This window comes from Melozone crissalis, unplaced genomic scaffold, assembly GCF_028551555.1.
Source record: "Melozone crissalis strain CALT ecotype California unplaced genomic scaffold, PUWL_Pcris_2 ptg000016l_1, whole genome shotgun sequence".
NCBI lineage: Eukaryota > Metazoa > Chordata > Aves > Passeriformes > Passerellidae > Melozone > Melozone crissalis.
The window spans coordinates 1399526-1543704 of NW_026535794.1; the positions used below are offsets into that span (position 1 = coordinate 1399526).

The 144179-nt window shown below is 47.9% G+C and overlaps 1 protein-coding gene across 1 annotated transcript; it reads right to left on the reverse strand.

The window, feature by feature from the left end:
* Positions 1–22538: 22538 nt before the first annotated feature.
* PTH1R (parathyroid hormone 1 receptor) lies at positions 22539–111783 on the reverse strand. Its single transcript, XM_054273862.1, has 13 exons — positions 111709–111783; positions 70698–70803; positions 57726–57836; positions 56472–56590; positions 46009–46103; positions 43381–43567; positions 39849–40002; positions 32534–32594; positions 30572–30638; positions 27244–27338; positions 24530–24671; positions 24037–24078; positions 22539–22901 (listed from the first exon to the last, which is right to left on the reverse strand). The coding sequence occupies exons 1-13, from the start codon at positions 111781–111783 to the stop codon at positions 22539–22541; spliced, it is 1617 nt and encodes a 538-aa protein (XP_054129837.1).
* Between the last annotated feature and the right edge of the window lie 32396 nt (positions 111784–144179).

Here is a 144179-nt window from a genome sequence, read left to right on the forward strand (position 1 = left end):
TGGATATTCTTGGGAAGGCTGAGGTGCTCTTTCTGTGCAGGGTATCCCAAAAAATCTTATCTGGGACCAGGGAGCATTAAAAACAGGGATAAAGGAGGGGAATCCTGGTCTGGAGCAGGGAATGAGCTGGTTTCAACACTCCAACGCTTGAGAGGATTTCCAGCTGGCTGCCCTTGCTCCATCCCTAAATATTTTAGGAGCCAGGCAGTGGAATTGCAGGATTTCCAAGGGCTGTTGCACATGGAACACAGATGAGGGACTTGGGGAGAGGGAAGAGTGCAAGGCAGGGCTTGGAAAAGGGAAAGACAAAGGGAGGAATTACTGAGGAGTAAATCATGGAAAACTGCTGAGGAAAAGGATTGGAAGGAGTAATTCCATTATTTGGGATCCCAATCCCATAGCTCTGTTGTGAGCTGGAAAAGGGATTTATGGAAAAGAATGGGGGGGGATTATGGACACCAGCACTGTCCAGTTTGGGGCTTCCCAGGAGAGGAAATCCATGGAAACCCTGGAGGGAGCCCAGTGAAGGGACACCAGGATGGCTGAAGGCTGGAGCACGGGATGATGGAGGGGTCTGGAATTGTTCTGCCTGGAGAAGATCTGGAACAGAGGTTCCTCACATTTACCTGATGATCCAGAGGTTTCCCAATCCTGGGACAGAGCAGGAATGGGATTTGTTCTGGAGAGCCCAGGGAAGAAGGCAATAATTGGATTTGGGTTTCATATTTAAAAATGCCCCTAAACTGGCCAGAACAGCAGCAGAGCCAAGGAATTCTGTTCCACTTCCCACCAAATTTAGGATGAGGGAAGAGAAAAGACCTCAGTTTCCAAACCCCTGAAAATTGCTTCCTTTTCCACTCTTTCCTTACTTTGTCCTGCTGGGAAGAGGCACGGGAAGACTCCAGATTCCCTGGGTTACGGATTTTTAGTTGTGTACTTGTAGGGATTTTGGGAATTGCTATTCTGGATTTTTAGGGTTTTGGGAATTGCAGTTCTGGATTTTTAGTTGTGTAGTTGTAGGGTTTTTGGGAATTGCAGTTCTGGATTTTAGTTGTGTAGATGTAGGAGTTTTGGGAATTGCAATTCTGGGTTTTTCATTGTGTATTTGTAGGTTTTTGGGAATTGTAATGCTGGATTTTTAGTTGTGTACTTTTAGGTTTTTGGGAATTGCAATTCTGGATTTTTAGTTGTGTATTTGTAGGTTTTTGGGAATTGCAGTTCTGGATTTTTTGTTGTGTACTTGTAGATTTTTGGGAATTGCAGTTCTGGATTTTTAGTAATGCAGCTGTAGGGTTTTTGGGTATTGCAATTCTGGATGTTGAGGGTTTTGGAAGTTGCAATTCTGGATTTTTAGTTTTATATTTTTAGAGTTTTTGGGAATTGCAATTCTGGATTTTTAGTTGTGTATTTGTAGGTTTTTGGGAATTGCAGTTCTGGATTTTTTGTTGTGTACTTGTAGATTTTTGGGAATTGCAGTTCTGGATTTTTAGTAATGCAGCTGTAGGGTTTTTGGGTATTGCAATTCTGGATGTTGAGGGTTTTGGAAGTTGCAATTCTGGATTTTTAGTTTTATATTTTTAGAGTTTTTGGGAATTGTAGTTCGGGATTTTTAGCTGTGTAGTTGTAAGGTTTTGGGAATCGTGGACCTTTATTCTTTGGAACTTTTAGGTTGGATACCAGGAAAAGGTTCTTCCCCCAGAGGCACTGAACAGGCTCCCCAGTGAATGGCACATTCCCAAGAGGGAATTCCCAAACTCTGGGAGTGTTTGGACAATGCTCCAAAGCACAGAGTGGGATTGTTGGGGACAGGGGTGGGGGGATAATCCTTGTGGGTCCTTCCAACTCAGCATATTCCTGGATTTTTCTGGATAGGCTTCCAATCCTAGTCCTGGGTGAAATTCCTCCAGCTCTTCCTTGTCCATTTTCCCCACCCAAAATGCTCCCTAAAAACTGAGCTGCTCTTTTTCCGGTCTGGATATTCCATTCTCCTAAAAAATCCCACAAAACCAAACTGGGAGCGGGGTTGTGACCTCATTCCCTTCATTCCAGAACTGTTTGCTCCCAAAAAACAACCCCTGTTTGTTTGCTCGTTTGTTTGTTGGAATATTTGGAGGGAATTTTCATCCTGTTTTCTTTCCCAGAGGGGTGGGAATTCCTAAAGTCTCCACAGAGCCTCCTTTAAAACCAGCCCAGGAATTCCCTCCCACCTTCCCACTCCCAGACGGGACAGAAAGAGGGAAATAAAAAAATCCCTGGATCCACACAAACCCCGTTGTTATTCCGGTGTAAATCCTGGGATCTGTGAAATTCCTCACAGGAACAGCAGCTGGCCCCAGGCTCGGACATTTCCAGGGATTTTCCTCTGGATGCATGAAAAGGGGATAAAGGGAGTGGGGCTTTGTTTTCCATCTGAAATGATTCCATGAGTTTGCCGTGGCCTTTGCCCATTCCCAGTCCTTTTATCTGGGAATGATCCAGGAGCAGATTCCAATATTGAACTATTCCAAGATTTTGCAGTTAAATAAATCCAGGGATAGTTTTGGACTGAGTTCCTTGGATTGCACCCCTTTCTTTCTGTTTCAAATCTCCTCTTTTTATAAACCAGGATCCCAGCCCTCGACTCTGCCCATGGAAAACTTCCAGTTTCCATCCTGTTCCTGCTCAACACAGGAACCAAATTCCATGAATTTGAGTTACACCTGAAGGAAAGGTGGGAATGCAGGAGGTGAAGGAAAAGGTGGGAATGCAGCTCCTGAAGGAAAAGGTGGGAATGCAGGAGCTGAAGGAAAGCTGGGAATGTAGGAGCTGAAGGAAAAGGTGGAAATGCAGGAGGTGAAGGAAAGGTGGGAATGCAGGAGGTGAAGGAAAAGGTGGGAATGCAGGAGGTGAAGGAAAGGTGGGAATGCAGAAGTTAAAGGAAAGGTGGGAATGCGGCTCCTGAAGAAAGGTGGGAATGCAGGAGCTGAAGGAAAGGTGGGAATGCAGGAGCTGAAGAAGAGGTGGGAATGAAGCTCCCAAAAGGTGTGGGAATGCAGCTCCTGAAGGAAATGTGGGAATTCAGCTCCTGAAGGAAATGTGGGAATGCTCCCTGATTTTGGGCTTGGCCAAGGAGTCTCCTCCTGTGTCCCACAGCTCCCATTTGGATCCATCCAGACCCTTGGGTGCTGCTGGGAGCTCTGGGTGCTCCCATCCCACCCTGGGAATTGTGCTGGGGGCAAGGAGAGGCCGTGGAATCACTGAGGGTGGAAAAGATCTCTGGAATCATCGAGCCCAGCACTTCCAAGGATGCATCCATGTCCCCAAGTGCCACCTCCAGGGATTTGAGTCCCCCTGGGCAGCTGGGAGCCACCGGCACTGAGCAGGACTCACTGGAGACATCCCAAATGGAGAGCAGTGGGAATGGGAATGCTGTGCCAGGCTGGACACGGAGCTCCTGGGACATAACTGGGAAGAGGGAAAGAGGCCCAGGGCAGATTTGGGAGCGTCCCTGCAGGGTCAGGGCTGGGAAATGCTCCCAGGAATGCTGAGTGTGACAAACACTCCTGTGAAAATGTAAAAAGTTTAATAAAGGACAATGGGAGACAAGGACCACAGAGCAAAGGTTGTTATGGCATCAGCCAAGAGCACCCTGTTATCTTTGGGGACACCCCTTAATTACCTTTTAATTACATCAGCCACTAGCATATTCATAGACCTTTATGCACAGCAAACTTCCCCAAACTACTTTACATGTTCCAAGAAGTTTTAGCACGGCTTCGTCTTGGGTTCACCTTTTTAGAGCATGAACATTCCTTGGTTGTGGTTTTAGTCCTTTTTTACCCCCTCCAGATTTTGGGGTTTGGCCCACTCTGCCTTCAGAGGGTGAGTGCTGATGGCTGGCAGATCTGCCCAGGTGTGCTCCTCCTGTGTTCATTGGGTGTTATCCCAACCCAGCAGGTATTGTAACACAAGCACACTTATTTTAACATTTAAAACATTTTAACATTTTAGCGGGCATTTTAACACAAGCTTACTTATCAGCTATTTCACTAAGCTTAAATAACAGCAGAAATAAAATCTATGTCTTTATAACAAAGTTCCTTTAACACTACACATATAAAATCCATTTCAATATTTGCAAAAAGCCAATATTATAACGTGTATCTATAACACATATCAGCTATTTCACTGCTATGTCCAAGCTTAATTAACAAGAGAAATAAAATCTGTATCTTTGTAACAATGTTCCTTTAACACCACACATATAAAATCCATTTCAATATTTGCAAAAAGCAATATTATAATGTGTATCTATAACACATACTTATATCAGCTATTTCACTGAGCTTAATCAAGAACAGGATTAAAAACTGTATCTTTATAACAAAGTTCCTTTAACACCACACATGTACAATCCATAATTAATATTTAATATTTGTTTAATAATAATTAATTTAATATTTACAAAAAGCCAATATTAGAATATGGCTTATCAGCTATTTCACTACTATGTCTAAGCTTAATTAACAAGAGAAATAAAAACTATATCTTTATAGCCAAGTTACTTTAACATCTCACATGTAAAATCCATGTCAATATTTGCAAAAAGCCAATATTATAATGTGTATGTATAACTCATATCAGCTATTTCACTGCTATGTCCAAACTTAATAAACAAGAGAAATAAAAACTGTATCTTTAAAACAAGAGATATACATATATCTTTTGTTTTAAGCACACATATGAAATCCATGTCAATGATTGCAAAAAGCCAATATTATAATGGGTATCTATAACACATATCAGCTATTTCAGTGCTATATCCAAGCTTAATTAACAGCAGAAATAAAAACAATATCTTCATAGCAAAGCTACTTTAACATCCCACATGTAGAATCCATGTCAATATTTGCAAAAAGTCAATATTATAATATGTATCTATAATACATAGCAGCTATTTCACTGCTATGTCCAAGCCTAAATAACAATAGAAATAAAATCTATATCTTTATAACAAAGTTCCTTTAACATCACACATGTAAAATCCATTTCAATATTTACAAAAACCCAGTAGTATTATATCTATCTATAACTCATACCTATATCAGCTATTTCACTAAGCTTAATCAACAACAGAATTAAAAACTATATCTTTATAACAAAGTTCCTTTAATGCCACACATATAGAATCCATGTCAATATTTGCAAAAAGCCAATATTATGACATCTATCTATAACACATATCAGCTATTTCACTGCTATGCCCAAGCTTAACCAACAGCAGAAATAAAACCAATATCTTTATAGCAAAGCTACTTTAACATCCCACATGCAAAATCCATGTCAATATTTGCAAAAAGCCAATATTATAACGTGTATCTATAACAAAGAGTCAGGAATGAAATGTCCCGAGCTCCTGGGCTGGAGCACGCGCTGAGCTCTGGAGCTGGGGCTGCTGCCTGGAGCCTCGGGAGCTCTGTGGGAACTCTGAGCAGCTTTTCCTGCCTCTAATTCCTCCCAGCTGATCCCGGCTCGTGCCCCAGCTCCGCGGCCATTCCCGGTGGATTCGAGGACAATGCTGCTCTTCAGGAGCAGGAGGGGGAATTCCAGCATCAGCGCTGACCTCCTCTGCTGTGTGTTTGTGCTCCTCTGCCTCCAAGGACAGGGTTTGGACTTTTTGTCCTGTTCAGAAGAACGCGCTGGGCTGAGGGTTTGTTTATTTTTATTTTTTTATTTTTCATGGAATGGTGTCAGTTTTGCCAGGGAGAAGCATGGAGTGGAGTCACTGGAGCTGTAAACAGGGGAGGAGCTGATGTTCCATCCTTTCTGTGGAGAACACAGGGAAAGGGAGGGAAAGGGAATGAGAAGTGAGCCAGGAGGGAGGACTGGAGTGTGCTGGGATCCAGGCTGGAAGGAGCTGGAAAGATCTTCCCTGCTTAAATTAGAGCTGAGCTTAAGTGGGCCTGGCTTTGGTGAGGGGCCCTGGAAAGGGATCTGGCAAATCCAGTCAGGCAGAGAAATGGGAAAAAAAGCAGGAGAGAACACTTTTTCCACTTTCCCAGAAATAAAGATTCCTGACCCTGGCTGACCTGACCCTCACAACACAAACTGTGGATCCAGAGCAGTGATCCATGGCTGGCTCCCTAAAAAGGGACACGGGATGAAATTCCATGAATGGCAGGGCTGAGGGAACAGCTGGGACCTGACTGGCTGGCCCTGCTTGGATCATGGAATCATCCCAGAACGGTTTCAGGCCCTGGGATGGAATTCCCAGAGCAGCCGTGGCTGCCCATGGATCCCTGGCAGTGCCCAAGGCCAGGTTGGACACTTGGAGCAACCTGGGACAGTGGGAGGTGTCTCTGCTCATGGAATGGGCTTTGGGGTCCTTCCTAACAGAAAAATTCTAAGATTCTCTGATTTCCACCCTGAATTATTCTCTGGAGAGGTGTTACAAGTGTGTCACAAGATCTCTTCACCTAAATGTGTTATTTTAGTGTTCCATGGGAAATGGCAATCCCCAGGAATGATTACTCCAGAGGGGGTTTAAGGGAGAGGAATTGTTCTCCCTGAATTAGCAACACTCTGCTTCCCAAATTGAGACCATCAGCCCAGAGGGATGCTTAGAGCATCATTCAAAGGGAGGAAATTAATCTGTGTGAGATTTGCAAAGGAAAAAAATGGAAAACTGAGGGAGGTGATGACTCTGGAGGTGAAATTCCAAAGGGACCCTCACAATTCCCTCTTTCTCCCATGTTGGGGAAGATTAAACAGGAAAGTCTTATAAATATGATTGCCTGGCAAAAGATTTTGAGAATATAGAAACCATAAGCGAGATTGAAATGAAAGCTTTGAGATCCCTCAGTTACTGAACAACTGGAAAACAATGGTGTGGCCAGCTGAAGGTGATCCCCTTTTGATGGAACAACACCCTCTGCTTGCAGACAGCTCCAAGGGGCAGAGAGGGAACAGGGAAAGCAGACCCCACTAGCTTGGCAGAAGGGGCCCAAAGAGGAGTTTATAGGGTTTAAAATGTAACACAGGACAGTAATGTAGTGATTCTTATAGGCTGTATGGAAATGCTATAGGATTTGCATCTTGTACTAGATTGGTTAGTGAGAATTAGAATATTCAACACAGAAGATGATTTATGGTATTGTAACAGGAACTTTGCTCTCTTAGTTCTTGCCTCTTAGCTCTCTTACCCTCTCATCCTCTTTACCCCTCTCTTCTCTCGGGCCTGCTCTGAGCTGTGGCTGCAGCTCCCAGCAGGGCCCTGCACCCAGGCCCTGTGCAATAAACCCCAAATCCCAGCAGGGCCCTGCACCCAGGCCCTTTGCAATAAACCCCAAATCCCAGCAGGGCCCTGCACCCAGGCCCTTTGCAATAAACCCCAAATCCCAGCAGGGCCCTGCACCCAGGCCCTTTGCAATAAACCCCAAATCCCAGCAGGGCCCTGCACCCAGGCCCTTTGCAATAAACCCCAAATCCCAGCAGGGCCCTGCACCCAGGCCCTTTGCAATAAACCCCAAATCCCAGCAGGGCCCTGCACCCAGGCCCTTTGCAATAATCCCCAAATTCCTGATCTGGCTTCAGAGATCTCTCGTCTCCATCCGTCCCCACCATTCTACCCCTGATGCTCCTACAGTGCTCTTTTCCCCTGTCCTGGAGGTTGGGCTTTTTGGGATCTGCATGAAGAAGTGGGAGATATTTTCCTGGATGTGGTTTCTTTCCTGTGGGGAGCTCTGGGCAGGTCCCAAAGGCCACATGGAGAGGGAGCAGTGAAGACCCACAAAAAGGCCCCAACTCCGCTCTCCTCGTTATTCCAGGGAGAATTCCCAGCTCGGGGCATGGCTTTGTCACTAATTACTCGGTGAGTGCATTAGAGCCCTGCTCTTCCTTGGGAGCCATTCCCTTTTGTCTGGATGCTGTTTTTCCATGGAGAGGGAGCATCCAGAGCTGGCTGCTGGTCTTACATCCCGAGATTCCCGCTGGGCGCTCCATGCCGGGGGTGGAACAAATGTTTTTAGGAAGAGCTGCTGCTCCTCCAGCCTCTGGCAGCATCTCCAGAAGGAACTGTCAGGGAAGCAGCACACCAAGGGCTGAGGGGGATTAAACTTGGGCCCAGGCCAAGGGCTGAGTCTAGTTAATCTCCTGATTAAATCAGGGAACGTGCCTGGGGGGGCGTCATGGAATTTGTCACCATGGAAGGGGCCCCAGAAAGACAAATTTAGGAGTGGAAAATCATGGATTTGCAGGAGTTGTTGGAGTAAAGGATTGTCAGCAGAAAAACTGGTGGTTATTAATTATCCCATTCCTAATTAAAATACTTGGATTTTCACTGATGCTGCAGGAGCTCAGCATTCCTGGGAACAGGGGTGTCTTTTTTCCCTGGTTTCACAGCTCGTGGGGAGAACATGGAGAATCCTGATTCTGCCTGGAGCCTCAAGACAGGGAAAACAAAACAAAAAAAAGGACAATTATTCCACTGAAAACCAATATTTTCCTGCTGGGAAGAACCAGCTGTGGGGAAAATAGATGGGCTGAGGTGGGAGAGCTCAGCCTGGAGCTGGGATATCAATCCATGGATATCAATCCAGGGATATCAATCTAGGGATATGAATCCATGGGTATCAATCCATAGATATCAATCCATACATATCAATCCATGGATATCAATCCATGCATATCAATCCAGGGATATTGATTCATGGATATCAATCAATGGATATCAATCCAGGCATATCAGTCCAGGGATATGGATATGACGCACTCATAGAGAGGATGAAGAGGGATGATATACCTGGGACCCTCTGGCTCTAGGGAAGGCAGAACTTCCTCCTTCCTGGATCTGTCTGAAGGGAAAATTCAATCTCAGGACGAATCCCAGGATTCATCCCAGTGGGATACAGACCACCCTGGAGAAACATCCCCTTTTCCTTTGCTTCCCACTGAAGGAATGGTGTCAGGCAAGGTGAAGTCAGGGACACATCCCTGGGATCTCTCCTCCTGCAGAGTAATGAAAAATTCAGGAGCTTCAGACAAAGGAAAGGGAATCTTTTCACATCCCCCCTCCCTGGCTCCTCTTGGAATATTATCCCCAGAGCTCAGCAGGGTTTGCTTAGTGATACGAGCAAATTACCATTAATTGGCTTTTAATTGGCTTGGAATATTTTTCTTTTTCATTTTTTGACAGCTCCCCAACTGCGCAGAGCCCTGGAATTCCTTCTCTTTGTTTTGGCCGGGAAATATTTTAGAATGGAATGGGAACTAGAATTTTCCCTCTTTTGGGACAAATCAGAGTGTTATTCCTGGCTGGGATCAGCTGGGATGTTGATGAGCTTCCTGCAGGAGTGCTGAACCTGCTCTGCTTTTCCATGGGCTGGTTGTGGAGAGTTTTGCCATGAAAATCAGAAATTTTGGATTAAAAGAGTGGTCCCGCTCTGAATATTGCAACATCTAGAATACGAAGGGAATATCTCAACATCCCAGAGTAATTTGAGTTGGAAGGGTTTCTAAGGATCATTCAATGAGCAGGGACGCCTTCCACTGTCCCAGAGTGCTCCAGCCTGGCCTTGGGCACTGCCAGGGATCCAGGGGCAGCCACAGCTGCTCTGGGAATTCCATCCCAGCCAGGAATTCCCAATTCCCAATCTCCCATCCATCCCTGCCCTCTGGCACTGGGAGCCATTCCCTGTGTCCTGTCCCTCCATCCTTGTCCCCAGTCCCTCTCCAGCTCTCCTGGAGCCCCTTCAGGCCCTGCCAGGGGCTCTGAGCTCTCCCTGGAGCTTCTCCTCTCCAGGGGAACATTCCCAGCTCTCCCAGCCTGGCTCTAGAGCATCTTCCACCCTTGGAGAAATCCTGGACCTCCTCTGGACCTTCTCCAACAGATCCATGTCTTTCCCATTCTGGAGATGTGGTGATTCCCACCCTTCTGCTGTGGCCAGGTTCACTCCTGGTCTCTCATGTGGGACTCTTCCTTTGGTGGTGGCACCAGGAATCTCGCAGATTTTCAGGGAAGAAAGGATCTTTAACCTTTAATTCCCTCTAATTGAAGGGAGTTTTCCAGGGTTCAATTCCTGCCTGGGAAGAGAACAAAATAAACATGGATTGGGTTTAATTCACCTTTTGAAGGCATCCAGGTGGATATTCCCATGAGAGCAGTTGGTGCTCCCATAAATACCTTGGGAAGTTAGTGTGATGAAGAGAATGGGAATTTGGAAAGTGCCATCAGTAACATTTTCCAAGGAAAATTCAGGGATGCAAAGCATGAGTTTCTATAGGATTTTATATGGATTTAGGCCTTTAATATCTTCTGGGTTCTTGGGAATCTCCCCTGTGGATTGGGCTGGATATAAACATGGCAAGGACAGGGAAAAGCACAAAGGGAAATGTTTGGAGCTGGCTGGAATATTTTGGGTGTCCAAAGCCCTGAGAATGAGGACAAAACCTCCTCACTTTGGTGCAGAGAGAGATTCCATGGGATCTCCTGATTCTGGGGGATGGAAGTCTTCTCCTGCCCTGGACAGGGTCAATCAAGCTGGAGATGTATTAAATATATGGAATTTACTAGGGAAAAGGACTTTATTGAGGAAATGAATAATTTCAGACAGCATAAATTAATCAGAGATGTTTGGAGACGGGAGCTGCCCTTGGAATTGGATTTGATCCAGAGGATAATCCAATCAAAAGATAAAAATAAGGTCGTTTATTACCTGTTGTAAAAGAATTGTCTGGGCAGAGAATAAAAACCAGTTTTGTCTCTGTAATGAAATTCTCCAAACAGGCTCTTGTGAATTTGTGGGATTTAAAAGAAATGGGATCATTTAATCCCCAAATTTCACCTCAGTGACATCACTGTCCTTCAATGTCCCCCCATGTCTCCATTGCCTTGAGTTTGGGGACAATAAGAGAATCCAGTCTGATTAAAATCTGGGAGTCAATTCCAGAGCTGACATTCCCAGAATTTCAGTCATTTAGAGGCATGGAGACCTTGATGTCAAACTTAAATGAGGAATAATAATAACACTATTATTATTATTATTATTATTATTATTATTATTATTATATCCTGAGTTTTATAGCACACCATGAAATTATTGGAAACAAACCTTTATTGGAAACCATCCTGGATTTTCAGCACATTCCAGTTCTGACTGCAAAAATCCCAAGTCCTTTTCTCTGAACCAATCCTTTTTTGCAATTTTCCCATCTCATAAAACCCCCTCGTGTTTTGGGACCCTCCCCAGGACTCCCATTTCTCAAGATCTTGGATGCACATGGAGATTTATGGAAGTTTCTTTACTCCAATCCCACACCAAGGTCAGGAAAGTGTTGGGGAGGGAGAATGAACGGACAAGGCAGGGAAGAGACAAACCCAAGAGAAGTCAAAACCTCCAAACATTGTTGGGATAAACAATGGGACTGGGGGGAAGAGGGATTTTCAGCATTCCCTTGGCAGCATTCCAGCTCTTTAACATTGGAATTTTTTTGCCTGAAACTCAAGACTCTGTTCCCCACATCCCTCAGCTGTTTTTGTCAAGGAAAATGATTCAGAATGCACCAAAGTTGTTTTTGCTTTGGATCCTGCTGGCAGATAGGAGCTGACAAAGGGAATGTGCACAATAACAAACAACAAGAATTGTTTTGGATGGGATGGATCCCTCGGGATTGGTCTCGTGTCTTCTTTCCCTTCGGCTTTTCCTTGCCAGTCACTCCCTCAAATAACTCTTGCTGCCCTTCAGGCCTTGCTGATTCCTCTGAACTTACTGCAGCTTTTCCATGAGAATTTTGGAAAATTCAGGATTCTGCTTCTGGAGTCCTGTGGTTGTTCCCAAGGAGGGTGGATTTCCTTCAAAATCCAAATGAAATCTCCAGTCCTCAAGGGGCAGCTGCAGCTTCTCGGGGAACCTGTGCCAGGGCCTCCCCACGTTCCCAGGGAAGGATTCCTTCCCAAGATCCCATCTAAAGCTACCCCCTTCCAGTTTGAAGCCATTCCCTGTGTCCTATCCTTCCATCCCTTGGAAATTTTATCTCTCCATCTTTCTGATGGCTCCTTCAGGTCCTGAAAGGGCACAATGAGGTCACTCCAAAGCTTCTCCTCTCCAGGCTGAACATTCCCAATTCTCCCAGCCTTTCCTCATGGGAAAGGTTCTCCATCCGTCTCATATCCTCCCCAAAGTCACAGGGAATGAGCAGCTTTTCAAAAGAGAGCTCCAGGTCAAACAGAGCCTTTCAAAATAAAAATTTCAGGTTCCTCCTTTACCACAGTGATTTCGCTGCTTTGCCATCTCCCAAACAGGATCAAATACATCCAAGGAATATTGGACGGGCTGTTTGGATGCTGGAATTTAGGGATAGACTCTGGATGGACTCATGGAATGGCCTGGTTGGCTGCATCCATGGCCTCAATTTACCCCTGGCTGAAGCCCCTCACCCCTCCCACACAAACCAGCTCAGAACTTTGTGCTTTGTGCTGTGTGATCCACCTGCTGCTCCAGGGAAGCCATTCACCATCCCTGCATCCAGCAGGATTCCTGCAGGAAGCCTGAGCAGTGCTGCATGTGGAGCCCAGCTGTTTGTCAGCACTCTGGCACACCTCGACCCTTCCCCTCTCCAAGGGCTGTTGATTCCAAACAGACTTTGCTTGGATTGAATTTCGTTTTCTTGCTCCAAGTTTGGCTGCCTGGATGTTCCCTCTTTTCCAGGAGCAGATGAAGGCCCTTCAGCAGAGCTGATATTACTTGTTAATCCTTGTGGCGTTCCCTGGAGCCAAGAGAGATGGAAAATGTTTTCCAAAGGTTTTGTTCTTCGAGAGAGAGCTGCAGAGATTTGGAGCTGTTGAAAATCTGTTTGAAACCCTTGTTTCAAGCTGAAATTCCTGTTTCTCAGGGGAAAAATTATCCATGGTTTATGTCCAACCTGGCCTTGGACACTACCTGAGATCCATGGGCAGCCACAGCTTCTCTGGGAATTCCATCCCAGCCCTATCTCACCTTCATCTTAAAATTATCTTCCTTTTATCCAGTCTGAATCTTCCCTTATTTAGTTAAAACACCTTTTATCCAGTCTGAATCTTCCTTTATTTAGTTAAAAACCCTTTTATCCAGTCTGAATCTTCCCTTATTTAGTTAAAACACCTTTTATCCAGCCTGAATCTTCCCTTATTTAGTTAAAAACCCTTTTATCCAGTCTGAATCTTCCCTTATTTAGTTAAAAACCCTTCTCCCAGTCCTGGCTGTATTGGATCACAGCGGGATCACTCCGGACCCATTTCCATGAACCAACCCTGGGGAAAACAATTTCTTGGAAGGCTCAGTTCAGTAAATCTGAGCCTTTCCTTCACCTCATGTTAAGATTGAGCCTTTCCCACATAATTTTCTTTAAGTTTCCCTGGATAAAATGCTGCACACCATCTCCCTGAGCGTGGCCCTAAATCCCAGATGGAGAATTCAGGAGAAATGGAGGAATAAACAGAAAACAGTGGGAAAAGCTGAACTGGCCAAGTGTCCCACAGCACAGAGCCCTGCATTTTGAAGGAAGCTCCTGGATATCCTCTGGGATTGGGGGCACCTCGTGGATCCCCTGGAGCTCTGCCCCACACGGGGAGGAGGCTGGAACAGGGACCAAGCAGAAGCTGCTCCTCCTGTAAATGTGAAATACAATCCCAGGGAAACTGAGGCAGTGCTTCATGGAATGCCATTCCCACGGTTTTGGCTGCTCAGTGCCATCAAACCCTCCCTGGAATTCACTGCTCCTGCAGCCCTTCCCTCCTGGATCTGTCATCCCAAAACAAAGTGGTTCCGGAATCCAAAACTTCACCAGGCCCGGTTTGGTGGTGAATTTTATTTCAGTGAGACTGGGGCCCTTCTATATCCAGGTTGGACAGGGCTGGGAGCAGCCTGGGATAGTGGAAGGTGTCCCTGTCCATGGCAGGGGGTGGCACTGGATCATCCCTTCCAACTCAAACCCTTCTGGGATTCTCTGACTGAAGGAGCCAAACCAGGCCTGGGAATAAGGATGTCAGCGGTGGAATTACATCTCCAGAACTCCTGGAAGCATAGATGGGAGCTGACCAGGGTTGTTCCCAGTGGTCCTGAAAATCACAAGCATGAGGTGGTTTTGAAGCCACCCAGTGTGAGATTTTCCTGAAGGATTCCCAGAGAAACTCATTCCTATTTTTCTGTGTCCTTAATGAACTGGAGGATTCCATGGAGCTCCTTCCTCATGAGCCCAGAGGAATAATTAACCCACACCCATCCAAGCCTTCCCAACAGGATTTTTGAGGTTCTGAGTCCAAGAGACAGGAAAAGACACAGCAGAAAAATTCCATGAGAATCAATAAAGGTTTCTTTTTTATTGGAATTCCCTTTTACATACACCTGTGGTTTGCCTTTTCCCGCTCGTTACTTTGGTCCATGCAGAAAGCAGAAGTGGAGGAATGTAAACCAAATTCCTGCCTGGACACACACACATGGCAAAGCCCCTGGAATAATCACACATTTATCCTGTAGTTTTTTTGGGGTTTGTCCCTCTTCTGGAGGGGAACAAGGTCTTGAAACCCACTTCAGTGTTGCAGAGGGACAAACACCCCCCTGCTCCTCTCCCTCCTGCTCCGAGTGGAAAAAGGAGGCAATATCCCGGAAAAAACCCATTTCCCAAAGCCCAGACCCTGTGATTTGTGCTGACCACCAGGGCTGGGTCACGCTGAAGCTGCAAAGGGCTTCAGCAGCAGGTTTGTCTCCTCATGGATCCTGATTGGAAGAGCTCCATCAAGGATTTGGAATGTGGGATGGGTTTGGTGCTCGGCTGTGCCTGTCCTTCCTCTTCTCCCACCCCTCCTGTCCCACCAGCTCCACCTCATCCAACCTGGCCTTGCAAAGATCCCACCTTTAACAACAGATGGCTTCTTGTCCTTCTAAGGCCACGTGGGACAGGGCTTGGAGAACCTGGGATAGTTCCATAGAACTGGAATTGGGTGGTTTTCAAGCTCCTTTTCTACCTAAACCCATCCTGGGATTCTCTGTTTGCTCCTTTCCTGCAGCTCTCAAAGGAAGAAGGATTTGTTTAGATAGAGGATGAGGTAAAAGATTGGCCTGGCAAGAAAAGCTCAGCTCTATCTTTAGGCTGGCTCCAGTCTCATAAAGCTCTGTTTTAAACTGATGCTGCTTCTCATGATTTTGTCTCCTCTTCAGGCACCTGAGCCTGCTTGGGCCACCTTCAGTTAAGCTGGGCTTTAGCTGCCTTTCCAGAGGATTTTGTGTCCCTATTTCAGAGGATGCAACCCTGGGCATTTTGGAAACCAGGCACATGCTGATCCCTCCATCCCAAACATTTTAATTCCAGATATTTCCAGCCAAGTGTCTCCCACATCCTGAATCTCCACATGGGGAAGCTGATATCAAGAGAAAATGAAGAATTTTAGGAGAGGAAGTTTCCCCTCAGACCTTCTCCTGCCTCTGGATGTCAAGGATCCTTCTGGATTCTGGATCTACAGGATAAAGACACCCTGAAATCCCAGTGCCAATCAAGGTTTTGGGAACAGGGAATTTATTTGAATAATTCTCCTTTTCCTCTTCAGAACTTATGGGTGAAGGCCACTCCATGGAAATCAACAGGCACCTTGGTGCTGATTTTCCTGGGATCAGGATTTCATCCCAAACTGTGCCAGCACCTCTGGTTTTGCACACCCCACCATTAGCCCCCAGAATCATTAACCCCCGGTCTGAGGAAATAATTAAATTCCATTGAATTCCTTAGTTAATGTGCCAGGAAAACCATTGCTCCAGTGGAAGGGAGAAGTTTCTCTGTGGGACCCAGGAGAAATGGGTCAAAATTCCATGTTCTCAAGCTGGGTTTGTTCTAATTTACCTCTTTTTCCAGTAAAAAAATAGAAGGAAAAGTGGCAGTGAGGATGAAGAGGAAGAGGAAGTTGTACTGACTTTGTCACACCCCACCTTCCCCCTTTTGCTCTCTTAATATTCCTCCAATTAGGAAAAATCCTAATTAGGCACTAATTTACCCCGTCAGATCTTTCTGCATGGAAAGAACTCAGATTTATTGGAGTTACTGCTGATTAACTGGGTGAGTTTTCCAGAAATTTCCATTCATTCCTGGCCTTGCCAATCCCTCAGCTGATTTCCAGCCCTGGAAATGCCTCTGTGGGGGCAGATTTTGGGATGTGAGAAGATGAGAAGGTGAAAATCAAATTAAATAAGAATATTCAATATTGGATCAACTCTCATCCCAAATCCCTGGGCATGCTGGAAATATTTCTGGGAACTCTGGAACACTGAGATCCTTGAGGAAAACAGGAATTCACTTGGAGGGGGAAATGGGATGAAAACCTTTCCCTGCTCTGTGCGAAGGATTCCACAGAACCTGAGTTAATGTTTATTTTAATGCTTCCCCAGGATCATCTTTCCTCCACTTGACTCCCAAATCCTGGCAAAATGTGGATATTATTGGGAACTTTGAGGGCTCTGGGGCTACTGGAAAAACAGTAGGAAAACTTGGAGGATCTGAGTTAACAGGGAAGGGAAGGGAAGGGAAGGGAAGGGAAGGGAAGGGAAGGGAAGGGAAGGAAAGGAAAGGAAAGGAAAGGAAAGGAAAGGAAAGGAAAGGAAAGGAAAGGAAAGGAAAGGAACAGATAAATGGGATTGTTTTATGTCCAGCTGATGACTGGGTGCCCTTGGATTTAATCCCAACACTAATCCTGGTCTGTAATTCTCAGCAGAGCATTTCTGGAGCTGCAGTTGGAAGCTGGATTTGAAATCCATTCTGCAAATTGGACACGAGTCCTGAGCTGTGCTTTAGCTCCAGAGCTGTTCTGCCTTTTTCTGCTCTGAGTTACCCCAATTCCCTTCAGATGAGCAGCTCCTGCCTCATGCCAAGGAATCTCAAATCCACCTTGGAGCTGCTTCCAGCTGTCCTGCCCTGGAGTCCAGCTCAGAACATCTCTGCCCACCCACTGGGGAGGTTTCATCCAGCACAGAGAACTGGGAGAAGCCAGAATTCCAGACACTGTCCAGAGCCCAGCAGAGCTCTCAGCAGGACCCCAGAAAATAAACAAAAATATCTTAAGATTTCTATTTTGTTGTTTGAAATCCTCCTGGAGTGGGGCACAAACACAATGAGTGTTTTCCCTGCTCTCTGTGCCCTTTTCCCATAAATCCACCAAGATTTGGGACTATTTGGGAGTCATCTCCCACCTCAGGATACATGAACTCTACCCTCGGTGTGATGAGTACAGTGAGTGATCCAAGGTGATCCAAGGAAATCCCATTCACATCCCAAAGCTCTGGATTGGTTTGGGAACTGCCAGCTGAATTGGCTTTGAACCATAAACCCTTTCCTCCAGCCAAATCTGCACCCAGTTAAAAGAAGACATTAAATGCTGAATTAAGTTATTTAAATAAGATTTTGGGGTTGTTTTGGAGGGACAGCTTGGAATAAAAAGAATTGAAGTGTGGGAAAAAGACTCCCAGTAGAAAATCCCAGCTCCAAACCGTCCCAAACCTCCTACAGAGCAAAAAGCAGCCAGTGAGGACTCCTGTCAGCACTGAGGGAAGGAAAACCAGGATTAGGAGATTCATCAAGCGCCGTTAAAAGCCTTGACAGCAAATTAGTTTGGAGTTAATCACCAACGGAAGCACAGCTGAAGGATTGGTGTCTCAGCAAAGTTTGTTTGGTGTCTCGGAGCTTTAAATGGCCAAGGAGGAACTGGGAACACCAAGGAGGACCTGGGAACACCAAGGAGGACCTGGGAACACCAAGGAGGACATGGAAACATCAAGAAGGACATGGAAACATCAAGGAGGACTTGGAAACACCAAGGAGGACTTGGAAACACCAAGAAGGTCTTGGGAACACCAAGGAGGACCTGGGAACACCAAGGAGGATATGAAAACATCAAGGAGACATGGAATCACCAAGGAGGACATGAAAACATCAAGGAGGACCAGGAATTACCAAGGAGGACCTGGGAACACTGAGGAGAACATGAAAATACCAAGGAGGACCTGGAACACCAAGGAGGACCTGGAACCACCAAGGAGGATGTGTAATCACCAAGGAGGACCTGGAAACATCAAGGAAGATATGGAAACACTGAGGAAGACTTGGGAACATGAAGGAGGAGCTGGAAGCACTTGGTGATTCCAAACCTCAAGGAGAACATGGAATCACCAAGGAGGACACGTGAGAAAAAGGACCCAACCTATAAATGAGGTTTCTTAACTTTTTGAAACATCTGAATGTGAAATTAAAAACCCTTTCGGCCACCGAGTTTGTCAAGACAACCAAGAGGAATAAAAACTTTGGAGATCTTCCCTCTCTGTGGATTTTCATGGTTTATTAAGTGGAAAATTCTTCCCAGCGCTGTGGATGTTCCCTGACCTCCAGCTGATTGCCCATAAACAGATAAACAAAGCCAATCCCTGGCTGAAAAAATTCGATTTTGGGAGATCTTTGTGAACTTTTTTGGCTCCAGAACAAGACAAGGAGCAGAGCTGAGGAATGATGAGGGGTAGGACAAGACATGATCTCATCTGAACCCAGACCAAGGGGAATGGAGGAGGCAGAAAAACAATTGTCTGCCCTTATCCAGGAGAAGCAGGAATGGTGAAACTGCTGCCAAAAGCCATCCCAAAGAAATAAAAGGAAGATTAAACAGCTGTCAAATCCCAGAAAAGAGCGGGATCGTGGAGCAAGGAATCCTGAGGAGAACTCTGCTGCTATGGATGGGAATAGAAGAGGAACAATAGAGGAACCTGCCAGGGGTGAGATTCCCTGTCCAAGCCCAGCATGTGGCTCTGGAGAAGAGGATGATGATCCAAAAGATTCCAGGGAGATTCCAGTTGGGACACTGCAATGCACAGCTTGGCTGGGGGAAGTGAGAGGCTCCATGGAAATACTCCATGGAGTATTGCCAGATGTTTTCTAGGATGAGAGAAACATGGGCACAGATCTGACACAAAGGAGGAGGGAAAACCAAGGAAGACCAGGGAACAGCTCTTTTGGATCTTTTCCTCCTCCTTGAAGTGAACTTGGGAAAGTTTCTTCCCCTGTTTTCCAGGTTGGACAGGGCTTGGAGCAACCGGGGATAGTGGAAGATCTTCCTGCCCATGGAATGAGATGGGCTTTAAGGTCCTTTTCAACCCAGCTCATTCTGGGATGATTCCATGACAACAATTCCATGACAATGATTCCATGACAATGATTCCGTGACAACGGATCCATGACAAAGGAATCCATGACAACGATTCCATGACAATGATTCCATGACAATGATTCCATGCCATGTTTGCTACACCCTGTCAAATTCATATTTTCAGGGAAAATCTCTTTGCCCAGGATTTTTCTCCTGGGAAGCTGAGAAGCCTCAGAGAAAAAGGGAAACAATAATTATCTCATTTGCTTCTCCTGTGTTTTGCTGCTTTGGAATGTGTTTGGACATTGTTTACCAACAGGTGATTGTTTCATTGGTTTCATGTTTTGACTCATTGGCCAATCAGGGCAAAGCTGTGTCGGGCTCTGGAAAGAGTCAGGAGTTTTCATTATTATCTTTTTAGCCTTCTGTCTGTATCCTTTCTCTATTCTTTAGTACAGTTTAGTATAGCATTCTTTAATATAATATAACACCATAAAATAATAAATTAGCCTTCTGAGAATATGGAGTCAGATCCATCATTCCTCCCTGCCACGGGGCACCCCACAAATACAATAACACCCCAGGTCCAGTCTGCTCTCTCTGCTCCACAGTCCCCTGTTGGATCTGAGCTGGGATGGGCACAAGCCCTGTCGTTCCTGCAGGATTTCTGGAGGGCAGTGGGTGAATCCTGAACCAATGAATCCTCCCCTCCAAGGTTTCTGTTTCCCGTGGCCTTTTGGGCTGTGTTTCCACAGGAAAATCCCACAGGGGAGGAACTGTCATCCCAGGGGGACTCAGACCTTTGGGTGGGGACAAACTCCTTGGGAAATGTTCCTGGAGCCTGCTCTGGATCCAAAGGCTCTGGCTAAGCTCCAACAGGATCATTCCATTTGTCCTCCCATAGCAAATCCCAACCCAAAATTAGGGCTTCTTCTCTCTTTCCAGACATCCCAGCTCTGGTTCTTCCTCACTAAAATCCAGGAGGGATGACCCTGGATCTCCAGATAACAGATTCTGATCCATACACTCAATCAGGAGTTTGGGATCAGCCCAGGAATGACGGGAGCACACTGTGACAAACAGATCCTGCTGGGCCTTAGTGGCAGTTTTCCCTCTGTTTCGGTGTCAGCATTATCCCAGTTTTTACACGGATGCTGCTCACGCACAGAAACATCCAGGAAAGGAAAATCTATCTATGATTTGCAATTCAAAGCATTTTGAAAAATATTTCTTCCCCCTGCACAGCCCTGGTGCCTGTAATTTTCATCTGCATTTAAAAAGAGGTTTGATTTATGTTAATCCTAAATAATCCAGTGTTGAATTCATTTCAGTGAGAGCTGCATTTTAGGAGGGGGGGTTATGTTTGTTTATAAATAAATTTATGGCTTTTGCTGATTCCTTGAATTTCTGAGGGATTGTCAAATGTTCTCAATCTTGAGTAATAAACACAAGCAAAGAGTGAGTCACTGCTTGGGGTTTTTTGGTATTTTTGCTTTGTTCCAGCAGTAAAATGATAACTTAGACATATCTTTGAGCCAGGAAATCAGGAGGGGTAGAAGAAGAGAGCAGGAAAATTATTTGATTTTTGAAAAGTTGTTATTTTGATAACTCTTATTTGGTGGGAAATGATTATGATGAGGTCTGACTTCTTTTGATGAGGTGAAACAAGAAAAGAACATCATGAATAAATATTGGCTGTCAAAGATTTCTGTTCAGGACAAGAGGGAACGGCCTCAGGCTGGGCCAGGGCAGGCTCAGGGTGGACACCAGCAGGAATTTCCCCATGGAAAGGGTGCTCAGGCCTCAGAAGGAGCTGCCCAGGGAGGTTTGGAGCCCCCATCCCTGCAGGTGTCCAAGGAATTCCTGGATGTGGCACTTGGCGCTCTGATGGGGATCGGGCACAGCTTGGATTTGACATAAAATAAAATTGGATTTGACATAAAAACCTTGGAGGGCTTTTCCAGCCTTAGGGATTCTGGGATTCTGTGAAGATGGAGAGGAGCTCCAGCTCCTGTCAGAACCTCACAGCCACCACATCCCCCACCAGGTCTGAACTCAAACCTTGGACATGTCGGAGGGAGGAGACTTTTCTGTGGACTCCACCAGGTTTTGGTCAGGCCCTAATGTGAGAGGTTGATAAAGGTTTGGTACACAAAGTCAGGATCCCACCTGCTCTTCCTGACTTCCTTCAGAGTCTGGGAAATTAATCCTTAATTAGCCCTCAGAAGAGCAGCTGGTGGAGTCTTTTTCCCCATTAGGGTTTGGATTAATTGTCCAGAGAAACTGTGGATCCACATCCACAGATTCCACATCCCTGGAAGAGTCCAAGGCCCGGCTGGGCAGGGCTTGGAGCAACCTGGGACAGTGGGAAGTGTCCCTGCCATGGCAGGGGGGGAACAAGGTGACCTTTAAGGTTCCATCCAACCCAAACCATTCCAGAATTCCACGAACAGCACATTCAGAGAGCAGAGTGAAGAACAATCCCGAGTTTTTAGAAAGGAGGGAAGCTGCTTTCCAGGAGCACCCACAAAAAGGCAGGGCTGAGTTATCCACCCTGGGAGCTGATTTTAGCCACAAACACCCCTCTGGGACGTGCAAATTCCGTGCCCTTGGTGGTTCCCTCTCCACCTGCCCCTCTGGATGAGCGGGAATGCCGCACATTCTGATAACCACATCCAACCCTAACATTGTACCAGTTCCCACATCCAACCCTAAAATTATACCAGTTCCTGCCTTGTCCCCAGGACTTGGGGAAAGGAGAGGAAAATCCCTGCCTGCCTCCATGAGCTGTTAACCCTCCCCACCCCAGAGGAGCATTTTCCAAGGAGCGAGAATTCCCAAGGGAAGAAGAACATGGGGATGGTTGTACCCAACACAACGGATGGTGGGGCCGACAGATGGTGGGGCCTTTCCCAGCCCTGTGTGTGTCACCAGGCAGATCCACAGGCAGAGAACAAACCAAACCCAAGCCACTGCTCCCCAGGGTGGCTTGTCCCCTCCCAGGACGATGGCCCTGCACCCTCCCTGTGCGCCTCCTGCTTTCCTGGGGGACGCTCCCGTCCTCCTCGGCCGCCCACGCTCCCCGAGGGATCCAAGGACCACGCAGGGCTTTGCAGCCCTGGTCTCCGGTGTCCAGCAGGTCTGGAGAGCTGTGTTATCACCAGGAGAACGTGGATCACGGAATTCACGGATGGCATCACCCACTGGCCACGCTGGTGGCTCACTTTTTGGTTTTTTTTTTTTTTTTTTGTTTCCCCAAATAACTTAATTCTCATTCCACAGAACAGAGGAGCTGCATGGAAACCCTCGGAATCCACTGCATGGCCTGATGGTCTTTTCCCACTAAATGCTCTCCAGGAACCATTTTTTTTTTCCATCCTTTGGCTGAATGTTTCCTTTCCTCCTCCTGTCTTTACATCACTGTCTCTCTCTCCTCTTCCACCAGGACCGTGGGTCTGTCTCCATCGTAGAGCCCGGAGCCGTTCAGGTATTCCTCATCCTTGTTGTACTGCTCCGGGCCGGAGGAAGGCATGGAATTCTCTGAAATGGAGCCATTTTTCACATAACCTGGCAGATTCCTGTGGCCGTTGAGGGTCCCTGGAATAAGTCTCGTGTTGAGGTGGAGGGCAAGCGCCCCTCTGGTGGCTACATTTGTGATGCTGGTGTGGGAAACCATTGGTCCATAACTGTAGGTTGTGCTCCCACTCCGGGCTTTCCTTTTAAAGTCAAGTGCTAAAGTCCACCTGCTCCATGACTTCTTTATTTCTGCTTGGACCTGAGGGGGAAAAAGGAGGAAAAAAACCCAAACATGACTGGAAGAAGAAAAATGCCAGAAAAATGTGATGTCTATAAATAGAATGGGTAAGAAACTCTGTGGGGACTTGGAATTTCATGGGTCTTTATGGGCCCCTTCCAAATCAGGAGATTCAGTGATTCCATGAAATTGGAATAAATGCACATTAAATAAATAATGAATTCACATTAAATAAATAATGAATTCACATTAAGTCTGCCCTTTCCAAATGAAATATTGGACAGTGGGAAGCTGGAATGGCTGAAAACATCTGGCTGAAAATGTGGGATAGCTCTGCCCAAGGGCTGAGGGACGGAGATCAGCACATCCAGGAGGGAATTGTCTCAATGTCCCATAAAAATCAAGTGTCAGTGGGAAAACCACCTTGAGAGGCACCTGAATACTGAGAAATTTCCCCAGAATGGGAATTTTAGACTGGGTCTAAAGCGAGTTGCTAAATTTAGGATGAGATCAATTCCCCTTAGATTTATCCTTATTTTATCTGCAGAAAAGAATTAGTGATTTTTTTTTTAGTTTTATTTCCCCTTAAAATCCATAAATTCAAGTTATAAATTCCCCTTAAAATACATAAATTTAGGTTATAAATTCCCTTTAAAATCCATCAATTTCATTTTATCTCAGTCTGTGGAAGTTCTTCCCTGGGGTGCAGCCACTCACCATCTACTTTCTTAATTGGCAGCAATAGAGGGAATTAATGGAAATGAGGAAAATAAAGTATATCATTCTGGAAATAGATAAAAAATACAAAAGACACCAGAAAAATCCAGATTTTTTTTTGTTAATCAGTGACTCTATCAATCTGGTTTTCTTCCCAATTTGAAACGAAGCAGCACTAAGCAGCATTTGTGCTAGGAAATTAAAAATTCCACATTTTTTCTCCATTAGCTGCTTCCAGTAGCTCATTTATTGGTGCCATGCTGACCTGGGGGTTTTCCACCAGAAAAAAATGAAGATTTGAATTGTTTATGTGGACTGAGAGACCATGGACTGCAAAATAAAGATGTTTGTTGTAGAAAAATGAGCATGTGCTGATGTGCATCCACCTGGGTGTGGAATTAACCCAAGAAGGGAGGGAATGAAGATGTTCATGACTCACCTCTCCATTGCAAAAACAGTATATGATGGCAACAAAAAATCCCTGGAAGGAGGAAGAAACAGCAAATTAATGGGAATTCAGGGAAATTTGGGTCTCTTTTCTGCCCAGCACCCCCGGGCTTCTCTGAGACTGGGGACATTCAAAACCTTCTGTGTGTGAGAAATGTGGGGTTGTTCAGTGGGGCAGGAGAGGGAAACAGAGAAAATTCCCTGTGGATGGAGCTCCTGGTGGACCAGCAGACTGTCCTGGGGGACAAGAGGCCAAAGCGATCCTGGGGTGCATTGGGAAGAACATTTTTTTCTGGACAAATTTCCCATTTTCTTGTTGTGTTTTGCAAGCAGAAAACAGATTTGAGGCTCAAATATTTTCAAATCCCCTCATTAATTCATTCTAGCGTACTGTAAACCCAGCCCTGTTTCCTAACGCAGCCTTGCACCCACATTTCCCTCCTCTCCCCGCTGAAATTCCCATTTTTCCCCCAGAGTTCCAGTACCTGGAAAGAGTTGAACAGCATTTCATAGTGCATTTGAACTTGCCAAAGAATCCCTGACACGTCTGTGTATGGCATAGCCATGAAAACAATATAGTGAACGCCAAACAGAGGCATAAGGACGAGGGTAGATTTCAGCAGCTTCCTGCAGGGAAAAAAAAAGGGGAAAAAAAAGGAGAGGAAAAGGAAAAAAAAGGGGGAAAAAAGGAGAGGAAAGGGAAAAAAAGGAGGAAAAGGGGGGGAAAAGGGGGAGAAAGAAGGGGAAAAAAGGGAAAAATGAAAGGAAAGGGGGGAAAGGAAAGGGGGAAAGGAAAGGGAGAAAGGAAAGGGGGAAAGGAAAGGGGGAAAGAAAAAGTGGAAAGAAAAAGGGGAAAGAAAAGGGGGAAAGAAAAAGGGGAAAGAAAAAGGGGAAAGAAAAGGGGAAAAGGGGGGGAATGGGGAGAAAAAGGGGAAAGAAAAAGGGGAAAGAAAAAGGGAATTAGTGCATGGATAAACCTCCTCAGCATCACCAGCCCAGCCAGGTTTGCCACTGGGCACGAGCTGCCTGTGGTTTTCTCCTTGTCCCCTTGGATATGGGATGTCTACACAGTGCTGTGGAATTGCACCTGGAATTCCAGGCAGTTGGTTCATGCTCCAGCGTGGACCAGTCCAACCCTGGACATGGCCCTGTGTGATGCTGGAGGTGACAGCACTGAGGTGGCTTTTCCATCCTCAGACCAACTCCAGACTTGGGTCAGGATCATGGGGGGAAAGCGGAAAGGGAGGAAAGGAATTTGTGCTGCAATTCCAGCCCTCAGGCTCCAACTGAAATCCACCAAATCCCCTTATCCCTAAAGGATGGTTTTCCATCTTCCCATGGTCCTACACGACCCACAGTGGCTGCCACTGCTTGGGCAGGAGGTGCAGAATTGACTTCCAGAGCTCTTTTCCAACCTCAACCACTCCGTTGAGGCAAGGCAGGAAAATCCACCCTGGCTCAGTGGCTCCTGTGCAAAGAGCAGATCTGTGTCATGGACATATTTCATGAAAAATCCTTTTGTTAGGATCTTTTCTCCTGAGAAGCTTCAGTTTCTCCATGTTTTGCTGCTTTGGAATGTGATTTGGAGAATTGTTTACCCAGCATGTGAAATTACTTTTACTTGATGACCAATGACAGCCACCTGTGTCGAGGGTGTGAGCAGTCACAAGATTTTCCTTTCTTTTCCTTTTCCTTCCTTTTCCCTTTTCCTTTTCCTTTTCCCTTTCCTTTCCTTTCCTTTCCTTTCCTTTCCTTTCCTTTCCTTTCCTTTCCTTTCCTTTCCTTTCCTTTCCTTTCCTTTCCTTTCCTTTCCTCCCCGTTTCCCCTTTCCCCTTTCCCCTTTTCCCCTTTCGATGAAATATTTTCTTCTATTCTTTTAGCTTAGTTTTAATATATCATTTTCTTTTAATATAATATATATCACAAAACAATAAATCAGCCTTTTGATACACGGACTCAGGATTCTCATCTCTTCCCTTGTTGGGGTTGCCTGCAATTTCAGCAGATCTGGAGCAGGGGGAGGTGAGTTAGGAGTGGAATTACTCCAGAAATCCAGGGGAGGAGGACAGAGCAGAGGTGGACACTCCTAGGAGGTGCCTTGGGCTTCAGCATCCCTTGGAAAAGCTCCTTTTTCCAGGGAGCAGCTCCACCTCAGCACAGGATCGGTGCTGGGGACTCCACGGAGGCACCACAACTCCACAACCCTGAGAATTTGGCTGGGCTGGCTCCGGAGGGAATCAGCTTTGCCTGGAAGTGCCATTAATCGAGGGATTAGACCTCGTGCCAAGAGTTCCAGCAAGTGCCCGAGCGCAGCCGGGACGGGGAAGGGCAGGAACGGCTCCCAGAAAGGGCCGGCACCGCCTCTGTCCTGCAAGCCGCCCTTTGGGGAATTTAACACTTTAAAAGGAGCAGGCCCCATCCAAACCATAATTAATGGCAAAGCTTCGGCCGGGGAGAAGTAAATAAATGGATAAATCAGAGCCCTGACAGGGACAGCGAGGAGAACTGGGAGGTGTTTTCCTGCCAAATCCCCCTCCTGCCTCAAATGTGTGTTTGGAGAGGGAGGTGGGAGCGATGAGCTCATGGTTTACATCCCAAACCGTTCCGCTCTCCCCCCTTCCCGAGTGTCCTGTTGGGCAGTCCAGGAGATCCTGAGAAGCCCTGGGAGCTCTCAAGCAGCCGTGGTGTCCCAGCAATCTGATTTTTCCGTCCAATGTTTGACCATGCTACAAATAACCCGAATTATCAAGGGAGACGAGCTGGCAGAACAAAGGCAAACCAAACAAAAAACGAAACTAAATTGGAATCTTTTTTTCAGTTCAGCCAAGGCACTGAAAACACCCGCTCAAGGGCAGGTTTAACCAATAGGCCAAGCTTAACAAAGCACAGGAGGGAAATAAAAATAAGCAAATAAACTGATACAAGTTTTACGGCCTTCAACAGCACAAACAATGTTTTATTTTTGCACTTTGGGTTCAAAAACTGGCTGAAGAGCTGGAATTCCTCCCTAACCTCCAGCAGGCTGGATTTGAAAGGTTTAGGAGAGTTTTAAATTGCTCTGGTTCATTCTGCATTACCACACTTGGAAGACAACAAACTTTTGGACTTATTTTAGGTGACACCAGCGTCACCCTGGGCTTTCTCCACAGCCAAGGACTCTGTCCCATCCCAGAAAGGGGACAGGGCAGGTGACACTCACCTGTACTGTTGTCTCGAGTCACACCTCCCTGCATTCGTCTCTCGGAGCTTGGTTGCGAGGACTCTGATAATATTGATAAAGAGAATAAAATTTACCTGCAGGGGAAAGAAAACAAACAACAAACAAATGAGAGCTGTTAAAAAAATTGATGAAAGTGGCGGAGCTGTTTGGTTGGTGTTTCCCCCAGGTGAGGCAGGGGCTGGGATTGGGGAGGAAGCTCCTCCTGTGGAAGGGATGAGTGTTCCAGGAATGATCCCGGGGTTTTTAACCTTCAGGGAGAATATGGAATGGCTCACAAGGTGTGGGCATCTCCCATGGAAACATCTGAGCCAGCCAGCCCAGCAGGCACCTGGAGGAGGCCAAAATGGGGTTTTATTTGTCTTTAGAGCCCAGCTGGGATTGAGATCCCCTCGGGATACCAGAAGCACTTGTAGGATGTCTTCCCACATCTCCATGTGCAAAAGGAAAGAGGAACAAGCCCAAGGCACCATGATGACACAGAGTGGAGCTAACTGGAGATGACAGCTCAAGAATGAAGAAGGGCAATGAAACTCTTGGATTTCTCCCATATTTCCACTGCCAAGATTCCTCTGGGAAGTGTTTAGGACGGAACAGGCGAGGACAGTCAGGGAATATTATCTACTGCCTTTCAGGGAGACACATCCATGAACCCAACTCGTGGCCAGATGCTCAAGATAATTCCAGTGGTGCCTTGGAACAGGCTGCCCCAGGAAGAGGTGGAATCCCCATCCCAGGAAGAGGTGGAATCTCCATCCTGGGAAGTGGTGGAATCCCATGTGGATGTGGCACCTGGGGACAAGGGTTAGTGGTGACCATGGTGGTGCTGGGGGAATGGTTGGACTTGACCTGGGAGAAACGTTTCCAACATTTGTGACTCCGTGATTCCAGTCTTGTCCTACAGGAACGCACTGAGGAAAATTTATTGGCAACAGCTCATGGAGAGGAAAGATGGGTTGGCACTGGGGAGATTCCCATCTTTGTAGGGCTCTTCAGAGCTGGTTTCCCTGGATTCCCCCAGCTGCTGGCCCAGCCAAACCCTTCCATGGGATCATGGTGAAGGTACAGGCAGGACCATCCCGTAACCTCAATGAGCAGATCCACGTTGTTGGATAATGCCTACGGATTCCTCTGGAGCCTTCAGCATTTCGAGACACCGAATTACCACACCACACACTGGTTCAGAGTTTTAGGGAGGGACCATTGTGAACCTCAAGCTGGATTATCCAGGAGACCTCCTAGGATTCATTTTGGCTGGAGCCAGAGCGTGTTCCAGCATTTCCATGACAGAGATTTCTCCACCACAACCATTGGAGAGTCGTTCCCATGGTCACTTATCCTCCCTGGTAAAACCAGGAATTCCCTGAGCTGCTGAGCCAGCAGGGCCTGGTTTGCCATGGCTTTGTCTGCTGTGGTTGGACTCCTCCTCCTTTGAGGAGGTGCGAGCTCGTTTGGAACTGTTCTCCATAAAAAAAGCAGGGAAGGTCGTGCCACACCCTTTCCATCACTGGGACATGAGTGAAAATTCTCTCCCACATCCATTTCCCTGTTTTCATGAGGTGGGAATATTACATCCCTGCAACCCCATTCCCTGAGTTCCACTGGGCTGAAATTCCCTGACCAGCACAGGAATTATGAAAGAGGAATGGACAGACTGACGGGCAGGGAAGGACAGAGCCTGGGGGCATTTAATTCCTTGGAAACCATCAGAAAAGAAAAAAGCAAGCCGAATTTATGCCTCTATAGGTGTTTTTCCAGCTTTAAAGCCTCCAAAGTGGGATTTTGTTCTGCATTTGTCGGCAAAATTAATTATATCAAACATTATGACACCCAGGAGGGAAACTCCTCTGATTTCCCCAAATGTGCTAAATTTGAAAAGAAATCCAGACAAAGGAATCACATCCAAATTAGCAGAAAGTGGAGAGATTTTAAACCCCTCAGCCTCCAAAATCTCATCCAGAAAATGCAGGACTTAGTCCAGCAACATGGGAATGGCAGAAGCAGCCAAGTGAACAATACGAACCCACAGAAATTAAACAGACACAACCCATGGAATATTTTTGCATAATAAACAGCTGGATTTGCAAATTGCCAGGGCACAGGCACAGCCTCCTGGAGAAACCTTATTTTTCCAAGGATGAGCCTCAATTGGGCTCTTTCTCCTCTGCTAATTGGCCTTTAAATGAAATGCGATGGAGTCGCTGGAATTAATGTAATTGAACCATCTGGACTTTCTTCTCCAGCCTCTTGTTCATTTCCAAAGATGTGGTCTCGTTTCTTCCAAGGAATTGCTGGAGCCAGGTAGAGAATTTCCACCAAAGGGATGAAATCCAGCCCCCCCCCAAACCCCAAAAATCTCACCTAATGGCACAGATGAGCACACCCACCTCAGAAAATTTCCTGCTCTTTGTGTGTCTGGTGTTCTTCTCACCCACACTGAGCATCTTCCAAGGCCTCCTGATTTAGGAGGCAGGGGGAAGAGCCTGATTCCAAACCCTCTGGACCATGGAGAGATTCCTACCAGCTCCACTTTTGGATGAGTGGAAAGGGAGGTGGGATCTGGGGGAGTGCATGAGCTCTGACAGGATTCCACCAGGAGACAGAGCAATGGAGAACCCCAAATAAAGAGAGCGGGGGAAAGAGGGTAATTAATGAATTCATTAATTAGGACATAATTGAATTCACCTGGTGCAGATAATTAAATCTTATTACACCCTCTCCAGCTCTGGAGAGCTCCTCTGGGATGATGGGATAATGTCATTTGGATCCTTCCTTTCCCCTCTGGCTCCTAGGTGGGGGTTAGAATAATCCACCCTCAGTGAATAAAGATCCAATCAAAGCTGGGATGGCTTCATTTCCCTTCCCACCTCAGGCTTCCCAAGCTTTTACCAGCTCAGAAATGATGGGATGACCCAGAAACGTGACTGGGAAAAGCTTTGGTCCAGGCACAGACCCCAAATTCCATCTCTTCCCACTGGAGATGCCTGGTAAGAATGTATTCTCATCCCTGAGAGTTTCCAGCATCATCTGGGTTGGAAATATCACCTTGAATGTTGGTTTCATTGATGATTTTAGGGTCTCAGACCTGAAAATGTGGGGTTTTTCTCTCCTTGAAGTCACTCACAAACCCTTCTGCCATATTCAGCTGCCAAAATTCCAGGCAGGACAAACATGAACCCCTCAAAGTGGACATGTAGGGACTATTATAGGGCAGGAATTTTGATAACAGAGCGATTAGAGTAGGAAATCCTGGATCAGCTCTTCCCAAGGACCCAAAGGCCTCCCAGCCCCTCACCCATCCCATACTCACCACGATAGCTGCCAGGATGGGCACCTGAATAATCCACTTCAAATTGCCAGCACTCAAGTCCCAACACCTGAGGAGAGATGGACATCCTGTCAAGAAAGCACTGGAAGAGCAATAGACTCCAGAATTCCATTGGAAAAATCCCCCTGGAAGGATGAGTTCCTCCAAAGCCTGATGGAAGGACCTTGCTCTAACCCTGCCTGCACTCAGTGAGACTTTGGGAATATCCCTTTTCCTGCTGTTATGCTACTGAAAAATGAGAATATTCCCATGGTTGGGATGGCTCTGCTCTCCAGAGGGTGAAGTTCTTTCCAGTTCTTTCCACACCCATCCAGATTCATCCCTTCAGGGCAGGAATGGATCCTTTTCCACTTCTTCACTTCCTCACCAGAAAAAAATCCCTCCATTAAAAGTAATCCAGGTTTCATGAACACAGGAGAGGCTGAACTGATGTGGGATCACAGAATCCTGGAATGGGTTAGGTTGGAAGGGAACTTAAAGATGATTTAATTCCAAATCCCTGCCATGGGAGAGAGGTTGCTCCAAGCCCTGTCCAACCTGGCCTTGGACATTTCCAAAGATGAAGCAGCCACAGCTTCTCTGGGTGACCTGTGCCAGGGCTTCCCCACCCTCACAGTGAAGAATTTTTTCCCAATATCCCATTTATCCTTGACCTCTGGCAGTGGGAAGCCATTCCCTGTGTCCCGTCCCTCCAGTTCCTGAAGAATAATCCCTCTTCAGTTTCCCTGTAGGCCTCTTCAGTCCTGGAAGTGTCCCTGCTCATGGCAGGGGGTTGGATTAGGTGACTCTTAAATGTCTTCTCCAACCCAACCATTCCATGATTCCCCCTTGGAATAAACCTGCACAACTTCCCATGGGGACAGGTGGTGATGGGGACAATGCTGGGGTTCCACACTCACTTCCTGGGGGTTTCCTTCAACCAAAATCCCCCAAAATCTTTTATCTCCATCCACCTTCAGTCCTTATCCCAGTGACGACTCGGAGGGCTGGTTGGTGATGTGGATGTTGGGATGTTGGGATGTTGGGATGCAACCCTCTATCTGCCAAGGAGGGATGGGCTCCATTTGCTCCCAGGAGCTTCCAGCAGCCACTGGAAAAGCTGACTCGGTGTTAATTATTCTGTTGGAATTCTCTCCATCCCTGGAGGCAGGAATGCCACAGCTTTTCCTTATCTGATCCAGGTAACCCCTACATGGCACTGGCAGTTTTCCCAGGCCAGCTCCTCAGGGAAGGTGAGGCTGGAAAGCCACCAGAGCTCCCTGGAACCTCTGTGAGGATGAGGTGGTGTCACAGATGTGTCACCCTTCAGCAGCTCTGCTGGTCTACCTGCCCAAGCCTGGAGCTGAAATCTCCTTTGGAAAGCAGTGCCTTCCCAGGCAGAGCCATTTGGGAATGCCCAGAGACCCTCAGAGGGAGGATCCTGGGGACATGGGAGTGCCTGTGTGGTCAAGCCTGTGAGTTCTGGGGGAAAGGCCAGGTTGGACAGGACTTGGAGCAGCCTGGGACAGTGGAAGGAGTCCCTGCCCATGGGAGGGGTGGAATAGGATGAGCTTTAAGGTCCCTTCCAACTCAAACTAAAATCCATGGAGGAGTTACAGTTCTACCACCGCACCACCACCAAACCTCCCTGACTGTGCTGCAGCTGCTGTGTCCCAAATTCATTCCTGCCCATTCAGGATTTTAAGGATCCCTGTCTTGTCCCTGCCCAGCTGTGACACAGCCCCCTTATCCCCAGGGATAACAACTGCAGGCATTCCCATTTATTGGATCCTGCAGAACAAAGGGAAAATTATCCTTCCCTTCCATCCACCAACCTCCTCCAAAAGTTAATGACGTCAGAGTAGAATTTCAGCTTTGCCTGGTTCTTTTTCCTTTTGAATTCACCCATAAATGCCACAAAACTCTGCACGTAAGAGGGAGAGAAGGAAACCCAGTGGGACTTACTCTGTGTCGGCCAGAGTGGCTCTGACGCTGGCCCACACTGTGACAAACACAGCAGGGAGTCCTGCAAGAGAACACAGGGGACACGAGGTCAGTGGGCACCGAGGGCTCCGGCACCAAAATTCCAGGTGGAGTGGGTTAGGGGAAGGTGGGAGGAGCAGCTTTTAATTATTCAGGCATAATTGAGACCTGGAAAAGCTGAGCTTTCACATCTGAACAGCTGAACTGTTCAGGGGGCTCACAACAAAGACATGGAGGGGCTTGAGTGTGTCCAGGGAAGGGAACAGAGCTGGGAAGGGTCTGGAAAACGCCTGAGGGAGTTGGAAAGGGGCTCAGCCTGGAGCAAAGGAGGCTTGGGGGGACCTTGTGGCTTTGCACAGCTCCTGACAGGAGGGGGCAGCCGGGGGGATTTGGGATCTTTTCCCAGGGAACAGGGACAGGAGGTGAGGGAGCGGCCTCAGGCTGGGCCAGGAGAGGTTTGGGTTGGAAATTTGGAAAATTCCTTCCCCCAAAGGGGCTGTTACACATTGGGACTGCCCGGGGCAGGAGGGAGTCCCCATGCCTGAAGGGATTTAAATCGCTGTGGATGTGGCACTTGTGGACACGGTCAGGGGTGGCCTTGGCAGTGCTGGGGATGCTTGGACTCAATGCTCTCTGAGGCCTGAGAGTGCTGGGACCTGAAAGGCTGAAACTGGTTTTGGCCAACTCATCCCATGGGTGATCCCTGGCTCTGCTCTGGAGCCAGGCTGGGAGAGCAGGGAATGTTCCCCTGGAGAGAAGAAGCTCCAGGGAGAGCTCAGAGCCCCTGGCAGGGCCTGGAGGGGCTCCAGGAGAGCTGGAGAGGGACTGGGGACAAGGGATGGAGGGACAGGACACAGGGAATGGCTCCCAGTGCCAGAGGGCAGGGATGGATGGGAGATTGGGAATTGGGAATTCCTGGCTGGGATGGAATTCCCAGAGCAGCTGTGGCTGCCCCTGGATCCCTGGCAGTGCCCCAGGCCAGGCTGGACATTGGGGTTTGGAGCAGCCTGGGACAGTGGGAGGTGTCTCTGCCATGGTAGAAGGTGGAATGGGATGATCCTCATGACCCCATCCAACCCAAACTATTCCATGATTCCATGATTCCAATGGTTTTATGCAGTACACCTTCTCCAAGATATTTCCTCCCTTCCTTCACATCAAGGAAAGGTAGAGCAGGAGTCAGGCTCTGACTGTTTTTCCCAGAAAATCCCTGGATGGATTGGAAGCTCTGTTAAACATGAGAGAGCTGCTGCACGAAGCAGAGAAATGCTAAAATTTAGGATTATGCTTCCAAAATATCCAGCCAAAGGCTCATTCCCAAAGGAACCATCCTGATTTCAGCACAGCTACCCCCAGGCCATCATCTTTTCCCTATGAAACGTGGAAAAAAAAATCCCCAATATCCAAATGCAACCTTGTATTTATTTTTCTTTAGGGTCCAGTTATTTGTACAACCGAGTCCCCTACTGGCTTCCCTTAAAAAGCAGGATCCAATCCACAGTAGCTTCCACAAATTTGGGAAGAATGACCCCTTTCAGGTGGAGAAAAAAATTATTAAAAAATAAATAAAGGCGACATTTATCAGCGGGGACTGTGAAGAGGCTGTTCCCAGTCTAAGCTCGCTGGGGCTCGGGGATAAGCCCAGGCTTAACTTTCAGCATGCACTTAAGTCTCATTAGGGTGCTTAAAGGTTTTCCTGACCACGGGGTGTGGAGCAGGGACGGCTGTGTCCCAAACCCAGGGACAACGGGGCCCTTATCCAGGCTGGGAGCTGGGAATGCCGAGGTAATATAAGAAAGCATAAATAATTAAACACAGAGCCTCACTCAGGCCCAGCGCTCCTACAAAGCCACATTTATAAGGAATTCACCCCGCTCCACAATTCCCTGTGCTGCTGGCACTGGGAAGAAAATCCTTGACCTGTCGCACTGGGAACTTGGAGAGAGGGAAGTGAGGGCTCGGGGAGGGTGACAGGCACCAGCTCTTTCCTCCTCCCTGCCATCCACCCAGTCCAGGCTCTGGAAAACCATCCAAGGTTTAAAGGGATTGAATTTTTTTGGTGCTCTTTCAGTTTATATCCACTGAGGAGCTGCCATGTTGGAAGGCTGCCCATGGAATAGTGGATATTCCCACTACAGTGAAGCTCTAAGTGCAAAGGATGGATTTTTTGGGAGATTTGGATATACTTGATAGGAACCTGTTCCTCACTTGCCTGTCCTGAGCTTCAGAAGAGACACAATTCCCATTCTTGCTAATCCTGGGCTGACTTTGAGCTGCCAAGCAATAATAAAACACCCAGGAGAAAACAGTTATCCCTAAATACCCCAACATATGCATGGATGGATGGATGGATGGATGGATGGATGGATGGATGGATGATGGACGGATGAAAGGATGGATGGATGGATGGATGGATGGATGCATGGATGCATGGATGCATGGACGGATGCATGGATGCACAGATACATGAATACATGGATGGATGGATGGATGGAGGGATGGATGGATGGATGGATGGATGGATGGATACATGAATACATGGATGGATGGATGGATGGATGGATATATGGATACATGAATACATGGATGGATGGATGGATGGATGGATGGATGGATGTGCTCCCTGCCTCCAGCCCAGCCCCCGCCGTGCCGTAAGCGACTTGTACAGAATCCACATTGTATGCGCTGTGCATTTCCAGCCACACACACAGTGTGTACAATGCAGGTGCTATAAAGTCAGGAATCTCCCCAGCAGCTGGAAAATGGGAAAGCTCTGCTGGTCACCCCACCCCACCCCATCGAGGGCTTTTCCTCTGTCTGTGTCTCCCAGCAGCTGGAAAAATGGGTTTCATGCATGTGGAGTGAGGGAGCGACTCTGGAAGGGAGTTTAGGAATAAAGACCTTGTGTAGGTCTGGGAATTCTGGTCTCAGTTCCCTGGGATTTAAAAGCTTCTCTGAGGAACAATGCTTGTGTTTTATGAGCCCCTCTCTGTCCCTTTTTCCTGATGTTTAATGGGAATAACAAGAATGGTACATATTTTTCAGGGCAGGATTATTCCTGCTTGGATAAACACGCAGGGCTCATCATCACAGATTTTTGGGGCACCTCCCACCATCCTTTTTATCTTTTCCAGGTGTCCCTACAATCCCCAATTTGCTGAAATCCAGGGCAGCCCAGCCGTGTGTGTGGGAATTAACGTGGTGTGAAGGGAAAACGCCAGTGGAATCAGCTTGGGTTTCCTGGCTATTGGTCATGGTTCCTAAACTTCCTTCAAAAAACAGCTGCAGGGAGCTGGGAGTCTCCCAAGGGATTTATTGTTCCCCATAATGTCATTATTTATTTATTTTGGGTGGGTGCTGGCATGGAACGAGTTCCTTTCCATCAGCAGGGTCTCCTTTGGAAGAAGGGAGTTGAGGACTTTGATGGAGCTTGTGCCAGTGAGGATGTGGATTGAAAATACTGGACAGAAATCCACGGAGATGACATCAAAGAATTGCTCTTTGTCCTGCTTTTCCCAGAAATAAGATGTATCAGGGTGATTTTCGCTCCCTGTTTCCACCTTGGAGATTTCCAGGCAGGACACATTCAATGCTGATTATTGCCAGGATATTCCAGTTTTGGGGGCAAATCTGTCTTTTCTGTGGAACAACCATTTATCCCTGATTCCCCGTCACTCATTGCTGCGGTGTGGGCAGGATCCAGTGCCCGCTGCAGGGAACTGGAATTTTTCCACTGTCTCCAGTGGCTCCTGGATTGGTTTGCCCTTTCCAGTGCCCAAAAATTATCCAAACAATCCGCCTGAGCGGGTGCCTGTGTGGACATTATCATCCCAATCCAAACAAAGCGATCCCGACTGCCCCCGGCGGGATCGTGTGTTCTCATTCCAGAGGAATTTCCACGGGGCAGCCTCAGGCTCCTGGAAGCCCAGGGATGCTGGCTGTTGTGACAGGTGTGACTCCAGCCCTGTGGTCGCTCCGATAAAATGATTATTCCCTGGCAGAGCTTGGGAGAGCTAACGAGAGCATTCCCTGCCTGTCCCGACTTTTTCCCCTTTGGTTTTGCTTGTTAAACACATGGCATTATTTTCCAGCTGCTTCCATCTCCTCCTGAATTCCCTCTGGGGAATTGCTTCTTTAAATCTGCTCTTTGCAGTTTAATGTTATTTTTTTGAGAGGGGATTTTTACAGAGCCTGAAGGTTTGGAGGAAGATGAGTTTATTTCTCTTTTCTAATTTAATTTAGTTGGGGTTTTGTTAATTTGCTTTAGCAAAGAGGTGCCATCCAGAGCCCTCTCCGGCCCTCAGCAGCTGAGATAAGAAATGCCAAATCCCCAAAATAGAATCCCAGAATGATCTGGGTGACAAGGGACCTTAAATCCCATCTTATTCCACCCCCTGCCAAGGGCAGGGAAAACTTCCACTGTCCCAGGTTGCTCCAAACCCCATCAAATATCTCTCAATTTGTTGATTTTCCCAGAATTTTTCCAGCTGTCCAGGACCAGGCTTTTCCTGAGAGATGGATTCCCACTTTGGAATATTTCTACATTTACACTTCTCATCTTTATCATCTGTCAGCACCAGCAATTTCTGACCCATGGAGCAGCTGAATAGGAGATTTGGGAGCAGCTTCTTCCTCATTTGGGGAAGGAGAAAGGCTGGAGAGAGCCCTGCCCTGGAATATTGAATCCCAAAAATCCGCAATCCTTCATGAACTCAGCTCTGGGTTCCCTGCCTTGCTCTGAGTTCCACAATTAGGGACAGCCACCAACTTTTTTCCATAAAAGTCTCATTTTGGAATGGGGGTGTAGGGGTGCACACCTCAACCTTGTCCTAAAAATGCAGTCAGGATGTGGCCAGGTGGATTCGGGATATGGAATTTGGGAAGTGGGGCTGTGCCAGGTAACCACAGCCCCCCTGGAGACCCCTGGACAGGTTTTCCTGCTAATTCCTGTTCAAACCCACACCCCATTATCCTCAAGGATCATCGGAAACATTCCCTGTTCTCCTCCCAACCTCCAGGCTCCGAGACAACTGTGGGCAGTTGTTTTATTGTCCCAGCACCTCGTAACTCCTGGGAAGCCAAAATTAAAGCCAGGAGTGAACAGAAATCCCATTCTCCTCCAAAATGTGCGTGCCCAAAACGTCTTCTCCTAATGAGCCCCTTCCCTGCACCCACATCCCGCCCCTTTCTCGTTACTCAGGGAAAAGATGCCCAAGTTGAAAGAAAAGGAAAATAAAAAACTCTTCCCCACAAATTGCAGGTTTCCAGTGGTGTTCCAAGGCTCAGGAGACCTCAAGGATTTGAACCAGCTGAGGTTTGAGGGAGGAAATCAGAGCTTGGGGCTCTCATTGGGAGCAGATGCTCAAAACCTCCCACAGATTTCTGCCCCTCCAGCTCAGCACTGGTTTGTCAGCAGGAGATCCTGGGAAGAGGTGGGGATAAATCCCTGAAATTGGCTGTCTCATCCCAAATTTAGCCCTCACATTTCCTGCCCTGGAAGGGTGGCAAAATGTGGGGGTGGTGAGGCACCACCAGAGATTTGGGGCTGCCCCTGGATCCCTGGAAGCGTTCAAAGCCAGGTTGGACACTGGGGCTTGGAGCAACCTGGGATAATGGGAGGTGTCCCTGCCATGGCAGGGGTGGCGCTGGATGGGATTTGAAGTCCCTCCCAACCTCAACCCATCCTGGGATTCCCTGGCTCTTTGTGCTGCCTCTCCAAGCTTGGGCTGATCCTTCTGGAGAGCCTGGAAGGGCCAAAATGATAACGCCACAATGCCAGAATGATAACGCCACAATTCCGGAATGATAACACCCCAATTCCAGAATGATAACACCACAATTCCAGAATGGTAACACCACAATTCTGGAATGATAACGCCACAATTCTGGAATGATAACATCATAATTCCAGAATGATAACGCCACAATTCCAGAATGATAACACAACAATTCCAGAATGATAACGGCACAATTCCGGAATGATAACATCATAATTCCAGAATGATAACACCACGATTCCGGAATGATAACACCACAATTCCAGAATGATAACACCACAATTCCGGAATGGTAACACCACAATTCGGGAATGATAACGCCACAATTCCAGAATGATAACGGCACAATTCCGGAATGATAACATCACAATTCCAGAATGATAACACCACGATTCCGGAATGATAACACCACAATTCCAGAATGGTAACACCACAATTCCGGAATGATAACACCACAATTCCAGAATGATAACACCACAATTCCAGAATGATAACACAACAATTCCAGAATGATAACGCCACAATTCCGGAATGATAACGCCACAATTCCAGAATGATAACGCCACAATTCCAGAATGATAACACAACAATTCCAGAATGATAACGGCACAATTCCGGAATGATAACATCACAATTCCAGAATGATAACACCACGATTCCGGAATGATAACACCACAATTCCAGAATGATAACACCACAATTCCGGAATGGTAACACCACAATTCGGGAATGATAACGCCACAATTCCAGAATGATAACACCCCAATTCCAGAATGATAACACAACAATTCCAGAATGGTAACACCACAATTCCGGAATGATAACGCCACAATTCCAGAATGATAACACCGCAATTCCGGAATGGTAACACCACGATTCCAGAATGATAAAAGCTTCCCAGTGTTGGAATTTGAAATATAAGGAATTCTTAGAATTTTGAATTTGTAAATCAAAGTTTAGAGTTAAACACGGGATTTGATTTATGACTTTGGAAAAAGCTTTTAAATTTAGGTATTAAAAATAAAAATGTAGATTTATAGTTTAAAGTAAAGACACATTAAACTAAATAAAATAAAGTTTGGAGTTTTGGAGTTTAAGATATAGAAAAAATAACAGTAGTTATAGAAGTAAACAAAAAGATTAGAATTTAGTCTTATAAGTCTGTGTAATATAATATAATTAACTAAGAAGTTTATACTGTAATATAAGTAAAAATATTAAAATATTAGGTTTTAAATATAAATATTTTTATTAATACTGTTTTATTAATCAATAGCTCCTTAAAAAGTCTTATAATTAAAGGCCTTATGATTTTTTTTAAAGTCCTGTATTTTAAAACTCAGAAGTCCCATTTCTAACTTATTCAAAACTCCCCACAAAAAAATTATCGCATCCCAGGATGGAAAGCCTGTCCTTGCAGGAGTTTCTCATCCTGCCTCCATCCCCTCTCCCATATTTCTGTACATCCATCCTTCAGGAATCACCTCCAAGTGGCTCTTCCAGGAGCAGCCATGACTTACCCCAGCCAAATAATGTGAATCCCCAGAGATATTTCTTCTCTGAGAAAAATGCCATGAAGATGAGGCTGTGGAGATAGAGCCCTTCCACCAGGATCCAGTAGTAATTGGTAGCCAGGAAGTAGAGGAAGAAGGTGACAGCTACTTTACAGCCCACCTGCAGCGACCACAGAAGGACAGAGAAGGAACACAGGGTGAAATTCTTGTGCTGCGCAAACACATTGAGGTGGGGTGGGGAACAAGGTGGAGAAAGGAAATAAATTAGAAAAATCTGTTTCAGGGTTTTTTGTGACATGGAAAACCTGTGGAAGAGCAGGAAAGATGAACTGTTGGGAAAAAAATCCTGAGCCAAAGATAGTTTTTCCTACATCAGGTGAGTTGGGAAGTAGAGAAAGAGATGATGGCCTCATGCTGCTCTCTCCCAACCCAGTGATGAGGGGCTCACACACTTCCTAGAGCACTTGGGGTTCATCTTTCCCAGTGTTTCATCTTTTCCCTGTGTTTCATCTTTTCCCTGTGTTTCATCTTTCCCTGTGTCTCATCATTTCCCCATGTTCCTTGTCCATGTTGGAGACCAAGGGGCCTTGGCCCACTTGTCCCAGTCTGGGTGTCCTGCTGAAGTCACAGCACTTGGAATTACAACTCCTTCCTCAGCTCATGGAGAGACCAAGGTGGGATGGAGTCACCTCATCCTGTCATGGATGTCCACACCAGGATCCTCCAGGGCTGTTTGTCTGTCCCCAACAACTGGGAACTCTTGGGAAGGCTCCTGCTGCCTTTGGAGCCAGGTGTTCCAAGAGCAAACGGGACCTGGAGGATTTTCCCTGGAAACCCCAAGGTGTCCCACCTGAGCTGCAAGGTGGGACATCTGGGAGAGACTTCCATGACATTGTGAAGTTAAAACTGAGCTCTTGCTGCATGCTGAGCTGAAACCCTTAATTTTTTGGGAGCAAAACCCTGATGGTGGCCTAACATTCCCTTTGGACACGGGAATTCCCAAATTCTCAGCTCCAGTAGAGACAGACTGCAAAATATTGGTGCCACTTTGGGATTAATCAGTACAAAGCCAGCTCTTGTAAATGTGGAGTCTGGGAAGTTGGATTTCCCAGGAATTCTGTGGCGGCCACGTCCCTTGGCCCATCTTTGTGCTGTCCCTTCCTTAAAGAGGAATGCAAAGGACTGACAGAAAATCTCAATAATAATACCTTGGAAATAAAAAAGAGAATTTTTTTTATCCTGGCACAGGTCTTTTGCTAATTTTTTGTCCATCAATATATACACCTATACATATATTTGCATATTGATAAGACATGCATACATGACACTCATTTTCTTTCATAGACAGAGGGAGTTAAAATAGATTAATTAAAAAATTCCCTAAATTAATTAATATTTTAATATTTATAAAAAATCCCCATCTAGGTTTAATGACATTTTCTATTTTTTTTTATTTATTGCCGCATGCAGGGAATGTGAGGCACTAATTGCAAAGTTCCCACTTTGTTTGGAAACAAAAGAAATCCATTAATTGTCGCCTTCATTGCTTGTTTGCCTTGCAATTCCAAAGAGTGGGAAATACCATTAAATGCTAATATCCAAAGAATGCCATAGATTATCCTAATTATTCCTTATAATGAGCTCAGCAAGAGGAGAAATACCAAACAATGCAGTGAAACATTTTGTGTTCTTTCAAAAAAAAAAATGAGAGTTTTGGAGCGTGTTGAGTTGGACAAATTAATGACGAGGATGTCCGCGGTGGGAAAGGAACACAATGACAAAATTTCAGTTGGGACACTTGGATGCACAGTGGGACATTCCAAACCCTCTGATTTTTCACAGGGTGTTTGTTGCTGGTCCCTGGTTGTAGCACAAGCTGGGAAAGACTTGAGAAGCCAAGCAAATCCACAGGCAGGAAATTGATCCCAGAATCCCTGAGGTTGGAAAAGATCTCCATGACCATCGAGTCCAAGCTGTGCCTGAACCCCACCAGAGCGCCAAGTGCCACATCCAGGAATTCCTTGGGCACCTCCAGGGATGGGGACTCCAAACCTCCCTGGGCAGTTCCAAGGCCTGAGCACCCTTTCCATGGGGAAATTCCTGCTGGTGTCCACCTTGAGCTGCCCTGGCCCAGCCTGAGGCCGTTCCCTCTCCTCCTGTCCCTGTTCCCTGAGAGCAGAGCCCAATCCCCCTGGTTGTCCCCTCCTGGCAGGGAGCTGTGGGAAGTGAGAAGGGAAGAAGGATCTGGGCAACATGCAGAGCCCAGATCCTTTGGGAATCCCATCTTTTTGGCAGCTTGGGAAGCAGGGGTTGTGTTCCCTGAGGTGGGGAGCTGGGATTTGCTCAAGGGATTCATGATGGATTGTGCTTAAACCCATACCTGGGAGTTTGGTGGCATTTTCATCCCAAAGGAACCCAAAGTGGTTCCAACAAACCAACAAACTCCTGGCCCAGTTCAGAGATCACTTGGGAATTTTCACCTGGACAAAATGCCTGCTGAGCTGGGAATTTGGCAAGGGATTCATGATGGAGTGGGGTTCATCCCATGCCTGGGAGTTTCACAGCATTTTCATCCCAAAGGAACCCAAAGCGCTTTACAAACTCCTGGGTTTCCATGGGAAATTCATGATGGGACCAACGACAAGGAGAGCCAAGACCTTCAGGATGTGGGAAATGTGAGGATGGGCTTCATCCCTCCAAGCACATGGAGAATGCAGATCTTGCCATCAGAGATTTGTATAGAGTGAAATCCCCATGGAATTTTGAAGAAGAGTCCAACTGACCTCACTTCCATTTTTATTTTGGGATGTTGGGCTGACTGCATTGACTCAACCCAACCATAAATGGAGCCTGAGGTTCAGCTTGGACACCAGGAGGAATTTCCCCATGGAAAGGATGCTCAGGACTTGGAAGGGGGTGTCCAGGGAGGTTTGGAGTCCCCATCCCTGGAGGTGTCCAAGGAATTCCTTGAGGTGGCACTCAGTGCTCTGGTATGGGGACAATGCTGGGATTGGGGACCCACCAGCAATTCCAAGGTTGGATGATTTTGGATTCTTTTCCAACTCAGTGATTCTCTCCGAGGTCCCTCTCATGGACATCACCTCCTCTTTGTAGATGAGCCCCACCCTTTCCTGTGACACCACATCCTCCCCACATTTTCCCTTCAAAAATGTCTTTTTTTCCACGTGGGAGGGAGAAAAGTCGTTCCCCATCTGTGGAAATGTTGTGAGCCAGGCTGGATGTTCCTCGTGCTGGGATGGTCAGGAATGCTTCCACAGCCATAAATTCCAGGAGGCATCAGGGGAATGTAGATGGGAATCAAACCATCAACCTTGACTGCCATGGGAACAGCTTTTCTTTAGCTCAGGAATTGGGAATCCCTCTGAACCAATGGACTGAAAATGGGAAAGGACGGGACAAGGCTGTGAAAGATGAGCGGGGTGGAAAACTCTCCAAAAACTCTCCAAAAGGGGGTAAATGTTGAACAGAGAGGACAAAGACACGAATCCTGGAAAACCACTGCTCTGGGAATACTCACAAACTGCGATTTATCCGCTGGAGGTGCTTCCGTGATGGATTTCAAGTCCTCCTCGGAGATGCGCTCCATCTCCTCCAGGGCTGACCCGGAGTACAGGACCGCGTCCTTCACGAAGATGCTGACGGCCCTCAGCATGAAGGACACAAACAGGTGCATGTGGATGTAGTTCCTAGTGCAGTGCAAACGTCTGGAAGAGGAGAAGAAGGATTGGGAAGTTCAGTCCAGCTGTTGGATGGAGGCGAGGTCACTTCTGGCCCTGCAGAGCCCCAGCTCCTCCCACCAGCACTGTGTCCTCATGGGGAGCAGAGTGATGGTCACGGCTCCCTGCTCTCCCATGGGATTGGGAAGTGGATTAGTACCTTCTCCAGGGGCTTCAGGGAATCATGGAATGGTTTGGGATGGATGGGATTTAAAGCCCATCCAATCCCACCCCCTGCCATGGGCAGAAACACTTCCCACTGTCCCAGGGTGCTCCAAGCCCTGTCCAACCTGGCCTTGGGCACTGCCAGGGATCCAGGGGCAGCCACAGCTGCTCTGGGCACTCTGTGACAGGGTCTTCCCAATTTCCCTAGCCAGGAATTCCTTCCTAAAATCTTCTCTAACTCTGCCCTGTGGCAGTGGAAAGCCATTCCCGCTCTCCTATCCACTCCTGCCCTTGGACTCCAGAGACTCCAGAATTTAGGGCTACTGGAAACCTCTCAGAGCTTCCTGTAAACCATTAAATTTTTTGTCCAGCTCAATTTAGGAGCAACTCCAGCAGTAACTCGGGTGTGCTGGGCGGTTGTCCCTGTTTTCCTGCTGTAAATGTCATCCTTTGGAGCAGTTTATGGGCTCCACCCCAGCAATGGCAGCAGCGACCCCACAAATCCCAGTTGCAAAGCGCTTTAAGGTCCTTTTTGGAGGAAAAGCTTTTTTGGGGATGGTGAGAGGTGAATGGGTCAGAAGCAGGAAGAAGAGGTGTATTTTGGAATCAGGAATCAGGATTTTGGGAAGAAGGAACTGACCTCTTGGGGTCCCCTCTGTCCTCTGGAGCTCTGGTGCCATGCCTGGATTTATGAATGGATTTATATTCCTCTTAAATCCCAATAATCTGCACTAATTAAAGGCCGTGTTTTTATCCCTTTTGCAGGATGCTATGATAACAACACCAGCTGTTCTCTGCGCTTTTATAATCCAAATTACACCAAGTGGAACTGATGAGGTTTATTGAATGAGGGTTGGCTTTGTTCCCTGCATTTGAAAGGGAGCCAATGAATCTCTGGATTACTGAGGATAAAATCTGGCTTGATCCCTGCTGCTGCTCTGATCCTTGGGATAAAGATGCTCCTGCACAGTTGCCCAGGTGGTCTGGGCTGGAAATGAAGTGGGATAAAGACATGGATAAAGAAAACCAGGAATTCTGTTGCACTCATGGACACGGATAATTTTAACAACCTTGCCAGTGTCCAGTGGGAAATGAAGCGTAGGGAAAAGGTTGGGAGAACAGGAGTGTGGTGTTGGGATGGGGTCTGCAGTGCCCTTTGGATTTGGTCTGTCACGGATTTGGGATTTGCTGTCCAAGCAAACCCCCCTGACACGTTTTGCTGTCTGCTGAGAGCTCTGAGCATTTTCAGAGCCCAAAGCCACACATTTCATTCCCAGTGTTCCGTGTCCAGGGCTTGGCTCAAGCTCCCCAAATCCCTCTGCAGACACCACTTGGCTGTTTTGGCCCCCACCAGCTCTTGTCCAGGCCCTGCTGTTTTTTTAGGAGAAGACACGAACAGACATTGAAGGGAAGCAAATCTGGGGCTCAGGGTTTGGGGTCACCCTGCTCTATGGGGTCACCAGATAGAACATTCCCAAAGGACAAATCCTTGGATATGGGTGACACCTTTCATCCCTCCCATCCCATGCTGTTTGTGCCCGCAAGAATCCCAGAATCCCAGAATGGTTTGGGCTGGAAGGGACCTTCAATATCATCCCATTCCAACCCCAGCACCTTCCACTATCCCAGGCTGCTCCAAGCCCTGCCCAACCTGGCCTTGGACACTTCCAGGGATGGAAGCTGCAACAGTGGATTGAGGAATGGATAATGAGGGTTCAAAGTGGCATTTTGGGGTCTAAATCCCTTGGCAGGGCTGGTGGGAAGGAAGGGGACACAATGGAGTCAGGAGGGTCATTTTTGGATCCCTGGGAAGAGCAGCAGTGTGAGGAGATTGGAGGAATCAGCCTTGGAGTTTTCCATCCCTTTCAGCTGGTTTATCCTTCACAAACATTCAGACTTAGAGTGGGAGTTCCCTCAGAGAATCTTATTTCTCTGCAAATCAGCCATCTAAAGCTAAGCCAGTCACTTGCAGGGACAACAGGGACAGAAAATCCTGGAGAGTGTTCCAAGGGATTCCTGGAGACGCTCCACTACCCATTTGCTACAAACAGGGCCTGGAAAACTCCACCTGAGGGAAGCGGAAGGAGTTCCAAAATCCCACCCACCATCCCCCAGAAAGTTTGCCCTGGGATACCCTAAAACAGCCCAAATCACAGATGCCACCACCACTGGTGGCTTCCTGAACTGCGCCACCCCAATTTTTATCCTTCCGGAAAAACCCGCGGCTTCTCCGGTGTCGCTTAGGTAAAAACAGAGCCGCCTACCTGAAGTATCCCAGGATAAGGACAGCAACTGTGAGGGATCCCAGGGAGATGGAGTATCCAACAGTATAAATCAAATAGAGGCGATCAAAGACCTCCTGCAGCAGAAACGATGGAGAAAACAGCGTCACATGGGGAACGCGGCCCTCCTGCACCACACAACCCTGGCAGCACGCAGAGCCCAGATCCTTCGGGAATCCATCTTTTTTGGCAGCTTGGGAAGTGGGGTTTGTGTTCCCTGAGGTGGGGAGGTGGGATTTTCTCAAGGGATTCATGATGGAGTGGGGTTGATCCTATACCTGGGAATTTCGTGGCATTTTCATCCCAAAGGAACCCAAAGTGGTTCCAACAAACCAATGAACTCCTGGCCCAATTCAGGGATCACTTGGGAATTTTCATGTGGACAAAATGCCTGCTGAGCTGGGAATTTTGCCAAGGGATTAATGATGGAGTGGGGTTAATCCCATGCCTGGGAATTTTGCGATATTTTCATCCCAAAAGAACCTGAAGTGCTTTACAAACTCTTGGCCCAATTCAGGAATCACTTGGGAATTTTCACCAGGACAAAATGCCTGCTGATCTGGGAATTTGGCAAGGGATTAATGATGGAGTGGGGTTAATCCCATGCCTGGGAGTTTTGCGACATTTTCATCCCAAAGGAACACAAAGTGGTTCCAACAAACCAACAAATTCCTGGCCCAACTCAGGGATCACTTGGGAATTTTCACCTGGACAAAATGCCTGCTCAGCTGGCAATTTTGCAAGGGATTAACGATGGAGTAGGGTTAATCCCATGCCTGGGAATTTCTCAGAGTTTTCATCCCAAAGGAACCCAAAGCGCTTTACAAACTCCTGGCTCAACTCAGGGATCACTCGGGAATTTTCACCTGGACAAAATGCCTGCTGAGCTGGGAATTGAGCTGGAATTGCACAATTTAGCCATTGCTGGATGTCTGATGTCCGGCCTGGGGGAGCGTAACCCACACCAGAAAACAGGGGAAGGAAATACTTTGGCTATGGGATATGAGGAGAAAAAATCACCTGCGTTTATTTTTCCCTTTTTTAAATCCCAAGCAGCCTCTGCCTGTGGCTATCCAATCCAGACAGAACCTGAGCTTGCCAAAATCCCCTTGGAAAAGGCTCTGTCACAGAAGAGTTCTTAATAATTAATCATTTAGGAAGTTTTAGATTGTTATTTTCCAAAGCTGGCCTCGAAACCCTGAGGTTTCCATTAAATATCGGGATATTTTCCTTGATCCTGCAGCTGAACTCAGGGATTCCTGGAAAGGGTTAAAATACCTGCCCCCATCCCAGCCTGCCCTGCCTTTCCCAGACTGATTTTGGCAAAAAATCCCAAAAAACCCAACCAATTCAGCATCTTTCTCCTCATTCCCTCCTCTCCCTCGCCCTGCCCACGGGGCTGCAGTAACGTCAGGAATGCTGGGCTCTGAATGACAGCTCTGATTGGGATTTGAGGCTTGGAACGCTGTCCTGGAATGCCAAACCTCGGCCCTATTACATCAGAATCCGCAGATTTGGGAATGTTTCTCTGCGGTTTGCGCTGGAGGAGCGAAGCCCTTGCCAATATTAATTTACTGAGTGTGTCTGTGCGTATTTATGGGATATTTTTATAGATTTTTATAGATCTGTCTGTGCAGGCAGCAGGCCCTGAAAAGCCAAGAAGAAGAGATTTCAAAGCTTTCAGGGAAAAATGTCCTGGTGTGATTTTCCTGCTGCCAAGCTGGAATCATCTTGGAGCTGGAAAACCTTTGCCTCCATAGTAAAAAATGAAATGATAATAATTAATAATAATAGTAATAATAATCTCACTCCAAGGTTGGAATTTTCAGTAAAACAAAAGTTGTGAGGCCTTAACAAAACATCCCTGAGCCCCATTCAGAAGTTTCACTGGGAAGATCCACCTTCCTATGGGCGGGAATGTCCTTGGGAAGAGCCTCTGGATTGGCAGGAGGTCTTGGAAAGTTGAGTGCTCTGATTGACCACAGGGCCTGTCTTTGAAAGGAGGTTGAGCACCAAGAGCCAAGGCACAGAAAGCCTCTCCTGGAGCCCTCCTTGGAGGAGGAGGTGCCCCAAATCCCACCTGGAGTCACTCTGGAAAGCCCCGGGGAAAAGTGATTTCTTGGAGGCGGTGCTCAGATCCTTGGGGAAACCCTTTGGAGCAAAAAATTGAGGTTCTCTACCTCCACTTATCCCTCACTTGGAGTTCCCAGGAGCTTTTCCTTCCTGAAATTACCCATGAGGGGACAAAATCTCCAAAGGAGTTCCATGCATCCCAAAGGAGGTCCCAGCTCCATGAAAACCACAACCAGGAAAGATCCTCCAGGTAGGAAAATACTAAATGATCTGCCAGCTGCAATGACGACCTCCATGGTCTGAGGATTGTCCTTAGGGAGCTGAGATGGATGGGAAGTTAAAAAAATTCCCAGAAAGCCACAAAGGCCATGATGGCCAAGGCATGGACACAACCTGGAGATCCATCACTCCAGTAAGTTCCCTGGAAGTCTCCTGGAAGTCCACCCTGAGGAGACACTGACCATCCCTGGTCATCCCTTGTTGGAAGAGGCCAAACCTGGCCTTGCCACAATATCCTGGTCTATAACTTGTGGCAACTAAACCAATGTGATTCAATTTAATTATAATTTAATCAGAATATTCAGGGCTTTGAGCAACCTGGGCTGGTGGAGGTGTCCCTGCCCATGACACAGAGCTGGAACTGGCTGGACTTCAAGGTCTCTTCCAACCCCAATCAATTCAGGATTCCAGGATTCCATGCATCAGATTCCTGCAGGAACCCTCCACTCTTTCAACTCTTGCCATGTGTGCAAAACGAAAAGGAAAACCAGACAGAGCAGGAATTTTCTAGTGGCAAATCCTGTCCTGAGTTTCATGGAAATGTGCCCTGCATCCAAATTTTTCCTTTCATCCTTTTTATTCTCCTTTAGCACTTGGGTTGTGAAGCTGGGAGAGATCCAGTGTTTTTTGAGGAATGGGAAGGCTGTGAAAGGTGGGATCAGCAGCACTGGGAAACATAAATAAGGATTTCCCAGAAGGAATTTCTGCAAAGTGTCTCCAAGCTGCTGATTCAGGTGTTGTTAAGGACACGTTTGGAATCAGAGGTTTGCTGCTTTGAGTGATAAACAAAGCCAGAAAATCTCTGTCCTTGCTTTTCTTCTAGTTTTTTTTTTATAGGAAAATGGGACTGAATAAAAAGATAAATGGGATATTCACAAAATGGGATATTCACAAAAGGCACTGATTTCCAAAGCCTCAGGGAAAACTTTGAGTGTTTTTGACCCCGTTCCTGCAGGACTCTGTTCCAGAGATTCCAGGCCCTGAAATTCTCCCAGTCTGGGATCAGCTCTCACAAAAGACCCCCAATTTAGCAACAGACACTCCCATTTACTCTCAGACACCCCAATTTAGACACGCATGTCCATAAAAATCATCTTTAAGCTCCTTTCCAACCCAAACCATTCCAGGATTCTCGGATTCTGTTTCCAGGAATGCGCCAGACCAAATCCATAGGCATGGTATGAGGATGGCACCTCGGGGTTAATTGAAATTATGAACAAAACATCTCCCAGATAATTTTTTTGACTCCTCCACAGACTTTAAAACGTCTGCCTGTGTCCTGCTGCAAATCCCTGACACTTTGCCGACATTCCTTTGTGGAAATTGGGGACAAAACAATCCGAACCCGGTCCTGTGCCGTCACTTTGAGGCTCCACAAAGTTGTTTGCTTTTCCCAGGACCCCAGAGAGCTCCAGGACTGCTGCTAGGAACAATGGGGTTTAGATAAAGCAGCCCTGCAACACGCTGGGCCCTTCCCATTGTGTTTGGAAGGGGACGGATTCTCCAGGCCCCTCCGAGTTCCCGGGAAGCCGTCAAACCCTCACGCTACAGACAGGCAGGAGCAGATGAAGACAGGATTGGGGGTGGATCTGAGCATGGCCCGTCCTGCTGGTGGTGGTTCCCAAGCTGAGCCAACCTCCCAAGTTGCTGGCTCTGACTCCCCTTTCCCGGGATTTTGGGAGGTGGAGATCCCATTCACACTTCAGTTCACCCTTGGAAAGAGGATGGGTTGGACCTGCTTTAAAACCAGCACTGTTTGGCATCCCTGTTCTTTTGGGGGAGATGGGAGTGGGGGAAATTCCTGGGTTTTTGACCCAAACATGCCATTGCTGCTGCCACTGTTGGAAAAAGTGCCCTGAAAAATGATCCTGCTGCTATTGGCTGGATGTGTGGAAGGTAAGGGAGCCACAATCAGTGGTTGTATGGAATTTAGGGAGAAATGGGCTAAAACGCTGCCTGAGGTTCATCACTCATCATCGTGCTGCATTTTATCCAGACATTGAGGAGCTCCAGGAATACAGGTCACCCTGCCTCCTGGTTTTAGGGGAATTCAAGGAACAAAGGAGAAGGGCCAGGCCAAAGGTTCTTTTAAATCTGCTCCCCATCTCTCTCATGGCCAGAAAGGGGTGCTTAGGGAAGAGTGTGGGAACAGAACAAATCCACAATAAATATGAGCTGCTGAAGCAAATCCAGAGGAGGTCACAGAGCTGCTCCAGGGCTGGAGCCCCTCTGCTCTGGAGCCAGGCTGGAGAGCTGGGAATGTTCCCCTGGAAAGGAGAAGCTCCAGGCAGAGCTCAGAGGCCCTGGCAGGGCCTGAAGGGGCTCCAGGAGAGCTGGAGAGGGACTGGGGACAAGGCATGGAGGGACAGGATGAGGGGATTGGGTTCAAAGTGAAAGAGAGTCGATTGAGATGGGATACTGGGAAGGAATTCCTGACTGGGAGGGTGGGGAGGCATGGGGATGGAATTCCCAGAGCAGCTGTGGCTGCCCCTGGAACCCTGGCAGTGCCCAAGGCCAGGTTGGATGGGGCTTGGAGCAGCCTGGGACAGTGGGAATTGTCCCTGCCACGAGGGACAAGACCACCCAGTGCCACCCCTGCCATGGCAGGGACATCTCCCACTATCCCAGGCTGCTCCAAGCCTTGTCCAACCTGGCCTGGGACACTTCCAGCTAATTGTTCCCTCCCTCTTTAATATTATCTGGAAGGAATTTGAGGAAACACTTCCGTGGATTGCTTCATCCCACCTGACTAAAGGAGGACTCAGCCTCCAGGGCTATCAGTCCCCATCCTGCAGTGGTGATTTTCCCTGAGGAAGCAGCCCAGGAGCTGTTGCTCCCCGGGCAGTTACGAGCTGTTAATTCTGCAGGCTCTGATGGCTTTAACACACTTTGCTCTTTGCAGAGAGCGGTTTCCGAGCTCCTCTGTGTGAAATAATCCCCATTTATTCAGAGAAGGACACCAGCTTGCTCTGGGGCCCTCTGTTTGCTGCTTTGGCCAATCTTAAAATTATCCCAGCATGGCTAAAATGGGAAAACTCCCCACCTAAACAAACATCCCTGGCTGGAGATGTGTGCACGCACGTGGTGTTTATTTAGGTGTGGATATCTCCAGCTATCTATAGGTTCAGGCCTATTTCCAGAGATAGCCAGCAAATCCATATATTTATAGCCACAGACAGTTGGTTTTCTTTTTTTTTTTTCTAAAAGCCCAGTTTCTTAAAATTCCCTCTGGTTGCATCTGCTCGGAGTCAGCCACGATCTCCTGGCAAAACCTTGGGTAAATGCAGCTGTTGGTGGTGACGCAAAGATGCTGCTCCCCAGGGAGGGAAATAATAATAGAAAACCATCTCTCGCTCAAGACAACGGCTCAATGTGGCCAAATTCCCCTGTTCTGACATCTCTGGACATATTTACTCCATGAAAAAGAGATATCAAAGGAAGGTTTATTAATCCCAGGGCTGCACAGCCACATTTAATGTGACAAGGGGCCTTGAGTGCTCTCTGTGAGTAAAGGCATCAGCACACTGAGGGAAAAGGCACATTTTTTCCCCTCTCTTTTATTTCCAGAGTGGTTTTCATAGCCCAAGGCTCAAGAGACCTGCAGAGAATGCACAGATTCATTTGTCGCCAGAATTCAGCCACCTCTGTGATTAAACCAGGGAATTCCATGACAAGGCACAGAATCACTGAGGGCAGGCCTGAGGAAAAGATGTCTTGCAAATATAAGGATAATAGTAATAATAATATTAAAATTAATAAAGAGATGTTGAAAATCTACTCCATGAAAGAAAGAAATCAAAGGAAGGTTTATTAATCCCAGAACTGCAGTGCCACATTTAATGTGACAAGAGGCCTTGTGTGCTCACTGTGACTAAAGGCATCAGCACAGTGAGGGGAAAAGTGCATTTTTTTCTCCTCTTTTATTTCCAGAGTGGTTTTTCATAGCCCAAGGCTCAAGAGACCTGCAGAGGATGCACGGATAGAGCTTCATTTGTCACCATAATTCAGCCACCTCTGTGATAAAATCATGGAATTTCATGACAAGGCACAGAATCGCTATGAGGGCAGGCCAGGACTGAGGAAAAGACCTCTTGCAAATACAAGGCTAATTAAAAAAAAAAAAAGACAACAAACCAATAATAATAATATTAAAATTAATAAAGAGATGTTGTTAGAAATCTACTCCATGAAAAAGAGATATCAAAGGAAGGTTTAATAATGCCAGGGCTGCACAGCCACATTTAAGTGTGACAAGAGGCCTTGTGTGCTCACTGTGAGTAAAGGCATCTGTACTGAGGGAAAAAGCGCATTTTTCCCCTCTCTTTTATTCCCAGAGTGATTTTCATACTCCAAGGCCCAAGAGACCTGCAGAGGATGCACAGATAGTGCTTCATTTGTCACCAGAATTCAGCCACTTCTGTGATAAAATCAGTGAATTCCATGACAAGGCACAGAATCACTGAGGGCAGGACTGAGGAAAAGACCTCTTGCAAATACAAGTTTAATAATAATAATGTTAAAATAAATAAAGAGATGTTGTTGAAAATCTACTCCATGAAAAAGAGATATCAAAGGAAGGTTTATTAATCCCAGGGCTGTGCTCTCTGTGAGTAAAGGCATCAGCACACTGAGGGGAAAAGAACATTTTTTTCCTCCTCTTTTATTTCCAGAGTGGTTTTCATAGCCCAAGGCCCAAGAGACCTGCAGTGGAATGTCACAATAATTCACAGTAATTGGACTGTCACAATAATTCAGCCACCTCCGCGATAAAATCAGGGAACTCTGGGACAAGGCGTAGAATCAATGAGGTGAGGAAGAGAGCTCTTGCAAATATAAAGTTATTGATAATAAGAATACAAAAAGATAAATAGATATAATTAAAAAGCATTTGTTGATCAAGAGACGATTTCAAAGCTGGCAGAAACATAAATTTTTTCTGTGTTCTTTGCCCTGGGTAAGCATCACTTCAAGTAAGACCAGCCTGATCATTTAATCTGAACTGTGATGATGGTTTAATTTGTCTAAATATTAAATATTATTCCATTCACCTTTGTATCTATAACAGAAAATTCCGGGCAAAAGATGCCTCAGCTTTGGCTACAGGATAATAAGGATTGAGATTTTGGGATGGGTTAGTAAAACAGCTCCTCAAGGGAGAGCTCAAGAGGAGCAGTAATTTTCCAAGAGGTTGAGAATAAAAATGAGGTGACACCTCCTGTAAATGTCTCTGCTGGGAAGCACAGCCTGAGTCCCCTGTACTGTGACATCCCTGTTGCTGGACCCCTGGCTGCTGAGAATTTCAGATTTCTGTGCTGCCAGGCACTGACCCCCAAGAGAACACTGCACTGACCTGAGGCCGTGGAGAAGCTTCCAAAATGGAATGACAGAACTGGGATTGTGGGTGTGGAGTTTGGATAGAAGTGTGTGATATCACAGGGTGGGAAACTCAGAGTTTAAGGGTTTAGAATACAGTAATGGATATAAAGCAAGGTGGAGGTTTTAGAGTGGAGGTTCGTCTTCTACACCTTCTTCTTCACCTTCTCTTTCTTCTTCTTCTCTTCTTCTTCTTCTTCTTCTTCTTCTTCTTCTTCACCTTCTTTTTCACCTTCTTCTTCTTCTTCTTCACTTTCTCCTTCTCCTTCTTTTTCACTTTCTTCTCCTTCTTCTCCATGGGTTTGGGTGGTTTTGTGTAATTGGATAAAAAGTCCCCATGGCAGCCACGGGTGGTTGGTTATTGGATTAAAAGTAAAAATAATTGAGGTGTCATTTCTTAATTGGACAGTTGATCCTTCAAAGGCCTTGCAGAGAGAGAGAGATGGGGCTCCATTTTTAGTTTGTGAGAGTGAAGTGCTGCAGAACCCAGGGTTTGTGAGAGTGTGACAGAGATAAGAACTGATAAACATCTGAGTCCCAACAAGAAACACCATCTCACACATTTAATCCCAACCTTGGCAGAAAAAGAAGCAAAGACTCCACACCCTGTGACCACTCAGTGGACACAGACAAAGTCAGGCACATCAAACCCACCACAGGAGATTTTGCTTTCAGCCTTTTAAATCACCCTGGAGGTGGAAAGTCTCTATTTCTTCCTTGAGGTGAAAATAAAAATAAAAATGTGCAACTCTGTTGCTCTTTGTGCCCTTCCTTTAGCAAGTCACCCTGATAAGTTCTGACAGTGGGAAGTTTAAAAGGAAGGATGTCCTTTCCCTAGGGGAAATCTTGGAAATCATCTGGACCATTCTCACCCCAGGGTGTGGGATGGGGGAGATGATTTCAGAGAATTCAAAAGTTTGTGTACTGATCAAGGTGCTCCATGACCCCAACACCTGCTCCAGGACCTTCCCAGAAAACTCTGGGGCTGAAAGAGTTCTTTCCACTATGAACTGGGAAAATCCCACCAAACTGGTTCTAGAAGGGAACATCATCCAGGCTTTTGATGGAGTGGCTGGAGCAGCACCCAGGGCACACAACCTTCTGCTCCTTGTCCACATGACAGAAAACACGCAGCAGCTCAAAGAACTCACTTCCTCCTTTCCCTCATTTCCTTATTTTCCTAAATCATTGCATTCATGAGTTGCTTCACTCTTAAGGAGAAAAAAGCAACAACAACAAAAAGCAACAAAAAAAACCCCCAAAAACCAAAAACAAACCAAAACAAAAACCAACCAACCAACCAACGAAAAAAAGCCAAACTAAAAAACCAAACAAAACCTAAATAAAACCAACCCCGACTCCAAAAAGCCCTGCTCTGTGGTTGAATTTCAAATTAAGAACATTGTCCCAAAGGGCCCCTGGATGATCCTCAAGGAAGCTGTGGTTAGATCCTTATCTCAGCTGTCTGGGATAATCCTCCCTGCAGCTGATCAGTTCCTGATGCCATGCCCTGTGTCCAAGGGGACTCTTCCAAGAGCCACTGGAAAACCAGAGGGTTTGGGTAAATTCTTTGGGAATTACAGGTGCGTGTGGGTGGGAACGTCATTCTCTGTGGGACAAGGAGGTCACATCCTCCCAAGGGACACCAGGGACAGCTTTGCTGTCACCTTAGCACGGAATTCCTTCCAGACTTCCAGCATTACAGAGCCCCAGGCTGACTCACGGGGAGGAAGGAAATTTCTGGCAGCTGCTATTTTATCATTATCTGAATTTTTGTAAATTTATGGTTCACGGATTTATTAATTTTTTTTCCAGGAGCACTCCAGACCCTCTCCATATTTTAAACCCTTTTATAACTTTGGAGTATTGTCACTGTTTCCAAATTTTGACTACACCAGAATTAATTCAAGATCATGGAGCACCAGTTAGATTTGGGTGGGAAGGGACCTTAAGGATCATCCCATTCCACTCGGTGCCATGGGCAGGGGCACCTCCCACTGTCCCAGGCTGCTCCAATGTGGCCTTGGACACTTCCAGGGATCCAGGGGCAGCCACAGCTGCTCTGGGCACCCTGTGCCAGGGCCTCCCCTCTCCTCAGCCAGGAATTCCTTCCCAATATCCCATCTAAATCTACTTCTTTCAGCTCAAAGCCATTCCCTGTGTCCTGTCCCTCCATGCCTTGTCCCCAGTTCCTCTCCAGCTCTCCTGGAGCCCCTGTAGGCCCTGCAAGGGGCTCTGAGCTCTCCCTGGATCCTTCTCTTCTCCAGGCTGGACACTCCCAGCTCTCCCAACCAGTAGCTCCGGGTTTGATTCCACATGTGTTTGGACATTCCCTCCCAGAGACAGCCACAAAAACATTGGAATTTTTGATAACAACCTGGCAGCAAAATTATTTCCTGCTGTGGCAGAGGGAGTCTCAATGCCATGGAACAACCTCCAACCACTTCTGAGCGTCCCCGAGACCGCTCCAATTTTCCCCATGATTCCTTCAGGAATGGGATCATGGCAGCTGCAGGAAACTTTTCTGCCTTTGAGGACAATTTTCCAATCAAATCATTGCCCATCAAAGCGTGATGTGGCTTTGGCAAGCTCAGGATGGGTTTCCAAGAGGACGAAGATGAGTTGGAGCTCATCCGGGGTTTTAAATGAGACAGAGGTCCGCGGGCTAGCCCGGCGTGAGGCCAGGAATTCCTGCTGTGTACAGGAATGGAAATGCCTACCCTTTCCCTCGTCTCGTTGGTGAGGAACTTGGCGCACTCGCTGTAGTTGGCCCAGGTGCGGTTGTTGCCGGGGACCAGCTCCCAGCTCCCGTTCAGGTCACACCGGCGATAAGCGTGGCCTGCCGAGAGAGAGGAGACATGGAATGAGCAGGAAAATGACAGGAAATTAGTCCCAAATTCACCCCAAATTCATCCCTGCCTAAAGAGAGAGGAGACACGGAATGAGTGGGAAAACAGCAGGAAATTAATCTCAAATTCATCCCGAATTCATGCCTGCCAAGACAGAGAGGAGACATGGAATGAGCGGGAAAATGGCAGGAAATTCATCCCAAATTCATGCCTGCCAAGAGAGAGAGGAGACATGGAATGAGCGGGAAAATGGCAGGAAATTCACCCCAAATTCATCTCTGCCCAGAGAGGAGATATAGAATGGGCAGGAAAATGGCAGGAAATTCATTCTAAACTCATCCCTACTGAGAGAGAGAGGAGGCACGGAATGAACAGGAAAATGGCAGGAAATTCATCCCAAATTCATCCCTGCTGAGAGAGAGGAGACACGGAATGAGCGGGAAAATGGCAAGAAATTCATCCCAAATTCATCCCTGCCCAGAGAGAGCAGATATGGAATGAACAGGAAAATGGCAGGAAATTAATCCCAAATTCATCCCTGCTGAGAGAGAGAGAGGAGACATGAAATCAGAGGGAAAATGGCAGGAGATTCATCCCAAATTCATCCCAAATTCACCCCAAATTAATCCCTGCTGAGAGAGAGAGAGGAGACATGAAATCAGAGGGAAAATGGCAGGAGATTCATCCCAAATTCATCCCAAATTCACCCCAAATTAATCCCTGCCCTGAGAGAGAGGAGACATGGAATCAGAGGGAGAATGGCAGGAAATTCATCCCAAATTCATCCCTGCTGAGAGAGAGAGGAGATGTAGAAACAGAGGGAAAATGGCAAGAAATTCATCCCCAGGTGGAGCTTCTAATAGGCTTCATACATTATAATATTGGCTTTTCATAAATATTGAAATATTCACAATTCACAAATATTACATGTATGTTGTTAAAGGAAATTTGTTATAAAGACATAATTTTTATTTCTCTTGTTAATGATGCTCAGTGAGATAGCTGATATCAGTGTGCTTGTGATAAAGTGCCTGCTGGGATGGGATAACACCCAGTGCACAGTGGGAGGGGAATTTGGAATTTCCTGGCTGTCGGGAATTTCCTGTGCTGGGGCTCCGCACCCACCTTTGTGGTTGAAGTCGTAGATGTACTCGGGGCAGGGCATGGCCACCACCTTGCCGGGCACGCCCTCGGGCCAGCACACGATGCCGTCCCACTCCGGAAGGCAGAATCCATCTGTGGGAGAGAACGGGGACAGACAGGAGTCACTGCACCTGCGGAGGGGACACCGGTGCCCCCCTGCTTGGGGGGCCTCTCCGTGAAGAACCAGCGCTGGCATTCCGTTGGGAAACGCGTCCTAGAAATATTGCCAGTTCCTTCTCAGAGTGTGGCTCTAGAAGGTGCGAATTATCCCAAGTTTTGTTCCACAAGGACAAACTGTGTCCAGCTCTGGGATCACCAGGGTTGGAATGATGTGGCGCTGCTGGAGAGATCCAGAGGAGGCAACTCCAGAGAAGTTTCTCCCAGGGCTGGAGCCCTTCTGCTCTGGAGCCAAGTTGGGAGATCTGGGAATGTTTATGTGGAGAGGAGAAGCTCCAGGGAGAGCTCAGAGCCCTTTGCAGGGCCTGAAGGGGCTCCAGGAGAGCTCGAGAGGGACTGGGGACAAGGATGGAGGGACAGGACACAGCGAATGGCTTAAACTGAAAGAAGTAGATTTAGATGGGATCTTGGGAAGGAATTCCTGGCTGGGAGGGTGGGGAGGAGCTAGGATGGAATTTCCAGAGCAGCTGTGGCTGCCCCTGGGTGCCTGGAAGTGCCCAAGGCCACGTTGGAGCAGCCTGCGACAGCGAGGTATCCCTGCCATGGCAGGGGTGGAATGGGATGATCTCCCCAGGTCCAGGACCTGCTCTTGCCCTTGCTGAATTCCAGAAGTTTCCTCCCTGCCCATCTCCCCAGCCTGTCCAGATCCCTCTGAAGGGCTCCACAGCCCCCCAAGGCATTGCTCACTCCCAGCTCCTGTTCTCAGGGAACTCCTCTGCTTTGGGCTGGGTAACTGCACCCACCCATGGAATTCCAGCTGCAATACTGAGAATGAAACGCTCAAAGTGCCATATCTGCCCCAAATCTGCTCTCAGAGCTGTGTCTGCCCTCAGGCACGAGGTTATTGAGTGCTGGACACAGGAGTCATCTGGGAAGCAAAAGGAACAGGAACCACCTGTGGTATTTTCTGAGACCCTGTCGAAGGGAGGAATGGTGAATTTGACTCCATGTTCTTATAAGGCTAATTTATTGTTTTATGATCTATATTATATTAAAGAATACTAAACTAAAGAATACAGAAAGGATACAGACAGAAGGCTAAAAAGATAATAATGAAAACTTGCGACTCCTTCCAGAGTCCCGACACAGCTTGATGGTAATTGGTTATGAAATAAAAACAATTCACACGAAACCAATTAAACAATCATCTGTTGCTAAACAACGTCCAAACCACATTCCAAAGCAGCAAAACACAGGAGAAGCAAATCAGATAATTATTGTTTTCATTTTTCTCTGAGGCTTCTCAGCTTCCCAGGAGCAAAGTCCTGGGCAAAGAGATTTTTCAGAAAATATGATGGTGACAACCACCTGCTCTTATCTGCCAAAAATTCCTAATGGAACTTGCAAATAAAATCCAAATTTGTGGAAATCCAAACAGGGCCAAGATCTCAGCATCGTCCATGGATATCAAAGCTTCCCACCACGGAGGAATTCATCTTTCCTCACCAACGTGATTCCCCAAGATTAAAGGAAAATCAGGATTGCCTCAAAGCCCTTTGGCTGGTCCAGGCTCAGAGCCGACACGGATTAATTCAGTTTGGTGGTTTTTAGGATGTGAAAAACACTGAAAATCTCATTGTTTAGCAGCTGATTTCTTATCTCTGATTTAGTGTGGATGAAAAGCACCAGACAAATGGCAGCCTTTCTTCTAAATCATCAGCTGGGAGTGTGGGTCAGGAGCAAAAATTCCTCAACATCCTCGTGATAAAAAAAAGAGGGAAATAATTTATTGCATTTTCTCTGCTTCTTAGGAGAAGAAAAATACACTTCCTATTCATGAAAACTAGGAAAACCCTTCCCTCTGGCTCATTATTTGCAGGATAATTTACACTGGGAAAAAAGAGTTTATTTATTTCTCAGTTGTCTGGAAGGTACAAAAGACAAAGGAAAAAACCCAAAAACCAACAAGGGCCCCACAAAATTTGGCTCAGGACAAAATGTTGATGTCCTTGACATCTTTTCTGCAGACAAGAAAGTAAATAAAGATTTAATGGAGCCCTCAAAGTGCTCTTGCCTAAAATAAAATCAGTCCTTATGACAAAATAAATCAATTTGAGTAAACATTAAAAGAAACATAGTGGAGAAACAACTCTGAGAGAAAAACAGTCCTCCAAAAGTGCTCTGACAGGGAAAATCTCCCATTTTCCCAAAATCTTCACAAATTGCAAAGAGCAATTTCACTTTTAAGAGGTTTCATTTCTCATCCCACTGAAATATGTGTTCAGAAAAGAAGAAAGTGCTGAATTTTGTGGTGGGTGCATCCACCTTGTGCTGGAAACATGGAAAACTGATAACAAACCACACAATCATTGATTTTTGGGTACTTTGAACCCTCAAATCCTCCCCAAAAGCTAATGGGAACAGTGGTGGGACACTTTTGGATTGCTGCTTTATGGAGGGATGATTTGGGGAGCCAAGATCTGCCCTAGAAATAGTTAAAAAGATGATTGTTGCATTTAAAATTGTGACCTCTGCATGGAAATGATTCCTTAAATGATTTAATCCTGAGTCATCAAAGAATTATCCTGAGTCATCCTGAGCATTAAGTGCTGATAAGAATCCAGTGGGACTCTACATTTGGGAAGTGTCTGAGCTTCCCATCAGAAGGATCTGTCGCTGTTACCAAGACCTGAACCCCTCCAGAGAAATCTCTTCCCCCTCGTTTCCATCATTTCTGGCTTCCTTTCTTGGAAAAGCCATTCCAGGAAAATGTGGAGGAGGGATAAAACATCTCAGTGATGGTTTCCTTCCTGGAATTCCCCGGTGATGGATGAGGAGTTGAGGGAAGGGTGGGTGGAAATTTGGGAGCTGCCACCTGGACACTGCCCTAAAATTCAGGATAACAGAGCTGTTCCCTGAAAATCCTGGGAGCCACGGGGGAAGGAGAGAGGCTTTGGGTCAGGAACAGGGATTGTAGATAGGGAAACCTGCTGAGGAACATCCACAGGTCAAGCCAGGATCTGCTGGAGCTCCTGGAATGATTGGAGGAGCTCCTACATTGACTGAAACTCTTGGAAAACCTTTTTCAAATGGAAATATGGACTGATATCAGGAGTGGCTGTACTTTGGGATTGTTGGATCCACATTCTGGGGTTCAACACAACCAAAAGCTGTTTGTCCCCTCTGTGTCCTGGAGAGGAGCCTCACCATCCTCCTCTCCTATCCCAAATCCCTCCAGTCCTCCCATCTAAGGAGACCTCCTGGGAGCACAAGGGGGAATGGGTTTAAACCACAGGAGGGTTCATTCCCTCTCACTACAAGGAAGAAATTTTTAAAATGACAATTATAAAAATGTATAATTTAAATATTTTTTATAATGAATTTTAAAGTATTTTTTATTATAAAAATTGTAATTTTTAATAATTTTTATATAATGGTGGAACACTGGAACAGCCTTTCCAGAGAATTTGTGGATGCTCCTGGATCTCTGGAAGTGTCCAAGGCCAGGTTGGACAGGGCTTGGATCACCCTGGGATAGTGGGAGCTGTCCCTGCCATGGCAGGCGTGGAATGGGATAATCTTTAGGGGCCCCTCCCAAACCCAAATCATCCCATGAACCTCTGATAAAACAGAGGTTCCCAAAAATCCCATATTTCCCATTATGCTGGAATCCAAACAAGCCATTCCTTTCTATTTGTTTGCCCAAAGAGCTCCTCCAAACATTTTTTTTCCTGAATTTATAAAAACATTCACAGTATCAACAACTTGGCTTCTCCCTTTGTTTTCCTTTTTGCCCGGTCATTTCTCCAAGGAGATCCAGGCTGAATTCCAAGAAGAAAGCAGAAAATTGGGGAAGCTTGGCCTGTTAATGATAAATCAGTCCCTCCTGAGACACTGGTAACAATATTCCAAAGCACAGAGAATTCCAGAGGATCCAGTTGGAAAAGCTTATTGAAAACCTCTTGGAATTTTGGTGAAACTGAGTTCGAGGGTTCCATTGTGCTGTTTGAATTTATCCACGTAGTTCAGGACATGGAGCTGGAAAAGTCACACATTTCTTTCCTCGGAAGAAACAGTAGGATTCACGGATGATGAAAGTCCAAAGGAATTCATTAGCTGTTAAGAAAACAAGGAAATCTCACACTTATCCCACATCCCAGAGTGTTTTGGGTGTGTATCCATCACCCAGGCAATGCTGAAGGGATGATCCTGTTTATCCCTCAGGGATTTGCCTCTTCCGAATCCAGAGATGCATCTCTCATGGATGGAGACATGGAAGGTGAGAATGGCGCTGGAATTCCTCATGGTTTGAGGACATCACCGACCACTTCAGTGCTGGAGAAATGAGTCCTGAAGGGAAACATGAGATCCCTCCAGGATCCCATTGGTTCTTGCTCACCACGACATCTCTTGGATCAATTCTTCCCCCTTGAAGCACACGGAAGTTGAAGTCAATACAAGATGGGAACAAACAAAAACTCTCCTTGATGACATTCCTGAATAAATGAGATCTGAAGGGAAACAAGGGATCCCTCCAGGATCCCATTGGTTCTTGTCCACCACCAGGACATCTCTTGGATCAATCCTTTCCTGTTGAAAGCTGCAGTCTCATGGCTTGGAAGTTGAAGTAATTTCAAGACGAGAACAAGCAAAAATGCTCTTGGATGACATTCCTGAAGAAATGAGATCTGAAGGGAAACAAGGGATCCCTCCAGGATCCCATTGTCTCTTGTCCACCAGGATATCTCTTGGATCAGTCCTTTCCTGTTGAAGGTTGGAATCTCTTGGATCAATCCTTTCCTGTTGAAGGTTGGGCGTGGAAGCTGAAGTCATTCCAAGACGGGAACAAGCAAAACCACTCTTGGATGTCATTGCTGCAGGATTTCCCTCAGGAAGGCAGGAAGGCCACGCCCAGAAACACTTTGGGAAGAGGCTGTCCCAAATGCATCCCTCATTTCACTCCTTGACTTTTCTCCCCTACCTGAGCCAAGTCAGAATCCCAGAATCCCAGAAGTTGCTTTGGTAGGAGAGAGAAAAGCAGGAGCAGATTTGGGCCATCCCTGCTCAGGGTGCACGGAGAGTTTTTCCCTCCTTCCTGCTCCTATCCCAACCCCCTTTTCTTTTCCCTTCCCTTTCCCCCAGCCTCAACCCCCATTCCAGCAGGAACGGGACACTTTGCATGTGGAGAAGGCATCCAAACCATCTGCGAGGCTCCTTGGCAGCTGCACAAACGCAAACACGGGCTGGAGGTGTTTATCCAGGGGCATGGAATATCAATCAGCCCGGCTCATTCCGGCCCCCGGGAGACCACAGCTGGAATGGGCTGTGTGATTGTGGTCACTCCAGTACGGGAAGGACATTTGGGGCACTGCAAGCAGGCGGGGAGGCGCCACCGAAAAAAAATGAGGCAGCGTTTTGGGATGGGAAGGGGGAGAAATCATTTGGGGATAGGAAGGGGAAGGAATTGTTTTGGGATAGGAAGAAGGAGAAATGATTTTGGCATAGGAAGAGGGAAAAATCATTTTGGGACAGGAAAGGGAATGAATTGTTTTGGGTAGGGAGAGGGGGGAATAGTTTTGGAATAGGAAGGGGGAGATCATTTTGGGATTGGAAAGGGAAGGAATTGTTTTGGGATAGGAATGGGGAGAAATCATTTGGGTATAGATAGCAGGAAGAATTGTTTTGGAATAGGAAGGGGGAAAAATAACTTGGGGATAGGAAAGGGGAAGGAATTGTTTTGGGATAGGAAGGGGGAAAAATCATTATGGCACAGGAAGGGGGAGAATTGTTTTGGGACAGGAAAGTGGAGAAATCATTTTAGGATTGGAAGGGGAAGGAATTGTTTTGGTATAGGAAGAGGGGAGGAATTGTTTTGGGATAGGAATGGGGAGAAATCTTTTTGGGATAGGAAGAGGGAGGAATGGGGGCTTGGAGGGGCGGGAATTAAGTTTAGGGGTTTGCAGACGGATTTCAAACTTGGCTGGGAGGGCAGAGGGGATGAGGGGCTGCTTTTGGGGAAGTCTTGATCTATAGGGGGTGTGGTTGGAGGGAGAGGGGCGTGACCTGGCTGTGTGACCTGGTTGTGCATGGATCCTCTTGTTTGGACAGAATGGAAGGATGTGAGGAGTGGGATCCTCACTGATCCAACAGAATCAGGCTGGAAGGCACCACAGTGGTCCAGCTGCTCCAGCAGGGCCATCCCAGAGCACAGGGCTCAGGATTACATCCTGACGGGTCTGGGATATCCCCGGTGAGGGAGATCCCACGGCCTCTCTGGTCTCTGCTCAGGGCTGGGCACTGCCCAGGGCAGAAGTTCTGCCTCCTGTGCCGGGACAATTCCTGGGATCAGTCCCTGCCTGTGGCTCTGGTACCATCTCTGGAGCAGAGCCTGGCCCTGCTGTGACCCTCCCTGCACACAGGGACACTCAGGGACACCCAGGGCTGAGGCCCCTCTCACTGGGTCTCCTCTCCAGGCTGAGCAGCCCCAGCTCCCTCAGCCTTTCCTGGGCACTGAGATGCTTCAGGCCCTTCCTCAGCTCCATTGGACCCACTCCAGCAGTTCCATGACCATGGGCAGGGGCAGCTTCTGTCTGTCACTGCTCAAAGAGACTTTTGCTGCTCTTCACCCAGTGTCTCATGGACAGAACAAACACCCCTTCCATGCTCAGCCTGGAGGAAACGGACTTTGGAGGGGATGGACACAGGGACCAGGAGCTGTTCCACGTCACAGCCACCAGACAATTCCATGACCCAGCTCTGGAGACACCTCCTGGACTCTGCCCATCCACCCCTCAACTTCCCAACCCAGGAGAGAAACTCAACCTCCAACATCCCATCGGGAACTCCCGACGTGCCACTGCTGGCACATCCCATTCTTTCCTCATTCCAGCACATCCAGTCCTTCCAAACCCCTCCAGCCTTTCTCTGAGAGGGAAAAATACCATCCAAGACACCATCTCAATCATTAAAACAAGGTTGATAATTAGCATTAAAGTTCAGCCACCCTTTGGAATGTTTTCCAACCTTTCTCCGTGTTCCTTTTCAAATCTAAACCACAGACCACTTGTGCCTCTCGTAATTCCCAAGATCCGTCCCTCCCATGTGTCCCAAGCCCTGTTTAGCTGCTCTGTGGACATTCCTCAGTAGGACTGGGAGCTCCAGGCCCATAAAACTTTGCAGGAAGAGGCCACATCCCAGGCTCAGCTCCTTCAAGTCCATCACAGTTCATATCAATGACTCTGAACTCCCTCACACTCCAGGAGAATGGTCTGGTCTGTGATTTCATCCTCAAAGGTCTCTCGGTCCATAATTCTATGCTAGAAACTCTCCCAGTGCATAATTCCATCCTAGAAATTTTCCCTGCCCATAATTCTATCCTAGAAGTTCTCCTGGCCCACATATCCATCCAAGAAGATCTCCTGGTCTATAATTCCATCCTAGACACTCTCCTGGTCCATAATTCCTTCCTAGAAGCTCTCCCGGTCCATAATTCCATCCTAGAAGCTCTCCCGGTCCATAATTCCATCCTAGAATCTTTCCTGGTCTATAATTACATCCTAGAAGTTCTCCTGGTCCATAATTCCATCTCCTGGTCCATGATTCTGTCCTAGAAGCTCTGCTGATCCATAATTCCACCCTAGAAGGTTTCCCTGTTGATAATTCCATCCTAGAAGCTCTCCCAGTTAATAATTCCATCCTAGAAGCTCTCCCGGTCCAAAATTCCATCCTAGAAGCTCTCCTGGTCCATAATTCCATCCTAGGAGTTCTCTTGGTCCATGCTGACCCCCCAGCTGGTGTCTACTGGGGCAGTGACAGCTTTTCCAGGCTAAAACTGTGCTGGGAATATTTTCACAAGGAATGGTTTGGGGTTTTTTTGGTGGAAATTGGGCCACATCTGCAAGGACTGAGAACAGGAACTGGGAGAAGATGGAAATAACTGGAGAAATTATGGATTTATAGAGGGCTGGGGTGTTTAGGGCTTAGGCTGCCTCTGTCTCCCTTAATTTCTGAGGTGCCTGAGGCTTCTCCCAACATCTGGGAGCTCATGGCATCAGGGACTGGTGCTGGACCCTCTGGAGAAGAAACCAGGAGCAGATTTTGGGGTTCCTCAAGGCCAGCGAGAGCCTGGAATCAGCTCTAGGTCCTTTAGGGACAGTGAAACCAAACTGGGATGCACAACCCATGTAAACAGACCCAGATCCCCAACTAAAAATAACACCTTTCCTGGAAAAATAGGTTTATTTATTAAAAAAACAACCCAGTTTGGAGCTGCAACACCTCGGGCTCAGAGAAAGGGTTGGCCATGGCCTTTGCTAATGACAGGGTTGTGCAAAACTCCCTCTTCTTTCCCCACAAAATGTCCCATCTCCTTTTCCAAACCAGGGAAAGACAAGCTTTTAATTCATGGATTTAAAAAAAAAGTCAGGTCTGATGGCTCAGGGCTGGGACTTTCACTTCATCCCCTTCCAGGTTTAACTTTGGGGTGGCACCAGCTGCCCACCAGGGCTGGGATGGAATATTTGTGTCGGGAGAAGAGAAATTTTCGGGTTTCCTGTTCTTTCCCAAAGGCTTTCATCTGGAGACTAAATTTAAGGGAAAAAGGGGGAGGGTGAGGGGGGAAAAAAGAGAAAAGGAGGAAACCAAATGCTTGTGGGGGAAGGGTTTTGGGGTTTTTTTGGTTTCATATTTTGGGTCCCCAGCCCTCAGTGCCTCAGCCAAAGGTGGAGATGACGCACGAATCCTGCCGGGGCTCTTTGGGAGCTCCTGGAGCAGCTCAGCCTCGGCTCCCCATGGCACGGATCCATGTGGGAGCCACAGGGATCAGGAGCCAGGGCTCAGAGACACCTGGGAGGTGGCCAGGGGCCAGAGGATCCCTGTGAGCCCTCCAGGAGGAGAGGAGGGACCTCATCCTCCCATAAAACAGATTTTTAACCTTTTTAGGGGGTGAAAAAAAGGGGATTTGGAATTTTTACACATTGACAGTGGCTGAAGAAAGTCTGAAATTTCAGAGGCTTTCAATCTTTTTCTTCCCTACGATTTTTCTTTGGAATATCAACCCTGCCAGCCAGGATATGTTCCTGCTTCCTGGAGTGGGGTCAAAGAGTCTTTTCCTGTGACCCTTGTGGTGAGGATCTTCCCAGGAGAGATCCTCCTCAAGTTGGGTCAGGAATTTTAAGTGGAAACTTTCTCCTTTCCCAAACATCCGACACCGCTGGGCTGTCGGCAGGGTTGGCCCTCGATTGGAGCTGCTCCAGGATGATCCCAGAGGGATTCAGGCTCTCCAGGAAGATCCCTTCCAGCAGAGCTGAACGTGGATCTTATCCCTGACCACAAACAACTCCCTAAGAAAGGCTGGAGAAATCCCATCCTTGGATAACTGTGGGATGCGTTTTCCTGAGGATCTCCCCAAAACTGCTGCCTCTTGGTGGACCTGTCCTTTTCCCTTCTTTGGAGTGACAAACCCAGCATGGATTCGACCATGGGTCAACTGGAAACCACATCCAGGATTTATTTTGCTCCAAACCAACCCTACTTTTCTTCAGAAATTTTTCCTTTTAAATAGTTTCTGTGAATAGGAGCTGGAGCATCATAAATGGTGAAGATTGTTGCCCTTCCCAGATTTTTCTTTGGGATCTGCAGTGAGGGAAGAGGTAACAGGATGAGATCCTCCCTCTGGATGAGGAGGGCACAGGTCTGGATGTCCCAAAACAGACACCACATCTCAAATTCTGGATCATCCAAGGAGGAAAACACTGGGCCCAGCTGCTTTCCCTGTGTCCAAAGGCACCTGAAATCCCAAAATCTGTGGATGGCAGCTCCGCTGAAAAGTGGGAAGAACTTTTACAAATTGGAAAGGTCTTTGTTGGGACCACAAACTTCTTAAACTGTCTCAGGGGCAGTCTGGCAAACCGTTGCCTTGTTTGGGAACTCCCAGAGGGAATTTCTGGGGTGCTAAATCCTAAAAAAACGTTCCTTGTGAAAGGTTGAGTGGGAATTCATTCTGCCTTTGGATTAGTGCAGATTAATTGGATCTAATTCTCCTCTGCTAATGGGTGAAGCCTCCAAAGCCTTGAAATCCAGGTGTTTCCTCCTCTTGGACTATTTGGGATTGGGTTTGCTGTAGAGGATGGAGCAGGGGGTCTGAGGAGCTCAGGACAGCTTTTTCCAGGGGCAGGATTTGTGTCCATGGGAGTAAACCACAGGATATTGGAACTTTTCTGTCCCAGTCCCAGATCAGGTCACCAACCAGCACCAAAACCACGGGATCTCCAAATCCCTGGATGTAGAATTTTGCAGGGAACCTCCGATGAGGGGAGGGAATGATGCATCTGACTCCACTGATATCAGAAGGCTAATTAATTACTTCATTATACTATTTTATTTTATACTGTATTATACTATGTTACATTACATCTAAACTGAATCTGCCAAGCACTCAACCCTGCACACCCTGCACAGAATCTCGCGGCTGTCACCCTCAGTCCTGACACGCACACACACACACCTGGCCCTGACAGCCAAGGAATCAAACCACCGTCACTGTGGGTAAACAATGCCCATATTGCATTCTGCTTTTGCACAAACACAGGCGCAGAAAGTGATAAGAATTGTTTTTCCTTTCTCTGAGGTTCAGAGAATGTGAATCCCAGAAATATTCTTGGTAAGAATTGTGCCTTGATTTTTTCTGTGAAGAGAAATGTGGGGCTACACACCTGGCCCTGAAACAAAGGCCAAGGAACCAAACCACCATCACTGTGGCTGAACAATCTCCACATTGCATTCTGCTTTGGCACAAACACAGGCACAGAAAATGAGATAAATATTGTTTTCCCTTTCTCTGAGGCTCAGAGAATGTGAAACCCAGAAATATTCTTGGAGAGAATTGTGCCTTGCTTTTCACTGTGAAGAGAAATGTGGGGCTACACACTTGGCTCTGACAGGCCAAGGAGCCAAAACGCCATCACTGTGGATGAACAGTCTCCATATTGCATTCTGCTTTTGCACAAACACAAGCACAGCAAATGAGATAAATATTGTTTTTCCTTTCTCTGAGGTTCAGAGAATGTGAATCCCAGAAATATTCTTGGAGAGAATTGTGCCTTGCTTTTCACTGTGAAGAGAAATGTGGGGCTACACACACTTGGCCCTGACAGGCCAAGGCACCAAACCACCATCACTCTGGGTGAACAATCTCAATATTGCATCCTACTTTGGCACAACATAGGCACAGAAAATGAGATAAATATTATTTTTCCTTTCTCTGAGGTTCAGAGAATGTGAAACCCAGAAATATTATTGGGAAGGATTGTGCCTTGCTTTTCTCTACACCTGGGATCTGCTCCCTTTGCTCTGCCATTGGGAAAGAGCCCAAAATCCAGCTGTCAATCCCATCCCCATCCCTGCCCACAGGGAAGGGGGACCGATCCCAAATGCTGCCTCAGAAAAGCTGGAAAAGGGGCGCGGCAGCAGGACCAGGTAGGCAGAGACACCAGCAGGAAATGCCTTCGCACATGTGCTCATTAACGAGGTGTTAATTGGGCACGGGGTGAGGGGACAAAGGAGCAGCAGAGGATGTGGCTTGAGGTTTCCTGATGGAAAACAGGAGGCTGGGAATCAAAGGAAGGCTGGGATTTTATGGCCCTTGCTGGCATTTCCAAAGGCACGGGGAGGGCAGGTGGTGAAGCTGGATTTGGGGACCTTTCCCACAGCATTCCCTGAGGGAAGGGAGAACTGAGGTGCAGGGACATCGAGGCTTGTCCCATTTTCCCGGGAAGTGGAGGGAAGAGGGACAGGACACCCACCCTGGGGATTGAAGGGTCTCTCAGGAATTAACACTTGGGAATGTGAGGGAAGGAGCCAGCGGGGAGTGAGGGCTTCGCTCCCCACATCAGAGAGTTCCCTCCTTCCTCCTCCCCCTCAATCCCACAGCTGGGAGTGATTTTCCAGCCCAAAATAGAAAGGAAATGGAAGGAAGAGGCTCAGCTGAGCTCGGGCCCTTCCGAGGAGAGAGAGAGGGAGTGGGGAAGGAGGAAGGTCTTGGAGCGATGTTTTGTTTTCCCTACCACTGGTTGCAAAGGATTTTTGGGATTTGGAATAGTGGCTTTCCTCTGGAACAAGTCCAGAGGAGATCCCAGAGCTGCTGCAGGGCTGGAGCCAGGCTGGAGAGCTGGGAATGTTCATCTGGAGAGGAGCAGCTCCAGGGAGAGCTCAGAGCCCCTGGCAGGGCCTGGAGGGGCTCCAGGAGAGCTGGAGAGGGACTGGGGACAAGGATGGAGGGACAGGACACAGGGAATGGCTCCCAGTGCCAGAGGGCAGGGATGGATGGGAGATTGGGAATTGGGAATTCCTGGCTGGGATGGAATTCCCAGAGCAGCTGTGGCTGCCCCTGGATCCCTGGCAGTGTCCCAGGCCTGGTTGGAGCTTTGGACAGTGGATAACCTGGTGGTCTAACTCTGGTACAGTGGGAGGTGGCCCTGCCCATTCCAGAGGGGTGGAATTAGATCTTTAAGATTCCTCCCAACCCAACCCATTCTGGAATTCTGTGATCCCAGGAGCACTGATGGTTGGTGCTCTCTCCTGTGCACTGGGTATAACAACCAGGGCTATAATTCCACAACTTCTGCATTCTCCTGGACCCTTGGAGTTTGGAATTTTAGAGCAGAACAAGTCTGGGACAGCTTTGCTTTCCAAACCTCCTCCCCATGGACTATCCTGAAAAACCGATTCGCTGGGATGCTCCAAGTGCCTCCTTCCCTCCCTGCTCCCAGCGCGTGGGGCTGAGGGGAAGGGCTGGGAGGAGCAGGGGTGGATCCAGCCCCGGAATTTGGGAGCACTCACCGTGCACCTTGGGCACCTTGGCTTTCAGGTGGCGCTCGCACTTGGCCTTGGCCTTCAGCAGGAGGAAGATCTGCTCCTCCTTGGTGATGACATCGTCGGCATCCACCTGCGGGGAGGGGACAGAGAGGTCAAACTCCAGTTCCAAACCCTCCTCTGCATCCATGATTTCCTCAGCCTGGCCCTGAGAATCCCGGTTTGCTCTGCAGCTGTGTCCCAAGGAGCAGCTCCCCCATGGAATTACCATCCATGGAGGTGGCAGGGGAAGCTCAGGCTGGGGCTGATCCCATCGTGCACATTCACACGTGGAAGCAGCAATTTTGGGATGGAGCATCCCAGACTGCAGGGATGAGGCTGCTCTCCAGGAGGAAAACATTCCTCGTAAATAATTTCATGCCAAGGACCCCTCTCCTCTTAGGAATTACAACCTCCTGTGCTACTTCCTCCTCTGCACGGAGATTTCATCCACAGGAGTCAGGCTCCATAAAATCCTGCCTGAATCCCAGGAATATGTGGAGGGATCTGTCCCAGGGAGAGCTGGGAGCTGATAGTATCTCCCCTCCCTGTGCTCCAGGAGATCTTGGATCCCCTTCCAGAGCCTGAGGGGGCTCCAGGAGAGCTGGAGAGGGACTGGGGACAAGGATGGAGGGACAGGACACAGGGAATGGCTCCCAGTGCCAGAGGGCAGGGATGGATGGGAGATTGGGAATTGGGAATTCCTGGCTGGGCTGGAATTCCCAGAGCAGCTGTGGCTTGGAAGTGTCCAAGGCCAGTTTGGAGCACCCTGGACAGCAGCAGGTATCCCTACCCGTGGAATGGGATGGGATTGGGATAATCCTTAAAATCCCTCCCAACCAAGCCATTCCATGATTCCCTGCGCTCCCCAAGCCATCCCCATCCCAAATCCAGGTTTTTCCCTCCTTTCCAGTGCATCCCCTTTGCCAAGCCAGTAACAGGAACCAGCTGAGGGCCAATTAACTCCCGACACAAACTCCCTCCAAACGACATAACGAGGGTTAATGAATCCCAGCTCCCAAATAAACCAGGATTCCATTTCCCAGCGGGCTCCCAGGAGGAGGAACGGGGGCAGCGGACACGCAGCTGTGGAGTTAAATCTGATAAGGGGGCCGGGAGTAAAACAGGAGTTGGGTTTTGGTGTCCTTGGAACAAATCCAGGCTGAAAACCCTTCCCAAGCGGGAGCCGCTTCCAAACCACGTCCACGTTAATGGGAACGGTTCCAGCCCTTCCCAGATGTTTGGCCTGTCCACATTTGAGGCACCATCCCTCATTTCAGCTTGGATTGGGAACAGAAAAGCTCGGGGTCAGCTCCCGCTGGCGCTCGGGGCTGTACAAAGCCGGAGCGATTCTGCCAGAGCTGGAGGAGTTAGGATGGATTTAGAGGGATGGGACCTCAGGAATTCCAAGGGATTCATCCCAAGCACGCTCAGCCCTCGGCTGCCCTGGCTGTGCTTGGAGGGATGCACAGAAAACAAATTTTAATTCCCAGAAATAAAAGGGGAAAGTCTCCCAGAGCTGGGCAGAGACAGGGTTCCGAGGTCAGCTCAGGTTTAATTTCCTAAACCTGCCCTATCCTTAAAAAAAATCCACCGAAACCGACCCCACATTCCCTCCTCTCCTCCCTAAAAATGGTTTAAATGATAAAAAAAATCTATTTAGGACCTGACTTTGTGGTCATAGAGGTTGAAATGTAAATGCAAATAAATTTATGGATTTAACCAGAGATTTTCACTGAATCCTGGTGTTTGAAGACATCAGCTCTCAAAAGTTTTTGGGAAAACTGTGGGATGGTGCTGGATAAATCCCATTAAACATCCAGGGAAAGCCAGGCTGGGAGCTGGGAGTTCAGGACTTCGCATTCCCTCTGTCCCAACCCCTTGTGGGGGCGTTTCAGTGCCTCCATGGGGCTGAAAGATCCCCAAGGACTGGGGATTATCCAACCCTGGAATCCTCAGATTTGGGATCAAGGGACAGCAGGTGGGACAGCACAAACACCCAGAGCTCAAAAACCTGGAGAACCTTTGGCTTTTCCAGCTACTGGAGGAATTTCACCTCCTGAACTGCACGTTTTCCTGATTTTCCTTGGATTTTGCTGCCCCGGATCTCCTGATTTTAAGACAAAATTAAATCCCAGCTATTGAAAGTGAAAGGAATCCACGGGAATATTTTCCTTGAGATAAATTCCTGATCCAAGGCACCTTTGGCTCAGGCTGGGCAAAGCTTTCTCTTGGAAAACAATCCCAACACCTGATCCAAAAAAAATGCTGGTGGACGGCCTTGCTTAAACCATTTGTGCCAATTTTTGGGAATCTGGAGATTCCCAGGCAGAAAAAGAAGTGGCTTCACTTCCAGGAGTGCCCAGGATTTGGGAATGGGTGGGAAGTGCTGGGAATGAAGCAGCCACTGATTTGGAGAGGGTTTGGATCCCTTTGGATGGGAGAAAAACAGGGATGGAGGTCCCAGGGTGAGATATCTGTAGGATATGGAGAGAGCAAAGCCCAAATCCAGCAGGAGCTGGGAAAATCTGGAGCCTGGATGGAAATTCTGGGGGCAGGAATGTCCTAAACTGCCCCAAAACTGGAGGGTGACAGCCCTCAAGTGTCACCTCTTTTCCTTAACTGGCACCTCCTGGAATTGGGCTAGGGTGGAAAATTGGCCAAAAAAGGGATATTTTCATAAATATCCAAGGATTTCCTCTCTTTTTAAGACCACCTGTGCCATGCTGAGAATCCCAAAGTGCACATTAAAATTCAGAATTTGTTCCGTTTATTCCATGAACTCCCTGCACATTCTGCTCAGGACAATGAAAAAGGAGATAAAAAGGAATTTTTCATCCCAGTGAATTCCAGAGCCAAAACTGCCTCAAGATTCCCATATCAAAAAATTCCCTCCTCTTTTATCAAATTCCCACGTGCCTTCACCTTTTTATCCCCCCAAAAATATCTCTCATCCTCATAAAACCTATATCCAACGGAAAGGAATGAATACAGGATATTTTTTTCCCAATAATCCCTGCCCTGATGAAAAACTGGGAATATCCAGGATGGGATTTACCAACCTGAGCTATTCCCTCAGAACTCCTATAGTATTTTTTACTATTATAGTATTTTCCTGCCAAGAGCAGCTGGAATTTATTCCATCCTCAAACCAGCACCTGAAATAAATGGGATCAGCCTTTTTTGGGATTTCTTTTCCCCCCACCCCATTTTTTTCCCATTAATTGGCCACTCAGGAGCACTGAGAAGATTTTTGAGGAGGAATTTTTGCTGATGGGAACTCTGGGAGCATCCAAGGGAAGGCAGAAATTGTCCCAGACGGGTCCAGCTCCAAAATCCAGCTGTTCTGGAGGAAGAGGTCGAGGTTATCCTGTCCCTGCAGACTTAATCCCTTCAAAAGCTGCCAGCAAATCCCTTTAAATCAGCTGTCCCTAAATTTCCCCAGCAGAAATTCCTGCACTGAGTTCCTTGGCATTCAGTTTACCCAAGGAATAGTTTTATCCTGAGGGATGTTTTTCCCTTCATTCCCAAATTCTCAGGAGCACCTGGAAAGGATGGAGGCTCCTCCCTGGACTTCCCAGTTTTCCAGTCAAATCCCACCTGCTCCTCTTGCTCAACCACCCCCTTCTCTTTTCCCAGTGCTGGGTTTTGCTGGGAAATAAAAGTTCCTTGTGGGGGAAATGACCTGGGAATGTCGATTTTCCCTCCTTGTCCGGAGAAAGCAGAAATACCAAAGGGAAGGGGGACACAACAACTTTATCCCGAGGTTGTAAAATCCATTTGGATCCTCTTTCCACCCTCTCCGTGCCCCTCTGGAGCCCATGGGGTAGGATGAGGGTGTTCTCTGGAATTTCCATTCCCTGGCTGATGTCCGAGCCATGAAAGCAAACCCCAAATGTCCCTGGGGAGATCCTGCTCATCCTCATTTACGGGGCTCATTTTGGGGAATAATGGGGTCTTTTCTGTGCCACCTCCCTGGCAGCAGGCAAAGAGATTTGTTGGGATTGAGGGCAGGGAATGCTGGGATCTGCTTGGAGAGCAGCAGGGAATTGCTGGGAAGGGGAAAGGGAGGGCAGGAAAAAGAAGGGAAAAGGGAAAACATTGCAGTTCTGGAATGGTTTGGGTTGGAAGGTGTCGGAATTCAGGACATCCCTCTGGCTGTCCTGGAGTGCCAGGAGCCTGCCAGGGGGGCTCAGAGACCCTGGCACAGAGCCTAGGACCCCTATGACTTTGATTATGACCCATGGAGCAAGTTACCAACCTTATATGAACGTCTGCAAGCCATGAAAGTCTAAGTAGAATAATAATTAGTTTGTCACAGGGTGGAAAAATAGATTTTTGAGGTTTTTAGAATGGGGGTTCGGGGGGCAAGATGGAGGAATCTGGGTGTTTCCAGCCTTTCTCCTTCTTCTTCTTGGCCTCCATCTTCTGGGTGATGTTGGCACTTTGGGATTGGTTTAGAGCAGAAGCTCACTGTCTAACATAGGTGATAGGTATTGGGAAGTAATTGTAAATATTGTACACGCAGTTTTTAGTATAAAAATATAACACTGCCCCAGGGGCAGGCAGAGCCTCTGTCTGTCCTGCTGAGCTGACCTCGGCTGGATGGGAGAAAGAATTTTATAGATAAGGAACAATAAACAACCTTGAGAACGAGAAATGAAGAGCTCTGACTCCTTCTTTGAGCGCTGGGCTGGGAAAAGAGACTTTGTGACACATCTTGGGGTCACTGTGAGCAGCTAAAGCCCCGAGAGGGAGGGACCTTAAGGATCATCCCATTCCCTGGGCAAGGACATTTTCCACTATCCCAGGGTGCTCTAAGCCCTGTCCAACCTGGCCTTGGGCACTTCCAGGGATTGGGAATCCATGATTTGCAATCAGCTCATGCCACTTATCCAAGAGAACTGAGATTTGTGGTGCCTTTCCAGGAACGGGAATTTGGGGACAACATTTGTCAGTTTTCCTGCTTCCCACCCCTGGAGCAAATGAGGTGGGACCCGAGAGGCTGAGCTATGGAAAAATCATCTTCCAAGCAAGGAGAAAATTCCCATGATTTCCTCTCAGGCTGCCTGAGCAGAGATGTCCTTCCCAGAGATCAGAGCATGGAGCTGGTGCAGAGGGATCAGCAGGGGCTGGAATTCTATTCCTGGATCATCAACAACACCCATGGCATTCCACCCTTCAGGAATGATTGATCCCAACCAAAATGTCTCAGACATTCCCAGGAATCTCATCCTGGTCATCCTGGAGAAGTCCTTGTCCTCCTCAAGCCCAAATTTTCAAGCCAAAAGGGACCCATGGAGGTGACTCCAAGTCTCCTGAAGAAGCAGAGCCAGGATTTGGGATCACCTATTGTCCTGCACCTCCCTGTTCCAGGTAAAAACCTGGAATATCCCTCAAGAGGCAAAACATCCTCAGGATTCACCTGGGAATTCTGGGTGATCTTGTCCTGCTGAACTCCAGACATTCAGATCCTGCATACCCTGGTGACCACAAGCTCCCTAAGGAATTCCATCTGGGAATGTGAAAAGCAGATCCTGCCTCAGTTTCCCACAGGCCCAGCAAAGTTTTTCCCCTTTCCTTGCCTTGTACCTTTGGACTATCCCAAAGTTTTTGGTCCTCTGCCTCAGGAGAAGGGGAGGAAAAGATGGATTTGGGAGCAATGAGCTGGAGACGCAGGAATTTCTCTTCCCCTGGGATTGGAGGGAGCTCTGCTTGCACCAGGAATGGGAAAAGAGCTCCTGCTCCCAAATTCCAGCCTTCCCATGGGTGAATTATCCCAAGGTTTGACTGAAATCCCAATGCAGCTGCACCAGCCCATGCTGGGATTGATTCTTTTTATTACCTTTTTAAAATTTTTTTCCCATGTCCCTGTTTTTTCCTCCTTCCAAAACACTAACCCCTCGCCTTCCAGCAGCCCTGACAGGGAATCCACACAGGATCCCTCCGTGGCCTCAGGCAGCCCAGGAATTTTGGGAGAGAGGCAAAACCTTGGCACGACTTCCCTGCTGCAGCTTGGAAAACCTGGGATAGCACAAATCCTCCAGGTCGGGATAACCTGCTCCGTTCCCTGGAGCATTTGTTCAGACATCCAGCTGCACCCTAATCCCAGCAATTGCTCAGACATCCAGCTGCACCCTAATCCCAGCAATTCCCTTTTCCAGAGGCACAGCCCTCCCTTCTTCCCCTCCCATCGGGAGAAACTGAGCTGGAAGCAAAACTCTCCCTTTGCCATCCTTGGTGTCCCTCAAGGGGCTTGGGGGATGATTCCAAGATATTCCTGCTGGAATGGTCAATCCCACATCCCTCCCCGCTGCCCCAGCAGGGGTTTGGGATTGACTCCTGCCAGGTCACGTCCGCGGGAGAGGCGGGATCCGTGCCCTGGGAATGCCGTGCCAAGGCCATGGGGCAGCTCCGGGCCACGTTCCCGCTGCTCTGCTCGTGCCAGGAGCCACAGCCGGGAGCAGGGAAACCTCAGAGAGCTCCCGGTGCCAACAGCTGCTCCCTCGGGATCATCATCCGCGTGGGCAGCGCCACCAGGAATGAGGGCACGTCCCAGGAGACACCGGGGACAGCAGGGACACGTTCCAGTGTGGAAATGTCCCTCAGGATGGGAGCTGCCGTGGTGGGGTGGGGCTGTGCCCGTCCATTTCCTCCACTGAGCTCCATATCCTGGAAATTTGGAGGTCAGGGCAGGAAAAGGAGGATTTCCAGAGTGGGAGAGGGTCCGTCCTGGCCTGGCTGTCACCCCAGCAAGGCTGGTGTCACAGGCTGCTCCCTGGCCGAGGTTGGAGCATCGCTGCAGCCACGGGAAGGATCCCAGGTCTTATCCTGGATCTTATCCGGGCAGGAATCCTGGGAATCACATTTGGGAGAGGGGCTGTGGGTTTGCATTGGAGAATCCAAACATCCAGCACCAGCATGGGATGGTTTGCGTTGGAAGGGACCTCAGGGATCATCCAGTGCCACCCCTTGCCATGGGCAAGGACAATTCCCACTGTCCCGATGTTCCCAGTGTCCAGCCTGACCTCGGACACTTCCTTTCTCTTCAGATTCCCCCTCTGACTCCAGCTCCTGGTTTCCATCCCTCTCTTGGAATAACAAATTCCCCAGTCTGGTCAATCCCTGAAGGTTTCTTATTTTTGCCTCCCTGTTGGATTTGCGTGGAAAATCCCCCCTGGATGAGTCCCTGTGAGACACGAGGCTGCAGGTGGTGATGGCTTTGCTCTGTGACTCAGCACTCCCCCGATCCATCAGTGACCCAAATTCCAGGGGACACTGCTGGCCCAGACTGTCCATAAACACAGGGGAAACCAGGCTCAGACACATCTCCATGAAAAACATGGAATAAATGTGTGGGGTGAGGGAGATTATCAGAGGAAATAACACATCGTACTGCTTAATCATGGAATCAGGGAATGGTTTGGGTTGGAAAGGACCTTAAGGATGATCCCATTCCACCCCTTCCATGGGCACCTTCCACTATCCCAGGTTGCACCAAGCCCCGGTGTCCAAACTTGGGCACTTCCAGGGATCCAGAGGCAGCCACAGCTGCTCTGGGAATTCCATCCCAGCTCCTCCCCACCCTCCCAGCCAGGAATTCCTTCCCAATATCCCACCTAACCCTTCCTCTATCCCCTCCACATTTGCCTTCCCAGTTGCAACTCTGTCTGTAACCATATAAAATAGACCAGACAAGTCCACAGGGCCAAAAGCCTTTTAAAAATCCCATTTTCAGGAGATCTGGCTGATCTGTGCAGATCCCACTGGAAATGGGCACCTGGGGTGTGTCCGTGCCAGCCCCGATCTGCTCAAAATATCTGGGATTTGTATTTCTGAGTTAAGGCTGGGAACCTCTCTGGTTGTGGAGCAGCACCCAGACCCGTGGGGTGCCCCATTCCTTCATCCTCTCCACTTGCCTTCCCATTTGCAACTCTGTTTGGAACCATATAAAATAGACAAGTCCACATGGCCCAAAGCCTTTTTGAAATCCCATTTTGGGGAGATCTGGCTGATCTGTGCAGATCCCACTGGAACCGGGCCTGTGTCCATACCAGCCCTGATCTCAGGGGCTAGTCTCATGAATAAAATACCTGGGATTTATATTCCTGAGTTATGGCTGTGGAGCAGCACCCAGCCCCGTAGGCTGCCCCATTCCTCTATCCCCTCCACATTTGCCTTCCCAGCTGCAACTGTATTTGGAACCACATAAAATAGACAAGTCCACATGGCCCAAAGCATTTTTGAAATCCCATTTTGGGGAGATCTGGCTGATCTGTGCAGATCCCACTGGAACTGGGTGCCTGGGGCTGTATCCATCCCAGCCTGGATCTGCTCAAAATCTCTGGGATTTGTATTCCTGAGGGGATGAATTACACCTGGGGAACCCCTCTGGTTGTGGAGCAGCACCCAGACCCATGGACTGCCCCATTCCTCTATTCCCTCCACACCTGCCTTCCCATTTGCAACTGTGTTTGGAACCATATAAATTAGACAAGTCCACATGGCTCAAAGCCTTTTTATAATCCCATTTTGGGAGGATCTGGCTGATCTATGCAGATCCCACTGGAACCGGGCACCTGGGGCTGTGCCAGCCCCGATCTGCTCAAAATCCCTGGGATTTGTATTCCTGAGTTAAGGCTGGGGATCCCCTCTGGCTGTGGAGCAGCACCCAGAGTCATGGGCTGCCCCATTTCTCTATTCCCTCCACACCTGCCTTCCCATTTGCAACTGTGTTTGGAATCATACAAAGCAACAAGTCCACAGGGCCAAAAGCCTTTTTAAAATCCCATTTTGGGGGGATCTGGCTGATTTGTGCAAATCCCACTGGAACTGGGCACCTGGGGCTGTGTCCGTGCCAGCCCCGATCTGCTCAAAATCTCTGGGATTTGTATTCCTGAGGGGATGAGTTACAGCTGGGGAACCTCTCTGGCTGTGGAGCAGCACTCAGAGCCGTGGGCTGCCCCATTCCTTCGTCCCAGATTTTTCCTGGGCACGGCATAAACCCCATCCCTGCACTCTGCTGGGCCCGAGCCACGCGCCGCCGGAGGCCGGAGCAGTTTGATCCCGAGTGAAATCCCGAGCGGATCCAGGCGGTGTTTGGTTTGTTGGAGCCGGCGGTGCCTGCAGTGCCAGGAGTGATTTATCTCCTCCTAACCCAGACACGTAAACAGGGCCATGAATCATTCCTTAAATCATTCCCTAAAAGTGCCTCTTTTCCCTGGGAGGCCGTAAAGGGAGCCTGGGATGAGCTCACAGGGAGCGGCTGTGCCACCCAAAGGGGCTCGAGCCTTCCTCCCGCTCCTCTGCACCCTCCTCTCCACAGAACTGCTGCTCCCCATGCCAGTCCCTGGCTTTGCCCTGTTAACTCGGGCTTTATAAAGTCAACAGCCCGGCTTAGGCAGGGACAGATGTTCCTGATAAGCCACGGCCTCCTTAAAAGTGTTGCAACCGAGTTTTCCTTCCAAGCGCTCCCTGCCGGAGCCAGAGCTTTGTGGTGGGGAATCATGGATCACCTGGCTGGGGCTGGGATTTATTTCCTGCTGCTGCTGCTGCTTTCCCTAAAAAAGCCACTTATTAATCACCAGCTTCTCCTGCAAGTGGTGGGGACCCCCCACTTGAGATTCCATCACCTTTTCCAGGATGAAGGATGTGCTGATCCCTCCAGCACAGCCAAAATTCCCGGCTACCCGTGACCTTTTCAGCACGGACAGAGGCAGATCCTCATGATTTATGGGAAGGAAAAAAACCCCCAACAACCCCACACTAAAAATATCTCCCTGCGTTTCACTGTCCCAGCTGGAACCTTTTCCAGAAATTCCCCTTGGATTCCAAAACAAGGCCAGTGCCCATCCACAAGCCCGTAAAACAAGTAATGAGTTTTTGTCTGGATGAAAACAGACTTTTTTTGGGATGAGGTTGGTGCAGGGATTCCAACAAACAGTGCTCACATCCTGCTTTGAAGGCTCCACCTGGCTGTCAACAAGAAACAGAGAGGAAAAAAATTCCATTGGGATCACAGGGATATTGGGGAGCTGTGGGAAGGTGGGAGTGGAGCAGGATTTAAGGGATGCCCCATCCCTGGAAGTGTTCAAGGATGAGGCTTGGATCAGCTTGGGATGGTGGAAGGTGCCCTGCCCATGGGGTTGGAGATGGTGCTCAAGGTCCCTTTCAACCCAAACCAGTCTGGAATTCTGTGACTCTGGGACCAGGATCCCATGGAAATACTGGGAAAGGAAACCTGAGCTGGGCAGGTGCCTCCTGCACTTTTCCACTGCAGGTAAACTGGGATTTTCCATCAGAAAACAAGAGAAGGAAAACTCTGGAAATCAGAGGCGAAAGAAAAGAGTTTTTATGGCTCTGAAAATCTCCCAGTTCTGCCCTCAGGGAATATTGTTAATTGTGACTATTCCTGATTGGGATTTTTGGACACAGCTGTAAAGATGCTGCCAGGAGCTCTGGGTGTGTGCTGGAAAAGGCCATTCCCTATTTTTTTTTTCTGGAAAACAAGATGCATTTAAGTTGTCTCCACCAGCCTAAGTCCTTGCTCTCCCTGGGTCTGGCTTAAGTGCTGATTCCCTGAGCTGAGCCTTCCCAGCCAGCCCCAGGTGACCACCCCACAATGCTGGGGTCACCTTGTCCCCCTCCTTGCACTGTCCATCCACAACATCCTGTGATCCCAACTTCCCACCTCTGTCCGTGTTGTTTGGACTTTAGGCCGGACTATCCCAGCTCTGACACCGAAGCTGAGGCCACCTGGTCCTGCTGGCCTTTCCTGGTCACTGCTGAGCCTGGGTCATCCTGCTTTTCTCAGACATCAGGGACACCCTGACAATGGGATTTCTCCCCAGGGTTGTCCCATCGCTGGGAGGAGAATCCTTGCAGCCGCTACCCACCGCAGATCTGGGGGTGTCCTGCAATCCACTGGTCCTTCCCAGAACAAGCTGAGCCTGATTTAGTCACCTCAGGCCTGGCTGAACTTGGGCTGGCTGTCCCACATCAGGGAATAAATCAGGGAATGGTTTGGGATGGAGGGGAACTTTGGGATCATCCCATTCCCACCCAATTCCATGGGCAGAGACACCTTCCACTATCCCAGGGTGATCCAAGCCCTGTCTAACCTGGTCTTGGACACTTCCAAGGATGCAGGGGCAGCCACAGCTGCTCTGGGAACTCCATCCCAGCTCCTCCCCACCTTGCCAGCCAGGAATTCCTTCCCCAAATCCAATCTCTGTGCACTCTCCTTCACCTTAAAACCAAAGGGAAAAGGATATTTAACCCTCACATTCCCAAGTCTGGTTTGGAGTTATCCAAACCCAAGCAAGTCTGAAGCTCATAAGAACCCAACATCCATTGGAATCTTCCCTTTGTGCTCCTCATCCCGGAGCTGGGAAATGCAGGGCTGCATTTTTCTTTCCCAGCCCTCAGTGCTATTTTCCAATCCCTATCGCAGCGGGGAATGGCGCAAATCCTCCCAGCATTCATCCCCAGCCCCTCCGAGACACGGCAGAAAGACCCGGAATTTGGGCCGGTGGAAATCGAGCCGCCCCGCTGACGTCAGCTGGGGAAGGATCCCTTACTGAGACCCCAGCCCTGAATCCCACAGCCACAATCCGGGGTTTGTGTCCAGGAATATCCCGACGGAGCCGGCTCTCGGCACGTGCGGATATCGCGTTACCGATGCCGCGGTTAGAAACGCTCGGAGCACCACCGGGAATTTCGGGGCACGCCCAGGCCCGTGACTTTGGGGTGATGCATTTACTCCTGTCTGGGCCTTAAATTTAACACAGACTCCTCTCCATCCAAAGAAAAAAAAGATTGGATGCCTCCTGAAAAAGCCAGGGATCTCATCTGTGAGAAATGGGCTTTGTTCTGGAATAACGGTGGGAATTCCGTCTGGAGTTTTGTATCCAGGAATAGTTCACGCCAGCGAATCCCTGAGTAAACAATGGATGCAGGGAATCCCAGTTTATCCCAGCCTGGACTCTGGATGCCTCACTGGGTAATAAAACCCAGGGCAGGTTTGAACTTTAAGCTGTCAAGGTCACCGACGGTTCCATTTCTCTCCCGTCACTCCTGGGGGATTTTCCCGACTCTGACCAGCTTCAATAGCTCAGCTAAAAATCAGATTGATTCCAAATTTTCCAACAGATTCCAATCTTTTGGAAAGTTGGAGTTGCAAGGGAAGACCATGGCACGGTCAGGGTTGGAAGGGACTCTGCAGATGATCCATGTCCAACCCCAGGTGTGCACTAACACAAAATGAAATAAATCAAATTTCTCTAGAGAGTTCAATTAAAAAACCTCCAATTTTAGACTGATTAAAACTCCTCAGGATTCTGGTTTTTATTCAGGAGTCAGAGGTTGGAAAATAAACACGGATGGAGAAGAGGGAGGGATGCTACACCACATATTTTTACGATGGAGTTTCTTCTGCACCTCCTAAAATGTGGAGTTTGGCCCCTTTGGAGCCAGGAATGGGGCTGGAAAAGCCCAGCTGGGTTCAGCTGAGCCTGGGCCTGCTTTCCCTGGGAGAATTCCCACTGCCGTCCCCTGGCACCACCATGGGACAGTGGTGGCCTGCAGTGGTGGCCTCCCAACTCCCAAGCAGCTGTTCCCAGTGGGTGACGAATCCCGACTGGAAGCAACGAGCACGGAAAGAGGGATTGGGAAGGAGAAGGGGAAATGTGGCCTCTGGCACCTGGAGCTGGTGACCCCGAAACAAAGAGCTGCAAGGGGAAACCACTTCTGTTAACTCAGCCCCAGACAGCATCCAAAGCCAGGCTTTAGTCCTGAGCCTGCTCTAAGCCAGGCTTAGGGAAGCAGATGGAGAAGGGATGAAAGGAAAAGGTGGAAGGGGAGGGAGCTCAGGTTTCCCGGGACACAGGAGCTGGATCAGGGTCTTGGTGGGTTCACAGCAGACCTGAGGGAAGCCCCTCCACCCCTTCACCCACCCCAGGCACAAACTGATCCCTACCAAATGGAATTCAGATGGAAATTCCAATGGATGAATCCCAATTCAGATGGAATTCCAATGGGAATTCAGATGGAAAACTGATTGCAGCATTCCCTCTAGGCAGGGATCCAAGAGCACTTTGCTTCCCCACACCGAACCTGATGGGATTCCATCCATGCTGATGGATTTGGGCTTCTCTTGGAGGTTCACAGCCAGGAGATCACGGCTCCTCATGGCTTCAGCCCATCTGGGGGGAATTCCTGGGGCCAAGGAGCACCTCCCTGGCCGGGAGAAATCCTGAGGCACTTGGGAAGAGTTTCTGGACAATTGGAAACGGCAGAAAAGCGATTCTGGAGTTCTGGGGATGTGGGGGGAATTTTGGATTGTGGTGTGCAGCACATCCACAGGAGGTGGAGACATGTGCTGCAATGCCCTGAGGAACCAGGCAGGATTTCCTGGTTGGGAACACAATATTCTGGAGTAAATTGGGATTTGGGCTTTAATCCCAAGCCATGGAGATCCAGGGGCTTGGTTTCATAGCTTCAGCCAATCTGGGGGGAATTCCTGTGTCTAAGGAGCAGCTCCCTGTGCCAGGAGAAATCCTGAGGCACTTGGGAAGAGTTTCTGGACAATTGGAAATGGCAGAAAAGCGATTGTGGAGTTCTGGGGATGTGGGGGGAATTTTGGATGATGGTGTGCAGCTCATCCACGTGTGCTGCAATGCCCTGAGGAACCAGGCAGGATGTCCTGGTTAGGAACACAATATTCTGTAGTAAATTGGGATCTGGGCTTTAATCCCAAGCCATGGAGATCCAGGGGTTTGGTTTCCTTTCCAGAACACCCCGGCCACAGCTCCGGCTGCTCTGATCTCACCTCACCTCCCACGGCACGGAATCGGGAGCAGAGTTTGTGGCAGCCCCTGCTCACCACGAAGGGCAGGGATGGGCTCTGTGGGATGAGTCAGCCCAGCCCAAGCCACGGCTCCTCTTGGAAAAGCCCACACTGGCTGCTGGGAAAAGCTGGATTTGATCTGGAGTTGAGGAGTTGTGGCTGCCCCATCCCTGGGATTGATCAAAGCCAGGCTGGATGGGGTTTGGAGCAGCCTGGGATAGTGGGAGGTGTCCCTGCCCTTGGAATGGGGTGGAATTCCTCAATAAAAACCAGAATCCTGAGGGGTCTTTAATCAGTCCAAAATAGGCATTTTAAAATTTAATTCCCTAAAGAAATTGGATTTATTTCATTAAGGTCCCTTCCAACCCAAATCATTCTGGGATTCTACAAATCCTGATGGATTTCTCCCTAAGGGCAGGTGTGAACTTTCCTCTTCATCTTTCTGCTGAAATTTGGGGTCAAAATCCAGAATTTCCAGAAAAACACTGACAAAATCATCCCTGGCCAGTTCAGCCTGGAATTCCTGCCTGGATTAGGGAGGAATCCTCAAGGACATTCCGGAGGCTTCCACACATTTTGAGTTTGGCTTTTCTGGTGACAGGAATAAACCAAAACAACTTCCCAGCCTCCTCTGTGTCCCAAATAAATCCAACTGCTCCCTCTACACCCCTGCCAGGCCCAGATCTTACTTTTCCACACCTTTTCCAGAGGTTTCTGAAGGAGAGAATTCCCAGTGCCATCCCCACATGATGTTTGGAATGCCAGCCCTTCCCTGTCCCCCCACAGCATCTCCCGGGGAGCTCCAAAGGTTCAGAGAACTTGGAATGTTGGACCTGGCAGGGATTTGGAGCTTGGAACAAGAGGATTGAGCTGCCCTGGTGGGATTTTATTCCAAAGGCTTCCTTTGGTTCCCCTGTGCCAGGAGAGAACAGTGAGGGTCTCACTGAATTCTGGGAATATTTCCTGTGGAGCCAGAGGAAATTCAGCCCAAAGCTGATCCCTGAGCTTTGAAGGACAGCATCTCCTGGGGCTGCAGAACCTCGGGGCTTTGTCCAAGGCTTGGGCAGCACAGGGGGCTCAGAACTACCCTGGAGCAAAAAATCTCAGGCTGAGACAATCTCTGAGTGGTTTTTGGGAAAGAGGGGGAGCCATAATTTGGGAGCCACAATTCCATCTCTAGACAGGAATCCTGGAGACAATCATCCCAGAATTTCACAGGATTCCCAGAATGACCAGGTTGGAAGAGACCTTCAAGGCCATCGAGTCCAACCCAGCACCAACAGCACAACCAAACCCTGGCACCCAGTGCCACATCCAGGCTGTGTTAAACACACCCAGGGATGGGGACTGCACCACCTCCCCGGGCAGCCATTCCAGAACTTTATCACTCTTTTATCACTTTTCCCTGCTCTCCACCCTGTATTTCCCTTGGTGCCGCTCGAGGCTGTGTGCTCTGGGTGTGTCAGTGCTGCTGCAGACAGAGCCCAGCCCCAGCTGAGCACAGGCACCTTTCAGGAGCTGCAGAGAGCGATGGGGGCAGCCCTGAGTCTCCTTTTCTCCAGGCTGAGCACCCCCAGCTCCCTCAGGGGCTCCTCTCAGGGTTTGTGTTCCCAGCCCCTCTCCAGCCTCGCTGTCCCCTCTGGATGTGCTCGGTGTCCCAAGCTGAGGGGCCAGAGCTGGGCACAGCACTCGAGGTGTGACCCCAGCAGTGCCCAGGGCAGGGGCACAATGAGCTCCCTGATCCCATCCCATCCCCGAGCAGCCCCAGGCAGTGGAAGGGATTGTCCAGTCCCTGAGACACAGGAACGTCTCCATGGATGAACACAAGAAATAAGGTGGGAACAAAAATTTTGGTGGGAGACGAGAGCAGGGATGAAGAAAAACTGGGAGAAGGGAGCAGAGCCATGAAGCTGGGAAAGGGATGAGTTCAAAGTTCAGTGGATCCTTTGCAGCTCGGGAGAGCATTTAGGAACATTTAGGGACTGGAATCTCTCCTCTGGCACAGGTTCATGGGATGAACAGGAGCATTTTCCAACTGCAAACTCCCTGGAATAAAACCAGCCCTGTGGCTGGAATGGAGGAGATTTGGGAATCCAAATCAGGACGAGATATGGAACAGGGAAAGAGGTAAATAAAGAAAGGGAGCAGCCAAATAAGCAAGGAAAGTTCAGGACTGGGTTTGACCCCATGCCCTAACTCCGGAGTATCCCAATGTCCCAGGAAGGCAAAGGATCCCAACCCTGCACTTTTCCCAACTGGAAACAAATGGAAGCTGTCCCTTTCCCATCCCCTGGTTTTACAACAGCTTGGAATTAGTCTGATGAGGAGTTTCCTTGCCAGCTCTGTCTATCTTGGGCTAATTACAGAGAGAAGATTATGGGAAAATTAAATTAATTGTGGGACAAAACCTATGGAACCACAGCATTCCTGCTCTGGGCTAATTACAGAGAACCTGCTAATTGTGGGACAAAACCTATGGAACCGCAGCATTCCTGCTCTGGAATTCCAGAGGGAATTGTATGGGGGAATCCAGACTCCTGCTTGTCCCATCTCTTCCCTCCCCGGGTGGTTCTGCTCCTGAGAGGACAATGAAAGGAGAAGGCACCAGGCAGGAATCAGCATTCCAGGCTCCGGAGAAGAGCCAGGGGCTGAGCCTGGCTGAGGGAATGCACAACAAAGAGCTGGAGGGGGAAAATCCAGGGATTCGGGAAAGTCAAGGCAAAGTGAGGAGCAGCAGGGCTGGCTCTCCTCAGTGGAGAAGGGACCAGGAAAATGTTGGATTCCCTGCTTGGATGGGGCTTGGAGCAGCCTGGGATGGTGGGAGCTGTCCCTGCCCACGGCACAGGGATGGAATGGGATGGGTTTTAAGGTGCTTCCATCCCAAACCATTCTGGGATTCCATGGAACTTGGAACATGGCTCCACTCTGGAAATGGGATCCAGGGAGGTCCTGGTAAATGATCCCAGAAAAGAAGGATGGCTGGGAAACACTGGGAGGCTTCCCGAAATCCCTGGAGACGGGGCCCTGAAATGACAGCAGGGGCAGGAGAAGGGGAAGGATCACTCCCAACAATTCTATTCTTCCCCTTCCCAAACCCTTGGGAATATCCTCTGTGGAATTAGGGCCTCGGGCTGGGCAGACTTTTCATGGAATCACAGAATCTGAGCTGGTTTGGGTTGGAAGAGACCTTAAAGGTCATTTTGTTCCAAGGACACTTCCACTATCCCAGGTGCTCCAAGCCCCAGTGTCCAGCCCGGCCTTGGACGCTGCCAGGGATCCAGGGGCAGCCACAGCTGCTCTGGGAATTCCATCATTCCCAGCCAGGAATTCCCAATTCCCAATATCCCACATAAATCTCCCATTTCCCAGTCTGAAACTGCTGCTCCTCGTGCTGTCCCTGCAGGGCGATCCCTCCTGGATCAGCTCCAGGACCATTCCCAAGGATCTCCCCAGGCTTGGCTCCCTCCACATCCCCCAGTTCATCCCAGTATCCAGGAGCTGAGGAGCCTGGAGCTGCTGCCGGTGGTACCAGGGATGCTCCGGAGATGCCGGGATGGGAGCAGCTGTGATCCCTCTCCCTTTGGAGAAGAGACAGCAGGGGGATGCGGGAATTTTCCGGGATGCAGGAATTTTCCGGGATGCAGGAATTTTCCGGGATGCAGGGATTTTCCCTGCTGCGGCCAGCTCAGCGGGAAGCTCCGAGACATTTGCTGCCATCTACGGCCAATCCCAAATAGTGCAAAAGCCGGGACAGACCTGGCTCCGGCTCCAAGCTGGATTTTCTGGGCACTGGGATGCCTGGAGAAAGCTGGGAGTGGGGAATGGGGGAGCGGGGAGGAGCTGTCTGCAAAGCTGTCTTTCTCCTAGAAATCCTTTTCCATGGAAAACTTCCATCCCAGGACGCTCAGAGACCACCAGGAACGGGTATAAAGTGCAGGGAATGGAGAGAAATTTCCCGGGATAATCTGGGGTTGGGAATGACGCTGCTCCAGAGGGGACACAGCTGAAAAGCTTTGAAAAACATTCCTGCCCTTTTCCTTCCGTCTCGTTCCCTTTTTTCCCTATTTCTCCTGAGCAGATGCCTGGAAAACTTTCAGTCCTGACGGTGTTTCACCAGCATTTCCCTGGGAATTTGCATCCCCCCATCCTGACCAAAATTCTGGGAGCAAGGGCTGCGTGAGCACCGGGATTTGGGATGAAAACACCGGGATTTGGGATTTTAGCACCAGGATTTGGGATGGAAGCATGGGGGATTTGGGATGGGAGCACGGGGGATTTGGGATATGAACATCGGGGATTTGGGATGGGAGCACCGGGATTTAGGATGGAGCACTGGGGATTTAGGATCGGCGCAGGGAGCGGGCGGTGCTTCCCTTCCTGCCCCCCTCACTCCCCTCCTACCGGCGAGGCAGGAGCGCATTCCCGGTGTGGAATTCCCGGGAATCCCGAGCGCCGCTGTTTGTCCTGGCAGGATCCCGAGCCCGCGGAGCCGCTTCCCCGCCAGGCTCCGATCCCGAGCTCGGGATCCGGGATCCCCCTCTGGATGCTCCGGAACAGCCTCCACCGGGAGCTCCTTTCCAGGGAATCCTGAACCTTTCCAGGAGAAGGGCAGGGAAAGGGATTTGGGATCCTGGGACACCGCTTTGGGGACAGCAAAGGACCCCCGGACTGATCCCTTTCCCTCCCTTTCCCTCTCCAAATCCCGGGTTCTGGGACCCTCTGATATCTGGGAGAATCCTGTGGGAAGCTCCAGCTCTGGCTGGGACACTCTGGTGTGGGATTGCTCTGTTGAATCCCAAAAATCTGGGAAATGGGAATGGGATTGAGTGGCAGGGTGAGCTCCAGAGCCCCAGGGAAATGTCCCATCCCTCCATCTTCCATGGAAAAGGCTGGATCAGGGATCAGCTCTAGGGAGAGATTGGCTCCTCCACAGCTGATCCCTGAGCCCTCTTCCCATGGAAAATTCCCACAGAAAATTCCTATAGACAATTCTCATAGAAAATTCCCATGGAAAATTCCCGCATATTCCTGCTCCTGCTGTGGTGATCTTGGCGTGTCCAGCCCCAAACCATCCCTGGGATGTTTCCCTTTGTACAAATCCTAAAGGAAGCAAAGGAAGGTTTGTGGATTCCCTGCTCCAGAGTTATCCCAAGAAATCCAGGTTTTTAGCTCAGCTCAGTTCTTTATTCCAAAGGAAAAAAATTTGGGATGTTGAGTCTGGGAATTGAAAGGCACAGCAGGGGAAAACCAGAGCTCCAAAGGATCATCCCTGATCCACCAGGATGTGTCCTGATCCCACATGGAATTCTGAACACAAGAATTCCTTTGGGAAAAGGAATTGGGATGCCCAAGGCTCCCCTGGGAAATCCAGGAATCAGCTTCCTCCAGCTCATCCCACCAGCCTGCCTGGGCAATTCCAGCTCTGCAGGAATTCTGGGAAAGCTGGGAAACTGCTGGGTGTAAAACCCTGTGGATGCTAAAATTTTATGGGAACAGATTCAGGAAAAAACCACCAAAAAATCCCACTCGGGTCCTGAATTCCGTGGGAAAATAAAGCCTCGGTCAGGAAATCCCTGAACTTTGGTTTGGATTTGGAAAGGAAGTTTTCCATTATCCTTGACCCAGGATTTGTTTCCAAAGCTCTTGGCCACCTACAGAGAGAAGCAGAAATATTTGGAATATTTCATGGAGCAGGGCTGGGAATTGTGGCATTTTCTGGGTGTTTTGGGGCTGCTGCTGTGAAAACTGCAGGATTTTCTTCTTCCCTGAGAGAGCAAAGCCTTGGGAAAGCTGCCCAGGGAAATGATGGAATGACTGTCCGTGGAACTGTTCAATCAAGCTGGATATTCATGGAATCATGGAGTGGTTGGGGTGGGAAGGGAGATTAAATATAATTTAATTCAGCATTAATTAAATGATTAAATAATCAGTTAATTCCTTCCCCTATCCCAGGTGTTCCAGCCTTTCCTAGGACACTTCCAGGGATTTGGGTGATGGATTTGTGGGATAAGGTTCCTGTGGGAAGGTTTCTGTTCAAGGAAAACTTATCCTGGAGGATTGGGATGGGATTTCAGCAGGGAACTGGAGCAGCCTCCTGGAATTGTGGCATTCCCTCCTCTTCCCTCTGCTCCTTGTCCTTGGAATACCCACGGGGCCGATCAATGCTCCTCATAAATACCCCACAAATTCCCTAAAAATGAGTATCTCCTAAATTCCTTAAAATAAATACCTCATAATCCCCTGAAAAGAAATACCTCCTAAATTCCCTAAAATTAATACCTCATCATTCCCTAAAAAGACCTTTTACAGGAAAAGAATTCTCCTTTTTTCCCCCACAATTTAACAGAAATCTACAGTTCAGCCTTCCTTTATTCCCAAAATTCTGGGAATTAGAATTCCCACCTGCCTCTTTCCAGCCTTTTGCCTCTTTTAGGTGCTTTGCACTATGAGAGAAATCTGCCGGAGAAGGGAAGGAAATGGAATTGAAGATGGATCAGCTCTGGCCCCTGGGAATTCCAGGAAAAGCATCATCCCAACATTTCCTGGATAGAACAGCAGGAAGGAGAAATAATATGCATTAAAAAGAGGGAAAGAGGAGTGGGAGCCTGAATTGGGTTGGAAAAATCCCTTGGTTTCACTTTCCATGAGTCTATTTTGGAGAGATGGAGCAAAGGATCATCCTGATCCATAACTGGCGATATTCCCAAAAAATGCTGGTGACTGAGGGAGCAGAACTGGCACCAGTTTAGGTTCTCCCTCTGGAGATTCCCATTTTGGAGATTCCAGATTTATTCCAGTGGAAATGGCCCGGAGTTGTCAGGAAATCCTGGCCTTTGGGGCTCTGGAATTGCAGCACCTTCAGAGGGCCTGCACATCCATGGAGATGTCTGGAAAATATGGATCAACCACCTGGAAATCAGGTCCAGAGACAGAGGACACAGAATTCCTCTTGAAATTTCCAGAACTCCTAATGAATTTCCAGAATTTCTCTTGGAATTTCCAGAATTCCTCTTGAAATTTCCAGAATTCCTAATGAAATTTCCAGAATTTCTCTTGGAATTTCCAAAATTTCTCTTGGAATTTCCAAAATTCCTCACAGAATTTCCACAATTCCTCTTGAAATTTCCAGAATTGCTAATGGAATTTCCAGAATTCCTCATGGAAAATGAGCAGAACCAGAGGCTGAGCCAGGTCCCAGCTCTGTCCTTGCTCCCAGTTCCCACATTCCTGTGCTGTGCTGGGACATTGTGGAATCCAGTCTGCACATCCATGTGGATGCCTGGAAAATATGGATCAACCACCTGGAAATCAGCTCTAGACTCAGAGAACGCAGATTTCCTCATGGAATTCCCAGATTTCCTCATGGAATTCCCAGATTTCCTGATGGAAAATGATCACCAACAGAGGCGAAGCCAGGTCCCTGCTCCCACATTCCCACATTCCTACATTCGCACATTCTCATGTTCCCACATTCCCACATTCTCCCATTCCCACATTCCCATGATCTCTGTCACATCATGGAATCCCAGGATCAATTTCTGTTGGATGATCCCATGGGAACATGGAGTCCAGCACTGCCAAGGCCACCACCCTGTGTCCCCAAATGCCACATCCACACTTTTAAATCCTGCTGGGATCAGTATTCCACCACTTCCATGGACAGCCTGTGCCAGGCCTGGATATTCCTTTTAGGAAAACTTTTCCCTGTTATCCAATCTCCCCCTTTCCTGGCACAAGTTGAGGATATTCCCTATTTCCCTGCCCCCATTCCTTGCGAACAGAGCCCCTGACTGTTCCTACCAGGAAAATCAAAATTGAAGCAGATCTAAATGTCCTCAAAATCCCAGAAATATGGAAAACCCCGGGAATATTCCAAGGAAAGCTCTGCCTGGCCTGCATTAAGTGCTTTGCAGGGCTCTGGTGATGGAAAGCAGCTGGAGCTTGGGCATTCCCGTGAAAAACCATCTGGGATGAGCCAAGCCTCACACGTGGGGCTGGGAATATCGGGAATGTGCTCCAGGGATTGCACCTTCCTCGGGTCACCGAGGGGTGTCCTCTGCACCCTTGGAATGTCCTGGCAGCTCCGGGCTGGGAATTTGCAATCCCATGCTCTGGAGAGTGCAATTCCATGGTTAAAACTCCGGGAGTTACAAAACAAAGGAAAAGCAGCCGGGCTGCAGGGGAAGCGCTTTTGTTCCGCTCGGGAAAGGGAGGATTTGTTGACAGCCCCGGGATCTCCTTCCAGCCAGGAACACTCAGAGAATCCCACAAAACGTCTCATTCCAGGAGATCCTTTCTCCAGCGCTTCCCTGTGCTTGAGGGTTGTCCTTCTGGGATGGAGTCATCAGCTCATCCCACCCCCATCATCCCCGGCCTCTGGAGAACATCCCGTGGTTTATCCAGGATTGTGCCCGGCTCTCCTTCCTCAGAGCAGAAGGAATTGTTTGGGAGATGCTGCTCGCTTTTCCTTCAAATCCCAGAATTACTGAGGTGGGAAAAGCCCCTGGATCCAGCCCAGCTCTGCCAAGGCCACCCCTGACCGTGTCCCCAAGTGCCACATCCATGGCTTTTAAATCCCTGCAGGAATAGGGGCTCCAGCACCGCCCTGAGCAGCTGTGCCAGGGCTGCACAGCCAATTCCAGGAAGGAATTTTCCCAATATCCCACCTGAACCTTCCTCTGAGGCCATTCCCTCTCCTCCTATCCCCGTTCCCTGTTCCCAGATCCCGATTCCCCCAGGCTGTCCCCTCCTGTTAGGGAGCTGAGGAGATCCAGAAGGTCCTTCCCAAGCTCCTTTTCTCCAGGAAAATCCTTCATCCTCCTTTTCTGGGAACTTCCCTTGGGGCAGGAGGTAAAACTGTGCTGGGGAGGTTTTGGGTTATCCTTTGGGATAATCCTGGCACTGCTGAGCTGTTGGAAACACGGATCTGTGGGAAGCACTGAGCCCGTTTTCCTAATTAAACCCAGGATCATCTCTGCTTTAATTACTTTGCTGAGTTTCTGGAGCTGAGACCCCCCGTGAGAACCAATCCCTCCCTTCCCAATATTCCAGCTCCACCGTCCTCCCAGGAATCTTCTGACTTTTCACCCAGTTTTCTTCCCAGCAATCTGAGGCCATCCCAGCCAATCCCTGAGGAACTGAGGAAGGGTTTTCCCCTCTCCTTTCATGTGCTGGGAATTGGGATCATGTGTCCCCTTGATCTCCTCCAGCCCAGACGTCTCCCTGTCTCCTTTCTCCCGGATCATGGATCACGAGATCCCAGGGCTCCAGGGACACCTCACGACACAGCCGGGTGACCTTGGCCACAAGGAATTGATGGCAGCCAAAAAAATCCCGGGATTCTCCAAGCCTGCACCAACAGTAAAAATTTCCCTGATTCTCTGAATGGAATGAAAGGAGCAAGGTCTCGCCTTGGAATCCAGGTGGCAAACCCAAAGGATCTGGGATTTTTTGGACGCCTCCGTGTTCTCTGGGAGGTTTAAAGGTCTGGAGGGGTTTCTCCTCCAGAGAATTCTTCCCTACCTCTGGTCATGAAGGGGTTTATGGGAAAGAAATACAGGGATGGAATCTTCAGCCATGGCCTGAGGGGGGGATGTTGGACCCAAAGGGAACCGGGAGCTGCCTCTCCCAGATATTCCCCAAGTTTTCCCAAATATTCATAGGTTTTCCACTGGAAATAAGGAGAACCAGGAGAGAATTTGGGATAAAACAAAACCCAAACCCAGCTTTTCCTGCTCAGCCTGAAACAGTATCCAGGAGCACTCTGGTGCGGGAGAAGAAGGAAAATGGGGATTTTTGGGGAGGGGTATTTGATCCAAAGGCTGCTGGAGAAGGGGTGTTGGATCCAAAGGGAACTGGGAGCTGCCTTTCCTAAATATTCCCCAAGTTCACAGGTTTTCCATGGGAAATAAGGAGAACCAGGAGAGAATTTGGGATAAAACAAAACCCAAACCCAGCTTTCCCTGGTCCGCTGACCAGGAGTGTGGAACAGTATCCAGGAGAGTGTTTGGGCCAGGTGGAGAGGGAAAATGGGGATTTTTAGGAGGGATATTCCATCCAAAGGCTGCTGGAGGGAGGGATGTTGGATCCAAAAGGAACGGGGACCTGCACTCCTAGATATTCCCCAGGTTTTCCATGGGAAATGAGGAGAACCAGGAGAGTATTTGGGATAAAACAAAACCCAAAGCCAGCTTTCCCTGCTCAGCCTGAAACAATATCCACGAGCACTCTGGTGCAGGAGGAGAGGGAAAATGGGGATTTTGGGGTGGGATATTCCATCCAAAGGCTGCTGGAGGGAGGGATGTTGGATCCAAAAAGGAACTGGGACCCGGCCCTCCTGAATATTACACAGGTTTTCCATGGGAAATAAAGAGAACCAGGAGAGAAACAGCCCCAAACCCGGCTTTTCCTGCTCAGCCTGAAACGATATCCAGGAGCACTCTGGTGCAGGGGGAAAGGCAAAATGGGAATTTTTGAGTGGCTGCGGAACTGCCGGGCCCGGTTCCTGTCCTAATGATCCCTCAAATCCATTAGCTGGGATTCCTTTCTCCCCCTCCTTCCCATCCTGGCTCATTTGCAGGGAGCAGAAAGCTTCCCTGGCCAGGCTCCATCCAGCCCAGGGACACGGAGTTCTCCCCAGGGAATTCCAGCCCTATCCTTGTTTTTCCCTCAGATTCCCGCTGTGTCTCTGCTGCTGTCGAAGCCTCGGACCAGGATTGGCATTCTCAGGTCAACATCCATGTGGATGTTAAATATAATAGTCCATGAATATAATATTCCATGAGAAATATTCCCAATATCCAGTCTGGCACAGCTGGAGGGTTTTCCTCTTTTTCCATCACTGATTTTTTGGAGGAAAGGACCAAGCCCCACTTGATCACAGCTGATTTTAGGGAATTGTAGGAAGTGAGGAGGATTTGGCAGCTGGATCTCAGCGTGTCCCTGAATTCCATACCTCTGGAAATCATTTCTGCCCTGCGCTGAGCCACTGAATTCCCACAAATCCACAGAAAACATCTCTGTCCTGGGAGGAACTCCTGGCTCAGGGCCCAGCAATTGGCTGGGAAGTTGTTTTGGGGAGAATTCCCTCAGAACTCATGGAAATCCTGGATGCTTCCAAAGCCAAGCAGGAAGGAAGGAAGGAAGTGGTGGAAGGAAGGAAGGAAGGAAGGAAGTGGTGGAAGGAAGGAAGTGGCGGAAGGAAGGAAGGAAGGAAGTGGTGGAAGGAAGGAAGTGGCGGAAGGAAGGAAGGAAGGAAGGAAGTGGTGGAAGGAAGGAAGTGGCGGAAGGAAGTGGCAGAAGGAAGTGGCGGAAGTGGCGGAAGGAAGTGGCGAAAGGAAGGAAGTGGCGGAAGGAAGGAAGTGGCGGAAGGAAGGAAGTGGCGGAAGGAAGTGGCGGAAGTGGCGGAAGTGGCGAAGGAAGGAAGGAAGGAAGGAAGGAAGGAAGGAAGGAAGGAAGGAAGGAAGGAAGGAAGGAAGGACCAAAAAAAAAAGGGGAGGAGCTTCTCAAAGTCACCCCAGGGCCTGAAATGAAGAGCTGAGGCGGAGCCATCCAAAGGTTGAACATCCAGCCCAGGGTGTTTCCATGGATCTCAGAGAAAAGCAGGAATGGGCAGCAGGACATGCAAAATCCCATGGGATGAGAACTCTGGAACACCATAGGAAAAACAATTTATAAAAGTTGGATCAAGTGAGATGGAATATTATCATCCCTGTTCTCCTGTGGGTCACTTCCTGCTGCCCCTATGCCATGATCCACAACTGATCCCAAATTTCCCTCCAGACCTGGAGTAACCACTGGGATTTGGAGCTAAAGGTTGGAGGTGTCAGATTCTGGTGGTCTGAAGGGAATGTTGGGGATTAACTGTGGAATTTCAGCCTTTATCCATCATGGAGGCTTTCAGCCTTTATCCATCATTTTTTTTGGGAGATGTGGACCTTCTCTCATAACCCGTGTCTCTTAATGATGGATTTGGGAATTTTTATTCATCTTTCTCCAGTCTCTCCATGGCCAATGGAGCTGAGCTCAAACCCAGGGAGGCAGCAGATTTTATTTGTGCTTCCAGATGTTTCTGAGAATATTCCTGAAGTTCAGGCTGGGATTGGGCCAACCACTCTCCAGCATTCCATGAAAATGCATGGAGATGACAGGGATGTGCCATGATTTTCCTGCTCAACTGGGTGTTTTCCTTCTGCTCTTTGAATTTTGTTTACAACCAGATAAATCCCTGGATTCTGGATTTTTTTTTTCTCCACCAAAAGCATTTTGGTCATTTGATCTCACGGAATCACCAAGGCTGGAAAAGACACCGTTAAATCTGGAGTCCAATATTTGGGAGAGAAAGGAAGAATAAAATTCCCACCCTTGCTGCAGTCTCAGAGGGATTTCTATTGGGATAAAAATGGAATTCCCGCACGCTTGGAGCGGGAATTGGAAATCTTGGAGCAAAATTCCACCAAATCCGGAGCTGTCCCAGCTCAGTCAACAGAGAGAGACAGACCCTGCTTGTGAGGGTGCTGCTCCCTTTCCAGGGGCTGCCCTGCTCCCTGACCACAGGCGGGACAATCCCTGCTCCTGCTTTTCCAGAGGCTGCTGGGAGCGAGGTGTCGAGTGCTGCCTGATGCTCCACGGCTTCCTCTGGTGCCCAGCCAGCTCTGCCTTCCCTAGGAAGGTTTTTTTGGACACCCTGGATGACTCTGGGAAGGCCAAGGAATGAATGGAGCCTTCAGTGCCTCCATGGAAAGAGCTGGATCCCTCCCCAGGAGCTCCGTGGGTAAATTCCCATCACAGAGCCCAGGAGACACCTGGACATCCCAGGGAATCTCCTTCCCGTGGGGTGAACTGGGAACAGGGCAAAAGGAATCTCTGCCTGGGAAATATTCCAGCCGAGAGGAACCAGGAGCACCTGGAGGAGAAAGCAGCTTCCTAATTATCCTAATTGCCCTAATTATCCTAATTGTCCTGCTGAGAGATGCTCACACAGCTCCTTGGAATATCTGGGCTCATTTAGGCCAGGACGGTCTCTGCAATCCCTAAAAAGCTCTGAGGGACAACAAGGAGAGGTGGGATTTGGGAATTAGGAATTCCTGGATGGGAGGGTGGGAAGGGGCTGGGATGGAATTCCCAGAGCAGCTGTGGCTGCCCCTGGATCCCTGGCAGTGCCCAAGGCCAGGTTGGATCACCCTGGGACAGTGGGAGGTGTCCCTGCCATGGATGGGCTTTAGGATCTTTCCCAACCCAAACCATTCCATGATTCCTCGGCAATTCCATCCTTTAAGGCGCCTCCCTGGGCCACATTCCCAAACCAGGAAGGGGAAGCTCTGAAATTCCAGAGTTCCATGGAAATGTCAGTAAGACAAAAGGTGAACCAAAGCCTGGGGAGCTGCTGGGGCTTTTCTGGGAAGATTCTCCCAATTTGTCATATCCAGACAAGGAATTCCTGGCTGGGATGGAATTCCCAGAGAAGCTGCGGCTTCCCTGGGTCCCTGGAAGTGCCCAAGACCAGGTTGGACAATGGGGCTTGGAGCAGCCTGGGACAGTGGGAAGTGTCCCTGCCCTTGGGAATGGGATGAGCTTCAAGGTCCTTCCAACCCAAACCATTCCAGGATTTTCTGATTTCTTTCAGCTCTGGAGTTCTGACTGGGACCGTCCCCTTTATCCCCTTCAGGACCCATTTTGGGAATCTTTTGAAATTTAATTCACGCCCAAACTGCAGCTCTTGCTCTTTCCAAAGGTGCATTTCAAATCTGAGGGGATTTGGGAAAAATCCCACAAAAACTCCTATAAAAACTCTGACATCCAAATCTTCCCACTGTCATCACCACAAATGCCACAAAAACCCAAACTGTCCCCAAAACACCCAACAAATCCAGCCCATTCCAGGAGGATCCCAGCTCCTGCACACGCAAATCCCCACAGGAATTAAAATGTGGATTTTTTGGAGCTTTCTAATTTGCCCTGGCACTTCCCTCTACCCCACAGTGACCAAAGGGATAAGGTGAAAGAAATTAAAACAACAACAGCAAAAGAGATTTTAATTCTAGGAATTCCCCCCCAAATCTTTGGATATCTGCTTTGTGAACTGCTTCCAGAGGGGGAATTGCTGAAGGATGCACAGGAAGGAGATAATGGGATTTCCTTACTCCTTTCCCCTTTAAGGACATGGGAATGTCAGGATTCCCTGCCCAGTTTTAGGAGTGGTTTCCCTCCAGCCTCGACTTCCAGAGTTATTTATGGAGGGATACAAAATTCCCAACTAAAATTTACCTGCCCTGGCAACAGGAAGAAGCTGGAGATGAATTCCAGAGGGCCAGAATAAGGGGGAAAAAAAGGAAAAGAAATCAAGGCAAAGGCTTTTAACAGGAAGGTTAAAAACCAGGGAGTCCTCCCAGAATCCTGGAGAAGAGCTGGAAAATCCATGGAAAATTTCCTTTTTCCTATTCCCTTTCCCTTTTCCCCTTTCCTTTCCCCTTTCCTTTTTCCTTTCCTTTCCCTCCCCTCTCACTTTGTTTTGTTTTTTTTCCCTCTTTAACCCGTTCTTGGCCGGATTCCTGCCGCAATGCCGCAGCTCCCACTCCAGGAGCAGAGTTTGGTGTTCTGGCTCCAGCAATGCCTCAAACCACAGGTATCCAACCCCGTCCCGATCCCTGGAATGCTGCTTAATGTCCCGATTCACAACCCCACGGCAGAGCTGGGACACCCCCTTCCCCTCCCTCTGCTCCCTGCAGACCCCTCTCTGTCCCTTTCCTTGGGAAGGGCCCTTCTGTTCCCAAAAAAATCCGGCGGGAGCTGCCAGCAGTGCCCGGGAGAGGAGCAGGAATGGGATTGGGATGTTTAGGACAAGGGCGGCTCTGTGCGGGGCACTGGAGCCCGCAGGGAATGCTCCACGTGCTCCTGCTCCAGCGGCACAGCCGGGACATCCCTCACATCATCCCAGCTCCAGAGCATCCCTCATACCCCAGCTTCAGAGGGCACATTCAGGGTTCCCTCATATCCCAGCTCCAGGACATTTCTCATATGCCACCTCCAGGACATCCCTCCTATCCCAGATCCAGGGGCACACAGGACATCCTGCACATTCCAGCTCCAGAGAGCACATCCAGGGTTCCCTCAGATCCCAGCTCCAGGGCATCCCTCACATCCCAGCTCCAGAGACACTTCCAGGATTCCCTCATATCCCAGCTCTAGTGGGACATGCAGGGCTCCCTCATATCCCAGCTCCAGGACATTTCTCGTATCCCAGCTCAAGGACATCCATCACATCCCAGCTCCAGGATATCCATCACATCCCAGCTCCACAGGGCACTTCCAAGGTGTCCGCCATATCCCAGCTCGAGGACATTTCTTGTATCCCAGCCCCAGACAATCACCTCCAGGATCTCCCTCTTCTCCTGAATCCAACCAGGCAGCTCCAGCACTCCCTCATTCCCCAAATCCCGCCGATCAGCTCTTGGGATCCCCTCATTCCCCAAATCCAGCTGATCAGCTCCCACATTCCCTCATCTCCTCACTCCAGCTGCTCAATTCCAGCATTCCCTCATCTCCTCCTTCATCCAGGCAGCTCCAGAATTCCCTCCTCTCCTCCTTTTTCTGGGAAAGAAGTGGAGATGCTGCTCCTGGAGCTGAGGGAAGCCCTGGGATAAGGCAGGAGGGGAGAAAAGCTGGATTGGTTTTTCCTACAGGAGATTATGGGATGGAGAAGGAAAATCACTGGAGACAGAAAACCTGTCTGTGACCTGTTGGAAGAAACCAAATCCAGAGAAGGGGAAGGGGAAGGGGAAGGGGAAGGGGAAGGGGAAGGGGAAGGGGAGGAAAGGAAAGGGAAGGAAAGGAAAGGAAAGGAAAGGAAAGGAAAGGAAAGGAAAGGAAAGGAAAGGAAAGGGGAAAGGAAAGGGGAAAGGAAAGGGGAAAGGGAAAAGCAAAAGTCCAGGCTCAAAGGGAGTTCCTGGATCCAGCAATCCCGGCCTTTCCAGGCAGAGCTGAGGAATGTCCCACTCCAGGTCTGCTCCCAGCCCCATTCCCAGGTTTCCTGCAGGGAATGGGCCTAGGGGTCTCCTGGGATGCTGCAATCCTCACAGCCAGGTGGATAAATCCAGAAATAAAGGGATTAAATAATGGAATTGTGGAATAATCTGGGTTGGAAGGGACATTTAAAGGCCACCTTATCCGTCCCCTCTGGAATGAGCAGGAAAATCACCTGAAAGTGGCAGAGATTTCCCAAATCCCACAAATGGCAGTTCATGAATTATTTGTCCTCTTCTAGGTGGGAATTCCCAGTATCTGCTGGAGTGACGGGGGGATGGGACAATGGGGGATTCTCCTCATGGGAGCAGGAATAGGAAAACTGGGAAGCAGAAGGACACTGAACATCCCTGCTGTGGCCTCTCCTCAGCCAGCCGGGGGGGTGACAGACGGGTCACCCTGGGGCTTTGTTGTCCTTATCAGACCCTTATCAGAGCCCTTATCACCCTGGGGGTGCTGAGTCAGGGGAGCTGGCAGAGCCTGCATGATCCCACATGGAGATTCTCCCTGTGATCCCATTCCCTGGCACAGCCCCAGCTCCTCCCTGGATCCCAAACACGGGAACTCTGCTGCTTTTCCAGCAGCCTGAGGCACCTCTGGCTGGTGGCACAGAAAATTGGGAACACACAGCACAGGACGCTGATTTCCTGCATCCAAACCTCCAAAATCCATGCAAAGACGATTAAAATTCAATTTATTGATCACAGGGACTTTGCTGATGACACTGAGACAAAATTAGGAAAAAATCTGGGGAGCAGAGAAGGAAACAAATAATTTCCTGACCAATCCGCTTTAAATACTAAAACACAATTTGCCCAAATTTCCAAGATGACTTGGCAGCCCTTAAAAGCAGCTCCGTATCCACAATGGGATCCAGCCCTGTCCTCTGATTTGGAAAATCCACAATTCCAGTGTGTCCATCCTCCTTCCCAGGATCGGGAACAGGTGGGACATTCCTGCCTTGCTGAGCCCCCACATGGCTTTGCTTGGGATCATTTCAGGGAAGTTTCATTGTCCGGGGCAGGGAGGAACCACAGGAGCTGCTGGAGATCACCAGGGCTTGGAGATGTGGCTGGAAAACTGGGATCTGTCCATTGGGAGAATCCTGTCCCTTCCCATCCAACTCGAATCTCTCCATTGGGAGAATCCTTTCCCTTCCCATCATCCTCTCATCTTTGGGAGAATCCTCTCTTTTCCCATCCAAATGGGATCTCTCCATTGGGATGATCCTCTCCCTTCCCACCACCCTCTTTCCATTGGGAGAATCCTCTCCTTTTCCATCCAGCTTGGATCTCTCCATTTGGAGAATCCTTTCCCTTCCTATCACCCTCTCTCTATTTGGAGAACTCCAACTTGGATCTCTTAATTTGGAGAATCCGGTCCTCACCCCTCTCTCTCCATTGGAAGAATCCTCTCCTTTTCCATCCAGATTGGATCTCTCCATTGGGAGAATCCTTTCACTTCCCATCCAACTGGGATCTCTTCATTTGGAGAATCACTCCCCATCCAACTGGGATCTCTTCATTTGGAGAATCCTCTCTCTTCCTATCACCCTCTCCTTTTCCATCCAGCTTGGATCTCTCCATCAGGAGAATCCTTTCCCTTCCCATCCAACTCGGATCTCTCCATTTGGGGAATCCTCTCCCCACTACCCTTTCTCCTTTGGGACAATCCTCTCCCTTCCCACCACCCTCTTTCCATTGGGAGAATTCTCTCCCTTCCCATCCATCTGGGATCTCTCAATTTGCAGAATTCCTTTCCTTCCCATCTGACCCTGCTCTCTCCTTCCCATCCCGAGCGCTGCAGGGACGCCCTTGCACTCTCTTGGATACACAAACGCATCCCAGTTTTGTAACAAATCCCATGGGTTTGTACGGCCAAGGAAAAAATACCCTGAGGAAAAGCCAGTCCTGGCCTATCCCAATCCAGGGGCTATCTTGGATCAACAGTCCTGGGAAATCAGCACACTGGAAAATCAGCCTGGAATGGTTTGGGCTGGAGGGGACTCTAAAATTGGAATAATTTTATGGGATCATCCCATTCCACCCCATTCCATGAGCAGGGACACCTCCCACTGTCCCAGGCTGCTCCAAGCCCTGTCCAACCTGGCCTTGGGCACTTCCAGGGATCCAGGGGCAGCCACAGCTGCTCTGGGAATTCCATCCCAGCCCTTCCCCACCCTCCCAGCCAGGAATTCCTTCCCAATATCCCATCCATCCCTCACCTTTCCCAGTTTAAAGCCATTATAGATCCACGTATCATCCCCTGGAAGCGCCACCTCTATCAGCCTCCTCCCGCTTTTATTTTAGGGATCATTTTCCTGTATTTTTATTGAGCGGAGTCGAGTTGCAACCCACAAAATAAAAGCTGTTTCTAATGGATATTGATCCGAGTCTCGGAATAAACCCAGGACAAGGAGCTCGTGTCCTTGCTCAAAGCCCCAAAGCCACCTGGATTCCTCCCTGCCCAAGAGGAAACATGGACTGGGATCAGAGAAGGAAGTCAGGGTGACTTCAGGCAATTAAAGACCATGGAAATCAGTCCAGAGCTTTCAGGGAATTTAGGAATTTGATTTGTGTCTTTGAAAAGTAAGAGACACCTGAATAGTGGGGTGAACTTCAAGGTCCCTTCCGAGCCACTCCGTCCTGGAATTCTGGGGTTCTGTGAAAGCAAATTAGTGCTCAGCTCTTTTAAGGTGCTTTAATTCAGAAGATCAATTAATTAATTAATTAATGACTCAATGATTTCCTGCAGCTGAGCATTCCCTGGAGACGCAGCTCCTGCTGTATCCCTAAATTGTGTTCCAGACCATTCCCAAGTTTTGGGGTTATGGAAAAAGAAGTAATGGGGCTGGGTGGGGATGAAGCTGAGGATGAGGCAGGGGCCAGATTTTCCTTTGGGAAATTCCATGTCCCACATGGATCAGGCTGGATTCAACTCCGTGGCCCTTCCAGGGCAGAAACATTGATTTTTTGTCCCCAGAACTGTGACAAAAGGGCCAAAGCCAGGGACGGAAATGCTGGAGCAGGGTCTGATCCCAATGGAAATGGAGCACGGGGATGGTGAAAGGAATGGGACAAATCCAGGCTCAAAGGGAATTCCCAGATCCAGCAATCCTGGTCTTTCCATGCAGACCTAAGGAATATCCTGCTCCAGCTCTGCTCCCAGCCCCATTCCCAGGTTTCCTGCAGGGGATGGGCCCAGGGGTCTCCTGGGATGCTGCAATCCTCACAGCCAGGTGGATAAATCCAGGCAATAAAGTGATTAAATCATGGAATTGTGGAATAATCTGGGTTGGAAGGGACATTTAAAGGCCACCTTATCCATCCCCTCTGGAATGAGCAGGAAAATCACCTGAAAGTGGCAGAGATTCCCCAAATCCCACAAATGGCAGTTCATGAATCATTTGTCCTCTTCTAGCTGGGAAATCCCCACAAAGTTCTCATCCCCAAATCCATGAAACGCTCGAGCTGAATTTTGGGTCTTTTGTTAAAACATGCAAAAAATTTAAATTTAAAAAACCCCAAAAACCCCCGAAACCCCAAATCCCATTTCAGTCCCTGGCCAAAATTCAGGGAAGGGAAGAGAAGGTTTCCTAAGGACGCTCAAACATCCCATTCTGCCCTTCCAGACCCAACTGGGGCTGGAGAAACCCCTGGGAATTCTCGGAGAGAGGGGGAGGGAGTCGAGATAACATCGGGAGCCCGGATCAGCGCCGGAGCAGCCGAGTGGAAAACCAGATAAGGAGCCTGAGCTGCTGAGTCAGCAATTCCTGACCCCTTCCCTGCCCCAGACACAGATCCTGGGTTCGTTTCCCAGAGGCCAAGATTCCTTTGGATGAGTTTTTCTGGGAGAAGTTTGAACCCTTGGGATTATTACGGTGGAAAGGCTCCAAAAACCTTGGGGTTTGGGGGATGGTTTGCACTTGGAAATGGGATGGGATGGGAATGGGAATGGGAATGGGGATGGGAATGGGATGGGATTCATGGGATTGGATGGGATGGGATCCATGGCTTGTGATCCATGGGATCCATGGGATGGGATGGGATCCATGTGATCCATGGGATCCATGGGGTGGGATGGGATGGGATGAGTGGGATGGGATCCATGGGATGGGATCCATGGGATCCACGGGATGGGATGGGATCCATGGGATCCACGGGATGGGATGGGATCCATGGGATGGGATGGAATCCCTGGGATGGGATGGCATGGGATGGGATGGGATTGATAGGATGGGATGAGATGGGATCCATGAGATTCATGGGATGGGGATGGGATGGGATGGGATGGGATGGGATCCATGGGATTCATGGGAGGGGGATGGGATGGGGATGGGATGGGATGGGATGGGATGGGATGGGATGGGATCCATGGGATTCATGGGGGGGGGATGGGATGGGGATGGGATGGGATGGGATGGCATGGGATGGGATGGGATGGGATGGGATGGGGTGTCAGTGCCAGGACAGTTTTCCCCCTCACCCCACAGCCATAAACCCCCACACAATAAACAATACATAAACCCCTACAAAACCCAATAAAACCCCATAAAAACCAGGATTTCAGGGTGGCCAAATTGTCCCAAATCCCTCTGCAAGCAGGGCCTCATTCCAGCTGGGATGGATGGAGGGAATTCTCAAGGATGGGAATCCTCCAGCAGGACAATCCCTTATCCCGGGCAGAGCTCTGGGAGGGACAGGGGGTGGCCCCGGTGGCTCCAGCTGTCCCTGCCCGGGGGATCCCTGCAGGCACAGCCACACTCCAGCCAGGATAATCCCGCTGATCCCAAAAAACCGCTCCGGGCTATTCTGGGACAGCACAAACCAAACAACAACTGCTGGCACCCAGGGCCACCCTGGGCTCTCAGCTCTGCTCCTGCTTCTCCTCCTCCCAGGGCCACCAGCTCCCACAAATCCAGCGCGGATTTGTTGGAATTTTCTTGGCTGGTGAGGGCCGAGCTGCCAGGCCGGGCTTTAACCCCCTCAGGGTTTGTTGGTTTTGCCTTTGCTGCTGGAGAGTTCAGATCCAGGGACTTCAGAGGCTCAGATCCAGAGATATCAGAGGTTCAGATCCGGGGATATCAGAGGTTCAGACCCAGGGATATCAGAGGTTCAGATCCAGGGATATCAGAGGTTCAGATCCAGGGAAATCAGAGGTTCAGGTCTGGGGATATCAGAGGTTCAGATCCAGGGAAATCAGAGGTTCAGATCCAGGGAAATCAGAGGTTCAGATCCAGGGATATCAGAGGTTCAGATCCAGGGATATCAGAGGTTCAGATCCAGGGATTTTGGCTGATCCTGAGTAACAGTGGGAGAATCCCTTGGAAATCTGGGAGCAGGGATGGGCTCGTTCCTGGGAATGTGCTTGGGAAAGGGCATTTCCCATGGTTTGGGGCCTGTCTTGGTTGGGATTTGTGGGATTTTTATGCAGAACTATTTATTATTTTAATTTTTATTATTTAATTATTTTGTCATTTATATAGTTTATATTATTTTATTTTAATTTTATTTTTATTCTTTTTATTTTTATTCTTTTTATTTATTTAACCCGAACCCTATATTATATTAATATTTGTATATTTATGAATATTATGTCTATATATTTATATAAGTATATAATTGATTATTTTATTAAATAATGTTAAATTAAATAATTTAATTTTTAAAAAAATTTTGTTTTTATTTTAATTGTTGTTTTAGTTTTAGTTTTTACATTTTTAATATGGGTTGAATTCTGAGGACAAGCATTATCATTCCTTCCTTCCACCCAACTTCAAACCATTCCCTTTTCCCCTATTCCCTGTTTCTGGAGATCTGTGGGATTGATCCGAGCAACAAGGAATGAGTCCAAGAAGAAAACCCCATCCAGCACCTCCTTAATCCAAACCTTCCTCAACAGCACAGAATTCCAGAGTGCTTTTCCTTGGAAAGGACCTCAAGGATGATCCCATTCCAGCCCCGACACCTTCCCCCATCCCAGGCTGCTCCAAGCCCCATCCAGCCTTTCCCAGGACACTTCCAGGGATCTGGAGTGGATGTGGAATGGGGAATTCTCTCCAGCTGTGCCAGGAAAGATTCCCAATCCCCCAACAATCATGATTGGAATGTTTGGGATCATCCCAAAAGCAGAGGGAAGTTCAGGAATCACCCGAACACCCTGCACAAGCCAGGGCTGGGATTGCAACCAAGGAAAACTGGGAATGGTCCCTTTTCCCACATAGATCTGCTTCCCTGAGCTCAGCCCACTGCAGCCTGGCAGCTGCTTCCCAAAACTGGGATATCCTGTGCCCAAACCCTGCAGGAGACTGCTGGATTATAATTATTAATAATTAATTCATGGATTGATTGATCAGAATATATGCTCCAGAGATCCGGGGATGGATGTGGAATGGGGAATTCTCTCCAGGTGTGCCAGAAGATTCCCAAACCACAAAGATCAGGACTGGGATTTTTGGGATTGTCCCAAAAGCAGAGAGAAGTTCAACATCATACAAAAACCCTGAGCAGGCCAGGGCAGCCAAGAAAAAGTGGGAATTTTATCTTTTCCCACCCTTTTCCCACATGGATCTGCTGCCCTGAGCTCAGCCCACTGCAGCCTGGCAGCTGCTTCCCAAAATTGGGATATTCTGGTCCCAAGCCCTGCAGGAAGCTGCTGTTTTATAGTTATTAATAATTAATTTGTGGATTGATTGATCAGAATATCTCCTCCAGTGACAGCAGGGCTGGGATCTCCCAGGCTGAGCAAAAGGAGGAAACAAAGGGAAAATAAAAAGGATTGGAAGAGCAAAACATTGGAGATTTTGGCTCCGTGAATCCCAGGATTAGGTTGGAAAGACCTTTCAGATCCTAAAATCCATCTTTTTAGGACATGGGGGGATTTTCCCTCTGCCAACACCTCCCAAATTAAAATCATTCCCCCATTTTCCCTTCTCCCAAGCTCTGCTGGTGTCAGACCCGACTTTCAAAGCTCCTTTTGCCACAAACCCATCCTTGCAGAGCTCTCTGCCTTAGGCCGGTCCTAACTCCTTAATCCTGGGACTAAAGAGCAGAATTGTCCCAGATTCCCACCCTCACCCTGCTGGATTTCAGGCTCTCCACCCAGGTGGAATTCCACCCGTTGCCAGGCAGGTGTTATTGGGCTATTCCAGGGAAATGTTGGGAATATTTCTCTGGATTCTCACTGAGCCTTGCCCAAGTCTGGCCCTAAAACCCCAGGATTGGGAAGCCGATCCCACAGGGATCTGAGCCTCAGGGAACAGGGCTCTGATTTCCAGACTTTTCTCTCCTTCCCAGAGGTTTTTCCTGCTGCTGGATTTCCCTCCCTGCTTGGAATGCAGGGACAGCCATGGCTGCTGCAGAGGGATCCAGATCCAGCTCCCAGTCCTGGGATATCCCAGAGATATCTCAGATCCCAATCCTGGGATATTCCAGGGATGAAATCCAGATCCCAATCCTTGGATATCCAAGGAATCCAGATCTCAATTCTGGGATATCCCAGAGATCCAGCTCCTAATCCTGGGATATCCCAGGGACCAGATCCCAATCCTGGGATATCCCAAGGATCCAGACCTCAATTCTGGGATATCCCAGGGATCCAGATCCCAGTCCTTGGATATCCCAAGGATCCGGATCCAGCTTCCCTTCCTGGGATATCCCAGGGACTAGACCCAGCTCCCAGTCCTAGGATATCTCAGGATTCAGATCCAGCTCCCAGTCCTGGGATATCCCACAGATCCAGCTCCCAGTCCTGGGATGTCCTAGAGATCTAGATCCCAATTCTGGGATATTTCAGGGACCAGACCCAGCTCCCAGTCCTGGGATATTCCAGGGATCCAGATCCAGATCCCAATCCTGGGATATCCTACGGATCCAGCTCCCAATCCTGGGACACCCCAAGGATCCAGATCCAGCTCCCAATCCTGGGATATCCCAGAACTGATTTCCCAGTCCTGCTCCAGCACAATTCCCTCAAAAAGCACCTTGGGCACGATCCTTGCCGGCTCCAAGGGGAATTCCGGGAATGTCAGCGCCGGCTTTGGGACACTCCGGGCTCTGCCCCACCCCGGCATCCCGGAGCTGCCGGGATCCCGCAATCCCGGCCCGCATTCCCAAGGCTCAGTTCCCGGGAATTGTGCCCTGGAGCCGCCGCTGGCTGCGGGAATTCCTGATCCAAGCTGAGCCTGGCTCTGCTGTGCCCGGGGGAAAAGCTCGGGAGCACTTTAAGCTCGGCCCAGAGCCTGAATTAAATCCCCGCATCCCCATCCATCCATGGATTTTTCCTTGTTGCTCCCAGGAAAGGGAAAATTTACGGCAGCAGCTCCCTCAGAGCCAAATATCAAATGTATTTATGGCCCTTCCATAAATAACAACAACAACAATGCATTTTATAATAAATAACAACAACATTTATAATAAATATTAATAACATGTTTCATAATAATAACAACTACAAAATTTAGAATAAATCCATAAAGTCTCTCCCCGCTGACCACTCACATTCCCTCTTTCCAAAGTCCCTTTAAAAATCCATTTAGCTGGAAAAAGAAGGAACAACTCCAGTAAAAACCGGGCTCAAGGGGATTCTTGGACAGGGGTGACAAGGGGTGACATTGTCCTGCCTGAGGGGGGACGCTCGGGATCTCTGCAGCTCCCGGACTGTCAGGATGGATTTAGGAACACTCTGGGAATTCCTTCTGCTGCAAAGAGTGGTTGGAAAAGCAACGGAAGGGTCTAAAACGGGAATTTAAGCCTGGCCTAACTAAACCCAGCAGGGTTTGGAGCAGCAGGACCTGAAAGCAGCAAAACTCCGAGTTGGGAAGGATCCATGGGATCGGCAAATCCAGGTCCAGGAGGGGTTTTAGGGAATCTCCTGTGCTTTTCCAGGAAATCCTATGGATTTCTCAGCCCTCTGGGATTTGGGAAGAGCTCATTCCCAATTTTTGCCAGGTCCAGCTCGCCCTGAGCCGGTGCTGGGGACGTGGGGGCACCTCCCAGCTCATCCCATGGGATGGACAGGATCTCTTGGGATGGGGGATCCCAAAGAAATCCCACTGTGAATTCCAGGCAGCTGACACAGGGCGAGGGGAATGAGCCGGGAATGGGAATAATGGGAATGGGAACAGGAATGGGAACAGGAACAGGAATAGGAATAATGGGAATGGGAATAGTGGGAATGGGAATGGGAGCAGGAATGGGAATAATAGGAATAATGGGAGTGAGAACAGGAATGGGACTGGGAATAACTGGAATAATGGGAATAAGGGGAATAATGGGAATAATGGGAATAATGGGAATAATGGGAATAATGGGAATGGGAACAGAAATGGGAACAGGAATGGGAATAATGGGAATAATGGGAATAATGGGAATAATGGGAATGAGAATGAGAACAGGAATGGGAGTAATGGGAATAATGGGAATAATGGGAATAATGGGAATGGGAACAGGAATGGGAAGAGGAACGGGAATGGAAATAATGGGAGTAACGGGAATAATGAGAATAATGGGAATGAGAATGGGAACGGGAATGGGAATAATGGGAATGGGAATAATGGGAATGGGAGTGGGAATGCAAATGGGAACCGGAATGGGAATAATGAGAATAATGGGAATGGGAGATGCAGCCTTGCTCGGGTTTTTTTTTGCATCCTGACATTTCCCCAGCTCCAGCCTGCCTGGTTCCCAATCCTGATTTTCCCAGTCCCAAAGCAGCAGGAATTGCAGGAATCCTGGAGCAGGGGGCAGCAGGTGCTGCAGGACCAGGAGATGCTGATCCAGCCCTGGATTTTGGGAAAAGCCTCATCCATCCCTGAAATCCCAACAAATCTCCAAGAGGTTCTCCTGATTTCCCCAATTTTCTTTGGATTTTGGGAGGTTTCAGCACACATTGAACAGGGATGGGCTCAAACAGGGATGGTTTTCCAAGGGGCTGCTGCTTCTCGTTTAGAGAGGAGAAATTTCCCTCTGGAAAAGGTGGAAAAGCCCCCCAGCTCTGCACAAGATTCCAAACTACCAAATCCAGGGATAAGGCCCGGGCTGGTGGATCCTGGAGGGTCAGGAAGGACCTGATTGGAGCCAGAATGATCCTGATCCCAAATCCCGATCCCAAATCCCATTTCCATCCCTCCTGGAGAGCAGATCCCACTTCCCACGGGTGTCCTGGCTCCCTCCTGGAAAACGCTGGGAAATGGGAGCAGGAGGGAGAATCCCAGGGATGGGGAAAGCCAGGAGAGCTCCTGTCACAGGGAATTCCAGCACTGGCTCCACATCCAGGGGCTGATTCCCGAGGAAATGCCCCTTCCCTGCTTCCTGGAGCTTTCGGAGCTGCAGGTCTCACACCATTTCCCAGTTTGGATGGATTTATCCCGGTTTTCCAGCCTTGGGAAACCTGGTGTGTGCAGGAAGGGGTGGAAAGGGCCAAGGAGCAAAGGGTTCCTACAAGTTCCCTGTTTTACCCTGAATTTAATTCCAGAGGAGAGGCTCGGTTTCATTGGGATTTGCAGGGAAAGGAGAATTGGGAATGAAATTGGCTTGGAGGGGGTGGAGAGGAAGGGAAGGGAAAGGGAGGAGGGAGAAGGAGAAGGGGAAGGGAAAGAGGAAGGGAAGCAAAAGGTGGAGGAGAGGGGAAAAGGGAAGGGAAAGAGGAAGGGAAAAGGAAGAGAAAAAGTGAAGGGAAAGGAAAAGGAAGAAATGAAAAGGAAAAAATGAAAGGAAAAGGAATAGGGGAAAAAAGAGAAGAAAAAGAGAAAAAATGAAAGAAAAATTAAGAAAATAAAAGCAGAATAAAAAATTAAAAAGGAAAAAAAATTGAAAAATATGAAAAAGGAAGCAAAGTTGTCCTTTCTCCACAGGCAGATTCGGAATTTCTGCCCCAGACGCTGTCCCAGATCCCTGTCAAAGCTCGCACGTCCTGCCCGGAGCTTCCCAAGCGATCCCAAGTCCCGGGAAGCACAGACATTTTCACTGCAGCGCCAGCGGATCCCAACAACCCCAAACTGCTTTTTAATCCTTCATCCCCTCGTTTATCCCTCCTGGCGGCGGGATCCGCGCGGATCCTCCGGGAAAAAAAAAAAAAACACGGGGAAAAGAAAAATATAGGAAAAACAAATAATTTTAAAAAAGCGGGACTCACCAGCGCGTAGACGGAGCTGAGCACGGAGCAGCAGAGGATCAAACCCAGGCTGGGATACACCAGATATGATCCCATATCCAAGGGGCTGCTTCCAGCATCCAGCCCCGCGCCGGGAAGCGGGAGGAGGAGGCGAGCTCGGAATTCCAGCGGCGCGGGTTTCTCCTCGTCCTCCCGGATCCGCCAAAGGGATTTTGCTCCTCCGGCTCCCCAGCTTTTCAGCCCGAGAGGCACATGACGGGAGATGCCGGGTTTTTTCCTCGTTTTCTCATGGCTGGAGTGGCGGGCAGCTCCCAAAATTCCGCGGCGGAGCCCATGGATGGACGGGGAAGGGAGAGGCGGCGGAGGCGCTCAGCGCCGCGGCTCCCGGTGCCGCTGGATCATCTGGGACGGGGCTGCGAAATCACATCCATATGGGCCCGGGATCCCGGCTCGCTGCGGCTCCGGGAAGTTCAAATCATTTCTTTGTCAAACGCAAACACGGAGAGGGCAGCGGGAGAGGGGAGGGAGGGAGGGAAGGAGGGAGGGAAGGAGGGAGGGAGCAGGCAGAGGGCTGGAAGGGGTGGGAGATGCCAGAGGGAGGGGGAACCTTTAACCACCGCTTTATTTTTAGCCGCAGTAATTTTATCTTTTCGCTCGCCGAGGGGACAAAAAACCCCAAACTCTCTCCCCTCCTCTCGCGCTCTCCGTCTCTTTTTATTTTTGGGGTTTTGCGCTTTTTTTGCCTCTCCTCCTCTCTGCCTCCCAAATTTCCCCCAAAGCCCCAAAAGTTGGGAATGTTTTCCCTCAGCAGCGGCGGCATTGGGGGGGTTCTGCTTGGCTGTCCCAAGAAGTTGGTTCTGCCAGACAGGGAATTCTCCGGTTTTAGGGGAAAAAATCGGGAATTCTGGGCTTCTCTCTCCCTCTCTGCCTCCAAGGAGCTGCAGTTTGGAAAAGCCGATTGCAAACGTGGGGTTGAAAATTCCCGTCCCCCTAAAATAAGGGACCCCATTCCCGTCATTTATTTTGAGGTTTTGGAGTTGTTTTTTAATTTATCCCCCCGGAGCAAAAGCGCTTTGCCTTCACTCCGAAATTCCCTGAAATCCTCGGGATTTGGGGTTATTTTCATTTTGGGAATGAATTTCTTTTTTTCCACCCACATGGGCGCAGAGTTCTCCGGGAGATCCCAAGATCCCTGAAAACCGGGAAAAGGGTTTGGAGCTGCCGGGATTGGCCCAAACCGAGCCTCCCCCGATCCCATCCCGCTGCTCCCAACCTGGATTTCTCCAGCATTCCCAACTTCCAGGGCCGGGATATCACTCCCACTTTCATTCATAAAACTCCGCTGCGAAAAAAAAAAAAAAATTAAAAAAATTCCAACCCACAGAGCGAACAGTGGAGGGGGGGATTATTTGGGAATTGCGGCGGGATCCGGCATTCCCTGCTCGTTTTTCCATGCTGGGAGGAGAAGCGAGGCTGGGAAAGGGTTACAGACCCTGCCAGGGATGCACCACGCGGGCAAACACAGAGAGGCGCCGGGCTCGGGGCTGACTCACTCAACTTTAAAAATCAAACTCTGAGGGATCTTTTTTGTCGTTTTTTTGACCCTTTTCCTCCCCTTTATTTCCCGCTTTTCTCGCGGATATTTAGGAGCAGAGGAGTGAAAAATTCCAACCTCTCCTCTCTCCTGTAGCAGACGGTAAAAACATCAAAATTTTCGCTGCGAGCATTTCTGGGTTATTTTTTGGAGAGCAGGAAAAAAAAAAAAATAAAAAAAAAGAAAAGCGACAGAGAGCGAAAAAAAAAAAAAAAAAAAAGAGAAAGAAACCCCAAACTCTCCGCTTGCTGCTCGGGTTGGGTTTTTTTTAATTCCCGTTTTTTTTTTTTTCCCAGCTCCATGGCCGTGAATGGGAGCCTTGAGCTGGGTTTATGAAAGGCTCTTTCCAAGCGAAGGTAGAGTTGGGCTTCCTGTGAGAGGGAGCGAGGGGAAGGGATAAAAAAAGGGCCGCTCTCGGTGCGATCTCTGCCTCCTCCTCTCCCTCCGCCTCCTTCCCCGCCTTCCCCTGGCCTGCAATCCCAAAGGATTTCCCGGGCTGGGGGGATCACACGGGGGTGGAGCCCCCAGTTCCCCATGGGGATTGCAGAGGATCCAGGGCGGATGGGTGGGAATGAAGGGGGGGTTCTGAATTCATCTCATGGCGTCGCATTGCATCCCATAGATCCCATCCCATAGATCCTGTCCCATTGCACTCCATCCCATGGATCCCATCCCACTGCGTCTCATTGCATCCCATAGATCCCATCCTGTGGATCCCATCCCATCCCATCCCATCCCATCCCATCCCATCCCATCCCATCCCATCCCATAGCATCCCATTGCATCACATTGCATCCCATAGATCCTGTCCCATTGCACCCCATCCAGGGGTCCCATGGGTCCATGGAGTCCATCCCATGGATGTCCATCCCACTGCATCCCATTGCATCCTATAGATCCCATCCCGTGGATCCCATCTCATCGTATCCCATGGATCCCATCCCATGGATCCCATCTCATCATACATTGTATCCCATGGATCCCATCCCACCGCATCCCATTACATCCCATAGATCCCATCCCATGTATCCCATCCCATTGGATCCCATGGATCCCATCCCATCCCACGGATGCCATCCCACTGCATCCCATTCCATGCCACTGCATTCCATTGCATCCTACCCCATCCCATTGCATCCCGTCCCATTGCACCCCATGCCGTTGCAGTCCATCCCACGGATTCCATCCTAATGCATCCCATTGCATCCCGTCCCATGGATCCCATCCCATGGATCCCATCCCCTCCCATCCCATCCCATCCCATCCCACTACATCTCATCCCACTGCATCCCATTGCATCCTACTGCATTCATTTGCATCCCATGGATCCCATCCCACTGCATCCCATCCCATCCCATCCCATGCCATCCCATGCCATCCCATCCCCTCCCATCCCATCCCATCCCATCCCATGCCATCCCATGCCATCCCATCCCATCCCATCCCATCCCCTCCCATCCCATCCCATCCCATCCCATCCCATCCCATGCCATCCCATGCCATCCCATCCCATCCCATCCCATCCCATCCCATCCCATCCCATCCCATCCCATCCCATCCCCATCCCCATCCCATCCCATCCCATCCCATCCCATCCCATCCCCATCCCCATCCCATCCCATCCCATCCCATCCCATCCCCATCCCCATCCCCATCCCCATCCCATCCCACCTAATCCCCATCCCATCCCACCTCATCCCCATCCCATGGATCCCATCCCAGGGGAGTGGGATTGGGCTGGGGGTGCTGAGGGATTTCAGAGCAGTGCCCCCACACTCCTCCCACCCCATTCCCATTCCAGCTGGATCCCAAACCTGCTTTTCCAGCAGCTTTTCCAATGTTATTCATTAGGGAGAGTAGGGAGGTTTGAGGGGAATTTGGGAATCTCTGCGCAGCTATTCCCACCTCTGCTGGGGTTTTTGTGGGATCCGGCTGCTTTTCCCACTGAGAGAGACCTGGGATTGGGGAAATCCTTGCCAGGGATTCCCAGGATCTCATGGGTTTGGGGACACAGGGATCCACAGGCCTTGGGAAAAGGAGGGGAAAATTCCCCTGCACATTCCAGGGGATCCATGGTGGGTGTTTCCCTGGAGAGAGGGGAAAGCAGGGAAAATCTCATTTCTAGGTTTACAGATATTAAAAATGAGGATTTTACAGGGGCCTTTTCCAGAGATTCCAGTGCCAGGAGGGGATGGGAATTAAGCGGGATCTGGGATGGTTTGGGAATGGCCACATCCAGGTTCTGTCCATGTCCAGTCCCTTGTGTCCAGGGGTTGATCCAGGAATGCCTCTGATCCTGTTTGGTTTTCTACATATTTTCTAATTTAGAGATATTTCATTATTTAGAGACATTTTATTATTTATTTATGTATTTATGTATTTATTTATTTATTTATTTATTTGCTTACTTACCATTTATTTTTTATTATTTATTTATGATTTATCTGTTTCAAATTTCTTTCTTTACAAGTTATTTCTTTTGAATTTATTTATTTAAACTTCCTTTATTATTTCCATATTTACATTTATTTCATTACTACCCCATATTCACGGGATTAAAGGGAGATAACCCTGAACTGATGGAAATGATTCCCATTTTAACCCTTGCACAAGAAGGGAAATTTTCCCAGTTAAGCTCTTCCACAAGAAGGGAATTTTCCCCAGTTTAACCCTGGCATAAAACTGGGAATTCTTCCTGTTTAACCCTGGCATAAGGAGGGAATTTTCCCCCAGCTTAACCCTTGCACAAGAGGGGAATTTTTCCCAGTTTAACCCTGGTGAAAATGGGAAATTTTCCCAGTTTAATCCTGGCATGAAACTGGGAATTTTCCCAGTTTAACCCTTCCACAACAAGGGAAATTTTCTCAGTTTAATCCTGGCAAAAAACCTGGGAAATTTTCCCAGCTTAACTCTGGTATAAAACTGGGAGTTTTCCCACTTTGACCCTGTCATAAAACTCGGAATTTTCCCAGTTTAATCCTTGTACAAGAGGGGAATTTTCCTCTGTTTAACCCTGGCAAAAAAGGGAATTTTTCCCAGTTTAACCTTTCCACCAAAAGGGAATTTTCCCAGTTTAACCCTGGCAAAAGAAGGAATTTTCCCCAGTTTAACCCTGGTACCAAAAGCTCTCCTGGGATATCTTCCCCTGACTCCAAGACCGAGAAATTCTGGATCCCTTTTATCCACAAAAATCCAAACTCACTCCTCAGACTCCTTAGATCCAAAGTGCCCCCTGCTCAATCCAACAGCCAGGGAATGATTAATTCCCCCATTTCTTGCTGGAAAAATGGGAATTGCAGGGCCTGGGCGGGATGAGCTTCAAATCCAGTCCTGCCAAATCGATTTTTCAGGGAATCCTTTTCCCAAACACTCAGAACGAGGGAGGGTGGGCAATTCCCACTGCTCTCCTGGATCCTGGGGAATTAGGGTTTGATTCCCAGATCTACATCATTCCTGTGGATTTCTGTCCCTGCTGGGGATGAGCTCAGATCCAGAGGATGGATCCACCCTGCTCATCCTGTTCCTTGTCTTTGGGAAGAGTGGGAATGCACCCAAGTCTGGGGAAGGGCTCAGAACTTCCCTATAATCCCAGGGAATCCCATCCCAGCTCCAGAGGGGCCATGTGAGCGTCTCCCCATCCACATGATCCCAAAGAGCCTCTCCGGCTTTTCCCCACATCAAAGGATCACGAGGCGCAGAAATTCCGGCCCTGCACTCAGAAAACTTTTCCTTGGAAACTCAGATTTATTCCAGGAGCAGCCCCAGCCCCCAGTGCTGGAATTTGGGATGCCCCAAGGATTCTGGCTTCTCCCATCATCCCAAAGCTGCTTCCAAGAGGGATTTTTCCCTCTCTGCAGCCTTTGGAGGGCAAGGGGAATCCTTCAGCGCATCCTGGTTTTGTTTGGGATGATGCAGCCAAATGTGGGAGGTTTTTCCTTGGAATTCTTCCCTCTGGAGAGCTCCATTCCCTGTCCCAGCCTTGCATCCCTCTCAGAGGGAATTCAGACGCTTTTGTTTTGCTTCCCTTTCCGATTGTATCCATGAACAGGGATTTAAGGAAGCGGGAAGGAATGTGGGATAAAAGGAGCGTTTGTAATGTTGTTGTTTTATGGAGCCCCTTGGGAATGGCAGGGCTTGGAATGTTTCTGCAACAGCTTCAAATGAACCTTTCCAAATGTTTGGATGCTTCCACTGTTGGAAATCAGTATCCTGAGAAAAAAAAAGGGGATGATCCATTTAAACTGCTGCAGTTTGGGCCAGGAATGGTCACTTTTAGGGATCAGCTCCAGATTGAAGGGAATTTTTATGCAGTTTAAAGATAAAATTCTCATTTTCATGGATTTTTTAATTGATTTCCAGCTGGAGGAACATTTCCCTCCTGTGGGAGTTGGAATTTCTGTTCTGGATAAAAATATCTTCCTTCCTCTCTCTCCTGGTCACTAAAGTGACGAAGGGCGGGGATGGATGGGATTTTGGTAAGGAATTCCCAAATAATTCATTATTTAGAGACAGACTTCAGCTGGGAGGCTGGAGAAGGACTGGAATGGAATTCCCAGAGAAGCTTTGGCTACCCCTGGATCCCTGGAATGTCCAAGGAACGATTGGATGGGGCTTGGAGCACCCTGGGATTGTGGAAGATGCTCCTGGCAGGGGTGGATTGGGATAATCCTTAAGTTCCCTTCCATTCCAAACTTTCCAGAATTCCATGGCAAACAGAACTTCCTCATCTTGGTGGAGAAGAGATCCAAGGTTGAAAAATTCCTTCCCTGCTCTCCCTTTCCTTGGCTCACAGCTCCAACCGTTGGGAAATCACCTGAAATACAGGAAAAATTTACCCTTTTTTGGTTCAGTTGTAATTTCCTTGCTGGTCCTCACTCTGGCTTTGTCCAGCAGCATTCCACACTCTGGGAACAAAAAAAAAGTGGGACAGGGTGAGGGAAATTCCTGTGTGTTTCTCATCCAGCCTGGGAGAACTTCCAGTGAATCCTCCTGGAGAGCTGGATTGGGAATCCAAACTCCTAAAACCCTTCCCAGAGTTGTATTCGCTTTCCAGCATTTTTGTTGTCTGGACTGGGAGAAGAGGGACATGAGGAACGTGGGGTCGAGGGAGGTTTGAGGTCATGGATCATCTTCCAGAATCATGGAATGGTTTGGGTGGGAAGGGACCTTAAGGGTGGTCCCATTCCAGGGGCAGGGACACATCCCACTATCCCAGGTTGCTCCAAGCCCTGTCCAACCTGGCCTTGGGCACTTCCAGTTTTTCTTCCAGTGGATCATTCCTTCCTTCTTTGATTTTCCAGCTCCATTTTCCAGAACAGTTGGAATTTATCCATTCATTGGAAGAATTTATCCAGTTTCCTGGGAATTTGCTGCCCCAAAGCAGCACTGTGAGCTGTAAGGTTTTTCCTTTCCCTGTTGTTGCTGTCCCTCCTGCTCATCCCAGTTTCTCCATTCCAGGGATTTCTCCACACCCTAATAAGAAAAGGAGCGCCTGGAGCCTCCACATTTTTCTCCAGATCGGAAAAGTCTTTTATTCCCTCTTTTTAGAATTATTTTCCCTTTCCCCCTCCCCTGCCTTGATGTCCCTGTCCTCACTCAAATTATTCTTCCTTCCCTTTTCCCAAACTCTTGCCAGCATCCACAAAAAAACTCCAGAGGTGAGCGGGAAAACCCCTTAGGAATTGTCAGGAACCAAAAAAATTTGGGAAAACTCCTCAGTGCCAGCCCGGGATGAAGGAATGGGAGCGTTTTTCCAGTGGGAGAAGCTCTGATTGGGGGATTGTCCCTGGAGCGAGGTTGGTCCCAGCCAAGGAGCCCTTTCCTGCCTGCCAGGGAATCAGGCATGGAAAAAAGTGGGATAGAGCCTTGCTGGATCATCCTGGAGCTCAAAGAGCTGGAGAAGCCTGGAGAGAGCCGGGAATCTGACTCCAGACTTCTCTGGGAATCTGGGAATGGAGATTCTTTGGGATGGGCTGGTTTTTCCAATTCCAACAGCACCAAACGCAGCCTTGGGAGCTGCCGGGACCTTGCACACTTTGGCTGTGTCCTATTGCTCCTTTCTGAGAAATCCCAATTTTTGTCATGAGTAATCTCAATTTTCTGATGAGCAATCCCAATTTTTTGATGAACAATCCCAATTTTCTGATGAGTGATCCCAATTTTTGGAAGATGAATCCCATTTTTTTGACCAGCAACCCCAATTTTTGATGAGAAATCCCAATTTTTTTATGAGCAATCACAATTTTCGGGGAGCAATCCAAATTTTCTGTTGAGGAATCTGAATTTTTTGATGAGCAATCCCAATTTTTTGACAAGCAATCCCACAAAAGCAATCCCAATTTTTTGATGATGATTCCCAGTTTTTTGACGAGCAATCCCAATTTTTTGACCATCAATCCCAATTTTCTGATGAGCAATCCCAAGTTTTTGATGAGAAATCCCAATTTTCTGATGAGCAGTCCCAGTTTTTTCATGAGACATTCCAATTTTTTATCAGTGCTCCCCGTCTTTCAATGACAAATCCCAATTTTTTGATGACGAATCCCAATTTTTTAAATCCCAGACACAAGGATGATCTCCCAGCAGCAGGGAATGCTCCTATCAAGGAGGAAAAAGCAGGATGGAAGCAGCTGGAATCACCCCCACCCCAACCGCTGACTCCGATAAGGGGACGACGAGGGACGGGATTTTTTTTTTTTTGCCGTTTGAGCTCGGAACCTGTTCCCTGGGACCATAAACCGGGATTTACTGCCTGGCCCTCATAAAGCCGCGCTTATCCGTTGGGCTGAGCCTGTGGGGAGCACGTGAGGCCCATCCCGAGCTGCTTCCAGGGCAGTTTTCCCGGGAGTTCAGAGTCCGCCGGAGCTCCGATAAGCGTTTAAATGTGATGGCCCCAAACCTGCCGGGGCTGCGGGGGGCAATGAGGTCCCGTTGTGGGGCTGGGATATGGAATGGCACCTTCATCCCATTCCCAAACATTCCATGAGGATCCACAACCTTCATCCTGGCAGTTCGGCTTCTCCATCCTGGAAAAATCAGCCCCGGAGAAGGGATGGACAGCCCTGGGTGGTTTTGGGTTGCTGGGTTCCGCCCTGGTTTGGGGAAAGCTCATGGAAAATGATTTTCATGGAAAATGATTTTCATGGAAAATGCCACAGGGAAATAGGGATTTGGGACTTTTCCTAATAAAGGGTTGGAACACAGCACTGAAAATTCCAGGAGTGTGAAGCACAAGAAGGAGGTGGCTCCTCCCAGGCGGGTGCTGGAGCTGAGGAACTCCTTGCGCAGGATTTTGTTTGTGTGGATTCCAACTGGGATAAGATAAGGGAAAAAAACATTCCAGGCTTTTAAAACCTGGTGAAATGTCTGTGCCCTGGGAGGTCGCTGAGTTTGGAGTTGTTGGAGGCTGGGGAATTTCATGGAAAACCATCGGATGTTCCCAGGGTTCTCATGGTCATGAGGAATTCTACTCCCAGGAGTTACCAGCCTGTTGTTCCCTCGTTATCCATCACCAGTGCTGTTGGTGACTCCAGAAGGTGGAATTTCCATCTGAGATGGATCAACAATTCTGGAGCAAAACAAAAAAAATCAGGAAAAAAGGGATTTTCCAGGTAGAAAACTCCTCCCTGGCCAAGCTCACTCCTCTGTGAAATTCCAGAACTGTGAGCAGGGAATGCTCCTGATTTTCCAAGCCCAAGGAGCATCCACAGTCCCTCTGGGTCCCACTGGCTGCTTTCCTGGGAATTCAGGGCTCCTAGAGGTGCAATATTCTGGAAATATTAAAATATCAGGGCTCATCCCTCTGTTTTCTCTCCCAATGTTTTGGTGGGATCAGTCGGAACCTGGCTCTGGGAACTGCAGCATTAAATTCTCCCATGATTCATTTTATCAGGGATAAAATCCATGATTCCAGTTGAAATGTCCTCTCCACCCAACCTCCATCTCCTCCAAACTGTTTTATTTGAATAGAATTCTCCCATTTATTGCTTAAAAATCTATTTTAGTAAAGAAACTCCACAGATTTTTTAGGAAAGCTCCAAACTAACTCCTATAATGGATTTGTGGAAATTTAGGAGCCTCAAGAGGTTCCAAGTATCCATCACTTTCCAAGTTTTCCAAGTCAAAAGTTGGGAGAGAAAAGATTTATTATTTTATTATATCTAATTATATATATAATATGTAATATATAATATATGATATATAATATATAGTATATAATATACAATATACAATGTATAATATATAATATATAATATATAATATATAATATATAATATATAATATATAATATATAATATATAATATAATATATAATATATTATATATTATATATTATGTATTATATATTAATTTTTATTATTTTAATATATATTTTATTTATTTTATTATATTCTATTAAAATGGAATTAAATTATTCAGCATTCCCTGTTGCTCTTATATTCCCATTTTTACATTTTCCACCCTTTTAAGGATTTGCATGAAAAAGACACTGCAATTCCTAAATTTTTTTGGATGAAAACAGGCTTCAATGGAAAATCATGGATTTTCCTTCTTTTTACAGGAATGAAAATATTTTAGAACAATTTTAAATTGTTCTGATATTTCCTTTTAATATATTTTTATATTCCCATTTTTTTCACACCTGGCAGCTGGGAATTGGGATTTTCCTTGAACTCCAAATGGAATTTAGGGGGATCCCTGTGCTCCCAAACCTCCATGAACTGTGGAAAGGCCATCCATAAAATACTCTGGGATCTGGGATGGTTTCACTCCATAAAATTTTTTGCTGCCTAAGGAAAAGCTGGAAGTTGGCTCCTGCACGTTCCAACAACTCAGCCAAGCAAAAGGATACAGGAGCAGAATGGGAATTTAAAAAAATGGAGAAAGGAAGAAAAAAAAATCCACCCCAGCTTTTGGAATATTTGCTTTTTGCCAGGATTTCGGGAATTTTCACTGCAGGAATGTTTTCCAGCTTGTCCAGTAAAATCCTTAATTTTAAATGGTGCTGCTTTAGCAGGAATGGGTGACAAAGGAAATTTGGGATGATAATAAAATTCCCAACTCAGGAATTTTTATTTCAGCATCCAGGTAGTCAGAAACAAGGTCTTATCGAGGGGAAAATTTGGATCTTGGCATCCAAAATGTCCTTGCAGGGATGGCTTTGGATGGCTTTGGGATCTCTTTTCATGTGTAGGACTGGGAAAGAATAAATCCATGGATTAAAATGGATGGATCAAGCTCCATGTTGAGGATTAGGAGAGATGCAGGTGGGGCTGGAATTACAGAATTCCAGGATCACTGAGGCTGGGAAAGATCTCTGGGATCACTGAGTCCAAGCTGCGCCTGATCCCACCAGAGCCCCGAGTGCCACATCCAGGAATTCCTGGGACACCTCCAGGGATGGGGACTCCAAACCTCCCTGGGCAGCTCCTGCCATGGCCTGAGCACCCTTTCCGTGGGGAAATTCCTCCCGATGTCCAACCTGAACCTACTTCAGATGTGCTGGAACTGGGAGTGAATTGCTTCCCAAAAAAATCCTGAGAGGTTTGGGGTTAAATCCCAGGAAAATCCTCTCCGGGAGTTCCTCAATTCACCTGGAGAGTTTTGGCAGGGCTGGAGGGTGTGGAGGAGGAACAGAGCTGGGAAATGCAGCTTTTGCATCCAGAGAATCCTAAAATCACTGAAACTGGGAAAGATCTCTGGGATCATCGAGTCCAAGCTGTGCCTGATCCCACCAGAGCCCCAAGTGCCACATCCAGGAATTCCTGGGACACCTCCAGGGGTGGGCACTCCAAACCCTCCTGGGCAGTTTCAATGCCTCACCATGCTTTCCATGGGGAAATGATCCCAAATATCCAATTTAACCCTTCCCTGGAATTACCTCGGGCCATTCCCTCTCCTCCTGTCCCTGTTCCCTGGCAGCAGATCCCAAATCCCTCCGGCTGCCCCCTCATGTCCCAGAAGGTCCCCCTGGAGCTCCTTTTCTCCAGGATGAACATTCCCAGCTCCCTCATCAACACCGTCAAGTTCATCCCAGTTATTTTCAATAGGAAATTGAATTATTTTACTCCCTGTGTTTTATCCCTGGGATTCCCAGGCCTCCCAGTCCCTGCCCCAGGAACTTTCGACCCCGTTGCTCAATTTTAAATAAATTTCCCAGAAGGATGAAAGTCCCGTAAATATTTTGTGTAAATTTTGTCAAAATCGATTGTGAGAGTGGAAGGAAAATTCCAGGAGAAAAAAAACAACTCCTAAACGAGAGGCTGCAATGGAAAATCAGTCACCAAAGTTATGGGATGGAGATGCAGGGATAAAGAGGGAAAGGGAAAGAGAAAAGGAAAGGGAAAGGGAAAGGGAAAGGGAAAGGAAGAAGAAAAAGAAAAGAGGAAGAAGAAAAGGAGAAGAGGAAGGAGAGAGGGTGAGGATGAGGATGAGAAGGAAAAGGAGGAGAAGGAGAAGGAGAAGGAGAAGGAGAAGGAGAAGGAGAAGGAGAAGGAGAAGGAGAAGGAGAAGGAGAAGGAGAATTCCCAAAGGGTAGAGAAAATCCCAGGAAAGCTGAGCAGGAATCCCAGCACTCCTCAGCCAGGACAATGTGTTTGGCTCAGTGCTGCATTTATGGGAAGATTTATGGCTCCTACACCAAGAATTTCATGGATGAGTCAAGGAAAAATGTCTCGTTCCCAGATGGTGCACAGAGTCCCCCAAGAAAGGAGTGATGGCATGGGATCATAAAAACTGGAATTGTAGAGCTGGGAATTGATCCCAAATCCCATAAATCCTTGCCTGGTGACTTCAAATGAAGCTGCCCATGATTTTTCTCCTGATGGAAGGGGAGTGTCCAGGGGAAATCCATGACCTGAATTCCTTTTTCCCAAATCAAGGAGCAGTTGGAGCTGCAGAGGTTTGGTTTGACATCCATCCCGAGGTGGGAATACCCAGCTTGGACTAATCCCTCTCCTGTGACTGGAAATAAGGATTTGGACAATGGGAAAAGGAAAAGGAACATGGAAATTTGCCTTGAAGGGATTTCCAGCCCCAGCACAAGCCCTTTTTATAAATAATTCCATGATGGACATTTTACGGAAAGCCAAATTTCCAATACAAATACAGCTGAAATATTAATTTCCTAATAAATATCCCAGGATGAGATTCCTAGTAATTAATATAACTATATCTTAATTAATAAATTAAATTAATATGAATTATTTAAATAAATATATTTTAAATCAGGAAATAGATCTCAAATAAATATATATGGGAAATATATATAATAAACAGATATTAAGTATATAAATACATATTTGAGTAAATAAAAGACATAAATTAAAGAAATATATATTTAAATAAACAAATGATATCAAATTAAGAAATATATGTTGAATATTCCCTATTAATTCTGAATTTCTGCTCCCTCCAATCCATGTTTGGGCCACCATAATCCTGCTGGACCAGCAGGAAAACTCATCCAGAATAAAACAAATTCCATTGATTCGGGGTTGGTTTTAACTCCAGGAATTCCTTGACCCAGCCAGTGTGGGGGAAATGCCTATGGGAATTCCGGAATGAGCAGGAAATTCCCACTTCTATAGACTGTGGAGAAATGCCAATAAAATATCCATGCCCCTGATCCAGCTGGGAGAGGAGCTTCAGCCTCGTGTTGGACCCAAGTGCAAATATTTGGATCGTGTGGAAATGTTTAACCCAAGACCAAACAGAAAAACCTGGAAAAAGGAATTTTCTGCCTTCATCCCACCCTGCTCCCCGTGGATATCCAGGAATCAGAAATGGAAGAGCTTCCATTCTTTTCCTGGAGCTCCAGGGCTGGGTCTGTGCCACTTCTTCCCGAGTTATTCCCTAAATCCAATTATCCCTGAGATAATTATTCCAAAGTCAGCGCTCCTTAACTGGAAGGAAATATCTGGATTATTTTCCCTCTCCTGTAGGATTTTTCTAGGTTTTGGCCAATCATGGAATCATGAAGGTTGGAAAAGACCTCCAGGAGCATCAATTCCAACCTTCAACCAAATTCCCACTACACCATAACCCAAAGTGCCGTATCCACTGTATTGTGATTTCACCCCTTTGTCCCAAATATCTTCCCAGGGGAAGGATTTCCCTTTGGAATTTTTTGACTTTTGTAAACGGAGACTTTAATTTTATCAACGTAAGGAATTTTTGCTGACTTAGAGGCAGTGGGGATGAATTCTTTGGTGACTTTCCACGTGGGAAAATCTCAGGAAAACACCGAAACCTCATCCATGATTGCTGAAAAGAGAGAAAAGCTGAGTCTGGAGGGAAAAAAGGTGGAATATTCCTGGGATGTCTCAACACAGGGCTGGTTTAGAAAGCCAAAAAACCAAAACCTCATCCATGATTGCTGAAAAGAGAGAAAAGCTGAGTCTGGAGGGAAAAAAGGTGGAATATTCCTGGGATATCTTAACACAGGGCTGGTTTAGACCTTCCAGCCTGATTTTCCTTAGATTTGTTTTGTTCTTTTTCTGGAATGCAGGAGCAGGATTCCCACGTGACTTTATGGCAGTAACCTTCGGCCCTTCTCACCCCATTCCTGCGTCCCCTGCAATTCCGATGGAATTCCAGGACTTATGCAGGACAAACATGGGGAGGTGATAAGAAGAACCTGCTCCTCCACCACCTTGGTTCGATGAGTTCAAGGGTGGCAGAGGTCCCAGACAAACCTGTCTGGAGCTGGATTTCCAGGAATCTTCACTGGGAAGGTCATTTGAAAACAGATCCCAGAGTCCTGGAATGCCAGAGTGCTCTGGGAACAGCAGCACCAGCAGGAGAATTCCCAGGATTTGTTAGCCTGGGATAATTTGGGAAACGCTGAGGTCTCAGCAATATAAAGGCCCAAAACATCTCAGGTGGGTAGGAAGCTCACAGGTCCTGGATCTCAAATGAAATCCCAGATTTCCTTGGCATGAGATGAAGGGGAGAGTTTATTTATATGTAATATTTAGGGATGTTGAAAGGCTGGGAGAGTTGGGAATGCTCAGCTTGGAGAAGAGAAGCTTTGGGGTGACCTCAGTGTGGATCATTCCTTCCCACCCCATTCCATGGCAGGGACACCTCCCACTGTCCCAGGGGGCTCCAGCCTGGCCTTGGACACTTACAGGGATCCAGGGCAGCCCCAGCTGCTCTGGGAATTCCATCCCAGCCAGGAATTCCCAATTCCCAATCTCCCATCCATCCCTGCCCTCTGGCACTGGGAGCCATTCCCTGTGTCCTGTCCCTCCATCCTTGTCCCCAGTCCCTCTCCAGCTCTCCTGGAGCCCCTCCAGGCCCTGCCAGGGGCTCTGAGCTCTCCATGTTTCCTGCAGCCCCTCCAGGTCCTGGAAGGTCTCCATGAGGTTCCCCCCAAAGCTTTTCCTCTCCAGGTGAACATTCCCAGCTCTCCCAGCCTTCTCTCCCAGCAGAGCTGCTCCATCCCTGGGATCATCCTGGAGCCTCCTCTGGGCTCTCTGCAGCAGCTCCAGCTCCTGCCCGTGCTGGATCCAGGGCTGGGGCAGCTCTGCAGGTGGGGCCTCACCTGAGGGACACAGGGACAGAATTCCCTCCCTGGACCTTCTCCCCACATTCCTTTGGATGAGCCCAGGACAAGATTGGATCTCTGGGATGCCACATGCAGCGGGGTCACATCCAACCTCTCATCCATTGGGATGGGCCAGGCTGGGATGTGTTTTCCCAGCCAGAGTCATCAACATTCCTCATTTTTTGAGGGTTTTGGGTTTTTTTTAATGCAAAATTCCATCTGGGCTAAAAACAACCTCGGTGTTTGAGACACAAGAAAACCTCTGATCACCTTTGGGATTATCCATCTTTATCCTTGTGATTAACATCCTAAAACACAATTGGAATTGGGGTAGCACAACTTTGGGGAATTTCCTGTCAGTTCTGAAGGTACCAAATCCAGGAAGGCGAAGAAGGAAAGGTTCAGCTCCTCATTCCCCCAGCCCTGAAGGGAAACTTCTCATGTTGTCAGCCAAACCTGCAGGGTCTGGTTCCTGCAAACCTCAGCAGCTCCTCCTGCACCGCATGAATTAATTGCGTTAATTAATTAGTCCCATTAATTACAGCCTAATTGATAAAATCAGCTGCAGAACAAAGGCAAGGAGCAAAGCAGGCCATGGAAACACAAGGATCGTGCCTCTGTTTGGATGCTGAGAATGTCTGGGCTCAGCTGCTCTCTGGTCACTCAGCCCCCACTCTGCAAAGGCTGAGTTTAATTAATCCAGGCTTTATTAGAAGCCGTCCCGCTGCTCCTGGTGTCCTGTTGCACTTTGCCACGGGCAAAGTTTGGGAATTGGCTGCCAAAACCAGGGTGGCTCAAAAACTGAAGTTATTGTTGATCCCTTCTGAGTTTTTCCAGCTTTATCAAAACATAAACAGAGATTTTGTGCTGTTCCAACGATCCTGGCACAGCCAAAATTCTGATTGCTCTTAATTCCCATTTATAGAGCAAATAAAATCCCATTATTATATGAAAAGCTCTTACTGTTTATTTCTTTTTCCAGAATTAATTGTTTGGGTTCCTTCCCTCCAAGTCATGGTTCTGCTAAGGGCTACTTTTCTATATTTATTTTTTAATGTTAAAAAAAATTTGATTATTCTATTTATTCGTATTAATTATTTTATAGATTATTAGTTTTCATGCTTATTATTTTATGTATTACTTATTTTTACATTAATTAGCTTATATATTTATCACTGTATATATTATTATACAGTATATATTATTATTATATTATTATATTTTATTATAATTATTATATACAATATTATTAGTATATTATATTATTATACAGTATATATTATTATTTTATACAATTATTGTTTTATATTAACAATTGATATATTGGTTAGGTTATATATTTAGTATTTTATATAATATTATTTGATGTATTAATATTTTATATAATCTTTTAAGAGTAATATTTTTATATATTATTTTTATATTAATATTTTCATGTTTTAATTTCCATAAATTTATTAAGAACACCTTTGGGGGATTAACCTAAAAATATTTCCACTGGCACAGAATTCCCAGAGCAACTGTGACTGCCCCTGGATTCCTGGAAGTGTCCAAGGCCAGGTTGGACATTGGGGCTTGGGGCACCCTGGGATGGGATTTAAGGTCCCATCCATCCCAAACCATTCCATAATTCCATGATTTCTCCTTCCCTGCCTGTGGAACGGTTTCTTTAAGAATCAACCCCCACTGACCCAAACCTCAGCAAACTTGAGGTTAAAATCCAGCTGGAAATTGATGATTTACCCAAAGCTCCCCCGGGGTGGGTAATGAACACCTGAGAGGGAGAATTTTCCAATTCCCTTGGGATGAGCCAGACCGGGGTCAGCCGGACCCAGAGCGAGCTCAGCAAAACAGCCAGGATTGGTTTGGGGACACAGGGAGAGAGAGGAAAAATCCTGCTGGGCACAGAGATGGCCAGAGCCCAAGAGATGGCCAGAGATGGCCAGAGCATGCCTGAGTAGCTCAGACCAGGCCTGAGTAGCCCAAACCAGGGCTGAGTAGCCCAAACCAGGCCTGAGTAGCCCAAACCAGGGCTGAGTAGCCCAGACCAGGGCTGAGTAGCCCAGACCAGGCCTGAGTAGCCCAAACCAGGGCTGAGTAGCCTAGAACAGACCTGAGTAGTTCAGACCAAGCCTGAGTAGCCCCAAACAGGCCTGAGTAGCCCAGACCACACCTGAGAATTCCAGACCAAACTTGAATAGCCCAGACCAGGTCTGACTAGCCCAAAACAGGACTGAGAATTCCAGACCAACCCTGAGTAGCCCAGACCAAACTTGAGAAGTCCAGACCAGACCTGAGAAGCCCAAAATAGGCCTAAGAAGGTCAGATCAGGCCTGAGAAGCCCACACTAGACCTGAGTAGCTCAGACCAAGCCCAAGAAGCTCAGACCAAGCCTGAGTAGCCCAGACCAGCCCTGAGAAGCCCAGACCAACCCTGAGTAGCCCAGACCAGCCTTGAGAAGTTCAGACCAGACCCGAGAATTCTAGACCAGACCTGAGTAGCTCAGACCAAACTTGAGTATCCCAGACCAGCACTAAGAAGCCCAAATCGAGCCTGAGTAGCCGAGACCAGCCCTGAGATGCCCAGAGCAGATCTGAGTAGCCCAGACCAGACCTAAGAATTCCAGACCAAACTTGAGTAGCCCAGACCAGGCCTGAGTAGCCCAGACTAGGCCTGAGAAACCCAAAGACCTGAGTAGCCCAGAGCAGCCACGAGAAGCCCAGACCAGACTTGAGAAGCCCAGACCAGGCCTGAGAATTCCAGGCCTTGTCTGGGCTGAGAAGAATTCCTGAGAATTCCTGAGAAGCCCAGAACAGATCTGAGAAGTTCAGACCAGCCCTGAGTAGCCCAGACCAAACTTGAGTAGCCCCAAACAGGCCTGAGTAGCCCAGACCAGCTCTGAGAAGCCCAGACCAGACCTAAGAATTCCAGACCAAACTTGAGTAGCCCAGACCAGGCCTGAGAAGACCAGATTAGACCTGAGAAGCCCAGAACAAGCCTGAGTAGCTCAGAACAAGCCTGAGTAGCCCAGACCAAGCCTGAATAACCCAGAGCAGACCTGAGAAGCCCAGAGCAGGCCTGAGTAGTCCAGGCTAAAATGCTCCACTGGTCTTGCCTACAACTGAATTCCAATTATTCCTTGGGGATTAATTGCCCCCATTTTTATGGAAGCAGAACCAGCTGCTCCAAAGCTTTTTCTGAAGGCCTTAGGCTGGGTCTGTTCTTGGCAACACACAAAACTGGAGTCAGCAGAACGATCCCGGGATCAGAAATTAAAGCAGGAAAACACAAACAGTGCCTGGGTTGGGATCCAGGGAATGCTGAGGGATGTCAGCATTGGTGATGCCTCAGATTTTAGCTTTCATATTTTAGCTTTTATATTCTTCAGATTCTGTTCTTTTATTTTTTTATATATTTTATTCTGTTTTTTTTATATTTTTCAGATTCTGTGCTGCTTTAGTGTGTGGGTCTGAGCTTCACATCAGGGCATGGTGAGCTCTGTGCACAGAGCAGGGAGACAAAACAATTCCTGCTCCAGCTGGGCACCAAGGACAAATGACCCAAATCTCAGCCCAGGAGCACAAACACCGTGGGCTGGAGAGAGAAAAACAAGCAGGGTGGGACTGCCTGGGCTAAAGCTGGGATGGGACAATGAACTGCAAGGTGCAAATGGAGCAGAACTGATCCCAGGGAGAGACCCCGGGAGCGCTCGTGCATTTTGGGGCCATTTTGGTTCATCTTGGGTGCAGCCCTGGCTGGGCTCTGGTGCTGCCCAAGGTGCATCCATGGAGGCCTTTGAATAAATCCCTGCTTTATTCTTTAGCTCTGTCCAGTCTCTGTTGTGGGGCAGCCTGCACAAGGCATCAGTAGAAGTCCCATTTGAAGGAGATTTGAGCTCCATCTCTTTTCCCCTTTTCCAAGGAATGCTAATCCAGCTCAGGATCAGTTCTTGTGTATCCCAGCTTTTGCTTTTTCCAGGCAGGATGTGCTGATTGATTTATTTCACCCTCATCCCTAGACCTCGATTTCCTTGATTTCCAAGATAACCAAGGATTTGCTTCATCAACAGCTTTTACTCTTCTCGTGGCCAGATGTGGCTCCTCTTTGTCTTCATGGAAGTTTGAATTGGAATCTGAGGGAATCACTGACAATTTTTGCTGCTTGAAGTTCATGGAATTGCTCTGGGCTTGGGAAGCAAGGATGGGATTAATTAAATTAATTTTAACTAATTTTAACTCTTGTAAATTTGGGATTTTTTTTAGGAATTACTCAGAGAATATGAAGAAAGATGGAGAAGGGAGAAAGGAGTTCCAGTGCACCCATGGATTCCAAACTTTCCCTGAAAGGCAATGGGACCTGTTGGGCAGCAGGAAAAGTGAAGAATTTTGGGAAAAGTGAGATTCCAAATATGTGGAATCATAGACCCATAGAACATCCAGGCTTGGAAGGGACCCACAAGGACAATAAAAGTTCAACTCCTCCTTCAGTATGTTGGAAGTTTGACAAATTCCAGTTTTCGCCTGAGTATTTGGCTCTCTGGGGAATCCCAGCCAACTCCAAGAATTATTCCCTAGGGCTGGGAACAGCAGCTTTGGATCTGGGGGCTTGGGATGGGGGCCTCCAACAGGTGCTGGGACAACCCAAAGCACTAGGAGGAGATTAAATTGGGGATTAAGGAATGAATTTTGGTTCAAACAGCTCAGAAATTGTTAATGAGAGATAAAACTGAGCTTAAAAATTGGTGTTTAAAATAGAAGTCTCCAGATGTGTTCAGGCTGAAGATGGAATTCCAGCTGTCTGTGACATCTGAGTTTTCCTTCTGGGATGAGCAAATCCACGTGGAATTCAGGGTCCTGCACAATCCCTGGAAGCTCTTGGCTGAAAGTTGTGCCCTGAGAAAGTCACTGAAAATGTTAAAATTTCTTAAATTTCCATCAGCTGCAGTGGGGAGGCTTAAATAGATACTGAAATATTGGATTTGCCTTTTGATTTGCAATAAATGGGAAAAAAGAAGAATTTCAAATATTTATATTCATCCTGGAACACTGGGTTTTCCTTTTGATTTGTAGGAGATGGGAACTTTTGATTTGTAGGAAATGGGAATAAAGAAGAATTCCAAACATTTATATTCATCCTGCAACATTGGATTTGCCTTTTGATTTGCAAAAAATGGGAATAAAGAAGCACTCCAAGCACTTGGAAGCATTCAAGCTTTTACAGGAATGAGGAAAATGAATGGAAGGGAGCTGAAATGGGGGAATTTCCATTTCAATGATCCTGGATTGGACTGAAATTCAATGTTGGAAAGGAAAAGCTCCAGGAAAACTTTCTTGGGTGAAGATTTCCACCCAGGAGCTACAAATCTGGGAATTCACAGTTCAGCAAGGGCTGGGAAACAGAGGGAATATCAGGGAATATCGTCCCTGGAGCAGTTCAGACCTGGATATTCCCATTTCAAAACAAAACAAAGCCCATGGAAAATCCCAGGTGCACTTCTGCTGAAACAGAGATTACCATTTTTTTGTAGTCAATGAGGAAAATTCAGTTTCTTAACACTTGGAAAAATGTGGTGGGACTGAGATGAGTGCAAAGTTCGTGGATATTGGGATGTGGAACATTCTGTTCGGACAGGAAGGTCCAACAAATCCCACCTTCATCCCCTCTGGATAAGGAGATAAATCAGGATTTTCCAGGTCAACACCAGCAACTTTTACTGCTGCAGCTTTTCCGAAGACCAGGTGTGGCTGGGCCTGGCTTAAAGGGAATTTGCAATCCCATAGCCGTGTCCTCATCCCAGAATTCTGGGAAGTTCTTGAGGATCCCTGTACTCGAATCCCTGGAAATATTTGTTGGAATGGGAGTGTTTGCATCGTCAGGAAAGGGCAGGGAGGCTGTGGAGGTGCTGGGGCTCATATCCAGGTGATTCTGGGTGTGATCCGTGCCCTCAGTCCTTGGGACGGAATTCCAGTCCCTGCTGCTGAGTATTCAGAAACCTCAGGAAAAGCTCTTTTCCAGAATCAGGGAATTCCAACATAAAGCAGAACAGAAATGGATCAAATCTCTGTAAGCCACCCATAGAATTCCCAATAAAAGCCCCTCTCTGGGAATTACCTCACCTCAGCTCAGAGTCCAGCTTTAAAAAGGAATTTATTGCCTGAGTTTAATTTTAGGCCTGGCTTTTCACAGCTGAGCTGGGCTCAGCTCTCTTGCCCGGCTCAAGTTTAACTCTCCTTGCAGCTTTCAAAATAAAAATCTTGTTGGAAAGGATTTGGGGAAGTGGGAAGCAGCTGAAATTTCAATTTTTAAAATTGAACTATAAATGGTTTTTTAAGGGGTATCCAGGAGAGGGAAATCCCAGTCAGGAATTCCTATGGAAGCAGCCACAGGATCCCGATCCTGCCCATTTCCAGCAGGAATATGAAATACACCCCAAATTCCTGTGGGGATTCAAGTTCTGCACTTTCTCCAATTCCTCATCCTCACACTTCAAAATTCCATAATTTTGGAATGGATTACTGAGGAAAGAATTTTCCAAGCAGAACATTCCCAATTTCTCAGCTCTTTTCTGGGAATGCCGCCATCCCCACACGAGTCCTGCGAGGGTTTGAAGTGGTTTCTGTATCTTTTATCCCATAAATTAGATAAAAAATTGTGGAATTAGGGAAGTGTTAAGGAAATTATTAAGGAAAAGACCTCTAGAACTGAGTCCAGTCATAAACCAGCACTTCCAGGTCCACCACATTTTAATATTTTTGGGACCATTTTTTAGGATAATTTTGGGACAGTTCCCACCCCTGCCAGTGAAATATGGGACAGAGAACCCTGAATGTGGGACATGGATCTGGAGCTGATCCTCTGGAAGTGAGATGTGAGGAATTGCAGCTGGAAAAGTTGGGAGGGACTGGAAAAATCCGGTCCTGCTGGAGCAGGGAGCTCGGATCAGAGTTTGGGTTCTACTGTGCTCCCTTCCAGCTGTTCCCATGGTGGATTCTGGGGTTCTGGGATTGTGGGATTGTGGAACCCTGGGATTCTGGGATTCCGGGGCTCTGGGATTCTGTGATTCTGGGATATGGGGATTCTGGAATTCTGTGATTCTAGGATTCTGAGATTCCTGGAGTCTGTCGTTCTGTGATTCTGGGATATTGGGATTCTGGGATATCAGGATTCTGGGATATCAAGATTTTGAGATTCTAAGACTCTGGAATTCGGAGACTGGAATTCTGTGATTCTGGGATAGTGGGATTCTGGGATTCTGGGACTTTGGAATTCTGTAATTCTGGGATATTGAGATTCTGGGATTCTAGGATTCTGAGATTCCTGGGGTCTGTGGTTCTGTGATTTTGGGATATTGGGATTCTGTGATTCTGGGAAATTGGTGTTCTGATATTCTGGGATACTTGTATTCTGGAATCCTGTGATTTAGGATTCCGAGATTCCTGGAGTCTGTGGTTCTGTGATTCTGGGATATTTGGATTCTGGGACTCTGGGATTCTGGGATATTGGGATTCTGTGATTCTGGGACTCCGGGATTCCAGGAATTTGGGATTCCAGAATGAGCAGAGAGCTGCATGCAGGCTGCCACTCTCCAGATTCTCTGGGAATGCTCCAGGTGTTATCCAAGTGCTCCCAGGATCCTGTTGAAAATGTAGGAAGTTATTCCTGTGCCTTGGGATCACCTAGCCTGGGATCAGGCTCCAACCACAGATTCCCCTCCTGTTTTCCAACCTCAGCTCGGTCTGAGTCAATCTTTAACTCCTCTTCGAGTGCCAACAACGACCTTCAGGATAAATGAGTAACTCCTTTCACGCTGGGAATTCTTCCATGGATTTCTCTTCCCGCCCCACACTTGTTTTGCTGGATCCGCTGGCAAAACAAAGGTTGTGTCCTTGGCTCCTGCTCGCGCCCATTTTTTGGGATTAACCATTTTTTTTGGCTGGGAGCTCAATCCCAAGGTTCAATCCATGCCCCTCGGAATGGAAAGAACAGGACGTTAATTAATGCACTTGGAGATAATTTATTCATGGCGTTAATCACCCCTGACAAACGAGGCCATCCCTGCCCACGGAGCTTTTCCATGGAGTTATTTTTATCTCTTTCCATGGAAATTGAGAAGGCACAGAGGGCAGGAGGTTCACGCCTGGGAGTGTCCGAGTTGTTCATCCACATCCAAACGGAGAAAAATTCCTTAAAAGTTCCTGTGGGGCCAAGGTGCCCCTCAAGGATATTTGAAGTTGGACTTAATGATCCTAAAAGTCTTTTCCAGCCTTAATCCCCATCCCTGGAATTGTCCAAGGCCAGCTTGGATGGAGCTTGGAGCACTCTGGGATAGTGGAACGTGTCCCTGCCATGGGAAAGGGTTGAACGTAAAATCTTTAAAAATTCCTCCCAATCCAAACCATTCCATGATTTAGAGAATCCCAGATGTGATTCCCAATGGGATCCTGGAGGCCCTGGAAAGCAGGATGTGCATTGCACAGGGAACAGGGAAAAATCCCATGGGATGCTTCCTTATGTATTGTTTTCATTTTCTGATGGACATCGGGATTTCCAGCTGGATATTGGGATAAAGGGAATAAACCATCCCAATTTCCAGCTGGATATTGAGATATAGGGAATAAAACATTTGGATTTTCAGCTGGATATTGGGATCAAGGGAATAAAACATACCGAATTTCAGCTGGATATTGGGATAAAGGGAATAAAATGTCCCAGTTTCCAGCTGGATATTGGGATCAAGGGAATAAACCATCACGATTTCAAGCTGGACACTGGGATAAAGGGAATAAACCATCCCAATTTTGAGCTGGATATTGGTTTAAAGGGAATAAAACATCTCAAATTCCAGCTGGATATTGGGATAAAGAGAATAAAACATTCAGATTTTCAGCTGGATATTGGGATAAAGGGAATAAACCATCCCAATTTCCAGCTGCATATTGGGATATAGGGAATAAAACATTTGGATTTTCAGCTGGATATTGGGATCAAGGGAATAAAACATGCGAAATTCCAGATGGATACTGGGATAAAGGGAATAAAATGTCCCAGTTCCCAGCTGGATATTGGCATAAAAGGAGTAAACCATCCCAATTTCCAGCTGGATATTGGGATCAAGGGAATAAAACATTCGGATTTTCAGCTGGATTGGGATAAAGGGAACAAAACATTTAGCCTTCTAGCTGGATATTCGGATAAAGGGAATAAACCATCCTAACTTCGAGCTGAATATTGGGATCAAGGGAATAAAACATCTGGATTTTCAGCTGGATATTGGTTGAAAGGGAATATTTGGATAAATTTGGATATTTGGATAAAACACTTGATCCAGCTGAAGCAGGATCCTGGAATCCCTGATCCAAGCAACTGATCCCAGGGACTGATTTGTTCCTTCATTTCTTTAGCATCGTCACCTGCAAACAGGAGGAGAATTCCATAGGGATATTCTGGGGAAGCTGGAAACGAGGCCCAGCCTCAGATGAGACAGAGATGCCTCAGATCCAGATGTTTTATCTCCAGAAGGAATTTCACACTTCCAATTAGCAGCTGGAAAGCCAAATTCCAACGGGATACAGAACTGGGGGGCTTTCCCCCTTTTTTCCTTTTTTTCCCCTCTATTCCCTGAATTCTTGTGTCTCCAAGATGCCAAAATCAGAGCAGGTTTCCTATGGAAGCGGGAAAAAAAATACAAAATAATATTAAAAAATTCTCCATAAAATCGATCTGAGAGCTGCAGGACCAATCCAAAGGCTGATATTCCAGGAATTTCAATCCATGATCCTGCTGAATTCCATGGATTTTGTCCCTGTGCCCCATTTAAGAAGGGCAGTGCGACAGGAACATTTCACAAAGCATCCCAGCAACATTCCATAGGGAGTTGGGAAAACCTCAATCCTCATTTAAAACATTCCCCAAATTTTTCCTCAATGGCTTGGGTCTGTTTTGATAAGGCCCCCCTGGGAGGAGATAAGAGCTGGCCCCTTATCAGTCCCGTTATCCACTTTATAATGGGTGGAAGAGTTTCCTTCCTGGATCTCTTATGGATTTTAACTCAGAAACAGAATTTTATCCTAAACCTGGCTTTGGGTTTCTTTCCCGGGACCAATCAATTTGGGAATCCCTGAAGGTCCTGATCAGCTGAAATTTTTGGGAAACTCTGGAGCTCCTGTCTTCCCAATTAGCTGAAATTTTGGGAGTCCCTGGAGTTCCTGATCCTCTGGAATTCTGGGAATCTCTGGAGTTCCTGATCAGCTGAAATTTTGGGTATCTCTGGAGCTTCAGTCAGTTTAATTAGCTGAAATTTTGGCAATCTCTGGAGATCCTGATCAGCTGAAATTCTGGGAATCCCTGGAGTTCCTGATCAGCTGAAATTTTGGGAATCTCTGGATCTCCAGTCAGCCTAATTAGCTGAAATTTTGGAAATCTCTGGAGCTCCTGTCAGCTGAAATTAGCTGAAATTTTGGGAATATCTGGAGGTGCTGTCAGCTGAAATTAGCTGAAATTTTGGGAATATCTGGAGCTGCTGTCATCCAAATTAGCTGAACTTTCGGGAATCTTTAGAGCTCCTGATCAGCTGAAATTTTTTGGAATCTCTGGAGCCCGAGATCAGCTGAAATTTTTTGGAATCTCTGGAGCCCCAGATCAGCTGAAAACCCCCATTTATTTCCAGCCTCCACGAGTTTTTAAAGCTCTTTTCTTCCCCCAGGAGCATTTTCAGGATGAGTTTTCCTCCTGGCAGCCGGAGCTGAGTTATCACTTCCAGCCAGGAATGCTGACAGTGCTCAGCTCCGTCCCTTGCCAGAATTTTGGGAGAAAATAAAACTTTTGTGTAACTCCTGGAGCAGCTGATTCCAAGTGACTCATCCTGAGGGAAGGACTGCACAAGATGATCTAAAAATAAGGACCAGGAGAAGATCCAGCAGATCCGTCACGGCCGTCCTGGAGCCTGAAATCCTGGCTGGAGGTGGAAAACTGATCCTGGCTCATCCCAAATAATTCCTAAGGCCAGAATTCCAATGGAAAAAGTCTTCAGTGCCACTGTCCCCTCTCAGATGGTTTTGAGGGCGGTTTGAGCGTTTGGACATTTTTTGGTTCATCTTCTTCTGTCTCTCCACAGAGAGATGGGTGGGAGGGAAGGGATATCCTCTGGAATTCCTGATTCCCTTGGCTGGGAATTTTGGCACATGCTGGATGTTATCTGATCGCCTGCTGGGAATGTGGTATTCCTCTCCCTCCATCGCAGGTCCATTTCCCTCATAATTTTTGGGAGATCTCCCTGCTGGGCCAAAATCTCCCTGGCGTATTCCGTGAATCCTTTGGGCTGGGTGATCATTGTTCCATGATCCCACGGGATCAGAATTCCCAGTTCTTCTGGGTTTTCCTGCATCCTGCTGCAGTGGGAAGAACGTGGAAGAGGGAAAGGAGGCTCTGCCATTTTGGGGTCTCATCCCTGTGGTTTTGGTGGACATGATTCCATAATCCCATAGGATTGGAATTCACTGTGTTCCTGGCTTTTCCTGGATCCTGCTGCAGTGGGAAGAGCATGGAAGAGGGAAAGGAGGCTCTGTGGTTTTGGTGGACATGATTCCATGATCCCACAAGATCAGAATTCTCCGTGTTCCCAGCTTTTCCTGGATCCTGCTGCAGTGGGAAGAGCATGGAAGAGGGAAAGGAGGCTCTGTGGTTTTGGTGGACATGATTCCATGATCCCACAAGATCAGAATTCTCCGTGTTCCCAGCTTTTCCTGGATCCTGCTGCAGTGGGAAGAGCATGGAAGAGGGAAAAGGAGGCTCTGCCATTTGGGAGGTCTCATCCCTGTGGTTTTGGCGGACATGATTCCATAAACTCACAGGATCAGAATTCCCTGTTCTTCTGGCTTTTCCTGGATCCTGCTGCAGTGAAAAGAATATGGAAGAGGGGACAGGAGGCTCTGCCATTTTGGGGTTTCATTCCTGTGGTTTTGGTGGATACCATTCCGATCCTATAGGATCCAAATTCCGTGTTCCTGGCTTTATCTGGATTCTGCTACAGTGGAAAGATCATGGAAAAACATAAAGGAAACTCTGCCATTCTGGGGTCCCATCCCTGTGGTTTTGGTGGACATCATTCCATAGTCCCACAGGACCAGAATTCCCAGTTCTCCTGGCTTTTCCTGGATCCAACTACTGTAGGAAGAGTGTGGAAAAGGGAAAGGAGGCTCTGCCATTTGGGAGGTCTCATCCCTGTGGTTTTGTGGGATTAGGACTCAGCAGGTGACGGAATTGATGAAACCACTCCACACCCACCCACAGGGAGGGAAAATCCTTTGTGTCCATCCAAAAATGACTTTTAAAAAACACCAGGAGTATCCCAAATTCCCCACCCTCCTATTCCATCATTTCCCTCCAACAGGAGCTCGGAATTGTGTCCCAAAATCCGCCTCCAGCTCCTACGGCCATTGTTTTAATGGATTGCTGAATTTGGGATTTATTATCCCAGACATGGGGCCAATGTAAATGTTTCCTTTCCTTAAAGCCAGCAAGGATTTGTAATATTCCTACGGATAATCCTCCCCTCCAACCACATCAAGGAGAGGGCAGCGAATTCCAGGGAGGAACAGACAATTCCCGCCCTGGGAGAAGCCCTTGTGAGTAATTCAGTGTTGCTCCTCTCAGTCAGATTCCAGTTTTTATCCCAGCCCCGAAGTGTCCGTGACATCCCAGAACTTTAAATGATAAATGTCAATCCTTATGAACCCTGATCCTGCAATCCCTACAACTCCCAGGAATGATCTCATCTGGGAGCAAAAGGTTTTTGTCATCGGGAGCAGGAAGTCTCCTTTCTGGGAATCACGGATTTGACATCTCCAAAGGTTAACTCTTCACTGCTCCCTTTTGCAGCTGGTTCATATCCCGGGAAATAAATTTTTTAAATGGAATTTCTTGCTCCTTGATGGTCTTTCAATATTTTTTGGGATGGTGATCCCACAGAGTGCTGATCCTACCCCACAGAAATTAATTTTGGGCAGAAAAAGGTCAAACTCAACAGTGATTTCAGTGAATTTTATTCCAAGGCAGCAAATTATGGAAATTCCCAAAGATTGACTGGATGATTCCTATTTTTCTGGGCCCTGAATTAAGTGAGTTCATCTCCACTTTATCCTTCCCTTTCTGTTTGCTTTTATTAAAGTTCAGCCATTTTTAGCTAAAAAGATCTTTCACCTTGAAGGATTTAAGGAAAACACCTGGAACTGAGTTGTGGTGGCCTTGAAAAAACACCTGGAAAACTCCAAAATTACCTGAAATTCTTCCACAAATGCAAAATAAATCCATTTTTATGTCTGGTTCAAACCAGCTTCACGTCTGGGTGATCTGAGTCACCAGTGGGAGCTTCCACCTTCTCCAGGTTCCTCTGGAGCTGGGAATGGATTCTTCCACCCAAGGAGAACAATTTAGTCGGAGCCTCCATAAATCTTCCTCCATGAGATCTTGCTGATCCTTATAAAGCTGGAATTCTCCTCCCAGTTTTTCTTAGAAGCAAGGGGTGAGTGCCACAACCTCCTGCAGGGTGCTGGGAATTCTGGATTTTGTGTCCATAATATCAGAATTCTGTTACAGTCCCAAACTCAAATTAAATTCTGATTAGTTTAGTGATGTCCCAGTAAAATGATCCATCTTTTTTAGACCTGGATTTATAATCCAGGCTGGAATATCAGTGGAGAGCTCAGTCCTGCTCCTCTTCCTCTTTCCAGACGGGCCTTTGCTCTCCATGGAATTCCCTTTGATTTGGCATTCCCTTTAAATCAACATTCCCATTAAATCAGCGTTCCCTCTAAATCAGAATTCCCGGACTCTCAGAGCAGGCAGAATTAAAAATCCTGGAATGTCTTCTCCCAACATCTGGAATCCACCCTGTGCTGTGGAAAGAAGTTTAAGGACAGGACTGCTGGTTGAGTTTCCCGGGATTTACCCCACCTTTGGGATGAACCACAGCCCTCATTCCCTTTTTTTCCCTTACTCTGCATTTGCACAGCCCATAATTTCTGTAATTTCCATAATTTCCGTAATTAGAAGCTGGAGGGATCTGTGTGGGACATTGGGATGTGGGGTTTGGAGCTGGGAATTTGAGGAATCTCCCCCCCAAATGAGGGTTTTTCTGACATGGAATTACTTTAAATGAGCAGTTCAGTTTAAATTAGCAGGTTAGTTTAAATTAGCGAGCAGTTTAGTTTAAACTAACAGTTCAGTTTAAATTAGGCAGCAGTTTAAATTAGCAGTTTAGTTTGAATTAGCAGTTCAGTTTAAATTAGCAGTTCAGTTTAAACTAGACAGCAGTTCAGCGTTAAGCTAACAGTTTAGTGTTAAACTAACAGTTTAGTTTAAATTAGCAGTTTAGTTTAAATTGGCAGTTTAGTGTAGTCCAAATTAGCAGTTTGGTTTAAATTAGCCAAAAAAGCCGCCTCTATTTTAGGTCCCTGTAATCCCTGTAAAGCCAGAGGCACAATCCCAGCCCAGTTTGGGTGGCAATGTGCTGGAAAATCCAAACTTGTGTCCCAGACTGGAATCCGAGGCTCTCCCAAGGGATATTCAGGAGGTCGGAAGTGAGATCCAATTCCTCTTTATCTCCTCTGAGTTTCTCTGTGTAAGAAACCTTGATCCTTCCCTTCCCTTCCCTTCCCTTCCCTTCCCTTCCCTTCCCTTCCCTTCCCTTCCCTTCCCTTCCCTTCCCTGGGTCACAGAAGGGGCTTTAGCAAACATTTTTATTTAGTTTGGGTTTTTTTTCAAAGAAAGTTTGGGATTTCAGGATCATCTTGCTCCGAGGAACCCAGGACTGTGATCCCAGGGGAAATACAGAACTGTAGGGAAAGGAGACTCAGGGAATCCTGGAATGGTTTGGAAAGGACCTTAAGGACCATCCCATTCCACCCCTGCCATGGCAGGGACACTCCCACTGTCCCAGGGTGATCCAGCCTGGCCTTGGGCACCTCCAGGGATGCAGGGGCAGCCACAGCTGCTCTGGGAATTCCATCCCAGCCAGGAATTCCCAGTTCCCAATCTCCCATCCATCCCTGCCCTCTGGCACTGGGAGCCATTCCCTGTGTCCTGTCCCTCCATCCTTGTCCCCAGTCCCTCTCCAGCTCTCCTGGAGCCCCTCCAGGCCCTGCCAGGGGCTCTGAGCTCTCCCTGGAGCTTCTCCTCTCCCAGCTCTTCCACAGGGAAGTTCTCCATCTCTCCCAGGGAAGAACCCAGGCTGGGTTCTCTGGGTGCTTTGGGTGCCATCTCAGCATTTTTGGATGCAGTTGGACAGAGAAGGAAAAGAGGGATCCAGACCTGGCTAAAGCTGGGATTTGGATGCAGTGCCCAGCCCAGGCCAGGCCCAGGGGAGCTCTGCTGTGATCGTGCCTGAGCAGGGAATGATGGGTTTGGCCATTCCCAAACCATTCCCAGTTTCCCTGGATCCCATAGAGGTCCCAAGCTGCCATTTCTCTCCTGGCACTTGTCTCCCTGGAGTCTGGAATGTCTGTGCCAGCCTTTCCCAGCCATTCCTGCAGGAGCAACACCAGGCCAGGCTCCAAACACCAAGATTTCTTTGCAGCTGCGCTTCCACAAAATGATAATTAGAGAAATAATTGGAATAATTCCCCCCAGATCTGGAATTCCCTTTTTTTTTCAGCATTCCTCCTGATCCCCTTCCTATTTTAGGTGTTCCCCTCTTCCCTTGGCACCTGAGCTCGCTGCGGGCGCTGCCCACGCCGCGGATTTGGAACCCTGACATCACCCAGACAATGAATTCTTCACTAAACTTGGCCCTGGTCCCCACCAGCTCCCCAAATCCAAGGATAAAGTTGCTGGGGAACGTGGCCAGAAGAGGAGGGAAACCAGAAAAACAAAACAGAATCCGAGCCTGAACCATTCCAGAGAAACTGCAGCCACCCAAAAATGCAGGAGCAGCACAAAAAGGAGCCACGCTGTGCCCTCACCAACTCCCACTCCGTAATTTAAGGAAAATGCTGAAGGTTTGGGATTTTTAAAACCCTTCTCTGGTTTCCTCAGGGCGAGGATAAAAATGGAGGAGAGAAAAAAATAATTCCTTGTGTTCTTTCCCTGAGTAAACAGCAGAACTCAGGGATTAATTTGGGGCTGGAGGATCCTTTGCCTCTGCTGGTTTTTCTCCCTGATTTCTAATTTTGTTCTTTGGGAGAGCAGGAGCTCCTCGTGGCACAGGAAAGGGATATTTGAGCTGATCCAGGGGAAAATTCCTGGTGTTTTGGATGAGAAATGGATGAAATTGAAGTGCTGGGGAGGGAAGGGTTGTCCTTTAATCATTCCTTTAATTATTCCAGGGAGACGAGGCCTGTGCTGAGGAATTTTCCTGTTCCCTGGGATAGGAGGGAGGGAAAAGAAAAAGGAAATTTCTGTGCTGAATTCTTGAGGATGAACAACAACCAATGAGCTTTTCCTCAGGAAAATGGGATTGGGAATAATGTTTGGATCCCATCGAGAATCCCAGCGTGGCTGTGGAGCCTGAGGGGCTCTAAAGTTCAGATGTTCCCATTTTTCTCCGTAGGATCAATGGAATTTCACATCATTCCCCACAGCTAAATAGGTAAACAAAACCCACAGAATCCTGGGAAATGTAGTTCACTTTGGGAATTTTCCTGTGCTGGAAGCGATTCCATCAATTTTTCTCTATAAATATATTTTGGTGCTCGTCCTGAACATTTTTTAAATGAATTTCAATTCTGGGGAGAAAAAATTCTGCATATTTTTGGTTAAAGGCAGGAGAACTCCTAAAACCAGTTAGGAGTATATATAATATATTTGGATATTTTTTAAATTTTAATTTTTCCATATATATATGGATAAATTAATTTTCTTTTCAAAAACGTTGGGAAAGCCTGAGGAGCTGCCCATGTCATTCCTAATTATTTTAAGGATGACTTTTTTCCTTCTTTTAGAACTGCCTATTGTGATGGTTCATTAAAAGTGAAATTGAAAATTGGAATTAAATTGAAATGAAAAATAAAAATTCCTTTAAAAATGTAAAGAATTATCCTGGATGCTCAAATTTGGAATGTGAAGGGAATTTTGGTTGTCTGCAGAAGATGGAAAAAAGTTTTGGTATAGAAGAGGATCTCCATCCCAAATCCATTGTGAGCTTCTGGTGGGCACTGATGATTTCCTTGGAAAACCATAGGAAGGATTTAACTGAGGAGATGCAAAATATCCAGGAAAAAACTAAAGCACAGGGAAGCCATGGGCTGATCCCAAGCCTTATTCCATGTTGGAATTTGTTGTCCAGCAGTTCCTTTGGGATAAAAGTTGAGCTCCATTTCCAGTCCTCCTTCGGTGGTGATTTTTCCTGGATTTCAG

What these genes read in the sequence shown, in the direction of transcription:
- PTH1R (XM_054273862.1), bottom strand. Translation starts at nt 111,783, where the DNA reads ATGGGATCATATCTGGTGTATCCCAGCCTGGGTTTGATCCTCTGCTGC. An exon ending in CTACGACTTCAACCACAAAG is followed by an intron (nt 56,591 to 57,725) that starts GTGGGTGCGGAG and finishes CTCTCTCGGCAG; the next exon opens with GCCACGCTTATCGCCGGTGT. An exon ending in CAGCGGATAAATCGCAGTTT is followed by an intron (nt 40,003 to 43,380) that starts GTGAGTATTCCC and finishes TGGTCGCTGCAG; the next exon opens with GTGGGCTGTAAAGTAGCTGT.